The sequence below is a fragment of the Panthera pardus genome, unplaced genomic scaffold (genome assembly GCF_024362965.1).
Source record: "Panthera pardus isolate Hobbes unplaced genomic scaffold, ASM2436296v1 HiC_scaffold_3, whole genome shotgun sequence".
Lineage (NCBI taxonomy): Eukaryota > Metazoa > Chordata > Mammalia > Carnivora > Felidae > Panthera > Panthera pardus.
The window spans coordinates 58,407,200-58,512,826 of NW_026526876.1; the positions used below are offsets into that span (position 1 = coordinate 58,407,200).

Sequence of the window (105,627 nt, forward strand, 5' to 3'; positions counted from 1 at the left end):
GGCAGTCACAGCCAGGGCCTCATTCTCCCAGGCCTTGTTCAGTTCTACAGTTTGCCCCCACCTTTATTTCCTTCAATGAATGCTGCAATAGCTGTGTTTTTTTTTTTCTTCATGGCTTCTCATGGGCTGTAAACAACTCGTGGCAGGATGTTGTGGCTATCCTTCTTCAGTCCTCGTTAGCACCCCTCCTGTGACAGGCATTATCTCCGGGAGGAGTCCTGACCAGGAAATACCTACATTGTACTTTGACCATTGACCCTCCTGGAGAGGGCCACCTGAGAACAGCTGAGAAAGTCCAAGTGGGGCAGGAGATGGTCCCCAACTTGCAAGAACCAGCCTGTCCTCAGAATTGAGAGGCAGACAGGGGTGCCTGGGTGGTGGCTTAGCCTGTTGAGTATCCGACTCTTGATTTCGGCTCAGGTCATGATCTCACGGTTTGTGGGTTCGAGCCCCATGTCAGGCTCTGCACTGACAGTGAGAAGCCAGCTTGGGATTCTCTCTCTCCCTCTCTCTCTGCCCCTCCCCCACTCATGAGCACATGCTCTCACTCTCTCTCTCTCTCAAAATAAATAAATAAACTTAAAAAAAAAAGTCAAGAGGCAGATAACCTGGAGATAGAGCCAAGGCTGGGACAGGGCCCAAAGGTGGCTTTTAGGAAGTTCAGACCTAGACGCGTGGGCAGGTATTCAGACAAAGGCCCTCGAGGCAACTGGGATTGAGCAGGTGGGGCTTGGAACCCACAGGGACACAATCCAAGTGGTTCTGGAAGGGCGGGAAAGGCTAGACATGGCAGGGAGCACCAGGAATGATTTATAAGACCTGGAGCCACCTGACCTAAAAGGAGAGAAGACAGGGTGTCAAATCCTTGATTGAAGAGGGCAGGGGTGTCCTTGTGGACAGAGAGAACCACAGATAGCAAGGTAAAAAGGCACACTACAGCTTGTTCAAGGGCCCTTTGGTGAAAGGTGTTATGTGTCCCAGCACTGGAAATGCCCCTCCTGGGTGGCTAGCTTGCCCTGAGGCAGGAGGGAGAGGTGGAAGGGATCCTACACTAAGTCAGAGGACAGGCATCTTGCTCAGAGTTCTGAGAATCCCAGACCCAGAATGTGACTCCAGGGGCCCTTGTCTTCCACTGCCTCTCCAACCGGGTGTGTTCATCTTATCTTTTACATGTTCATATCCCCTCACAGCATTTATCAGGCTGCTCAGAAGGTGCTTAAGTGACCCTACAAGACCCCATCCCTGTGACACAGGCTGGCTTATCTGAGGATGCAGAACGGGTCCTGCTCAACCATCCAAGAAGGTCCTTGGCTTCTGGCAGGATAGAAATCTACATAAGCCAAGAAGAAGTGGGAGCAGTTTATTAAAGATATGGAGAAAGTATAGACACAGAGTGTCAGGGAGACTCTGAAAGATAGGAGCGTGAGTCTTGTCTTTGCTTGGGGTCTGGGGTTTTTGTTGAGGATGGTGATCCCATGCACCTGTCTTCTCAGTAATTCAGGAAGAAAGAGGAGGGTTTGGGTATCCTCTGTAAGTCACTTGTGCCCTGGAGCCAGGGGTCTTGACGAGTCAGTGGTCTTGGAAAACGTCCGTGATGACCTCGCCAGGTCACTCCTTAGATGTTATTTATTGCATGGAAGACTCCAGAGACATCATTCACTCCTTGGCCTTTCGAAGAAGGACAGACATTATCTGGGCGATCAGGCAGGTGTAAGGGGTGGGGGGTGCGGTGTAGGTCCTAGGAAGAATAGAAGAAGGAAAAGGAGCCATAAAAGCAGTTTTTCATGGGGTCCCTGAAGTTTCCCCGTCTCACTTGCTTTCCTCTTTGCCTCAGCTCTTTCCAGATCCTCACCTGGCCCTGCATTTACTAAAATCTCCAGGAGGTGCCTATGCTCTTGCTTCCCTTAAGCATACTCTCCCTTCCTCCCCCTCCCCATGCTACTGGTTGAATCTTATTCACTTTTCAAGTCTCAGCCTAAGACTGAACTTCCTTTGTGAACATTCGTCACCAACTGGAACAGGCCCCCTGCTAAGTGCTCTAGAAGACCTTATCACAACACATGGTTCACTGCATTTCATTCTTTCCCACCAGACTACAAGTTCTGTGAGGGCAGAGTCTGTCTGTATGACAGACCTATATACCTCTTCAGCCTCTTGAGCTAATATCCAACAAATACATGTTGAAAAAACAGATGGATGGATGGGTGCATAGACTGCCCATATTATAGTTTATAAGGTTCATGCCAGAGAACCAAGCCCTTTTTCCATCATGTTATGGAGCTGGTCCCTGGATCTTTAGATAAGATAAAGGGGGCCACTGGTCAGGTAACAAGGCAAAGAAGTGAATAGGTTTTCACCACCATCAGGACTATGAAGAGGAGATAGGGAATAACCCTTCTAGATTTGGCCCTGCCCATCTACTCTGGAGTCTGAGCCTAGGCAGGAATCTAGGGAATATTCTGATGCTAATAGAGACCTGAGGTTCATTTGATATAGTCAACCCACAAACCTTCTCCCCGCATTGCTGAGCAGCAAGCCTTTCTCCTTGTCTTCCAAGTTTCCATGCCTAGCTCTTTTTAAAAATTTTTAAAAATTTAAAAATTTAAAAACATAACATAAAGTTACCATCTTAATCATTTTTATGTGTACAGTCTAGTAATGTTAAGTGTAATCACATTGTTTTGCAACCAGTCTCCAGAACTTTTTCATCTTGCAAAACTGAAACTCCACACCCATTAAGCATTAACTCCCAATTCCCCTTCCCCCAGGCCCTGGCAGCCACCATTCCACTTTCTGGTTCTATGGGTTCTACTCTTCTTCTTCTTCTTCTTTTTTTTAGTAGGCTCCACCCCCAACATGGGGCTCCAACTCATGACTCCAAGGTCAAGAGTCACATGCTCTACGGACTAAGCCACCCAGGCACCCATTATGGTTCTTCTCTTGACACCTCATATAAATGAACTCAAGACAAGTGAAATTTGTCTCTTCAGGTTTTTTCAAGCACTTATCTATTTATTCATTTGTTTACTTATTTATTTGCTTGCTTGTTTATTTTGAGAGAGAGAAAGAGAATGAGCAGGGGAGGGGCAGAGAGAGGAAGAGGGAGAATCCCAGGAAGGTTCCACACTGTCAGCCCAGAGCCCGCCATGGGGCTCAGTCTCACGAACCGTGAGATCATGACCTGAGCCAAGATCAAGAGTCAAATGCTTAACCGACTGAGCCACCCAGGTGGCCCAGTATCTGTTTTTTTGTGACTGGCGTATTTCACTCAGCAGAATGTTCTCTAGGTTCGTCTATGTTATACCATGTGTCAGAACTCCCTTCCTTTTTAAGGCTAATGTTCCATTGTATGCATATGTGTGCACATGCAGATGTCCATTCCTCCACGGACACTTGAGTTGCTTCCACTGTTTTGGCTATTGTGAGTCACGCTGCTACAAACAAATCACTTCAAGACCTTGATTTCAATTCTTTTAGCTGTATACCCAGAGACGGGATTGCTGGGTCATATGATAATTCTAGTTGTTAGTTTTTTGATGAAATTCTATGCTGTTTTCCTTAGTGGCCGTACCATTTTACATTCCAACCAATGGCGCACAAGGGTTCCAATTTCCCCACATCCTTGCCAACACTTGTTATTTTCTGTTTTTGGGGTTTTTTTTAATAGCAGCTATCTTAATGGGTGTGAGGTGATATCTCCTTGCAGTTTTAATTTGCATTTCCCTAGTGATTAGTGATGTTGAACGACTCTTCATATGCTTGTTGGCCATTTGTGCCTTTTCTTTGGAGAAATGTCTATGGACCCTTTCCCCAATTTTGAATCAAGTTGTTTGGTTTTTGTTGCTGTTTTGTGGATGATGAGTTGTAGGAGTCCTTTACTTATTCTGGATATTAACCCCTTATCAGATACATGGTTTGCAAACATTTTTCTTCCATTCCATAGGTTGTCTTTTCACTCTGTTGATTGTGTCCTTAGATACATATACCCAGCTCTTTTGAGGCCAGTTTTCTCATTTAAACTTTGTTTTGACATTTATTTTAACCCGATTTCACCTATCTCAGGAGGCCACAGAGCTGGGAGGAGATGGTAAGATTAATCCTAGCTTCCAATCTTTGGGTCTCTGAACCTGATCCCATCCATTCATTGTCCATCCAGTATTCATTCATTCATTCATTCATTCAGCAAACACTTACACAGGAGCATGGCAGTTTTTGAATCAAACAGACCTGGGTTTGAATCCTGGCTTTGTAAGCTTAGTACCTACACGACCTTGGACAGAAAACCCTCTCTGAGCTTTAGTTCTCTCTCTATAAAGCAGAAAAGAAAGTGGAAATGTAGCCAGAAGAGAACACTTGAACTTACCTTGCTGGATTGTTGGAAGAACTAGAAACACTGTGTGCAAACAGGCCAAGCGGGGTGGGCACTCAACAAATGGTAGTCACTAGTATTTCTTGGCTAGTACTGGGTGAATGCAATCCTTCTCCAGGGTCCCTTGAGTCTCAGAATCAAGGAACCAACACTCCTTTAGGGTTCAACTTCAGTTTATTTGCTCAAGAGATCATTCCTTGTTGACAAATCTAAGTGGGACTCTGGCTGACCAAGCCTCTCCCCTGCTGTGACAATGACAAAGTTTCCCTCCCATCTTGTGTCCTGACCTTGAAAGCTGGGAGGTAGAGAGTGTGCTGGCGAGGGAGCCGGTTGGCTGTGTTTGTGGAAAGCGAAGGCTTTTTTTTTATAAAAGACCTTTCACTGGTGACAGCAGTATTTAATCAGATTGTCCTGGGTGGGGAGTGGTGATAAGGTTAATAGAGCTGGTCACAGCGTTTGTTTGGATCATAGAACTCTCTGACTAGGACCGCAGCTGGAAAGCTGCCCAGAAGAGGAGCGAGGCCTGATTGGTCCCCCAGGGGGAGAAACTGTCTTCCCTCCTTGTGAAAGAATCCTCAGCTTTTCAAAGCCTAGAAAGCAGCTTCCGAGAGGATGGGGTAGGAGGAGGGGCTGTGCGTTCTGGACCCAACTTCCAATCCCAGCTCTGCCCCCTCACCAGCAGTACAACGGGTGCTCGGCCTCGGTGCGTCTCAGTTGTCCCATCTGCAAAATGAGCGCAAGAGAAACCTGCCTGGAAGTGTTGGTGTGGAGTTTATGTGGGAGGACATGCGGCACACGGGAGGTCCTGAGGCAAAGACTGCCTTCCTCCTCCCTTTCCTCTTGAGCCTCTGCTTCCTGCTGGGCTCTCAAACGGGGATGGCAGGGATGGCAATGAGGATGTGGTGCACACCCTGCCTGGTTAAACATTCTTGGGACACCGGACACCGCACACCCCTACCCCTCACCGGGCAGAATAGAGACTTAACTTCTGGAATATGCCTCCCACCCCTCTCCACCCACCCACCCCCCCCATTTCCACTCCATGAAAACTCTCCCCATCCCAAAAGACCAGATCGCACCTGTCACCCTTGCCAGATGTCATGGCCCATCTTGATCACTGTCCCCAGAACTCCTTCTGGGATATATCGGCTGCTCTGGTTTCCTGCATAAACTGTACCTTTAGTGGTACCATTTGTGCCTGGCATGTGTCACTAGACTGAGAGCCTGGGGAGCAGAGCAGGGATCCGACTCGCCCACCTCTGGTACTTGTTCCGTGTGTAGCCCCACGCTCTTCTCGGAACAGAGGTCTGAAAGACGGTGATGGCTGGCAGTCAGTACGGGCCAGACAGACCAACTGGCTTCCCTTATCAAGCACCCAGATGCCAAAGCAGATGTCAAAGCAGAGCCCCTTACCATGTAATCTGCCAAGCATACAGGTCTCTCCCGAAGAGGGGCCGCCCTCTGTGTCTGTCTCCAACCTTGACGTATTCACACTCTACATGTGTGCCCTTAAGGGATCAGAAGAAGACATCCATCCTGACAGTTTCAGATCAAAGAACAGAAGTGCTGGAAAGGATGCTGGAGATTATCTGGGCCAATTTTCTCATTTCATGCTGAGGAAACTGAGGCCCACGGCTTGCACACAGCCAGCACATCCCACACCGGAACTCAGGTCTCTTCCTTGATCAGTTTTACTCCACATATTCAGCCGACATTAATGAGTCCCCTCTGTGGGCCCAGATCTACCTAGCATTTTCTTTCTTTCTTTTTTCTTTCTTTTTTTCTTTCTTTTTTTCTCTTTCTTTCTTTCTTTCTTTCTTTCTTTCTTTCTTTCTCTTTCTTTCTTTCTTTCTTTCTTTCTCTTTCTCTTTCTTTCTTTCTTTCTTCTTTCTCTTTCTTTCTTTCTTTCTTTCTCTTTCTTTCTTTTCCTTCCTTCCTTCCTTCCTTCCTTCCTTCCTTCCTTCCTTCCTTCCTTCGTTCTTTTTTAAATGTTTATTTTTGAGAGAGAGAGAGAGAGACAGAGTGTAAGCAGGGAAGGAGCAGACAGAGAGGGAGACACAGAATCTGAAGCAGGCTCCAGGCTCTGAGCTGTCAGCACAAAGCCTGACGTGGGGCTCGAACCCACACACCGTGAGATCATGACCTGAGCCAAAGTCCAACACTTAACTGACTGAGCCACCCAGGAGCCCCAAGCTAGGATTTTCACATCTCACATTAACTTCCACCATGCTGTTTGAGGTTATATTATTATCATTGGGCAGAGGAGCAAACCTCAGGCCTCAGAAAAGGGAAATGACTGGCCCAACACCTCACGGCTAGTGAGTAGCCAAGTTAGGACTCGAATCCAGACCCTTCAACTGGATTCCCCAGCTTAGTGCCCTTTCCTCCAAGCCTGCAGTCCCTCCTTTCTGCTATTGACAGGCAGCTAGGGGAGTTGGCACCATGCCCAGTGGAAAGGGTAAAGTTTTAGGCCCATTGGAGACATTGGGTGCCACCGATGATGGCAAGGGGCCAGAACAGTGGCCTTCTGGCAGAATATGGCCCTGCTTTGCATAACATGCAAACCAGGCATCAAAGTCCTCAGGAATGCTGCCAGACGGCTCAGGAGGGCTGCGACTGGGCCATCCAGACAATCAGGGCTTCCTGGTAGCAGCTGGGTCCCATGTGCCCAGCCCGGCCCAGGCCTGGCTCACGTGGCTCACATCTGCTGGACCTGCCCCTACGGTGCAAGCATCCTCCACACCCCGTTCTAGGGCCAACCATTTTAATTGCTTTGGGCCTTGACTTCTTGGTCTCGAACGGGATGATGCAAATAATGGTCTCTATGAAGGTCCCCCCCCCCCCCATCCCATCCCGCCCCGAAACACCACTTCCCGGGGATCAGGGCTCCCTTCAAATACCTTTAGTTCCCCCATACGCCTCATAATAACAACAGTTGGGACTTAAGCACCTGCAATGTTCTGGAACTTAGTTACATCTTTATAACATCCCATTTTACAGATGGGAAAAATGCAGCACAGAGAAATTAGGTCAGTTGCTCTAGTCACGCCTCTAGTAAATGGCAGAGCCGCGATTTAATTTCAGGATTATCCAACTCCAAGTCCAGGGCTCTTTCCGTGCATTGCAACATTCTTGTTATTTGCTATTCAAAGTCCTTCCTCCGTAACCTGCCCCACTTCCCTTTGCAATCCCGGTTCCATCCACACGAGCCCACTTACTGGTCACCTTTGCTTTTTTCCCCATCTCCCCAACGGCCTAAATGTACATGCTTGTGTTTGGGGGGGGGGGTGTGTATTTACACGTATTTTATTATACATGTTTAGATAGCATGTATTTATATATATGTGGGATCTGTGATATATATGTGTATGTATATACGTATGCACAGTGAGTATAGTGTGTCTGTATTTGTCTGGAATGTATGTGCTTATGTGAATGCATTTATAAATGTTAGCGTGTATGGTGGATAGAATGTGCTGTTAGAATGCGTTGTCTACGTGTATACATTCCAATGACGGGGGTAGGATTTGACCAGCATTCCATGAAGTATCATCGCACCCAGTGAGAAAGAAAAAATTGTGACAGCTGGTAGCTGGCCTATAGGGTGACCAGTTGTCCCAGTTTGCTGGTGACTCTTCTGTATAGGCTGTTTTTAGACAACAGGCTTGAGCGGTGCGATGTAGAGCAAAGCAAAAGGGCCCACGGCCACCTGGCTGAATATAAACTATCCATAAGCCCTGGGGCACCCAGCTGGTTCAGTCAGTAGAGCATCTGACTTTTGATCCCAGGGTCATGAGTTCAAGTCCCATGTTGGGTGTGCAGCCTACTAAAAAAAAAAAAAAAAAAAAAAAAAAAAAGATAATCCATGGGATGCCTGGGTGGCTCAGTCGGTTAAGCATCTGACTTCGGCTCAGATCATGATCTTGCGGTTCATGGGTTTGAGCCCCGCGTGGGGCTCTGTGCTGACGGCTCGGAGCCTGGAGCCTGCTTTGGATGCTGTGTCTCCCTCTCTCGCTGCTCCTCCCCCACTCATGGCTCTGTCTCTGTCTCTCTCAAAAATAAATAAAAACACTAGAAAATTTAAAAAAAATCAATTTGCAGAATAAAAATTAACAACTTAATAATTAATTATATGTTGTCCCCCAAAGTAACCTATCAGGGCAATTCAATTGAATGTGCAAAGTTTGCTTAATGTGGGATGCACATCTTACTTACTGGGGATGTCAAGTGGGACAGCAGAAATTAGGAAGTCCTGGCCCTAGGAGGGCCTTAAACTGGCCCTGTTGCTGGGGCCCCTGTGACCTCTGTTGCCATTAGAGTCAACTAGCCCACCCAAGTAGGATGAGCCAGCCTTGGGGCACCTGGGTGGCTCAGTCGGTTAAGCATCCGACTTTGGCTCAGGTCACGATCTCGCGGTTTGTGAGTTAGAGCCCTGCATCAGGCTCTGTGCTGACAGCTCAGGGCCTGGAGCCTGCTTTGGATTCTGTGTCTCCCTCTCTCTCTGTTCCTCCCCCTCTCACACTCTGTCTGTCTCTCTCTCAAAAATAAATAAACATATTTAAAAAAAAAAGGATGAGCCAGCCTTGTCAGTGCTGTGCTGGGCAGGACAGGACCCCAGAGGTCACTTCCTCCAGGGCCAAGTCTCCATGTTGTTTTCCCTCCAAGAGGTGACCTGCTTGTATTCCAGGGGCCCATGCAAGAATCGGGAGATTCCTGGGACACACTGTCACCCCAGATCGCAGAGTCACTTTGCAGAGGCACAGGCCAGAGGCAGGGGGCACCACAGAATTCCCTGCCTAGGGCAGCTCTGGGGTGGGGTGGTGGCGGGGGGACAGGCAGTCTCTCCACCAAACAGGAAAGCGTAAGTATTGAGGAGGGGGGTCTTGCCCCACAATGCCAGCCCTAAGCACGACTCTCTGACAAAGGTGTGAATGTTTTTGGACCATTTGTGGACTTGGGTTGCCACTGACTGTAGGCATTTGTGGCTCTTAAGCTGTCTTGTGGTCACATCTTTATATTCCACCTTTAGCCCTCCTTGGTCTGGTCTTATTCTCGATTTTTAGCCTATGACATACAGTCTTTTTTTCTTTTTTTCTTTTTTAAGTAGGCTTCACGCCCAGTGCGGAGCCAAACACAGGGCTTGAACTCAAGACAAAAATTCTTAACAAAAATTCTCTAAGGCTAAAGACTAGAAACAAAGGAGAGACTGTGACTGGCTATGAAGAAAAATATATGGAACATCCATAACAAACACCAGTTGCTACATAAAAGTATTTTAGTGAGGCACCTGGGTGGCTCAGTCAGTTAAGCACCCAACTCTTGGTTTGGGCTCAGGTCATGATCTCACGCTTCATGAGTTCGAGCCCTACATTGGGCTCTGTGCTGACGGCACAAATCCTGCTTGGGATTCTCTCTCTCTCTCTCTCTCTCTCTCTCTCTCTCTCTCTCTCTCTCCCCCTCTCTCTCCTCTCCCTGCCCCTCCCATGATTGTGCAAGAGAATGTGTGCTCTCTCTCTCTCTCTCAAAATAAAAAAAAAAATTAAAAAGTATTTTAAATTCCTACAAATCACTAAGAAAAAGACCCAGCACTTTGCAGAACAAAGCAAATGACCAAAAAACATGAAAAAAGACGAAATTTCAGCAATAGGCAAATAGTCAAAGAAAGCACCATTAGCCCATCAGATTGGAAAAATTTTTTTTTCAATATATGAAGTTTATTGTCAAATTGGTTTCCATACAACACCCAGTGCTCATCCCAAAAGGTGCCCTCCTCAATACCCATCATCCACCCTCCCCTCCCTCCCACCCCCCATCAACCCTCAGTTTGTTCTCAGTTTTTAAGAGTCTCTTATGCTTTGGCTCTCTCCCACTCTAACCTCTTTTTTTTTTCCTTCCTGGACAAATTTTTTAATTGTAAGAGTGAGGAGTGGGAGTATAAACTTGCACAACTTGTCTGTGGAAGTAATGTAGCAGTAACCTTCCAAATTTTAAATGCAAATCCCTTCAACTCAAGAATGTTCCTTCTAGGAAATCTATCCTACAGAATTATTCAAGCGTCCAAACATTTTTGTACAAGGATATTCATTGAAACTTGAGTTTTTTAAAATGTTTATTTATTTTTGAGAGAGAGAGAGAGACAGAGTGAGAGTAGGGGAGGGGAAGAAAGAGAGGGAGACACAGAATCTGAAGCAGGCTCCAGGCTCTGGGCTGTCAGAACAGAGCCCGATGCGGGTCTTGAACTCACGAATCAGGAGATCATGACCTGAGTTGAAGTCGAACGCTTAACTGACTGAGCCACCCAGGCATCCTGAAACTTCATTTTTAAGAACTAATGATTACATAGGTAAATTATGAAGTAATCATACAATGACATACTTTGCAGCCATTAAAAAGAATGACCTATATGAATGAACATAGAAAAATGTTCACTCTCTACTATGAAATGAACAAAGAAAGGTGATCCTATTTTTGTAATTAAAAACAACAACAAAAACTTTTGAGTGCGTATCAACGTTCTTAAGTAGGTTGTTTTAGCAGAAAATAATTCATTAAAGGCCTTTGATAAGTCCCTGGGACAGCCAGAGGTCAGGTTCAGAGGCTCTGCCATTGGTAAGAAGACTCAAACCAGACCAGAAGACTCCTCGAGCAGAGCACGCTGTCACAATTCCTGGGCACAGGCATCACAGTTTACGCCAATAACACTGAGCAGTAGTTACCAGGAGCTCCTTCATGCAGTATCAGGAGGCATCTCCCAGAAATTCCTCTGGATTCTGACAGTTCTTTTTTGCTCACATTGCACAACAACCAATTTCTCCTTGGAAAACAGATTCAATGGTCTAAGCTAACATTGAAATCCCATCTTTTGCCTGATCAATTGGTGGCATAAAAGCCCACAAAGTCCAGGGGACCGTTTCACTTCCAATTCAATGCAATCACTCTGTGTTCGCTGATGGAAGCATTTCTCCCTTCCTTTGGATTTTTTTCAATGTTCTTTTCCTAATTTCTTAGTTTAAGACCTAGCTTAGTATAAGCCCTTTTGTTTCCCAGTATAGGCACTTAAACTTATATATTTCCCTGGGAGGGCCATGTTGGCTTTATCATATGTGTTTTAAAAGGTCTTCTGATGCCTGGCTGGCTCAGTCAGAACATGCTACTCTTACCCTTGAGGTCGTGAGTTTGAGCCCCATGTTGGGTGTAGGGATTACTTAAAAAAAATTAAAAAATAATAATTTGGGGTACCTGTCTGGCTCAGTCGGTGGATCATCTGACTCTTGATCTCGGGGTTGTGGGTTCGAGCCCCACACTGGGTATAGATTACTTAAAGAAATCTTTTTAGAGGCACCTGGGTGCTCAGGTGGTTGAGCATCCGACTTTGTCTCAGGTCATGATCCCGTGGTTCTTGAGTTTGAGCCCTACGTGCTCCCTCCAGTTCCATCCACGTTGTTAGTCACTGCTTGTTCTAATCAATTACTGAGAGAAGGGTGAAAAACTCCAACTATGGCTGTGGATTTATTTCTACCTTTAGTTCTTCATATTTTAATTAATTAATTAATTAATAGACAGTGGGGGAGGGACACAGAGAGAGAGAAGCAGGTTCCCTGCTGTCAGCACAGAGCCCGATTTGGGGCTTGAACTCACCAACCTGAGCTGAAATCAAGCCCGAACCACCCAGGCACCCCTATTTATTTTTACTTTAAGTAGGCTGCATGCCCAACATGGGGCTTGAACTCATGACCCTGAGATCAAGAGTCACATACTCTACTGAGGGAGCCAGCCAGGTGCCCCTTATATATTTTTTCTTCATATATTTTGAATCTGTTATTAGATACAAACATATCTTTAAAATACACTTGGAAATATTCCTATCATATTACTTTTGCAATTCCATTTTTCTTGATTTTTATTTTTATTTTTTAAAGATTTTAAGTAGGGGTGCCTGGGTGGCTCCGTTGGTTGAGCGTCTGGCTTTGGCTCAGGTCATGATCTCGCAGTCTGTGAGTTTGAGCCCCGGGTTGGGCTCTGTGCTGACAGCTCAGAGCCTGGATTCTGCTTCGGATTCTGTGTCTCCCCCTCTCTCTGCCCCTCCCCCGCTGATGCTCTCTCTCTCGCTCTCTCTCACTCTCTGTCAAAAATAAACATTAAAAACATTTTTTTAAGATTTTAAGTAATCTCCACACCCAACATGGGGCTCAAGCTCTCAACCCTGAGATCAAGAGTCGCATGCCTTACAGACTGAGCCAGCCAGGCACCCTTTTCTTGATTTTTCTATGCTTAATTTTTATGTTTTCCTGCTTTCTTTAGGATTGAATAGAGTTTCCAAGTTAATTTTTATTTTATCAAAATAACACATCTCAATAGCAAAATACAAAATAACACATTCAAATAGCCAAATATTCTGAAAGGCTAAAAACAAAACATAGAGGTTTCTGGCCCCACTCCTCCTCACTTTCCTAGTATTCCTCCTCAGCATCTGACATTTTCAAATCTTTTAGCCATTTGTTTTGGCATCTATATGATCCCTGTTTCTAAATGGAGTGCGTACATGGATTAAAAACATTTTTTTTTTTTAAGTAGGCTCCATGCCCAGCACAGAGCCCAATGTGGAGCTTGAACTCACAGCCCCGAGATCAAGACCTGAGCTGAGGACAGCCTGAGTGGCTCAGCCGGTTAAGCATCCAACTCTTGACTTTGGCTCAGGTCATGATCTCACAGTCTGTGTGTTGGAGCCCCGAGTTGGGCTCTGTGCTGACAGCTCGGAGCCTGGAGCCTGCTTCAGATTCTGTGTCTCCCTCTCTCTCTGCTCCTCCTCTGCTCTCTCTCTGTCAAAAATAAATATTAAAAAAAAAAAAGACCTGAGCTGAGTTCAAGACATAGACACTTAACCAAAGCCACCCAGGTGTCCCCATACACCCATATTTTATTCATCAATTTTGAATGTTATCTACCAGCTTCCTATTAGAGAACAATTTAACTACAATACAACTATATTGGGAAAATTTTGCTCTCTCAAATCAAGTGTGATTATAATTTAAAATTGAATCAGGGGCGCCTGGGTGGCTCACTCGGTTAAGTGTCCGACTTCAGCTCAGGTCATGATCTCGCGGTCTGTGAGTTTGAGCCCTGCATCGGGCTCTGTGCTGACAGCATCAAGTGCGCTTCAGATCTTCTGTCTCCTTCTCTCCCTGCCCCTCCCCCAAGCTGTCTCTCTCTCAAAAATAAATGAACATTTAAAAAAAAGAATAATCCCCCATTCATCTGCTGGGGTGCAGGAGAGACAGTCACCCCAATGGTTTAGAGTAGCAGAGGAAATTTGACACTTCTCAGCTTTCACCCAATCCTCCTTAGTTTATTTATTTATTTTATTTATTTGTTATGGATATATATTATATTTTTATTATATATATATACACATACATATATATGTATATATACATATATACATATATATGTATGTATATATACATATATATGTATGTGTATATATATATATATATAGAGAGAGAGAGAGAGAGAGAGAGAGAGAGAGCATGAGTGGGAGGGGAGGGCAGAGACAGAGAGAGACACAGAATCTGAGGCAGGCTCCAAGCTGTCAGGACAGAGCCGGACGCGGGGCTCAAACTCACGAGCCACGAAATCATGACGTGAGCTGAATTTGGACCCTGAACCGACTGAACCACCCAGGCGTCCCAATCCTCCTTATTTTAAATTTCACTCCATCTTCAATTCCAGACATAATTTCAGCTTCTGATCAGGAACGATTGTGAGAATCCTACGGTGAAATTGCTTCCCCGCTGCTATGTCAAAATTCTGCGTCTCCGTTCTGCTAAGTCACTTGGCCCATATGCTCATTGTCCTGTGAAATGTGGCTGTTGTTGTTGCCTTCTGTCCAATTCTTCTCCCCTTCCTTACTTTGGAACAGCTAGTTATCTTGGGGGCACCTGGGCAGCTCAGTCGGTTAAGCATCCGACTCCTGGTTTTGGCTCAGGTCTTGATCTCACCACTCACGATTTCAAGCCCCTCATCAGGTTCTGCGCTGACCGACAGAGAGAGACAGAGCATGAGCGGGAGAGGGTCTGAGAGAGAGGGAGACAGAGAATCCGAAACAGGCTCCAGGCTCCGAGCTGTCAGCACAGAGCCCGACGCGGGGCTCGAACCCATGGACCGCAAGATCATGACCTGAGCCAAAGTCGGCCGCCCAACCAACTGAGCCACCCAGGCGCCCCATAAACCAACATTTTAAAAAGAGAGAGAGAGGGGAGGAAAGAGAAGGCCCTGAGTGGGTGACTGGTATCAAGGAGGACGGGGGGAGGAGGGGTCTGGGAGGCAGAAATGGAGACACATCGGGGCAACTGAAAGGTACAGAGTAATGGAGGAAAGAGAATTAAATGTTCTTCCCTTGAGATCAAATATCCATAAAGGGTGCACAACTGAATGCCTTGCCACAGAGTGAACACACGTAAGCAGCGCTCACATCAAGGGACGTTAGCAGCTCCTCCCAGTTGCCCTCAAACTGCCTCCCAGTTACCACCGCCCGCCATCTTCCTGCCAAGAGTAACCAGTGGCCTAATAGTTAATAGATTTTTTACTGGCTCTTTGTAGACCATGTACAGTATCTGACTTCTTTCACTCAACACTACGTTGTCACACGTTCTCGTAGTTCTTGCTATTTAATATTCACTTGTGTGAATGCCCACGACTTCTCTGTCCGACTGACGAACATTTGAGTTGTTTCCAGAGAGTTTGGCTACTCAGGTCAAGACTTGATAGTTATCTTCTTTTTTTTAATTTTTTTTTTTAACGTTTATTTATTTTTGAGACAGAGAGAGACAGAGCATGAACGGGGGAGGGGCAGAGAGAGGGAGACACAGAATCCGAAACAGGCTCCAGGCTCTGAACTGTCAGCACAGAGCCCGACGCGGGGCTCGAACTCACGGACTGCGAGATCGTGATCTGAGCCGAAGTTGGCCGCTCAACCAACTGAGGCACCCAGGCGCCCCTATATTTATCTTCTTTTTCCTTTGAGCTATTCCGGTGTGGTGATGCTGCGTTGTGGCTTCAATGTGTGCTTCCTTGGTGACGTATGAAGTTGTCCAATTATTCATATGTTTATCAGGCATTTGAATATTCTCTTTGGTGAGATATCGGTTTCTACTTCTCCTTTTCTACCTCATCCTCCTTCTTTTTCTTCTCTTTGAGGATGAGGTATAACCCACCTTCCAGACATGCCTAATACACGGGGGCTGGCGACGAGATGGGGTGAATCAAAGGCTGATGGGGTCTAGAGAAGAAATACTGGCAGTCAAGCCTGGAGCGGGGAAGAGGGGTTGTGCGATCAAGGAAGCCTGGAAAACGAGGTGTGTGTGCTGAGGAAGAAGTTTCTGTAGAAGAGCATGCGACGTGTTGATAGGCTAACATTTCGATGTGTGCACCATTCTCCCCAGTATAAAGCCCCGTGGAGCCAAGAGGGCTGGTCTCTCTGACAGTTGCAACCCTCCAGTAGAGTCCTGGTGTCACGCACTTCTTGTTTGTAGGTGACTAAACTGTGGCTTGCTGGATGTAATTGTTCATTCGTACCTTTATAGGACTGTCATTCATTACACAAATCAATTCATCAAAAAAAAAATATTCTGTCTTGACAGTTCTTTTTTGGGAAAGTATGCTTGCCTCATCAGCTAGGCTCACTTTCAAAATGGTTGGGGACTTTTTCTTTGAGACCAGAGGGCATTGTCATAACAGGCATGGCCACCAGGAAGCAGGCAAGAGCAGCTGGAACCGGGTCTGGAGAGTAAATCCATTAGAAGCAGGACCCACTGAGAGAAGGAAGAAGGAGGCAGCTAAGCCGGAAAACCTCCTAGGCTGTGGAGATTGGAACTGTCATGCTACTGAAGCCTGGTTCCTGGTGCTAACCGTGGAGTGGTGAGCACTGAGCCCAGGCACACTCCTTAAGTCCTAGCTTGTCCCTTGGTGGGCTTGGCTCTGAGTAGACTGGTGTCCTAGAGCCACACGGCTGCCCAGCTGCCCTCAGGACCACTTGCCACGGTGTTAAGCTACTCAGAAGAGAAACTTGGGTGGACCCTGGTGAAGCCTGACCCAAGTATCCTTTAAGCATTGCACGGAATCTTCCCCATCCTGGCTTCCTCGATCTCTAGAATTTATCCTCGATCTCTAGAATTAACTCACCTTCTGATAACAGCATCTTGCACCCACTGGGTGCAGCCATGGAAGAATCAAGGCGCCTCCCTCCTTCCTTGTCAGGGGGCGGGCATGTGACCCAGCCAGGCCAGCAGCCGGTTTCCTGGGAAGCAGAATCTTGAGAGTGATAGAAATGGGTTACGGTGACGCCCTGTAAAAGGTGTCTGATTATTCCTACTGCCCGGATTCCCAGAACTGTCCTGTGTCTTGTCCTAATTGTGACCTGGCTGTTCAGCATCCTTTTATTCTGAGAGTTTCCCTTCCAAGGACTTCAAACAAATTCATTTTAAAAAGGCACCCAGAGGGGCACCTGGGTAGCTCAGTCGGTTAAGCGTTCAACTTCAACTCAAGTCATAATCTTGTGGTCAGTGAGTTCGAGCCCCACATCGGGCTCTGGGCTGACCACTCAGAGCCTGGAGCCTGCTTCAGATTCTGTGTCTCCCTCTCTCTCTGCCCCTCCCCCACTCGCGCTCTGTATCTCTCTCTGTCTCTCTCTCTCTCTCTCTCAAAAAATGAACAAACATTAAAAAAAAAAATAGATAGCCAGAATGTATTTCTTTTTCCTTGAGACTAGAGAATGCTAAGTGACACAGATGGGCCGAATCTAACAAGGTGACATCACATGCAAGGGATACTTGTATGGGACTGACAAGGGTCCCAAACCACCTGCATGTGGGCCTGGTGGTAAAAGTGGACCCAGGAGTAGAGCGTGGGATGGGAGTTGGGGGATTCTCAGGAACAACACAGCAGAAGCCAGCAAGGCAGTGAGAATGCCCTTTCTCCCTCCAAATTATGGTTTCATTTAAGATGGCATTTATTTGGACAAGCCAAATGATGCTCATGTGGCTCCTGCAGAGTGCTCTGTCCCTGCAAGACAGGCCACTTGGGGCACCTGGGTGGCTCAGCTGGTTAAGCATCCGACTCTTGGTTTCCACTCAGGTCATGGTTTTGGCTTAGGTCATGATATCGCGGTTCATGGGATCAAGCCCCGTGTCAGGCTCCACGCTGACAGAGTGGAGCCTGTCTGGGATTCTCTCTCCCTCTCTCTCTCTGCCCCTCCTTTGCTTGCACTGTGCTCATGAGCTTTCTCTCTCTCTCAAAATAAACAGACTTGAAAAGAAACGTAAAGAAAAGAAAAGAGAAAAGCCACTATGGGGAAGAATCTGGAAATCCCATCAAAGGAGGAGTAGTGGAAGGAGCTGAACTCCAGGAGTTCAGCCTGGAGCCAAGAAGGCACGCAATCTTAAAATGTCACTTTTTCAGTCCTCTGACAATAATTCCTGGCTTGTCGGGCATTGCTAGGTAAGGCAAGACATACTCTCCTTCGGAGAACTAACAGTCTAGTACCCTGATGGGGTGGGGTGGGGGGTACAGGGCTCTGTGGCAGTGCCGTCTCCAGATGGGGAGTGGACTTCTTGGAGGAGGGGATATCTAAGGTGAGTCTAGAAAGATGTGCAGGAAGGAGTCACTTCAGCAGATGGACAGGTGGGGTGGGCACGGGAGTGGGGCCTTCTAGGCAAGGGCAGTAGCTGGTTCCAGGGCTGTATGGGGAGCGGGCATGGTGTCTTTCATGGAATGGGGACTGAGTGTGAGGGAGTTGGCATCAGATCAGAAAAAGCCTTAGATGTCATGTCATGCCAAGGGAACCACTGAAGGTTTTTTGTTTTTTTTTTTAAGATTTTATTTATTTATTGTGTGTGAGAGAGAGTGCGTGCACACGTGCGCAGGGGAGGGACAGAGAGAGAGGGAGGGACAGAATCCCAAGCAGGCTTCATGCTATCAGTGTGGAGCCCAGCGTGGGGCTTGAACCCACAAACTGTGAGGTCATGACCGGAGCCAAAACCAAGAGTCGGATGCTGAACCGACTGAGCCACCCAGGCACCCCACCATTGAAGGTTTTAAAGAAGAAAGAAACCAAATGAAATCTACATGAAAGAAAATCACTGTGGAAAAGATCTGGAAGCTGAGCAAGACTAGAGTACATGAGACAAGTCAGGAGTTGGTTGGAATAGTCTGAGGAGGGAAGGGTCTGGGCTGGTGCAGTGGCAGTGGGGACAGGGAAGGAATCGTTGGAAGGTTACTGGGGTGGCAACATAAGGGGAGGAAAGGAAAAGATGAGGTCACAGAAGGCCTGTCCAGCAGGTAAGACATTTAGTGATGAGGATTGGCAGGTGGTCTTCCAAAGAGCCATCCTGGCCATGGCAACAGAATCTTGGGCAGCCAAGTGCCACTTTATCAGAACAGCCAGACTGTCTGGTTGTCAGAGGCTGACATGCAGTAAGGAAACCCATAAGGGACCGCTTCATAGTTTCAAGTACCGATGCGTTAACTCCCAGTAGAAAATCAAACTTAAGAGGCACCTGTAGGTCAAGCGTCTGGTCAAGCGTCTGGCTCTTAATCTCCAGTCAGGTCACGATCTCACGGTTCGTGGGATCGAGCTCCTCATCAGGCTCTGTGCTGACAGTGTGGAGCCTGCTTGGGATTCTCTGTCTCCCTCTCTCTGCCCCTCCCCTGCTCACGCATGCACTGTCTCTCCCTCTCTCTCTCAAGACAAATAAAATGTTGAAAAGAAAAGAAAAGAAATGAAAATCGAACTTCAGAAAACCTAAATAGATCTTCCCAGAGGGAGCGAGTGCATGGGTCACTCACCAGGCATCTCTACCCACTCGTCAAGGACCCTGGAGGCTGGAGGGTCATCAGAGGTCACCAAGGGAGAAGGAGAATGAAGTGTGGGTATGGGTATAGGTGTGTGGGGACACTGCGAGGCTATTTATGACGACCACGAGCAACTTGCTGTGAGGACTGCTGTCCACTGATGCACCCATGATGCTTGTGAAGGGAAGGCTCATGTCTACTGGATTCGACGTCTCTCGCCCTGGAGTGGATAAGTTACCAAATTCCATCTTTCCCTTTGATCTCCGTTTTCTGGACATCTCTCCCACCCTACTTTGGGCCACTTTTTCCTGTTGATACATTTTCCCACTACAAGCAGTTCCTTATTTCTCACATATTGTGGCAGTTAAGGATGCAAAAGGTGGGAAATAGATTTACCTGTCATATGGTGGAGTCTGTTCCTGGAACCCACAAGGGCTATAAAACCCCTATTTATTATGTAAATGTGTATGGGTATTTTCTTGTACGACTCAGTAAAAGCAGTCACAGGGAACGGTGGGGAATGAAGAGACTGTTCCGGAACAAAAGAGATTTAAGAGCCATAACATGCCCCGAAAATGCATGGTGTGGGCTTATCTGAAGTCGAATTCAAGCACAGCTGTTATAAAAAGGCATTTCTTGGGAACAATTATTGAATACTCAGTATTAGATCATGTCAAAGAATTGTTAAATTTTAAATTTTTTAATGTTTATTTATTTTTGAGAGAGAGAGAGAGACAGAGAGATAGACAGAGAGTGAGTGGGGAAGGGGCAGAGAGAGAGGGTTGGGGGAGACACAGAATTCAAAGCAGGCTCCAGGCTCTGAGCTGTCAGACAGCCCGATGCAGGGCTCCAACCCACAAACCGTGAGATCATGACCTGAGCTGAAGTCAGATGCTCAACTGACTGAGCCACCCAGTCGCCCAGAACTGTTCAATTTTAAGGGGTGATAATAACATGGTGCTTATGTGAGAAAATGTCTATATATTTTAGAAATGACAGAATATCATAATGTCTGGAATTTGTTTTAAAATACTTTAGCAAAGGACAGAAATAGATGAATCTATGGCAAGATTTGATCATTGTTGAAGTTATGAGTATATGGGGGTTCGTTGCACCATTCTATTTTGTGTGTGTGTGTGTGTGTGTGTGTGTGTGTGTACATTTTCATAATCATAAAAAAGTTAAAGACAGATTACATAGTAACATTAAACATAAGTAGCAATAAAATTAAAGTTCCTAGGGTAATTTCTTACCACCCAACTCTTATTCTCTCACCTCACTTAAGAGACGAGAAACATTATTTTTTAAATTTTATTTATTTTTACTTAAAAATTTTTTAAATATTTATTTTTGAGAGAGAGAGGTAGAGCACAAGTGGGAGAGGGGCAGAGAGAGAGAGGCAGACACAGAATCCGAAGCAGGCTCTGGGCTCTGAGCTGTCAGCACGGAGCCCAACGCGGGGCTCGAACCCACAGGCTGTGAGATCATGACCTGAACTGAAGTCAGACGCTTAAGCAACTGAGCCACCCAGGTGCCTCTTACATTTTATTTTTAAGTAATCTCTATGCCCAACGTGGGGCTTGAACTCACAATCCTGAAATCAAGAGCCACACGCTCCACTGACCGAGCCAGCCAGGTGCCCCGGGAAAAATTCATTTTAAAGGCTTGCTGATGCTGATTTTTCAACAGAAATTTTGTACAAGATAGTGCTGGCGAGTCTGATGTGGGTGGGTTTTAGTGACCTTTCTTGAAAAATTTCAAGAGGAAATTGAATACTTATTTCTTCTCTTGAGAACAGATTCTGCAATGAGCTGGCTGTCACCAACAGCTTTACAGACCTGGAAGGAGGCTGAGGGCAGGGCTGAGATGTCTGGCTTTGGAATCAGACACATGAAGTTCCAGTCCTGACTCTGACCCTTCAGGATCTTTGGTAAATCACTGAACCTCAAAAAGCCTCAGTCTCCCCCTCTATAAATGGGAACGTTGATAACCACCTTGTAAAATTTTATTAGAATGAGTTCTTTCTATGCTTGGCATATGCTAAATGCTCATGAACCATTAGCTACTGTTATTATTCTTGCTACATTTGGGTCACCGACATTTCTTTGTCATTATTAATTTTTTTTTTTTTTGGTAATATGACTTTCTCAAAAAATATGGATACAGGAAAAATTGGGGTTAGATTCCACTATCTAGAAGCTGGACTGCCTATATCACGTTTTGCAGGTTCTCTCTCCCTCGAGGGAATCACCCGCGATTTCTCCACGCCACAGCCACCTTGCCAGAAATCGGTGTAAGATCCACGGGGAGGGATCTTACACTCCCCTTGCACTCTCGGTGGACACACTTAGAGTACATATTTGGAAAGCGATTCAAGTGCACACTTTGACAACAGAGGAAATAAACTGTAGACTTAAAAAGAGATTCAAATATACATTTTGCAAACAAGAGGAATTACAGCGCGCAAAGTACGTACCTGAAAGGAAATTCAGATACACGTTTAAAGAGAAAGTCACCGTTTTCGCTCAGTGTTGTTAACATTCAGATGGTCTGATATCATTTGCTTGTGATTATGGGAAGCTCATCTTCCTCTCCCTGAGGATATACAAGCCCCATGTTTATACCTGTCCATTTGATAGGCTCTAAAGACACCGAGAGACCCGGGAAGATAGGGACGTGGGGAGACACTAGCAATAGCCATCACAAACTGCAGCTGCAAACAAGGTCAAGAACTAGGAATCCTGGCAGGTCCTCCCTTTCTGGTTATCTGCCTGAAGAAATGAAACCACTGTCTCAAAGAGATATCTGTACCCCTATGTTCACTGCAGTATTGTTTACAATAGCCAAGATGTGGAAGCAAGCTAAGTGTCCATCGATGGATAAATGGATGAAGAAGAGGGGCGCCCAGGTGGCCCAGGTGTCTAACTTCAGCTCAGGCCATGATCTCACGATTCGTGGGTTCGAGCCCCATGTCGAGCTTTGTGCTGACAGCTTGGAGCCTGGAACCTGATTTGGATTCTGTTTCCCTCTCCCTCTCTCTGCCCCTCCCCTGTTTATGCATTCTCTCTCTCTCTCTCTCAAAAAATAGATAAATAAACATCCTGAAATCATTGTTGCACCATGCGCTAACTTGGTGTAAATTATAAAAAGTAAATTATAGAAAGAAAAAATAGATAAACACTTTTTAAAAAATGGATGAAGAAGATGTGGTATTCATATACTATGGAACATCATTCATCCATAAATAGGAAGGAAATCCTGCCATTTGCGACAACATGGATGGACCTTGAGGACATTACGCTAAGTGAAATAAGTCAAACAGAGAAAAGACAAACACTGTATGATCTCACCTGTATGTGGAATCTATAAAACCAAACTCACAGGGACAGAAAGTAGATTGGTGGTTGCCAAAGGCTGGGGCGTGGGAGAAATGGGTGGTTAAAGGGTACAAACTTCCAGATGATTAAGTATTTTTTATATCTTTATTTATTTTGAGAGAGAGAGAGTGTGTGTGCTAACAGAGGAAGGGCAGAGAGGGAAGGAGAATCCCAAGCAGGCTCCGTGCGGTCAGCACAGAGCCCAATGCAGGGCTTGAACTCACGAACTGTGAGATCATGACCTGAGCCGAAACCAAGAGTCGGATGCTTAACTGCCTGAGCCACCCAGGCACGCCAGTGAATGAGTGTTTTTAGGATGAATAAGTTCTGGGGGCACCTGCCTGGGTCAGTCAGTGGAGGATGTGACTCTTGGTCTCGGGGTTGCGAGTTCTGGCCTCATGTTGGATGGAGAGATTACTTAAAATTGGCATCTTTTCTAAAAAATAGTAAATTCTGGGGCGCCTGGCCTCATGTTGGATGGAGAGATTACTTAAAATTGGCATCTTTTCTAAAAAATAGTAAATTCTGGGGCGCCTGGGTGGCTCGGTCGGTTAAGCGTCTGACTTCGGCTCAGGTCATGATCTCACGGTCCGTGAGTTCGAGCCCCGCGTCGGGCTCTGTGCTGACAGCTCAGAGCCTGGAGCCTGTTTCAGATTCTGTGTCTCCCTCTCTCTCTGCTCCTCCCCTGTTCATGCTCTGTCTCTCTCTGTCTCAAAAATAAATAAACATTAAAAAAAAAAAATTAAAAAAAAATAAAATAAAAAACAGTAAATTCTGGGATGTAATGTATAGTGCGGTGACTATAGTTAACACTGTATGATATACTTGAAAGTCGCTAAGAGAATAGATCTGGAAAGTTCTCACTGTACCCACACAAAAGGTAACTATGTGAGGAGACTGATGTGTTAACTAACCTTATTGTGGTGATCATTGTGTAATATATCCATATATCAAATCATCATGTCGTACAGCTTAAATTTACACAATGCTGTATGTCAATTATATCTCAAAGCCGGGGGAAAAAATGAGGAATCCTGCAAGAACCCTATGTTGGCATTAATCATCTGAAGTGGTTTATCCAGGCGGGTGTTTTGATCCTTAATCCATCGATTTTAGAGACATCCCATTTCGTTATGTTTCAGACACACCCTGGGAAAGGCAGGCCCGTCATTTCACACGCGTGTTTTTGTTTTTTTGTTTTGTTTTGCTTTGTTTTGTTTGGAGAGAGAAAGAGAGTGTGTTTGTGGGGGAAAGAAACAGAGACTCTTCAGCAGGCTCCATGGAGCCTGACTCAGGGCTTGATCTCAAGATCCTGGGATCATGACCTGAGCCCAAATCAAGAGACGGATGCTCAACTGACTGAGCCGCCCAGGCACCTTTCACAGATGTTCTTTAAAGTTGCCTTTGCACCCCTCGCTCATCCTCAGGGCAACGAGCACTCGCCTGTGGCCCAAAATGCCTTTCCAGTGCCTCCATCTTTATCCGAAGCGCACGGCACTGGGGTTAGCCCTGTGTTTTCCCTTTTCTGAGCCAGTCTTACAGAACAAGGGCAAATGCCAAGCAAATGTCAAAATAAGCACACAGAAAAGCTAAAAGTGGGGAAGGTACCGTGGGACAGCCTGAAGTATTAGTTTGGCGGGGCTGTGAAGGTGTCCTGGCTTAGCCCCCGACCGGTGACCCAGGAGGGTTGGAGCATAAGTAGGAAAGGGTCCGTGTGCAGACCCTGGAGGGCAGCTGGCTGCCTGGACAGGTTAATGCCGTGGAGAATTCGAGAAGGCATCTGCTGCTGTCATCCATGTAATCAGCTAGGGATGCATTTTTCGCTTTCTCGCTCCCCCTGGCTAGGTTTCAGCCTCAGCTATGCTTCTCTGAGATCGCACTGGTCACTGAGATGAGGCCTGCCTGTCCCTCCCTGAGGCTCTTCAGCTGCGCCTTTGAGAGAGGAGCTGACCTCACGCCGGAGCGCGCTGTATCTTGCTTGTTGCATTCTCTAGGGGTGAGCTTCTCAAGGGGCACCTCCGCTTTGTTCCTCTGTCTTAAACGTCCAGTTGATACTTAGCCCATTGTGATCCGATTTCCTTCCCTTCCCTGGAAGTTGCTAGAACTTCCAGCGTGCCCAGCACTGACCCCCTAATTGCTGACACTTCCCTAGACGTCTCTTTAGTAACCAGCACATCACCACTCTTGACTACGAATTCTCTTCTCCTGGCTTCTTCAACACTCTCTTCGGCTTCTCCTCCTCCTCCCTCTTCTTCCTCTGTCCAGTGTTCCCCCCTGATGGGGGCTCTCTGTCACTTGGGTCCTCTCTGGAAGGTCTGTGCACTCCCATGTTTCCATCACACAAATGCAGGTGCCCCCCAGGTGCCTACCCTTCATGAATCTGGGTACTGCTGCCCATGGGAACCCCCCTCCCCCTCGATGTCACACAGGCACCTCAAACTCAGTAAGATCCGAACTCAATTCCTTACGGGCATAATCTGGTCCCTCCCGACTTCTCTGGCTTCACGCCCTCTCTCCACAGCAATACCAGATTGTGGTGGGCTCCACCCTAAGGTGGCCTTATAGCTAATTAAATCAACCTAATATGGGAGGAAGCAGAATGTTTTCAGACCCTTAGAATAGCAGCTTGGCATTGCGTCACAGTGGTCCCATCTGCTCTATGTTCAGAAAGCCTCAGTATAGAACCTATAGAAACATTGGGATCCCATTCCCAGACAACAGCAGGGCCCCTAAAGGGGCCCCAAGCTCCATGACTTCCAGGATCAGGAGTCCTTCCTCTGAGCGAAGGTAGTGGCGGGGCGGTGAAGAACTGAAACACACAGTTCCCTCGTAGCATTACCCGGTGTATGCTTACGTGAATGTTGCCACAGTCTCTGAGTTTCCAAGAGAATCCAGAAATCTGGATTTTCACGTGAATCTTCCAACTGTGAAATGTCAGCAACAAATGCAAAATTCAAAACACACTATGTGCGCTGTTTAAGAACACTGCGTGAATCACTCAAAACCATATCCATATCTAGCCTGCGGGCTATGGGTCTGTGAACTAGAAAGAATAGAAGGTGTGGAGGCTTTGGAGTCAGACAGACACCAACTCAAATAGTTCTCTGAGTTGTAACGAGGATGAGAGGTCATATGTGTAAAATGGCCAGCACAGAGCAGTCCCTAAATGGAAGTCAATTGCCACTTAATCAGCACGACTGACACATCTATAAAAAGGACATGTTTACCTGGTCAGCATAGGACAATAGGGAATATGAGCACCGCCAAGGAAGGGGAGACTGAATCACAAACCCTCACAGCTCAGTAATTCCATTGCTCGTTTCCCCTGTACTGGAAATGGGCAGCTCTACACGAGCCATGTGGCCAGTCTGTGCACAGCCTTCTGATTTATGCCCCAGTCTGGTTTGTGTTTAGCTCTCTGATGCACTTAGAAAAGCCTGGTGCCCCAGACCATCACAGCTGGGGTTCTGAGCCTGGAACTAGAGGGAGGACTTGGCCAAAAGACATCCTTCCTGAGAACCCCTAGACATTACCCACATTGTCACCCCCAAAACTGTGTCAGCCATGAGGAGTGCCTGCAAGGTCTCCCAGAGGTCAAGAGGCTTGGGGCCGCATCCCTTATTTGAGGATCCAGACAAATTGAAAATGAACAGTTGCCAGGATAGGTTTTTATAGTATATTTTAAACATTTCCATTTAACAAATGCACACACACACACACACACACACGCACACAATAGAATACTATTTAACCGTGAGATTCATGGGTAATTAGATGACCTACCTTATCTACAGAAAGCCCTTCTTCACTTCCTCTCTGTTCTCCTGGTGACTTCTCTTCATCATTTCCTGCTTCAAATTCAGCTCCTCTGCTGAGAATCCTCTGACTTCCTCTTGAGGAACCTCTGAACTGATTTATGCCGCTGCATACTTTTATTATTGTGATTTGGGATTTGTGGTGCACCTTCCACTGGCCTGGGAACTCCTCTAGGGGGAGGGACCGGAGTAAACTCTTTTGTGAGATCGAGCCCCACGTTGGGCTTGCGCAGACAGCATGGAGCCTGCTTGGGATTCTCTCTCTTTGCCCCTCCCCTGCTCGTGCACGCGCGCGCTCTCTCTCTCTCTCTCTCTGTCAAAACAAATCAATAAACTTAAAAAAAGAAAGCGTTAAGGACCCCAAAAAGCTTTAAAAATAATGAGTCCAAGAGCAGGAGCTCCAAGACAGGAAGTGCTTTGGGGACTCGCTCCTGTGGGGTAAGTGGTTGGGCAGCCCTGCCCTTCTCTGGACTCTGGCCAGCATTGCTCTCTAAGACTCAGCTGATCCCCTCACCTGCAGCCGCCTCACTTCTTTCTGGTGAGTTCCCTCCCCACCTTCAAGCTCAGCTTAGCAGAAACCACCATCTCTGGCACCCGGACACAGCCACACAGGGGTTTCTTCTCATTTGATCCTGACCATCACCCCAGAGACAGATGTCATGACTTCACTCTTCACAGACAAGGAAACAGAGGCCAGAAATCCCTTCACAGATGAGAAAACGGAGGCCAAAAAGGCACTTGGCCAAAGTCTCGCAGCGAGGGAGATATAATTGCAGCTCCCACCTCAGGGCTCCGGTGGTTGTGACATGGATGCCGCTTTGACTTTTTTTTTTTTTTTTTTTTAATTTTTTTTTTTCAACGTTTTTTATTTATTTTTGGGACAGAGAGAGACAGAGCATGAAGGGGAGAGGGGCAGAGAGAGAGGGAGACACAGAATCGGAAACAGGCTCCAGGCTCCGAGCCATCAGCCCAGAGCCTGACGCGGGGCTCGAACTCACGGACCGCGAGATCGTGACTTGGCTGAAGTCGGACGCTTAACCGACTGCGCCACCCAGGCGCCCCGCCGCTTTGACTTTTAGAGCTGGCATGTGAGGAACACACTCGAAACAGGAAATGGCTTTCCCCTCAGGCTCTCTCTGCCCTTCCTCTTAATATCCAAAAACATGAGCAGCTCGTCAGGAGCTGTGGTTGGTGACTTGTGAAAAGGAAGTACCGCAGAAATGCTGGTGAAGTGAGGAAGCCAGCCAGACGGATATCTGGTAGGAGACCATTCCAGGCAGAGGGAACAGCAAATGCAAAAACCCTGAGGCAGGGGCCTGCAAGACAAATCGAAGGAGCTAGGAGGCCACTGTGGCTAGAGCAAAGGAGCAAAAGGGATAATGTAGGGAAGGGATCAGAGAGGGCACATGGTCTTAGGGCCCTCTTAATGATGTGGCTTTCATCGAATGAAATGGAAACCACCGGAAGGTTTTGCGCAGAGCAGTGACCTGACTGTAGCTAGGTCTTAAAAGAGGTGGAAGAGAGACCTCTTTTAAGAGCACCACAGGCTTCAGCTCTGGGATGAGCTACACCCTGACCCATTCCCAGCTGAGGGGCCTTGGCATTCTGTCTCTCATTCTTGGTTCTACAGGAAATAACAATAAAATTTCAGCTGGGCACCCTTTCCTGCCTGCAGCTGACATAACTGGGCCAAACTTTTGTGTAGGCGATGGAGAGGGGAGGGAGTCAACTCCAGGGGCTTGTGTGTTTAATGTGGAATTTTCTGGACAGGTTGGTAATGGTCCCATGGGGGTGCAGGCCTCATTTGGTCCACCAGTATCTAGCCAGCACCCATCTTTTGGGAGCCTAGGACTCTTTCTGCCTCAGGGGAGGTGGGGGATGGTCAATAAGCCAGCAACAAGACCACGCACAGTCATGGTAGCCAGAAATGGGTAGTCCCCACCATCCCCAAATTCAGGCCTGTGGGTCATGGCACAGAGCTTGCCTCTGGAAACTCATTCTACTGCTCTATTGTCAAGGCAAGCGGCCTTTTCTGGCCCTGCTCCTCCTAGGCCTGGCCGGGCTCCTGAATGAGCAGCCTTGGAGTCCCACGGCTCCTCTCCTTTAAAGGACTTTCCACAGTTGAGCTCTTACACAGATTAGTAGGATTCTTTGAGGTCTTTCCCCACCCCACCATTCTAAGAACTACAGGGCCTGGTAAAGGCTTTGTCCGTGTCCTTCACCGCTGTGTTCTAGGAGCACCCCCAGGCATGGTCCCTGACATATAAGGGGTGCTCAAGAAATAGGCTGAATGAGTAAATGATAAAGGAGAAAGGCAGGTAATGCTTTTCCCTTTTACAGGCAATAAAACATGCCCAGACGGGAGGTATGACTGCCTTCTGGCCCAGTTCCTATAGCTGGAGCACCCAGGAGCACAGGGCCACACCCATGGTCTCCTGGGCCCTCCACAGTCTTCTCCTCTGCTCCTCCGCAGTCACTGCACAGCCAGTCCTGAGCCCCCCAACAAGACCGGTTTCCCAAGGAAAAAACCCTAGGGCAGGAGTGGAGCAGGTAACAGCCTATTAATAACAATAACAGCACTTAGAATGTACCAGACACTCTTCTTCCACAGCAGCTCTTTGAGGCAGGTTGTATTGGCACCCTCATTTTAAAGATGAAGAAATGGGGCACAGGGAGGTAAGTGCCCGACCCAGTAGCAGAGTCTAGGTCGTGGAAGCGAGGCCGAGAGCGTGAGGCTGCACTGAGTTGCCTCTGCTGCAGCGCCGAACATCAGCATAGGCGTCAGAGGTCAAGTGTTCTTCGAGCTCTGCCTTGGGTGCCCCATGTCCTCGTTTCCTCATCTGTAGACCGTGAGCATTAATAATGGCTAGCCTATAGGGTTGTCGGAAGACCAATGCACGCAGTTTAGTACGGTGCCCAGCGCACAGGAAACGATCAATAAATGTTAATTATTGATATTTTTTGTTATTGTTAGGAGTGTTTCTGGGCCTGGAATGGAGGGCTGTAGGGCGGCATCCTTGCAGACTACAGGTGAGGTCATCCGGTGAGCCAGGGGTGCGCGGCCCCTCTCCCTCCCTTACCGGCCGGAGCAGGCGGGGCGAGAGTGAAGGGAACAGCGGCCCCGCCCCGCCAGGCTTTTTAAAAAAGGGGACGCTGGGCGCAGGCGCAGAATCGTTCAGCCATCTGTCTCGCGCCGGCCCCGACGCGCACGCGCATGGAGGGGCGCGCGAGCCCCCCGGACGAGGCCCGCGGCCGCCCCGCGGCGGCCGTGCTGTGCCGCGGCCCCGTGGAGCCGCTTATATTCCTCGCCAACTTCGCTTTGGTCCTGCAGGGCCCGCTCACCACGCAGTACTTGTGGCACCGCTTCAGTGCCGACCTCGGCTACAATGGCACCCGCGACAGGGGCAGCTGCAGCAACCACAGCGCGGACCCCATCATGAAGGTAGCGGCGCCGGAGGGGCACGGAGCGTGGCACCGGGTGGACCCCGGGCTGGAGCGCTGGGCAGCCGATGGGGCGGGGCCTGCGTCTGGGTCCGGGCAAGCTGCGGGGCGGGGGGTGGGTGGGTATGGAGATTGGGTAGTGGGCGGGGCCAGAGCCTAGTTGGCGACGGACCGACCCCTGCAGTGTGGGGGGTGCTTAAAGTTCCTCTAGGTAGAGCAAGGCCGGGAGGATTAGCAAAGGGAGTAAAAGTAAGGGCCTGGGACCGTAGTCCATTCCACTTAACCCAGCACCGGTTCTCTGAGGTTTAGGGCTCCAAAGATAGTCCCCACCCCCGTATCTCCCAGGATGGTGATGGTTGGGAGTTGGGCAACCCAGAGTGAGGAACAGCACCCTGGTAAGATTCATGTCCCCACAGGAAGTGGAGACCCTTACCTCCCACTGGACCCTCTACATGAACCTGGGCGGCTTCCTTGTGGGGCTCTTCTCATTTACCCTGCTGGGTGCCTGGAGTGACTGTGTGGGCCGCCGTCCACTGCTGGTGCTGGCCTCACTGGGCCTGTTGCTGCAGGCCCTGGTGTCCATCTTTGTCGTGCAGCTGCAACTCCACGTCGGCTACTTCGTGCTGGGCCGCATCCTTTGCGCTCTCTTTGGGGACTTCAGTGGCCTCCTGGCTGCTGGCTTTGCCTCCGTGGCAGATGTCAGCTCCAGCCGCAGCCGCACCATGCGAATGGCCCTGCTGGAATCGTGCATCGGGGTGGCGGGGATGTTGGCCAGCCTTCTCGGGGGCCACTGGCTCCGGGCCCAGGGTTACGCCAACCCCTTCTGGCTGGCCTTGGCCTTGTTGATAGCCATGACTCTCTATGCAGCATTCTGCTTTGGTGAGACGGTGAAGGAGCCAACGCCTGCCCGGCTCTTCACGCTCCGTCACCACCGATCCATTGTCCGGCTCTACGTGACTCCCGCTCCAGAGAAGTCCAGGAGGCATTTAGCCTTGTATTCCTTGGCCATCTTCATGGTGGTCACTGTGCACTTTGGGGCCCAGGACATCCTGACCCTCTATGAACTGAGCAAACCCCTCTGCTGGGACTCCAAGCTGATCGGCTACGGTTCTGCAGCTCAGCACCTCCCGTACCTCACCAGCCTGCTGGGCCTGCGGCTTCTGCAGCACTGCCTGGCTGACGCCTGGGTGGCCGAGATTGGCCTGGCCTTCAACATTCTGGGGATGGTGGTCTTTGCGTTTGCTACCATCACACCCCTCATGTTCACAGGTAAAATGCGTGGGCTTGGGGACAGTGTGTCCCAGAGGCACTGGGTGAAAGCTGGGGGTCAGACACTCCCTGCCCCTGCAGGTTCAGGCCTGTGTCTGGAAACATTGTTGTGCTCCTTGCCTGCACTGGAGGACAGACGAAGAAACTTCATAAAAATGCCATCTTTGTCAAATGGAGAAGACAGACCTTCAGTAGCCTCAGTAATTAATCCACATTATCAACTATAAATTGTTGTTAGTAAGATAGAACAAAAGACAAAAGTATGGCTCATAGGCTAATTGCTTCACTTCTTGGCCTCCCACAGCCAGTATTTATGGTGTTCTTAAACAAAGTCCATGCCACTAATGCTGTAATACTCACTTCTCTGATAAGAATCACAGGCCCTACCTCGGTATCTTTGGTCAGCTTCTTTGGGTTTTTTAAAAAGCCAGTCTTCTCAGACCACAGATAACAGATTTCCTGCCTGCGTTAGTTCTTTTTCTTGTTCCTCTTTTTTTTTTTTTTTTCTTGGTAGGAGAGGGGTAGCTGGAAATGAGGAAGTTAACTTTTTTAAAGGAACAGATTAGGGGTGCCTGGGTGGCTCAGTCAGTTACACACTTGCCTCTTGGTTTCGGCTCAGGTCATGATCTCTCGGTTCATGAGATGGAGCTTCGTGTAGGGCTCTGCACTGACAGTGTGGAGCCTGCTTGGGATTCTCTCTCTCTCTCTCTCTCTCTCTCTCTCTCTCTCTCTCTCCCTCTCCCTCTCTCCCTCTCCCTCTCTCCCTCTCTCTCTCCCTCTCCCTCTCTGCCCCTCCCCAACTTGTGTGCACACATGCTCCCTCTCTCTCTCTCTCTCATACTCTCAAAATAAATAAACTTAAAAAAAATAAAATAAAGGAACAGATTAATTTTGATAGAGTCCTAAAATACGTTGTTTACAAAGTCAGCCGACCAGTAATCACCGATTTCTTAACTTGGCTGCTTGCCTGGAGAGCGAGGTCGAAGGGGACCGGGGACCTTCCTCTCCTGCCCACAGCATCTCCCCTGGCCTCAGTGCTGGGCTCAGTGCCCTCAGGGGTGCAGAGATGATGAAGGCACTGTCATTGCTCAGGGGAGCCTCAGCAGAGAGGGGTTCGTGGGCCTGACACCTAAACGGGCCCTGGGTTGCCTCATAAACCCACTTTGGAGGGTCTACTGTCTTCTAGGAGGCAACAGTCCCACAGGGAGAGAAATCGTTATGGAAGAAGCAGTGTGAGCCTATGAGTAACAGATGCAAAGGGAAAAAGAACTTGCATTTGCTGTGTATCCTCCACAAATGTTACCTCATGTACCATTTCCTGGGGCTACTGTAACAAATGACCACAAACTGGATGGCTTAAGACAATGGAAATTTATTCTGGCACAGTTCTGGAGGCCAGAAGTCAAGCAATAGTATCACTGGGGTCAAAATCAAGGGGGCAGCAGGGCCACGCTCCTGGCTGCTTCCAGCTCCGGAGTCTCTCGGAGGGAATCTCCCTTGCTTCTTCCAGCTTCCAGTGGCTGCTGGAGTTCCTGGCTTGTGGCCATGTCACCCTAGTCTCTGTCTCAGTGGTGACATGGTCTCTTCCTCTTCCATGTGCCTTCTCTGTTCCATGTCACATCTCCCTCTGTTTCCCTCATCTAAGGATTCGTGTGATTGTATTTAGGGCCCAGTCTGGTAATCCTGGAAAAATCCCTTCATCTCAAGATCCGTAACTTAAACATGTCTTCAGAGACCCATTTTCCAAATAAGGCAACATTTACAAATTTCAGGGATTCGGCCCTGAAATCTTAGGGGGCCTTCTGTACCCCAGAACCATCCTGTGAGGAGGCCTTTGTTGTCCTTTCACAGATAGGAGTCATGTCCAAGGCCACACAGTTAGGAAGCGATGGTGTCAGGTTTAGAACTCGGGGCCGACTCCAAAGCCCATGCTTGTTTTCTGGACCATGCCATCTCCCTTCTAAGTGCAAGATGGTTGGGTGATGCCTGCTGCGACCACAAGAGGTGTTGCGACAAGAACACAATTGGTGGGGAATCAGCATTCATTCATGAAACAGGTAGCAGGTAGGTCAAGCTTTGAGAAAGGTAGTCTCCCTTCCTCCTTGCTCATTGTCTCCATCACCAGTAAGGAAGTCCTTCCTGTGTCCAACCTGAGTCCCACATGAGGTATGTGTAGGAGTTCTGCTACATAGGGTGCTTGGGTGCTCCTCTCCCTGACTCCATTTCCTTGATGATTGTTTCTTTCTCTGCAGGGTACGGGCTCCTGTTCCTGTCATTGGTTACCACACCCATCATCCGGGCCAAGCTCTCCAAGCTGGTGGGCGAGTCAGAGCAGGGTGAGTGTCAGGGTCACCCTGTATCTGGTCCCTCATACCCAGTGTTGCCTGAACTGGGCAGAGGGCAGCTGTGAGCCGGGAGGCTGCGTACCTTCCTCCCCTCCACCCAGGAGACGTTAGTAGCCGAGACAAATGCACTTGTGTCAAATTGCCTGGGATTGGCAGAGGGCCACAGTGCCTTGGATTTTCAGATCACAGGGTTGGAATTTGCAGTTCGCGGAGCACACTTGTTCCTTCAGGTAAGTCCCAAGTGCAGGATTTACTCTCCAGAACTAGCTTTTCCAGCTGCAGAATGAATGAGATGATGCTTCACTAGGGTCAGTGTGTAAGCTTAGAGGAAGCAGACAACCTTTCGATATTTCCTTGTCCCCGAGTGACAGTTGAAGAAGCAGAGACCCAGAGGGTTAAATTGGGTCACGCAAAGTCACTCAGTAAGTGGTGGAGCTGGGATGCAAACCTGGGTCTGTTTTTAAGAGCAGCAGGTCTTGGGATGTGGTTTGGGTCCTGACTCTGGTACCCACTGGCTGTGAGATCTTGGGCAGGTCCCTTTCTGTCTCTGCACCCGTTCCCTCCTCTGTTACATGAGCGGTTTGCTCTTGATGACAAGGGCCTTCCAGCTCTTGACGGTTGGACAGAGTTCAAACTCAACTTCTCTTGGGTTGTTGCTCATTTTGCAAAATTTGGGTTCTGCTGGCGTATCTATAAAGAATAGCCTCATGCCTCTGGGTCCTTAGACCCTAGTCTGGAAACATCTGGCTCATGCACTTTTCCCCATCTGCCCGGGAAGGAGGATCTGGTGCCATATGTAGCCCAGTAGAGGTTTGTTTTCTTGCCTCCCAAAACCCATGTACCTTCATTCATTCACTCAGTAAGCTTTTTTTCTAGCACCTTCACTGTGCCCTGAGATGCCAAGGGGAACAGGAGAGAAGAACAGCACTTACTTACTACCTCCAGGGGGCCTGTGGTGGATACTTTACGTGTGAATTTAATGTTGCCAGCAGTCTATGAAAAATAGGTATTAGCCTTATTTAACAGAAGGGGAACAGAAACCCAGAAGGATAAGTAGCTGATTCAGTGATCACACAGATAATAAGTGTTAGAACTGGGAATTAACCCAGCAATTAATCTCAAACAGGAGATGATTTCAAAAGGGGATAAACCAAAAACCACTTTATCAGGCTTTTTGGTAGAAGATATCACATGTACTTTTAATACGTGGATTTAATACCAGCCATTTGTTCTGTAGTCCCATGCGTGAAGTGCTTTCTGTGCATGACCTCACTGAATCCTTACCACAACACATGATGTAGGATTTATTGTTGAGGAAGATGAGACTCAGAGAGGTTAAGTGACTTGCCCCAGGTCACATAACAGCGAGCTAGGGGTGCTAGGATTTGACTCTAGGCCTTTCAGGCCTCAGTGTGTGATGTTTATTTCTTCACAGGTGCTCTCTTTTCTGCTGTGGCCTGCGTCAATGGCTTGGCCATGCTGATGGCTTCTGGCATTTTCAACTCGCTCTACCCGGCCACCCTGAACTTTATGAAGGGGTTCCCCTTCCTCCTGGGAGCTGGTCTCCTCTTCATCCCAGCCATTCTGATCGGGTAATGTAGGGCTCTGACCCATGCTCATAATGCTTTATCCCAAAGTTGTCCTCTTTCTCATCCTCCCAACCAGAACACTCCCGGAACCATTCTGCTTGATTCTTTCCTTGCAGACAGCTGCTTTAATCATCTGAGAACCATTGCCCAAGGGCAAGGCAGAGGGGCAGCAGAGGAAGGGTCAGGCTAACACTGCTTGTTGGCAAGGCTGTGTTCTCTCCCTCAGCTCCCCCGGTCCTCCATTACCATTTTGCAGATGGAAATATGGTGGCAGAAATGTTCTAGAGGGAAGCCTGGAAACTTCCTCAGCTAGTTATGTCTGGGCCACAGGCTAGCCTGAACTACTGACTTCCTCCCCCAAGAGCCATAAGAGTTGCTTTCCAGAGTCCTGTGTCTCTGTACATTACCTTGTCTTCCTCCTCCCCACTGTGGCAGAAAGACCTATACCGGCCCACCCAATAAGGCCTTGATACATCTTGTCACATCTCTTAAGAGTTGAGGGTGTCCCCCCATGTCAAATCTGAATCCTTTCTCTGGTCTCTCACAGGGTGCTGGAAAAGGCTAATCCTCGTCCTGAATTCCAGCAGTTTCCTCAGAGCCCCTGATCTGCCTGGACCCGAGGACAGAGGGCAGTGGGAGCAAAGTGAACACTAACTAGCTGAAAGCATGCGTCTGGCTCCCAGCAACGCCAGCACCACCCCGCAAAGGGCAAGTGTCTGCCTTGGAAAAAGTGGTCAAGCTACACTGCTGTGCCAGCCTATGACTCTAATCTAGAATTGTAACCCACACAGCCCCACTCCAGGAGGCAGCGGGGGAGCCATCTGGACTGTTTACCCTTGATGCCATCAGTCGTATAGAACCCTCCAGGGGAGAGGAGAGGTCCCAAATGCAGGTGAAGCCTCAGGGACCAGGTGAAGCATGAGGGCTGGCATCTGTGCTTCCAGCCCACACCGCACAGCTCACAGGGCTCAGTTCCTGGTGTGCAGCCACCAGTCACTTCTGGGGTTGGATGCAATTCTGAGGGGGGGGGGGGGTGGGAGGGGCTGGGTCCCTTCTGGAAAGTGCTGCTGTCTCTGGCTGGAATCCATCCTCTGGGCTTCACAGTGCCAATCACAATAAATCCATATAATCACACTGAAGTGAACCTTCTGGCCCCCAAGGCATTGGGCTGTGGGGCTCTCTGCTTTCCTGTTCCTGGCCTGCCCGCCATAGGTCAGATAGCAGCAGCCTCTGGGCTGGGCAGGAGCCCCTGAGCTGCCATGGGATTGTACTGGGCATGGCCAGCCCCCTGCCTCCCCCTCCATCTGACTGCTCATTCTCTTCCCCTGAGCTGTGGGGCAGAGGCCTGCCAGACTTGCATCAGGCTCGTGGGGAGATCCTGGCAGGAGCCCATTCCTGAGGGTCAGAGATCCAGTCCCTGAAGGCACCTGTACTGGTTGACCCGGCTGTACCAGCCCAAGCAGGGACAGGTTTTGTCACTGCTCAGCCCTCCAGCACTCTTGTTGCCACCCATTTCAGCAGGGCCATCCTTTATCTGTAGGTCAATAGGAACCTGGAGATGTGACTCCTCGATATGATCCAGGGGCCCCAGCTTCTCAGAGAATGAGGGGCTTGTTTCTAGGGTGTTAGGAAAGCCTGGACCGGAAGCTGGAAGTCAAAACTGGATTCAGTATCCAGGCAGTAGCTTTGATGAGGGCTGCAAGCCCCTGCACCGACCTGAGCAGGTGGCACTTGACTGCAGGCGTGCATTGGCCACAGTGCTTGGCTCCTGCTACCCTCATTCTCTGTCCCCTGCCCCAGAAATCACAGGTGAAGCGGGAAGGGGGCAGGGGGCGGGTGCAGAACAAAGCATGGTCAGCTGTGGCGTCTGTAGCCTGGGCCTGTTTCCAGATTCCCATCTCACTGTCTCTGTCCTTGGAAGACCAAAGCAAGGAGAGGGCCTTCCACTGACTGTCCCAGCATGAGGCAGTGAGGAGGGTCAGGAAGAGGCTCTGGGCTGGTCTCAGGCTTGGGCTCTACTCTGGGCACTGCCTCTGGCTTGCTTGTGACCATGAGCAAGCCCTCCTATGTAGGTCTAGATCAGCAATGCCCCAAATTATCTGATTGCCGGTGGACAAGTTAGGAAACACTAGATAATGTTCTGAGACCTTTCCCCCCTCCTACATGCTAAAATGAGATTCCTCTTCATTGGCATGCAGTCCTTAGTCCCTGGGGAGGGGTGGGGTGAGGTGGGTAGGGACCTAGCTGATGCCCAGCCAAGCGGAAAAGCCCAACCCTGCAGACCTGCATCAGAGCAGGCTTGGGGGAAAGGCTATTTCCCAGCCCTCTGTTTCAGGACCAGCTCCATGGGGCCAGGCCCAGGTGGAAGATGAGGGCCAGGTGCCTGTCCTGGCTGTAACCCGAGCAGTGTTGGTCATGGCAGGAGAGACAATCCACTGAACACACTGGCCTGGCTGGGGGGTCATCACCTGGGCTGCTCTGGTGGGATTGGCCCGCAACCTCTCTGAATACTGCCCACAGGGCACCTCAGGAAGGGGTGGGATTGATGGGGACAAAGAGAAAGTGTCTCCTGGAGGGTAGTCATCCCACTGTATTGTTACTGTCTCTGCTCTGCAAAGGCAACGTCCAGTCTGCCTCAGTCACCACCACACCCAGGGCCTGGCACTGAAAGGCACTCGTGTGGCATGAAGGCATCAAGAGCGGTGGAGGCCAGAGCTGGGGCCAGGACCCGCTAAAGACAGCGTCTCCTGCAGGAGGGGGAGTGGAAGGAACGAGTGCCAAGCCTGAAGTAAGACCTTTGACTTTCTGATGATGTGGCTCAAGAGCTACGAGTGACCCGGCCAGCACCTGTGGGAGGTGGTTCTGGAAGCTGAGGCAGCCTGGTGTGAACTCACTGCCCCGGGGAGGGAAGGGGCAGGGCAGGCTCTAGCTGACCCTATTAGCTGAAGCCTGGGTTTACTGGGGGGAGGATACTTTCTTGCTCTCCTACCCTAGTGGAGAAAAGGGCTGAGGGACATTCCTGCTCATTTATTTCTGTACAGCTCCTGGGTCAGCCTTTCTTGGTGCAAACCTGTCTCCCCCTGCTAGCCTCTTGGGGCAAAGGAGAAGCCAGCTGTCAGTCCGAAGCCCTGTCCAGGGCACAACCTCCAAGATGATTCTCAGGACAGGCAGTGGATGGAGCACCAGGCGGCCAGGTCTGGATCGTGGGGCTGCCACTAATGATTTGGGAAATGGCACGTCATTCTCTTCCTTATCTGTAAAATGGAGATAATACCGGGGAGGGTTGCTCCGGTGGTTCTGGGAAATGGCAAATATTTGTGAGGGATTTGTGTTTTAGAGCCTTGCTAGTTCAAGTGGGTCATTCCTTGACCACCGCATCCACTCACCTGGGAATTAGTGAGAAATGCAGAAACCCAGGCCCTGCCCAGGTCTCTTGAGTGCAATTTTAGCAAAATTCCCGGGGGAGATTCAACTGCACTCCTTGCCCTTCTTCAGGATCTTGCCTCTCCACGTGTTGCTGCAGGTTCTGCCCAGGCTATTGCCGCTGCCGCAGAGTGCTGCCTCCCCCGGCCTCCCCCTGAGCATGTGGGTGGGGGAGGGGCCAGGGAAGCCAGCTGAGCCAGGCCAGCAGGAACCTGAGGCACGGCAACAAGGCTAAGTAGGGTGGCTAGCTGCCCACTGAGATGGCCTCGGCTGCCCAGGCCCAAGCAGGGGACTCCTTTGCACCATTGGGTGCAGCGAAACTGGCCGTAGCCACAGACCAGCCAGAGTGAGGGCAGGTTCAGCCCAACCCTGACCTTGGATGTGGCTAAGGGGGCTGCACCTCAGAAAGGTTGAGAGGGGACTTGGGACCAGGCCAGGCCAGCTAAGGACACTGAGTGGTTACAGGTCAAGGCCACAGGGTGGCAGGAAGTGGTGAGAGCCAGGCATGATTTAGGCGGAGAGCCATCGCTGGACCCTTGTGCTGGCTGGCTGCTGGGCCCAGGCCCTGGGTTAGCTGAGAGGGTGGGAATGGCCCTAACCCTTGTCAGAGACTGCCTGCCTTCCCCCTATGCAAGCTGGGTGCTGCTGTCAGGGTAGGACGGGGCGTAGTGTGCTGTGAACCCTCAATCTCCAGTGCTTTTCCCACACCGGAGATAGAAAACCTGGTGGCAGGGCCTGGGGGGGGTCTGACCCTTACCACCCCCAATGCCTGGCTTCCCTTCCCTTTCCAGACACTGAGGAAGCTGGGTTTGAGGTGGCCCATGAGGGTGGGGAGAGAGGGACAGTCATTTCCTGAGAAGGGCTCAGGCTGAGGGAGGCCGGTTTGAGGAGCTGGTTCTTCAGGAGGGACGACGGAAATGGGGGTCATGGCAGGGCTTGGGAACGAAGGACTGGTTAAGTTGGGCCCATGGGTGCAGCACCCTCCAAACTGGTGTCAGAACCTGCAGATGAGTCCCGGGAGGAACGGCCCTGCAGGAAGCGGATGATCTTCTCTATTGTGGCCTCTTGGTACTCGTGGGACCACCTGTGGGCACAGAGGCTGGTGGGTCAGAGGGCCTGCCGGAGGGAGCTGCTGGCTGGGGGCTGGATACCCGCCCCCCTCCTCACTTGATGCCATTGAAGGTGAGCACAGCCTGCATGTCCTCGGGCAGGTCCTGGGGCTCTGGCCATTCAAAGCCATCAATGACCGGCACAATGTTCTTGCCGTAGCTCAAAGCAGTCACAATCTCCTGGAGAAAGAAAAGAGGGGAGGAGGAAAGAGACACAGGTCCCCATCTAGGGACCTGGGAGGCCAGGCAGACGCTGGGAGGGCCAACCACCCAAGGCCAAGCCTGGGGTGGGGTGCTGGTGCTGAAGTCTACCTTGACTTCTCCCTCACCACTTGTGGTATATATTTGGTCTTTGCCCCAGATCCTTGGTATAGAGCTCCTGAAACCCTGGGAATCCCCAGATGACTGGAGGATGGGTTGGGGGTGCCTAGATAGCTTCTGGATGGGGCCTGGTTGCCAGGAAGACCAAGCTATGTTGAAAAGGTTGGAACTTTTAAGTACCCAACAAACATTCACACACACACACACACACACACACACACACACACACTGCCTAGGAGGGGAGAGGGGCAGAGATTGAGTTCACTCGCCAGTGGCCAATGACTTAATCATGCCCACATAATGAAACTCCATAAAACCCCCCAAGGATGAGATGGGTTGGTGAACACATCTAGGTGTTGAGAGGGTGGCCTGGAGAGGGCATGGGAGCTCTGAGCCTCCCCTGCCCATGCCCGCATGCCCTGTACCTTGCCCTAGGCCTCTCTCACATTTGGATGTTCCTGAGTCGTATCCTCTACAATGAACCAGTAATAGCTGAGTCCTTTCTGAGTTCTGCATGTCATTCTAGCAAATTATTGAACTGGTCGGGGGAGGGATGTGTATGTCCCGGGAACTCCTGAATTGGTGGTCAAGTCAGACAAATGCGGGTAGCCTGGGAACCCAGGACTTTCAACTGGCATCTGAAGTGAGGGCAGACTTGTGGGGCAGAGTCCTTAACCCTCTGGAGTCTGACACTTGCTCTGGGTAAGTAAGTCAACATCAGAATTGAACTGAATTGTGGAACACCCAGTTGGTGTTGGCAAATTGCAAGAATTGGTTTGTTGGTGTTAGAAAAAACCCACACCATTTGGTGTCAGAAGAAAAACATGACCCGCTGCAGCCAAACTGATCTGTCACCAGCCCTGGCAATTTGTACTTCTTACTTTTTTCTCAAATCCACCCATTTTTCTCTTCTTCCACCCCACCACCACCCTGCTCCAACCCCCCTCATCTTTATCCCCTGCCAGGTCTCTCCTCATCCACTCTTGCCCCCTCTAACTTGTTCTCTGCGTTGCCCTTTCACCTGGCTGCTGTTTGCAAAATGCAAATCTGATCATGTCATCCCCTGCTTAAAACTCTTCAGTATTTTACATGGCTCTTAGAATAAAATTCAAACTCCTTAATGTGGTCTGAAGGCCCTGTGTGGTTGACCACAGCTCACTTCTCAGACTCTACCCCTGTACTGTTCTCCCAGCCACACAGATCTTGTAGCCCCTTAGATTTGCCATCCTCCCTCCCTGCACAGGGCCTTTGCACATGCTGTTTCCTCAGTCTGGAATGCTCTTCCCTGCCCCTTCCCTTAACTAATGCCTACTCATTTTTCTGATCTGAGCTCAATCCATACTTTCCCAGGGAAGTTTTCCCTCACTTCTCTGACTAGGCCAGTTCTCCCTATTGTAGGCTCTTGTAATAGGCCCTTCAGCATATGCTACAGTTGCAAACTTAAATTAGTTAATGAGTGATTTGCTTAATACCTGTCTTCCCCACATGTCTGGTTTTTACCCATCTTACATCTCAGCATCTTTCACAAAGCCTTGCCCATAGTCAGCCCTTGCCAAATACTTAATGGATGGCCGGATGGTTGGAAGGAAGGAAGGAAGGAAGGAGGGAAGGAAGGAAGGAAAGAAAGAAAAGAAAGAAAGAAAGAGAAAAAGAAAGAAAGAAAGAACAAGCAAGCAAAAGAGAGAAAGAAAAAGAAAGAGAAGAAAGAAGGAAGGCAGGCAGGCAGACTGAATGGTTAGAATGAAGGAAGGAAAAAAAAAAAAAGGAAAAAAAAAGGAAAAAAAAAGGAAAAAAAAAAGAATGAAGGAAGGAAGGAAGGGAAAGAAAGGAAGAAAGAAAGAAAAAAGGAAGGAAGAGGAAGGAAGGAAGAAAAATAAATAACATAACATAGCATAGCAGTTGGGGACTGAACTCTGGAATCATCAGATGGGGGTTCACATCGAATCTCTGACACAGGCTTTGTGGCCTGAGGCAAACAACAGGCTCTCAAAGCCTCTGTTTTCTCATATATAAAATAAGGTTCAAAATAGGGTTCATGACAGTCCCTGTCTGGTGGGATGGTTGGGGATACCTGCAATATCCCACGACAAGTGGTTAGAACAGTGCCCAGCATGCAGTGGGTGCTTAATAAATAATAGGTGTTATTATTTCCTCCTCTGTAAAGGAGACTAATAAACCTACTTCACAAGGTTGTTCTGAGGATATAACTTACTATTAATGGGTGCTCTGGTAAGTGCTTATTGAATGTTTTTCTCCTTTCAAGGGAGAACCTCAGGGATTGGCCTTTTTTGAGTGCAGTTCACTTGTGGTTTTCCATATTGATTACTCACTAAATGTGGCTTCAGGGAAAGGAATTTTAAAACCAGAGGCAATCAAGCACTAACAACAACCAAGGAAGGCTGATGGAGCCTTTGGGACTGGTCCAGTGCAAAGGCTCCCGCCACCCCGCCTGCCTCCTCCCTCCTTACAATCTGCTGGGACAAGGCTGGATGTCCAGTACCCTTGTGGAGCAGAGCCTTCCTGGGGAAAGAACCTGAGGAGCTTCCACCTTGGTTGGCTTTGGGGGAACCTCTCCATTTTATGAATGAGAAGCAGGAAGCCCAGAGAAGGGAAGGGACTTGCTCCCAAGTCACACAAATGCCCAGACCAGGAGGGGCCAGGTCTCTGAATCAAGCCTTCAAATTCCAAGTCCAGGGCTCTTTCAACCAAGCCTCTGCCTCTCTGCTGAGGACCTGTATGAATTCAGACCCTGAAGAAATTTATTTGGGAGCCTTTAGACATTTGTTTTATCCAAAATTACACACAACTGAAGACAGCACACTGCTCATGGCACAGATTCAGAGTCTGGCCAAGAGAGGAATAATGGCTTGTTCAAGGTCACCCAGCAGGTTCAGAATGAAAACTTGATTAGAGTTGACCTGGTAAAGCTGGTGGACATGTCTGCTTTTCCCAGTAATCTCAGCTCCATCTGTGTAATCTTTGATTCAATCATTCCATAAACTCAAGAGCCTACTTTGCAGCTTGCGTGGTTGTGGGCATCGGGGATATGGAGTAAACACGGCAAGGTCTGAACTCCCATGGAGCAGGCCACCTGCCACCTAAGCTGGGCCATCAACCATGATCCTCCAGGCGTCTCTTTGGCCCAACACCAAACCAAGCCCAATACTCAGCCCCTAAGACATGGCTTCTGGGGCCTGACCCTCTTCCCCACTGTCAGTCTGGATGCACTCTGGTGTCAGAGGCTTCTCCCAACAACCCCTGGCCTGGCGTCACTGCCCTCAGGGGATCCCTCTTCCCTGTGCTTTAAACATGGGTCTTCTCCTGGCCTTTAGGTACTCTGCAAACTGGTTCTGTAGTTCTTATCCAGCCAGTGGTATACTGGTCAATGTTTAACAATGAGCTCTCTGGGAGGCGGGGGGTGGGGTGGGGGGGAGACAATCAACCAAATAAAACCCTGATTCGTAGTGTTTATCAACTTCCTTAGTGTCGATGCTCCCACCGTGTCTGATTTCGAGCTACCAACACGATGTCACTGAATGCGGAGTTGGGAAGAGATGCAGACAATCATTTCTGGTGCCGGCTGAACCCAGCCGTATCCCACCACCTCCCCTCACACCCCCTCAGATCTGTGCCATGGAACGCAGTCAGGTCCTGGGAAAGAGCGTGGGCTTTGGAGTCGGACAGATGGAGTTCAGAGCCCAGCTTTTCTGATTTCAACACCAGTGTGGTCATGGGAAAAAATATTGTACCTCTCTGAGCCTCAGTTTCTTCATCTGTAAGCAGTTACCAGTGATGCACCTTCCTCACCCCCACTTTTGTTCTTTTGCTCACGCAGTTCTCCTGCCTGGGATGCCTTCTCTTCCACTCACCTAAATTCTTAAGACTCTTCTCAAGTTCTGCCTCCTCCATGAAGCCTTCCCCGGTTACTCTGGCCCTTAATGTTTTCTCCCTTCTCCATACTCCTATGGCAAGTAGGAGGTTCACCTACCTAGCTTAGCACTGATACCATCCTACATATGGTCTGGTCGTTCTGGGCATATTTTTGTCTTCTTAGCTGTTTTAGGACAAGGGCTCCATCTCAGATGACTGCTTTATCTCTCAGCCCAGGCCCCCAGTTCCTACTCACTGATTAATTATTAATAACCTGCAGATGTGATATGGATCCACCCCTCCATTCTACAAGTATTTAATAAGTTTCTACTATGTGTCAGGCACTGAAAATACAACGGTATTAATTAAACAGTGGTAGTACTCATAATAATTGCAATAATAATTGCTACCATTATAAAGCAATTACTATAGAGCTAGGCATTCTGCTGAGCACTTCACACATTTTAGCTCTTTTAATTTTTATAACGACATCCTAGGGAGTTAGAGACTACACTTATCCCACTTTCCAGTAACAAACACGAAGCTCACTGGGATTAAGTAACTTGTCCAAGGCCAGAGCCAGGATTCAAACTCAGCTTTGTGCTCTTCATGATTCCGCTGCGTCTGGCACTAGGCTCTCTGGCCCCTCTCCCCTCACAGAGGTTATTTTTCAAAGCATTTTCATCCTTCTCACAACAATCCTACAAGGCGAAGAACACAGAGAAGTTATCCCCATTTTCTAAATGAGGAAACTGAGACTCAGAGAGCCTGAGTGACTTGCTAAAGACTAATTACCGTCAGAGCTGTGGCTCCTGACTTCCAGCTGGGGCATGGAGGTTGCTGGTGGACGCAGGGGAGGAGGAACGGGAGGAGGCCCTTGTGCCCTGGACACAGGCCAGGGCTGGGACCACAGAGGCCAGCGCCTACCTTGTGCACCCAGTCCTTGCAGTCGTGGTCCTGCATGCACTTGTCCAGTGCCCCAGCTGACAGCACCAGCACAAAGTTGCGGGCACCTATGACACTCTGGATGAGCTTGTCCTCGAACTTGCCTGCTTCCAGCTTCTCCACATCAATGAAGACACTGAAGCCGTGCAGCTGCAGGTGCACCTTCAGGAGGCTGTAAAGAGGTCCCGTGTCACTGCCTTGGCCTTGCCCCGAGGCCCCAGCCTGCCCGCCTGCCCACCCCTTCTCACCTGGCCAGCTGGGAGCCTGAGTTCCGGCGGTAGCTGATGAAGACATCTGGGATGTCCCCACTGGGCTTGCAGCCAGTGCAGGGCAGCGGGGAGTGTAGCATTTCTGAAGCAGACAAGAGACAGCTTGGTTCACCATGAGGTACATCATCCCCTGCACACCCGCCTTCTCAGCCCAGGCAGGGTGGCTTGCTTCAAAAAAGGGTCACTGAGATAGCAAGATGGGCCTACGGGAAGGAGGGCTGCTAACTCTTAGTGAGTGCGTCTCAGGAGGCGGGCGTTGTGTTTTAGAGATGTGGATTTGCACCTCTAGCCCTGCCCTCTCTCCGGAGCTTCAGACCTACACAGCCAGCTGCCCCCACACACGGCAAACCCAATACGTCCCAAGTCCTCCCCGGGACCCTCCCTTCCTAGTTCCCACCACAGCCAGCACCTGGGTATTGACCTGAACCCCTACCTCTCACTCATTCATTCAACAAGTATTTGCTAAGCATTTACTGTATGCCTGGCACTATCCCTTGTGCTTGGGCTACTGCAGTGAACAGAACAGACAAGTCTTCACAACCTCTGACTCTGAGCTCTGTATCCTTCCTACTTCCCAGGGCCCTCCCGATGTCCAGGCTCCCAACTCAGCCTTCTCAGTGGTCTCCCCAAATCCACACTTACTCGGTCTAATCTGTTTGTACAGCAACCAGAGGGATTTTTCTAAAATCTAAGTCTGAGTGTGTCATTGCCCCCACTTAAAAAAAGTGCATGGCTCTTTTTAAAAAACGTGTAAGCTATCTTTGCAGTAGGACTTCCCTGTTTTTAAAAAATGAAATCTTAGGGTTTTATTGGACGCTGCGATGTAAAAATAATAAAGGCTTGATCTGCTTTAGTTAAACTTGCTGAATGCAAAGTATCCATCTTCATGTAATATTTGGCCCTAACACTCACAGACAGCATTTGTCTGTTTATGAAGCAGAAAGACAGAGGTTCAAATCCCAGTTCTGTTATTTTAAGGGCCTTGAGATATGTATTTGGGATTTCCCAAGGGATAATGTTGGGAAATGTATTTAAATTCTTTAAAACTTAGTTTCATCATCTTTTCAATTAACACCCTCAAGGACCATGTTCATCTTGGATTACGATGGTAGTTACACATATAAGCATTTTTCAAAACTCTTCAAATTGGACACTATTTTTTCTTTTCTTTTTTTTTTTTTTTTTTTAGGAAGCTCCACTCCCAGTGTGGGACCCAATGCCAGGTTTGAACTCAATGACCCTGAGATCAAGACCTGAGCTAAGATAAAGAGTTGGATGCTCAACCTACTGAGCCACCCAGGAGCCCTGAAATTGGACACTTTTAAGTTATACCTCTTTTATTACTTACAAATTTTTTTAAAGTTGATTTAAAAAATTAACACCCACTGCTCAGAATGGATGTAGAGATTAATGAGATAATATCTGTTTAAAACCTAATACATATAACAATTGATGATAAATATCAACTAAATAGTAAATTAGCAAGTTAAAGTAGTAAGTGAAAAGGGTTGCTAGAGCCCTAGAATCCATTCTGCCCTCATGACCTCCCCAAAGCACCTCCAGAACCCATACTCTGCAGGCTGCTGGCTAGTGGCATAAGCCTCCCTCCCCATGTGACCCCCTCCTTCTTGTCTTACCTCCACATTTGCATATCTGCTCCCTCCTCCCGAGCTGCTCTTTCTGCTGCACCCCCCTCCCCAATACATCTTTCAAGACCTGGTCAGACATCCTCTAAATGCCCAGACCTGGGTGGACAGCCAGCGCTTCCTCGCAGCCCCCATTGGAATCCCGGACATGCTTCCTACTGTGGTCACCGACCTGCTTATACAGCTGACTTACTTCCACCCCCCACTCAGCTCAGACTGGGAACTTCTTGAGGGCAAAGTGCAGCATATTGGTCTTTGCATCCTCAGAATCCAGTCTGGCACTGGGGATGTGTTCAGACCATCTACCGTGTGTCTCCCCTCGCCCTGCAGGGCTGGGCTAGGCAGGGGTAGGGGCCCGGGTGGGCAGGCTGACCTCTGGCGGCCGTGAGGATGCGGGCGCGGTGCACGCCCAGGCTGATCCCGCAGTCCTCCAGGAGCTGTTGCTCAGACACGCGGTGCAGCAGGGAGCGGTCCAGGCCGCAGCTGACCAGGCCGTACGTGTACTGGCGGAAGCGCGGGTCCAGGCTGCCCAGCCAGTCGGCCAGGTTGCTGCGGTCGCACGTAGCGTAGTTGGCGAAGGTCTTGAGCTCCGTGAGCTCCCTAAAGAATCTGCACCCCGGGGGAGAAGAGGACGCTGAGGTCCTAACCTGGGACTGGCTAGTGGCGGAGGGCGACGGCTGGCAGGCAGGAGGCTCCGTACCTTTTGCGGGTGATGCCCGATTTCATGCCCAGGTCGGTCTGGAGCTCTTCCTCCGTGAGTCGCAGAAGCAGGTCACCATCCACCTGCTGCTCCTGAGGGAGGGGTCAGATGTAAGGAAGGGCTCTCCTCCTCAGTCCTTGGACCCCAAGCATAACATGCAAGGAAAGGGAACTGTAGAGGGCGATGGGTGAGGCGGATGGGACTCAGAGCCGAGTGACCCCGAAAGTGGCTGAGTACAGACTCCCATCCCCAATATGGCCCCCTGGCGCCGCGGGCATGCAGGCGGAAAAGGGGCGCGGTGGGCTCTGTGCAGGGCGCCCCTAGCGGCCGCGCGCCTTTGGGATGCGCCGCTCTACCCGGAAGCTCTCGCAGTAGTGGGAGAAGCCGATCTGCTGCAGCCACGTCTGGACCTCGGCCTCCTTCCAGCTGGCCACGCAGGGCAGAATGGGCCGCGGCACCTCCTCGCCCAGCAGACGTAGCGCACGCTTGGCCAGCGCCGACGTGGTGCCGTTGGTGGAATAGGAAACCAGGCGTTTCAGACTCTGGATGGCTCCGATGTCGCTGAATACCTAGGGAGGGATGGGGAGAGGGTGTCTTGGGTCCACCAGCTCGCCAGCCATCCCCAAACGTGCCCAGTCCCTCCCTTCCCCTCTTCTCAGCGCTGAAACTCCCATCATCTACCCTAGCCCTGCCTGCATCCAATGTATCACCTAGTTCTGTGGATTCTGCCTCCTGAAGCTCTCTCAACTCTTGACCTCATGTCTCCCCTCTAACAACTTCCATCTCCCTGGGATGAAGTCTGAGCTCTCAATGTGGAGGCCGGGCCTGGCACAATGTAGCCCCTGCCCACCATTCTCAGCTCAACTGCCCTTTCACAATCCCACACTTGGCTGACACCCACCCACTAAGGCTCTCCAATCTCTGGCTGGGCCTTAGTCCCAGACCCTTAGTTCTTCTGGCCTGCTTGTGGGAATCCTAGTCATCCATCGGAATTCAAATTGATTAGCACCCCCTCCATGCAGCCTACTTTGATTTACCCACAGTTTGGCCCATAGCTCCAATTAGGCCTTGTACTCTACATGCCACTGTTGTTAATAGATAATGCACCTTCCACTGGATGATAAGCTGACGTCATGTTTTAGTCACCTTCGGAGTCCTGTACCTGGCACATTGCAGGGTACAGAGTGGTGGCTGACGATCTCTTTACTGAACTGCATTCACTTGGCCTTGTTGGAAAGGGGGTGCCATAGCTGGTGGTCATGCCTGCTGCCCAGACCCAATCCTTGGGGCCTCACTCCCTACTTCCCTTCAAGTCCCTTCTCCCAAAGCAGAATGACCTGATTTATAAAGCCAGTCCTCCCATGGCCCACCTCTGGGGCATAGAGGGGAAAATCAGAAGCTTCTAGAACCCCAGACCCTGGAAGAGGCCTCCAAGAACCCCCCAACACAACAGTCTCTTTTTAATCTGTGGGGACACACACAATAGGTGACAATGATCTGAGACACTCTCCTCTGAGCAGCCCAGATGACAGCTGTGGTACAGACAGGATGGCCCACACTGTGCCCACAACTCCCTTACACCAGCTGTCACCAACTCCAACCCCCCAGAGGAATGCAAAGGAGGAGAGGGGTGTTGTAGGGATAATTTTGATTCTCCAATATTTAAAACACAAAAACACAAACTTTTGATAATTTAGCTATTAGTAGCTTCACATGCAGGATAAGAACTGCTGCCGTGGTTTGCTTCTTCAGTTTTCCAGGATAAAAAAGAAGCATAGAGAGGCCCAGAAAGGGGAAGCCAGCTAGCCAAGGTCACACAGCAAGTTAAAGCAGAGGGCCAAAGCTTCAGATCAGGCCCTAGGCATAGGGAGCTCTTGGGACACAGGTGGGAGTTATCTGGTCAACGCACTGATGTTCTGCCCCGCCAAGCCCCTGTCTCTGCATTCCCTCTCCTTCCTGCACTCCAGACCCATGTGACAAAATGGCCCACTGAGGTACCCCAGCTGGTCATCGTTCATGCACTCCAAGCCCAGCCTGTCCCAGTGAACTCACTTTCTTCCCCTCCCCCACCACAACCTCTCTCCAGTTACCCTTATTTCAGTACCAGGTGCCACCAGGCACCCAGCTGTCTGTGTCCAAAGCCAGGAGTCATCCTCAGCTCTTCCCTCTCCTTCACCGCCCCCCACCCCCCAAGTCCTAATTCTATCTCTTCAGCCCCTCTGAGATCTGTCTGCTTTTCTCTGCCTCTGCTGTCATGCCCCAGCCCACCTTCCCAACCGTCCCCATCATGGCCTCCTATCTGGCTCCCTTGCCTCTGACCTCACCCTTGCCAATTCCATCTCTACAATTGCAGCCAGGATAATCTTTGTGAAATGCATGTTTCCTGCTGAAAATCCTTGCTTTTGCCTTCAAGGCCAGAATGACTGGTCTCTCATCCTTCTCCTTGCTTCACCTAACTCTTAACGTGTACTTCAAGTCCCTGTCACTCCCTCTGGGAAGCTGGTCCAGACTCTCTCTAACCCCGGTCCTCCCCCTCACCCCACACCCACCTTAGTCTTGCCCTGCAGGCTCTTGATGGCCGCTTCAGCACAGAGGTAGAAAGCCCCGATGCACTGGGCCTCCAAGCGCGACGAATCCAGCAGCGGCACGAGGCGCTGCAGGTCGTCGGGCCCGCGTCCCTGGCTCGTGTCACTGGCATCCACCAGGCAGCGGGCGAAGCGACCGGGGTCTAGCGAGGCCACGAGCGGCTCCACGAGCGCCAGGGTGCCGGAGCGCTCCACCTCCCGCTCCACCTCCTTGTTGGTTGCCAGCACCGCCACCGCGAGGCAGGCGTGCAGCCGCAGCAGCTCGTCCTCTTTGGAGAAGGCGAGCGGGAAGAGCCACTCTGCAGCGCGCTTCTCCACCATGCGCCTCTGCGCCGCCTGGCCCCCGTACAGCGCGCAGTTGCCCAGCGCCAGAGCGCAGTGGCGGAGCAGCGCCGGGTCCGTGCGGCGGCACCAGTACAGCACCGCGTCCAGGCCACCGGCCGCCACCAGCCGCTGGCACGTCTCTTCCGAGTGCTTGAACATGTGCTCCAAGATGCCTGCCACGCTCCGCGCCAGCTCCACCGGCTCACGCTCTTTTGCCAAATTCAGGATCACGCCCAACCCGATGCGCGCCACGCGGTCCCTGCCGAGAAAAAGTGGCACTGGGACGATGGAGTGGCGGCGGTCCCGGGGAGGGGGTGGCTTGTCCCCTGGGGGCCACGGTCTGGTCACTTAACCTCTCTGGCCTCACTAGTGTCATATAGGACATGAGGGAGAGCATTATCCTCCCTGCCTCTGCCTTTCATCTCCTGTCTGGGGAGGAGCAGATTTCTCTGATTATAAGGATGCTCCATCCTGGCCTCCCCATCTCCTCCCTTACCACTGCCTCCTCCCCCGCAGTGCATGTAGCCGTTAAGGACCCTAACTCTGGAGAGGATTCCCTGGGTCCTGGTTTCTTCTAGAAAGTTGTGGGGCCTTGAGTGCCTTCCTTTATCTTTCTACCTCTGTTCCTCATCTCATAAATGAAAGGAATACCTACCCCATAGGGTCATTATGAGAATGAATGTGATAATCCACGTAAAGTGCTCTGCACAGTGCCTGGCACATACGGAAGACTCACTAGATGTTAACTTGTCATCAGTTGAAGTATCACTTGAAGTACAGCACTCTTAGCCTTGCCCTCAAACCTTTCTCTTCACTCCATGCAGTGTGACTGGGGTGTATTTATTCATTCACCCAACAGATGTTTATTGAGGAACTACTGTGTGCCAGGCTGCGCTAGAGGCTAATTAACAGTGCTTGGAACTTACACACAGCTAATATGGAGACAAACAATAAGCAGGTGAACAATGAATGAACAGGTTGATACTGATGTGGCCGTAATGCTAGCAAAACCAGGTGATGTAATGGATAGTGCATGGGTGGAGGGATATGTCTGAGGAGGTGACATCAGAGAGTTCAGTATCTGGAGACTCCTGCCTGAAAGTGTCTGGGAAAAGAGCATGACAGGCAGAGCGAACAGCGAGGACAAAAGCCCTGAGGGCTGGGGAGTTTGGCATGTTTGAGGAATAGAAAGAAGGCCAGAGAGATCTGCAATGTTTATAACTGACAAGGAAGAAAACAAAATCAGCAAGGATTCATATATAGAATATATAAATATTCACATCAACAAGAAAAAGGCAGCAAATTCAATAGGGAATGGCAAAGCATATAAATGGCAATTTATAAAAGAGATAATCCAAAGTGTTAACAAACAAAATAATTTGTAATCCTTAGTAATCAGAGAAGTGAAAATTAAATCAGCTATCACATGGGGGCGCTGGAGTGGCTCAGTCGATTGAGCGTCTGACTCTTGATTTCAGCTCAGGTCCTGATCCCAGGGTTGTGGGATTGAGCCCTGTGGAGCTCTGCACTGAGCCTCCTTGGGATTCTCTTGCTCTCTCCCTCTCCCCAATGCACATGAGCACACTTTCCCTCTCTCTAAAATATAAACAAACAAATAAATAAAAATCACCTATCACTTTACACCTATTGGATAGACAAAAAGCAAAGCTGGGTAACACAGAAGGTTGATGAGGTGTGGGGCCATGAACATGCTGACGCTCTCTGGGTAGAGGTGCACACTAGGGCGGTCAACTTGGAAAACAGGCTGGGATGCATGGTGAAATTAAGGAGATATACATCCTACAAGCCAGGAATTGGAGCTCTTGAGCTTACAGCCAAAGAAATTATCACAGTCCACAAAAGTCTGTGGAAAAGGTTCACTGCAGATTGTTTATGGTGGGGGAAGATGGCAGCAGGCTGGTGTCAAGCCTAGGAGAATGGAGAGGTAACATGGGCAGATGACCACTCTGGAGGACTATGGAGCAGTTACAAGTGACTGAATAGATGATAAAACAACAATATTAGGGGCGCCTGGGTGGCTCAGTCGGTTAAGCGTCCGACTTCGGCTCAGGTCACGATCTCACAGTCTGTGAGTTCGAGCCCCGCGTCGGGCTCTGTGCTGATGGCTCAGAGCCTGGAGCCTATTTCCGATTCTGTGTCTCCCTCTCTCTCTGCCCCTCCCCCATTCATGCTCTGTCTCTCTCTGTCTCAAAAATAAATAAAAACGTTAAAAAAATTAAAAAAAACAACAATATTAAAAACATATTAATGAGTGGGTGAAAGAAATGAAATGTGCTTTGTAACACAGCACTATTTGAGTAAACTAAAAATATATGAACACAAAACAAGAACATAAAGATTTTACCAGGATAAGGATATAAAGATACGCATTAAGTATACTGAATGGGTGCCTATGGCATTAAATCAGAAAAATGGTGGGACAGGGGTACCTAGCTGGCTCAGTCGGTGGCGCATGAGACTCTTGATCTCGGGGTTGTGAGTTCGAATCCCATGTTGGGAGCAGAGATTACTTAAAAATAAAATCTAGGAAAGAAAGAAAGAAAGAAAGAAAGAAAGAAAGAAAGAAAGAAAGAGGGAAGGAAGGAAGGAAGGAAGGAAGGAAGGAAGGAAGGAAGGAAGGTAGTGGGACATTAATGAAGAGGAGAAGGGAAGATTGTGGAGACTATATTCTAGGCACGTATGTATACAAAGGCTAGGAGGTATCTGAGAACTGGTGCACTTGGGGACCTGTCCCCACTGCAGCCACACTGAAGTGAAGCCATTTCTAGTGGCTGAGGTGGAAGTTTCAAGGTGGGAGGGAGTAGGGAGAGTGGTGGGGGCCTTCTGAACCATCTAGAGGCATTTGTGAAGTGCACATCTTGATCGCAAATGGGGAGCCACGGAAAGGCTTCAGGAAGGGGAGTGGTCTGCTCTTGCTTGGGTTGCATAGTTGCATAGGAAACTCACTCTGGCTGCTATAGGGAGGAAGGATCCCAGGGAGGGAGCCTGGATGCCAGCAGGGCAGGCAGGAGAGTTGCCACACTCCAGGCAGAGGTGAGGGTTTTCTGTTTTCCTGACCTCCACAAATGATGTCCTCCACAAGTGACATTACCCCCGAAGATTCCAGCCATGGAGTCCTTGCCCCACGAGCATCACAATGACCAGAGTGCTTGTGACTTTGTGTCCATTGCAGGTCCCAGCTGAACCCCTAACATGGCATAAGGTCAACACAACTTTGCTCAGAGGATGATCAGAGGTCATGATCCTTGATCTCAACTTTGTGCTTCCAGAACAATCTGACTACTAAACTCTGAGAATATCAGGACCAGAGTGTGTCTAAGCAGTCATCTGATCCAACACCTTCATTTCCTGAGAACCACTGAAGAGAAAGTCTTGCTCAGGAACATCAATTCAGAGAGAGGACTTCATTCTGAGTCTCTTAATTCCCAGCCCTCCCCTTTCCCTATGCACTTCACACCCTCAGAGAACTTGAACTGTGTGCTTGTTGTGAGAACTATTGACTCAGATCCCAGCTTCTGCAGCCCCAGAGGCTGTGGTTCAAATCCCAGCTCCAAAGGAGGGCAGAAATTGTACACATACACAGACACACATACAAGCAGGTATATATAATATACATATATGTGTAAATCCTTGTTAACGCACAGAATTTCTCTGGAAGGACATACTGTGCAAGAAACTTGTTTTGCTTCCTGGTTTGTCTCTAGGGAGGGGGTCTGGGTAGAAAGCGTGTATCTTTTTGTATCTTTGCACTTTTGCACTTTTTGAATTTATACGCAATAGCTTTCTGGGTTTTGCGGGGGTTTTTTGAGTTTATTTATTTATTTTGAGAGAGAGAGATAGGGCAAGCTGGGAGGGGCAGAGAGAGAGAGAGAGAGAGAGAGAGAGAGAGAGAGAGAGAGAGAGAGAGAAAACCCAAGCAGGTTCCCCCTGTCAATGCAGAGCCCCATGCCGGGTTCGAACTCACAAACCGTGAGATCATGACCTGAGCTGAGATCAAGAGTCAGAGGTTTAAATGACAGCCACCCAGGCACTCCTGATTTTTTTTTTTTTAAGACATGTCTCCTCCCTTATTTACTGTGTATTTCTGGGAAATCCATTTAACCTGAGTTAAGCCATTTAACCTAATTATGGTCCCCTGAAGGGGCTACACTGTAAATTGCAAAGGCTAGCAGTCACACCCTCACTGGGTGTCATGGGACCAAGTTCAAAAGTTCCTCCGCTGTTGGGCTTTTCTTGGCATTTGGGAGTGAGGGACACTGTGATGGAGGCTCCCAGGCAGTGGGTGTGGCAGCACTATGGGAAGAAGGGAATGGGAAAAGGAGTGTGTGCATTGACTGCGGAACTTTCTTTAAGAGGAGGTTGGTTGATGAAGGAAGGGCAAGATTTCATAAACTCAAATTCTCAGTGTATCATCTCTCAAAATTTCGAGGGTGACAGGACGTGCTAGACGCTGTCCTTGGTCCTGAAGGGCTGTCAGCACGACCACGTTGTTTCCTGAGACCAGGAGTTAGTAATTCTAAACCAGAGGAGTGTTAGTTTCAACCTTTAAAAACGTCAGTGCAATTTGCATCTTGCAGCCCTCCTCTTCCTCGGGTGTTGGCTGCACCCACTTCCCAAGAGTTCTCATTATAGCTGCCACATCTCACATATCAGACCTACAGGGTACACCCGCCAACCTGTGTGCACCACATCCAGTGAGCACCCACTCCGTTTGCTAGCCCTCCAAATTCACTGATGTCAGATGGGAAATCAATGACTTTATGAGCAAGCAGAACCCTAACTTGCTCTCCCAGCTTAACTTGCTTCATTCGTGGACTGTACTATTTCCACCATCCACAAAGTTATTTTTTCATTTTTGAAAATGGCAAGGAAAGCACCTCTAACCCATGGCCTCACACTTGTGACAGATGCATGAATTCAAAGTGACCCTTGCAAGACCCTTCTACACCTGAGAGGCCTGAGAATTCAGCATGAGACTGCTGCGTGACAGTTTGGTCTGCTCTGACATCAGATGAGAGAGAAAATGAGTGCGAGGGTCCTCATAGTTCAGGGGAGATCCCAAGAGGCAGACAAGAGAGTCACAGCCAGGCCTCAGTTGGACCCCACCTACTGGACCTTGGCACTATGGGGGGGGGGGGCAGAGAACACATACTCTGGCCCTTGCCTAGCTCTGCACCTGTTTCCTCTTCTCTCGCCCATTCATCCCAGTAGAAAACCTTCTGTTCCCCATTAGCAACTGCAGAATGAGATCATGTCTGGCCTGTTACATGGGCCAAAATGAAGAGGGAGGAAGCAGGTGGTGGATTGGGGGTGGCACGAAGGGGGCAAGTAACCCTTAGGTCAGCACTCATTTCAGCGATCATTTCTCCTCCTCCTACCCCATTTCCTGAGCACTGTTTTCTCTTCCTTTCTCAGTGGCAGAGTGAAGGCAGCAAAGAAGGGCATCTGGGCCTGTGGGGAGGAGGTCTGTGGGTTTAGAGGGCACTGGCAGCTCCATGCTGAACCGGGAACAGATTCCTGTCCAACTACTCTATTCTTCCTCTCCCTGTCTCATTCCTCACGTCACCAGCCTGGGGAGTGAATCCTGGCTGCACTATTAGTTTACTTGTTGTGGCAAATCATCAAACTTTCCAAAGTCTCATTTGCCTCATTTGTGAAATGGACACGCTCATCCCCAGAGGGGGTGTAGTACAGGGATTTGGTGAGGTGAGGGAGGAAAAGGCACAGAGCTGTCGACCACACTTGCTGCCCCACAGCACCCCGCGCTCTCCCCTCAGCCCGTGAGCACCCTACCGGTTCTCAGCCACCAGGATCTGCTCCAGCAGGCGGGCGGCCTGCACGCGCGTCTCCAGCTCCGGCGCCTGCAGCAGTCGCAGCAGCAGGTCGAGGCCGCCGTCCAGGCGGATGGCGTCGCACAGACCCTGGGCTACTTCTCGGCCCACGGCCGGCAGCAGCCAGGCCTCCTCCACTAGTTGGAAGACCTCGGCCAGGCCGGCGCCCACGGCCCGCGCGCCCCCCGCCTGCTTCAGCTCAGACAGCGCCTGCTGCAGCTCGGGCAGCGCGCGCTCCAGGGCGCCCTGCACCTCGGCGCCCACCCCGGGCGACACCTCGCGGGGCCCGCGGCCGCCCGCGGTCCACCATGGGCCCGCACCGCCGCCCCCGTCTGGCCCCGGCACCGCTAGACGCTCAGAGCCTGGCCTTGGGCCCGACATGGTGAAGAAGCGGCACAGCTTATAGGCGGAGAGGAGCAGCGTCAGGACCATGGGCGCGGGGCTGCGGGGTACATCCCCGGTCCGGAGGGGCGGGGCCGGGCGGAGCGCCCCGGAACTTGGGAAGAGGAGAACAGGAGGTGGGGACCAGGTAGAAGGTGCAGGAGAGAGGGATGGATAAAAGGGTACCAGGCAGGGGCGCTGGCCAGAAGTTTGGGGGAGGGGCGAGGGCGGGATCTGGAAAGGAGCTTTTGGGTAAAAGGATGCAGGCTCAGATGTAGAGGGTGGGCAGGAGGAGCCAGAGGGGAGCGAGGGATGGACCCAGACGTCAGCAGGTCTGGGAGGCAGCAACAAGAACAAAGCGCGGCTCCAGCCAGAAGATGCTCTGCAGCAGCCCCGCCTCGGACCAGCCGCAGCAAGGGAGCTGACACTCCGCCCCTCGGTCACGTGGGACTCCTCCTTTGCCGCCTGCGTAGCCTCGCACCCGAGCTTCCCCAGCCACAGCCACGCCCACGCCCTGCGGAGGGATGGGCGAGGCGACTAGGGGAAGAGGGTGCAGAGCTATAGGACAGTCTCACTATCCCACAACGCACCCCCGCCCCCACCGCCCCCGAGCCCCCGACACTGCAACGAGAAGGCAACACCGTGGAGCGTGCGCCCTGCCCTAACTGTGGTCAAATCAACCATAATAACGATTCGGTACAACTCTCGAGACCCTTTAGGCCCGTTTCTCAAGCCTTGCAACATGCTTTAGGGGGTCGAGATTAGTGTTCCCATTTAACAGCTGAACCGACTGAAGCTCATAGAAAAGAGATTCCCCCAAGTCACCCACCTCTCTGGTTACGGAAGAGAAAAATTCAGTTGGAAACTCAGAATCATTCCTTCCAGGTAGTGGGAGGGTTTCAGGAAGCCTGTGGACCCCCAACCCTTGGCACAAAATCAGGCGTTCTGTGCCAGGGGCGTTTTCTGGAAAGAGGGATGCTACTTCTCAAGAGAGTCTAAAAGTGCCAAGAACTAGGCTATTCTTTGCGGATGGGGAGACTGAAGGTGGAGACAGGGAGCAGTGAATGAGCGGGAGACCAAGGAATCAAATCCAGTCCAAATAGTTAATATTCACCCAATTTGCTGTGCTGTGAAGACCAGCTTGGGGAAATCAATGCACCCAAGAGGTGAACCTAAACACGAAACTCTGTTATTGTTTTTTTTAAACAGAGTTTTAAAAAATTCCCCCCAGGGTGCTTACCAGCATTCCTTCAACCCCCCTTTCACTGCCCTAAATACACAACGGGTGGGTGACACACTCAGCCAGGGATGTGCCTGTTCAAACAGATCGCAGATAAACAACCATTTATGGAGAATGAAGTTGGCGCTACTCCAGGCATGAGGCATTTTGTCTGCTTTAGCTCATGTAACCCCCAACACATCATGAGGCAAGTATTAATAGTCTCACTTTACCAAAAAGAATACCAAGGCAGGCAAAACAGTTTGCCCAAGGTCACGCAGCCTCTGAGTGGCACAGTGGGCCTTCTTTCTGACCTTCAGACCCATGGTGCTAGTCCCCTTCTGACATGACACCGAGCTTGGCAAGGATCCTATTCACTGTTCTCTCGGGTCCAGAGTTCCAGGAATGTGACCTTTGCAGCCACTGGGGTCTGGGGCACTGGGGGCTGGCCCAGAGATTGAGCAAATAGAGCAGCAGAGAAGGCAGCTCCTCTCCTCTGGCTCCTTCCCTCCCTGTCCCCCGCTCTCCCGCATCACAGTGGAGATTGCAGAGAGCCCAGAGCCCAGTTTGCCAGCCAGGCTAGAGGCTGGAGGCCCTGCCATGGCATCCCCAAGGCCCCTACTGATACTTGCCCTGCTGGCATGGGTGGTTCTGGCTGACCAAGGTGCAAGAGGGTGTTGGTGGTCGTTTGGGTCAATGAAGGGTGGGCGAGGGCGGTCTGGGCTTGGCCGTGCCAACTGATATCCCCTCTATCTCCTCCCCACAGAGTCGTGCAAGGGCCGCTGCACAGAGGGCTTCAACGCTGACAGGAAGTGTCAGTGTGACGAGCTCTGCTCATACTACCAGAGCTGCTGTGAGGACTACGTGGCTGAGTGCAAACCCCAAGGTGCGTCCGGAGGGGGTGGATGGGCCCGGGGTCCCCTCTGCAGCTGGAGACTCACCACCACCCACTGTGCCCACAGTGACGCGTGGGGATGTATTCACTCTGCCAGAAGATGAGTACGGGGTCTACAACTACTTTGAGGAGCCCAGAGACAACAGCAGTGTCCTCCCACAGCCAGAGAGCACCACCCAGGGCCCCGACCTGCAGGCCCAGACTGAAGTGTCTCCTGACCAGGAGACCTTCGAGGAACCTTTTCTGAACCCTACACAGGGGACCCTGGGGCCTGAGACCTCTGATCAAGACATCCCTGAGTCCCCGGTGGAGGAAGAGCTATGCAGTGGGAAGCCCTTTGACGCCTTCACTGACCTCAAGAATGGCTCCCTCTTTGCCTTCCGAGGTGACTCCAGGGGCAGGTGTTGGGGGGTGGGGGTCTGCCTCTGGGACAACCCCTCCCTCACACAGACTCTCCCATTCTAGGGCAGTACTGTTATGAACTGGATGAAGAGGCAGTGAGCCCTGGGTACCCCAAGCTTATCCAAGATGTCTGGGGCATTGAGGGCCCCATTGATGCTGCCTTCACCCGCATCAACTGCCAGGGGAAGACCTACCTCTTCCAGGTGCCAGGCCCAGGGGCCGTGGGTCAGAGCCAAGGGTATCTAGACAGGGGTTGAGGGCTGCTGTGCCCAGTACTAGGGTAAGGCAAGATGGCTGGATCACAGCACAGCCTGGCTGGGGCTCTTGAGGACGGGAAAGCCCAAGGCTCCAGGTCCTGGGCAACAAGCCTAGAATTGGGACAGCTGCCTGGGGTGGGGGACTCGGCCTGTGCTCAGCCAGCCACCTCCTCACTCCCCCTTCCTTCCCTACCGCTTAGGGTCATCAGTACTGGCGCTTCGAGGATGGTGTTCTGGACCCAGATTACCCCCGCAACATCTCTGAAGGCTTCAAGGGCATTCCGGACAACGTGGATGCAGCCTTGGCTCTCCCTGCTCATAGCTACAGTGGCCGGGAGCGGGCCTACTTCTTTAAGGGTATTAAGGGAGTGGGTGGGGAAAAGAGCAGGCAGTGGGGCAGTCTGGGCTTTCCTCCACACTCCTCTATGGGGAGGCCTCAAATTACATTCGGCACCCCCACTCCCCGGCCAGGAGCTCCTATCTCCAGCAGCCTTAGCGCTGGCTTTCTGGCCTCACTCATGAACCTCCCCCCATCCCATTTCCCCCTCAGGGAGACAGTACTGGGAGTATGAGTTCCAGCAGCAGCCCAGTCAGGAGGAATGTGAAGGCAGCTCCCTGTCCGCAGTGTTTGAACACTTTGCCCTGCTGCAGCGCGACAGCTGGGAGACCGTCTTTGAATTTCTCTTCGGGAGCAGATTCTCTGGTATGGAGGGAGGGAGAGCAAGCCTCGCTTTCTCCTCAAGAGGGCTGGGATCTCCAGGGTAGGGACAGGGCAAGGCTGGCAGGAGGGGGCCGTGATTGTGGAGCTGGGGTTCAAAAGCTGTTTGCTCAAGCCAGACTTTGCTTCTGTTGACCTTTGGGGGGAGGTCCACCTGGACCCCACACCTTGGACTTTGCCTAGTGCAGCTGAGGGCACAGCCAGCAGGAGGAGGGGCTATGACTGAGGCAAGTGGGGAGGGATGCAGTGGAGGAAGGCTAGGGCAAAGAGCACCGAACAGAGAGTCAGAGGGCTGGGGTGCTGTGCTCTGCCATGAGCTTGCTCTGCCCTCAGGCAAGGCACGGCCCATAGTTGGGCACCAGATGAACTCTCCAGGCCCACAACGCTCTCATTAACCTCTTCCCTGCCACAGGCGGTGCTGGACAGCCCCGGCTCATCAGCCGGGACTGGCCTGGTGTGCCCAGGCAAGTGGATGCGGCCATGGCCGGCCGCATCTACATCTCAGGCTCAGCTTCCCAATCCTGGGCCAAGAAGCAGAAGTCTAGGCGGCGTAACCGTAAACGCTACCGCTCACGCCGTAACCGTGGCCGAGGCCGCAGCCAGAATCCCCACCGGCAGTCCCGTTCAGCCTGGCTGTCCTGGGTCTCCAGTGAGGAGGACAGCCTGGGCATCTACGACTTTCGTGACTACAACATGGACTGGCTTGTGCCTGCCACCTGCGAGCCCATCCAAAGTGTTTACTTCTTCTCAGGAGGTGGGAGCCCGTGCCATCCCTGTAGCTGGTCTAGCTGGGGTCTTCCCTGCTGTCCCTGGTCCGCATGGACTGAACATGGCCCTTGGGAGGTGACTCCAGAAAGCCAGGCTGGGAGTCCTAGGCTGCGTTGTGGATGTTCACTCACCCTTCCGGGAGAGACCCAGGGCTTCTTTCTCAGGGCAGGGGTGTGTGGGCAGGGCCTGGCTGGGTCTCACACACCCTCTGCTGACCTCTCTTCCAGACAAGTACTACCGAGTCAACCTTCGCACACGGCAAGTGGACACTGTGAGCCCTCCTTACCCACGCTCCATCGCCCAGTACTGGCTGGGCTGCCCAGCCCCTGGCCGCCGGTAGGAATCGGAGCCTGCACAGCTGGGCCCTCCACTGTTCCTTCCTCAACCACTTCCGCCCATCCCAATAAAGACCCCTTGGTCCTGAGTTTAAGACTGCTGTCCTGACTGGAGTGGACAGGCAGAGACCGGGATCTGCCTGGGGAAAGGAGGGGAAGCTGGGCTGTCACGAAGTCTTGGAGGAGGAGAGTGTCCTTGTGTCCAGTCCAGGTTGGGCTCAGGCTTTCTCCGTGAACCGGAAAAGCTCCGGCCTGGGGAGGGCCTCACGAGTGCTAGGCTTCCTCCTGAGCTAAGGAGCCCCTAGCAGCCTACCAACGTTGGCGGGAGCTTGAACAGCTCTGGTGATGACAGGAGCCACCAAGTGCCTTTCCCAGCCCTGGGCTTCCTTTGCCTCTCGGAGTTGACTAGGGTCTTGGAGGAGAGAGATGGGGCAGAGGGCAAGCGGTTCTGGTTCCGCTTTTCTGCCCCTTCTGAGCCTGCAAGGTGGTTAGCCTAGGGAACTGGTCAGCATGCTCCCCAAACCCACCCCTAGGATGAGCCTTTCTTTGAGGCCTCTGTCTTGGGTCTGGGGTCTGGGGCACTGAGGGTAGGAGTGGAAAGGGCAAGAACTCAAAGGAAATCCAAATGCACCCACTTCTCTTAGAAAAGGGACTCAGAAGACTCACAAGGATGAATACTCTGTAAACAAAACAAAACAAAACAAAACACAAACAAGCATCTTTCTTAAAACTCCTCGATTGTACCTGTGAAACCTCCTCTGATTCCTGGACTCCAAGGTTCCTGGACTCCAAGAAGCCCATCTGGGCTCTCAAGGGGCCATGGAGACAGGGCTCGGTGTAGGCAAATCTCTAAAGCAGACCCGAGGGCAAGCTGGTGGTAACATCTGCTCTCCAGCTCTGCTGAGGGCAGACTGGCTGCGGTTCATCTGCCGTCTCCCTGTCAGCCTCCTCATCCTGTCCAGCTTCACCAGCCCAGCCCCAGGCTGTGGCACAGGACTGCATCCACCGTCCCCCGGGGGAACTGGGGCACTGGGGCACTGAGGGCTCCAAGGGGGAAGGTGAAGCAGTGGGAGTGCTAGAGAGAAGGATCTCTTTGGCTTCCTTCCGGGCAAATCCTGGGAGGATTTTCACAAAGTACAGGATTTCAGACACAGACTGTGGGGTGTGGGGTGTGAGGAGAGGGGCTCAGACCAGCTTTCTTTGTGAGGCCCTGGAGGAGCAGGGGCCAGAGAAGTTTTGCCCCATCCATACTCACACAAGCCCAACGCTGTCCCTGGCTTCTACTCTTCCCTCTGGGACTTCTCTGCTCCCCATCGGCTCGAGATGAAACCTCTCCCCTCCTGGAGGCGGGGCCAGCCTTCTGAGCAGGATAAAACCCCACAAGGAGGGGTGGTGTGGGCACAGCCTTGGCATGGCCCTCCGGCTCCTCATTCTCTGCCGGCTCCATGGCCAGCCCTGTGGATGCATCCTCAACAGGTGATCTGGTGGGGAAAGGGTGGGCAGGGGGAGAATGAGGGGGAAGGTGTGATGGGGAAAGGCTGAAGCAGGGGAGTGGAGTAGAGGCTTCAGGGTCAGCTGGGGGTTTTGAGGCTGGGATGGAGGCTTTTGTGGGGAGTCCCAGCTTGACCCCTACTCTGGCCCACAGGCCATGCCAGTGGGCTGGGTCCCCACCGGAGAAAGCGGACCACTTTCAGCAGAGGGCAGCTGCTGGAGTTGGAGCGGGTGTTTGCAGCCTGGCCCTACCCTGACATTGGCACCCGTGAGCACCTGGCCCGGGTCACCTGCCTTCCTGAGGCCAAGATACAGGTGAGCAGTGACCCGCTCTCAGGGTGGGGGTACTCTCACACAGCCCCTTTCCTCTGGGTATCCTGACTCCAGGTTTTGCTTTCCCTGTACCTGGGGGAGGGTGGATGGAGCCAGAAGAGATTCCTTTTTCCCTTACCAGGTGTGGTTCCAGAACCGCCGGGCCAAGAGAATCAAGAATACGAAGGCAGGAGGCCTAAGCCCGAGGCCAGAGCCCCCCCAGAGAGCCCGTTCTCTTCCAGACACCCTCCAGCAGTCCCGGGAGCCCCGAAAACTAGGCCAGCTCCCACCCTCCAACAGCACACCTCAGTGTGCCTCACTGTGTAGACATGCCTCCTGCTCAGCTCCTGGCTTGGGTCCAGGGCAGGGCCGGGCAGGGGCTAAAGCTGTAGCCTCATGGGGACCAGCTGGGGCTTCAGCGACCCACCTTTCTTCAGAACGAGCTACTCCCCACACCTCGTTGGGCAGCCTGTCTGACCTCATCTATGCCTCAGCCATTGTCACCAACCAGGACCACTCCTAATCTAAGTCCTGAACTTGTGAGACCCCTCCTCTGGCTCTGCAGCCTACCCCCGCCCGTTAGGACTGAACACATCAGAAGTGGATCCCCTGTCCCTCCTTTTACACAAGGGAGTTCTCTTATTGGAAGGAAGTTTAGCTCAGGGATCCCTCCCCTCCATTGTCCTCCAGGCCAGCCTAGAGTCACCAGCTACCCAGCACCCTGCTCCTCCTGGGGCATATGCCCATCGCCGTGGCAGGAGGTACCTTTAGAGAGAGGAGGTCAGGGCCATGTTTTCCACCTCTCACGCCAGGCCTGGCCCCAATTCTTCTCATCCCAACTGACAACTCCTCCTCCCTCTAAAGAATGGGCAGCCATCCCTCCATTTTAGCCCATTAGCTAACTGCTAAGTGAGTATGGTGAGGAGAGAACTGAAACTCATCCCAGATGGTGGGGAACCCACCCTTTTGTAGCCCAGGCCCCCTCTCCTGACCTACCACCACCTAGACAAATTAATCAGAACCATGGATCTGAAGAGGAAGTGATATTAGAGTAATACAGTGGAAAGAAAAGCTCCGGGCTTATGTTGATTTAATTTTCACAAAGATCAGATTGGCTGCCCTCTGACCCGAGGCTGTGGAGACAACCTGACAGACTTAGCATGGGGCGGGGGGGTGTGTGCGTGGCAACACTGGGTTTTCATATCACTGTCATCTGTAATACCAACTAATCTCCAAATAAAACCCAAACTCTATACCTTAATCTGGATTGTTGTGTGCTGCAAATGAATGGGGACAAGAGCCATTTGCTTTTGAAATGTATCTCCATCACCTAATCCCTAAACAGGGTCAGGTTCCACACAGATACTGGGTGGGAGGTATTACCCAGGCTTCTACTGGGATTAGTTAGGGGGACAGTTAATTGAAGGGTTTAGGGCTCTGGCTGACAGACCCTGGGGAGATGGGAGCCTCTGCTGGCACCTTCTGTTCCTGCTCCTACTGATTCCAGGACACTCCAGCTGCCTTCACCTCTGGAGCTGCTTTGCTCCAGAAAAGCATAGAGGGTCTAAACTGGATTCAAATCCTGGCTCTGCTATGTAACCTCGCAAATCTCTGAAAGTCTATGAGCCTGCAAGCCGGGGGGGGGGGGGGGGGGGGTTGGATAACGTATCTTCTCTCCATTTTGGGCATGAGAAGCAATGATGTTAAGTAAAGGGCTACATGTGATGTGTGACATGCTATAAAAGCTCTCAATTCATGCAAATTGCCTCTCCCTCTCCACACAGCAGGCTATGAGAAACTGGGAAGGCCCCAAACTTCTTGTTCCTCTGGCTTCCTGCCAAGCACTCCCCTTTGGGAAGCCCTGGGCCCAGACTGCACTGGAGAAAAGTATGGGACGGTGAGATGGAGTAAGCGGCGGAGAGCAGAGCTCCCTCCACTGCAATGAGAGCCAGAGGACAGGCCACCTGATCACTATCTCCAACTCTGCCCTTGCGGATGAAAAACCACTTTGCACGGTGCAGATCTCCTTGGCAGGAACTAGGTCTTCTACCCCTTGATCTCCAGAAGCTAGCACAGTACTGGGCTCATAAAGGAGTTCTCAGTAAGTGTTCGATACTACAGAAGCCTGTTGGCTTCTGAGTAGGGGATTGGGATCAGGTAAGGACCCCATTCTAGTGAAAGGGGTGTGTGTGTGGAAGGACTCCAATCTCAGGATAAGACGCCCTAGGTCAGAAGCTGTTTGAGGGGGCCTGCTCTTTATCTAACATTTGGAAGTCTTCGAACCTTCCAATCCAGGTATCTGGGGGATGTGAAAGCTTAAGGCTATGTGGGCACAACAGGCTACCTGGCCCACAGAGTTCAGCACTGGTATAGCGACGAACCCCCACAAAAATTCAGTGCATCTTCTAAACTACACTGGGTTGCCAGAAACATTATAAAATGCCACCTGCGCTTCTTCTCACAGTTGACATTCCTTTTAATCAACAATAGAAATTCTAAGATTTCTCAACAAAGTGATCTATGGTGGAAGAGAAGGACCTGAACCCTCTCTCTCTCTCACGTATTGTCTGGAGAAGCTCAGACTGGCAGAAACTGGCAAACACTGTAGAGCAAATGTCTACTGAGCCAATGTTCTTTCCAAGAACAGAAGAGTACCCTGGGAGAAAACAAAAGACCAAAGGAGCTCATGGTGTGAATAAATGGAAAGGAGTACACCATTAGGAACAGACCCTGAACAATGATCAGAACTAAGGAATCTTTGGGCTTCTGTGTTGTCACAAGACTTGAGATAAGAATACAGTGGACACCATAAATATTTATTGAATAAATAACTATCGCTAATAGTTTTTAAGTACACGTATACAGACTTTATCACTATACCATTAATCTAAGTTCTTGCAAGTTTAACGTTACACAGGGCAACCTAACAGTCTTTGGCTCCCTTTACAGAAGAAGGACCACAGCTGGTCATCTGATCTCTCTCAGCCTTTGTCTTCGGGAAGAGGGGCCTAAAACCATTTCCTCTTCCAACCTCCAGGATGGTTGTGAAGACCAAAAGCAACCATGGAAAGCAGTTACTCACCTATGCACATTTACAAACTATTTTTAGCACCCCGCCCCCCACAAATATTTTAAGAACCTACATAAAAAATCCTCCATTAGGCTTATGTATAACAATATGTGTACATACTCATGTTACGCGTACATATTCACGTGTATGTCTCTTCGTGTTCCCATATACAGTCAAACCTGACAACAATCCATACCTACAAAGAACATCTCCCTTTATTAGCTGAGACAATCCACGGTAGGCATACTCTTCCCACCAACACACACAAGCACAAAGAGATTTTCAATTAAAATCACACATACTGTTTTGCCATCTGAATTGGTTTCCTTTTTGGAGGCAGAGCAAAGGGTGATGGGGAGGTGGGAAGTTTAAGGAAGGCTGATGAGTGGCGGAGATGGGCAGAAGCATACAGAAAATGTGAAAAAGGCAAGCGGAAGAAAGAAGATGAAGACAGAAATGAAGATTCCAGAAAGGTAGCTGCCTAGCTCCCAATTTCACCATCCCATACCATACCAACCCGCCTTTCTCTTATTCGATGTCCTGTGATCAGTTCCTCTTCTGGCACAAACTGGAGAAAGGAAATCCTTTGTTTTTTTGGAGCCTACTGATCTAAATTACAGGTCTGCATCAAGGATGTATGCAGCAAGGGTGACCATCAATTTATGCACTTGGGCAATTTCAAGGCAGTACCGTCTGCTTCTTGGAAGGCCTGTATTCTATTTACTCCTGATGGAAAAACCCAGCCTCAGCAGTGCCCAGATGGACTGGAGAAGGCAGATGGGCACTGGGTTCAGGAGAAGGTACTGAAAGACCAGTTCTTTTCAGTTGTTGTCTCAGTCTCTTTTACTGCCCCTCTGGAAATTGACAGAGGATGCCCTCCCCGCCCCCTGCAGGACCAGCAGGTGGCCTTGGCTTGGCCCTCTAACCGGAGCTGAGGACAAAGAGCCTGACAGGTTGACTGAGAGTCAGTGACTGGCAGCTGGGAGCCTGGAGTCTCCCAAAATCCACTCCACACTTTGATGAGGAACCATCAAAGCTCTCCCAATTCGCCTTCCATCGCCCGCACCATGACATACAGCTCGGCCAGACCCACCACAGAGGCCACGATCAATGCAGCCAGGACCCGCTGGGGAGAGAGAGAACCAGGCTTAGGGGATGCAGGTCAGCATTCAACTCTGCAGCCTCCAGCACCTCTAAGAAGAATGGGGGGAAGGGAAGAAAAGAGGATCTGGATTCTCTTCAGGTTATTATGTACCTCCATGGCTGCTAGACAGCTCAATGCTCCTCCTCTAAATGTTTAACACCTAACTTGTTCAAGGCATCTTCACATACCTTCCTCCCTCTTCCACCAATACCCCCACCTGGGGCACCCTGCCCTGCCCAGTGCCTACTTACTGAGGCCATTTCTGCGAAGATATATTGACTTCCAAGGTAAGTGCAGACGAAGGCAGCTGCTACCGTGACAATAAAGTTGAAGATGGTGATGACCAGAGCTTTCACTGACCTCACTTTGGGGAAGAACCCAGGGAAGAAACCTTTAGGTCAGCATCCTCCATGAGGCCCGCCCTCTTATCTCAGGACTGCCTCCCCATCAAGTGGGTTACCCTCTAACGGCAAGGCTGAATAGCTTAGGCTTAAACCCAGAGCACTGGGGTGGAAAGAAGTGCCATGACCAACCCCTCCCAGGGAGAGGCTTTAGCAATCTGATTGCCTAGCATCTCACCTTGCTTTCCGAGGTCACTAAGAGTCCCACCGTGCCTCGAATCCTGGGAAAAAGAAAATGCAAATGATTTCAGAATGGAAGCAGCTCAGAGGTGGCCCAGAGAACACCCATTGGTCAGTCTGGGCTCTGCTCTCTTTATTCCCCAACACATTAACTCTGCCTTCTCCATGGATTCTGTTGTCTGGGACCGAATGGATTCTTTTCTGGACCACAGATCAAGCATTTCAGAGGAAGGGCATAGGCTCCCAATACCCATCTACTCCTCTCCTGCTCCAGGGCAGGAGCATGCCACAGAATAATAGGGAGCCCTGTCAGAAGAAAGGCTCCAAGGCTTGTCTCCATCTCTACAACTTTTAACAATCAGTCACCATCTGAGCCCAGAGTCTCAGTTAGGGAGTTGGGAATTAGACTGGGTTTGTAGGCAGCACAGAGCTTCGATGGTCCCTGAAGAGTATAAAAACCAAGCTTCCATGTTGTTTCTTCCCTATGTACCTCTTCCCAGCGCAGGGCTCTGCTTTCAGGGGCTACTCAGTCCAGGTACTGAAGAGCAGGCCCTTACCTGACAGGTGACGTTGTGGGTGATCCGCTTATATTCCTCGTTGGCCAGCTGTATCTTAATCTTCTCCAAACGGGCAACTAGCTCTGGGTTCTGGGGCAGAAAAATCAAATGACAAGGATATTCCCAGCTTTCTAGAAAGCATGTCACAACCACTGGTCTCAGGGGGCAAAGCACTGCTAAGGGTGCCAAGAGATTCATGTACCAGTTCTGCCCCCACTGTTTTGGAAAATTTTTGTGTGGCGGGGGGAGGGAGCGGGGGTTCTGGGAATCTGTTTTCCAAGCAGTCAAAGCAGAACAATATCCAGATCCCCCACCCCGGCTCTCAAGGATTTAAAAGACAAATGTCTGAGCCCAAAGATTGATTCATAAATCTGAATGTATCACGAGTAAGTCCAATTCAGCCAATACCCACTGTCACAAATATATCCCTTACATACCCGGGGAGGCTTCACAACCTCTGGGAGATAGATTTCACTGCCTTCTAGGAGCTCATGAAGGTATAGTGGGGAACCTGGAAAGAAAAGATTTCCACAAACATAATGATAAATAGAACTGAGGTCGAAGGATTAAGATCAGAGAAGGGTCTAGTCCTTCTATTCTTTCTACCAAAACAAAGCATGGCCATTCGTATCTCAATTCATCTCCAAGATCGTTTTCAATTGAGAAGAATCAAGGACAATTCCACATAAGTATCTCCTAGTGCGCATACTGACTTTTGAATGTCAGCTCTCAATTATCTTGCCAATGTCACAACTAACACGTAAGCCACTTACACTTGCCTTTAGATTAGGTCATGCTGCGGCCACAACAGAACTGCCCAATATAGTTTTCGGTCACAGTAATGCTAAATACTCAGAGGACAGCGTACTAGATGACCTCTATAGTCTACCTTTTGTATGTCTGGGCAAGCCATGCTAATTATGGCAAAAGACCTTACAAGCCAGTGTGGTCTTAGTCCCTCCCTTTACAGTTAAGGGAACTGAGACCCAATGAAAGGAAATGACTTCTCCAAGGGGAGTTTGTGGCAGAGCTAGGACTAGGACTCAGATGCTACTCCAGTTCAGGTCTTTGAACAGAGCTTTCCATAATCCTATGTAAAAAAAACAAAAACAAAACAAAAAAAGAAACTATCAGATTTAACTTGTTTTTGAGATGGAAAGAAATCCAGATCCCCAAACAGGACAAGCTCACTATTCTAAGTAGACCTGGTCTTCCTCAAAGATCAGGCGGCCCTAAGTAGGCCTGGTAGTTCACGAGGAGACTTTCAAGAGAAAAAAAGTGCACAAGTAAATTTGGTCATCCGCGAGAAATCCCCATGGAAGTTGTTAAGCCAGTGGGCTGCCCTACGGTTTATGAGGTGACTCTTGGGTTGGCTAGATGACCGTTCGCGGGCGAAGGAGAGTGATGGATTTTTCCCCCCTCATAGCGATGACAGAGGTGGGAAAAGGCTCAGGAAGGACAAGACTCTGGAAAAACGGAGGCGAGTCCGGGTTGGAGACTGGGGCTCACCCCTCTCTCTCAAGTACTGATGCAGATCTCGGATCAAGCGGAAAGAAACCAGGCGCGCGGAGCCACTGGGAAAATCACCACTCTTGGGCTTCTTCCCTAGCGCGGTCTCAAGTTCTGCCCGCAGCTTCCGGGGCAGCTGTTCTGGCTCCAGCTCCCCGCCGGGGCCCAAGGCGCGCACCAGCCGCTCGCCGGCAACCAAGCGAGACGCCATGTCCAGCGGCTTATGGTCAGGTGACCCGGGGCCGGGACTTCCGCCCATCGCGCACCGGAAGGAGCATGGAGTTCGCGGAGCGGGACGAGGCGGGGCAGAGGGCCAAGGGGGCGGGGACGCGGCGCGGGGCAGTGTGGGGCGGGGGGGCAGAAAGCCTCCCGGCCGCGGGTTGGGCCCAGAGTCAGCAGCCGAACGGGCGCTCGGGCGGGACATGGCGGGGTGTGTGGCCCGACGGGCCCTGGCCGTGGGCAGCCGCTGGTGGTCCCGCTCGCTAACCGGGGCCCGGGGGCCGAGGCCGCTCTGTGCGGCGGGTGGAGCTGGCGCCTTCCCACCAGCGGCGACCACGACGACGCGGAGGCACCTCTCGTCCCGGTGAGGGACGGAGCGCGGGGGCCGTACGTGGAACCCGGGGAGCGTGTTCTCGGTCAGCGAGGAAGCAGGAGGCCGGGCCGGCAGAGGGTGATTGGAGTTCGACTTGGGAGAGGGTCCCGGCCGGGAGCCGACCTGCCCTGGCTGGGATGTGTGCCAGGAACAGAGAAGGGAGCGCGGCCCAGAGCCCTGAGTTGCGCAGGGCTGGCTCTGAAGGGGAGCTAGCAACCCTCCCGGAACGAATCCTACCTCCCCAAATGGAGATCCCGAGCGCTGTTGTTAATGGGCAGCCCTTTAATGAAGCCCTAGGGCTTTTGACTTGAACCCCCAGCCCCGGATTGGGACAAGGCCTCCCAAAGAAAGATGCTCGAAGTGGGAAGCAGGACTCTTGAGTGTGGGCCCTGCGTGGGTTCCAGGTTTCAGCCTGACCTTGGGGAAACTGGTTCTTTCTGTGTGACTTGGGGAGGGGGTTCGGAGGCCATGGGGGTGATGTGAACATTGTCTCTAGCTATGGGACAGGCAGATCACATTGGGGCTGGAGGATCAAGTGAGAGGAAGCATAAAGTTCACATCTCCAAAATACTAAGAATAGCAGACCTTTGAAGGACCCCTAGAAAGAGCAGCCCTGTCCAGAGAGGTCACAGAACACTGACCTTTTAGTGGCTGAGATTAGACCCTGGTATTGGGGAGAGATGATCACTATTTGCAGTTTAAGACCCCTGTGAAATTTGATGTAAATCCGAACAAAAACTAGATTTAGAGACTACTAAGTGCAGTGCAGGGAGCATGGCAGGACATCTGGAGATGATGCCCTCCAAGGGCAGGGTGAAGGCTGCAGTTTAGGGGGGTAGATAGAGATGGAATAATTACAGAACAAATATTTTTTGAGCACCTCATATACACTAGGCTCTGAGGGGAAACACAGGCTAATCAGACATAGGCATTGCTCCCAGGGAACCTACAGTCTCTAGTGGAGATAAGACACGGGCACAAATAACAGAAATGCAAGGTGGGAAGGTCGGTTAAAATGCTGTGGGAGGTCAGGAGGGTGGGTCAGGAAAGAAACAGAGGCAAGGGGTACAAATAATGGTGGGAGGGCATGATATGAGGAAGGCAGAGAGAGAAGAAAGGGTCTGGGTGCAGTCAGACCTAACACAGAAACTGAGGCAGGACCTAAAAGAGGGAAAGGCAGAATCTGGAGTGGTGGTTTGGCAGGACCCTTACCTGCTTCACCTGCCCCTCTGCCTGGCCCCTCTGTAAGTACCCTAGTAGCTTTTTCTGTTGCTGTAGGTACGATTACCTTCTCAGCTCTTCAGCTGCTTGTTCTTTTCTATCCTAATCAGAAACCGACCAGAGGGCAAAGTTTTGGAGACAGTTGGTGTGTTTGAGGTGCCAAAACAGAATGGAAAATATGAGACTGGGCAGGTGAGTGCCAAGCTGGGTCATCTTTCATTTTCGAGGTGCGCCCTGTTTCTGAAAGCATCAGCTTTGGTCATAGACCCAGATGTTAACAGTTTTCCGCCTTGGTGTTTAGTGCCAGATCGGAATCACAAATTCAAGATGGGGTTTCTGTTTTCCTGGATTTGAATCCATTTCACGTGTCACTGGGTTCCCTTTCCAAGTTAGCATGGACAGAGGTAATGTGGACCACAGCGAGGAAAGAGCCAGGTTGTTGAAGAGTCCTGTAATATAGTGGATGGTGGGAAGCCCGTGGAGGGAACTTTTAGGAAAGGAAACCTTTGATGCTCGTCATAGTTGAATTGATTGCAGTGTCATATAAGCTGTGGGTGTGAGGCTCTTGTTTTTGTATCAGCTTTGTGCCAGATTCACTGAGATAGATTGAGACCCCTTGTAAGTCAGGACTTTTTTTTTTTTTTTTTTTTTTTTTTTTTAAATTCAACTCCTCGTCCCCACCCTCCCACCCCCTTTTTTTGGTTTGCCTGCAGTGGACCGGGTGTGTATGGGAGTTGAATCAGAAAGCAATACCTTTGTGGAGTTGGCAGTCTAGAGACAAACTATGATGGGGTTGGTGGCCAAGCACTGTGCTAAGTGGAGGGGAGGTCAGGGAAGTCTTCCTAGAGATTTAAGCTACAGCCTGAAGGAGCAGCAGAAGTCAGCCAGGTGAAGAGGGGGCGGGGGATAAGAGTGTCCTGAAGCTGGTGGGGGGTGGGTCACAGAGTTTAAGAGAAAGACTGGCAAGACGTCTGGTGTTGCGGCTACCTGTGCTGCTTAGCGGTCTGGGTCCCACCTGCAAGGACTTGGGGACTGCACACTCACGGAGACCTCTCTTCCCTCCTAGCTCTTTCTTCATAGTGTTTTTGGCTACCGAGGTGTCGTCCTGTTTCCCTGGCAGGCCCGACTCTATGACCGGGATGTGGCTTCTGCGGCTCCCGAGAAGTAAGTACCCCTGTCATTGTGCCTCATGGTACCCTTAGGAGGAGGCCTGAGTCATGGCCGACATACGTAATTGGGGTCCCAGGGGTGAATCCAATATCCTCCTGGGCCATCAGAACAGTCCCAGAGTACTTCCTGGACACCATGGAGACAAAAGTGCTGAGTGCCAGGGACAGTCTTATGCCAGAGGGTCCCTTTAGGCCCTCCCAAGATGCTTTCCCAAGCTGTTCTCTGTTTGCATTATAAGTAGCCCAGAAGGCATTTGAGGGACTAATTTTCTTGATTTCTTGACATTCAGTTAGAATCTTTCAATCTCTTTTCCCTGGAATACATTAAAACAGAAAAGGCCCAGCTCCATTAAGTCATCAGAGACAGCCCCAGGGATGCGAGAAGAGCGGGGTACATGGGGCTCCAGGATTGGAAGGAGGCAGCAATTTGAATTTTTCAACATGGCCCCTTTCCAAGGAGTAGCCAGAGAGTAAGACAAATGGTGACTCTGCACAGTGGGTCCCCCGTGTTCCTTTGTTACCCCTGGCTGGGCCGGGGTGTTGCTGTGCCGGTACCTGGCTTATGCCAAAGCCCCTTCCGGTCAGGCACTAGTCTGTTGAGGTGAGGAGGTAGGGAGCTAGGGCAGGCACTGCTTCTCTTTCTCTTGGGGTGATCTTAGGCTTCTTCCCCTACCCTACCCTACAGAGCAGAGAATCCTGCTGGCCATGGCTCTAAGGAGGTGAAAGGCAAAACTCACACTTACTATCAGGTGCTGATTGATGCCCGAGACTGTCCACATATAGTAAGTAAGCAGGATGGCTGGGCTGGGGGTTTCTCTTCATGGGAAAGGCCTGAGCCTGATGGGGACAGAGGGAGGGAGAAGGGTCAAATAGAGCCCAGATCAGCACTGGGCCCTGAGTTCTCAGGACTGGATAGCGACTAAGAAAATCTCTGACTCGCTTCTTGCCCTAGTCTCAGAGATCTCAGACAGAAGCTGTGACTTTCTTGGCTAACCATGATGACAGCCGGGCCCTTTATGCCATCCCAGGTGAGTAGTGAGCATCTGAATGTGCCCGTCGATGAGAGGTCTGGTGTCTCTCAGCGAGGAGATGCCGATGCCTTTCTGACGTCCTTTAATCTGCTGGGAGGGATTATGGTGACTGAGAGTGCTGGTGCCAGGCTGGTCCCACCTTGAGACAAGGCCAGGAATTGTGTTTCTTCCCAGCCTTGTTCCTCCCCTTTCCTCTGTGAGTTTCACTGTCTCTTTTCTGTCTCTGTGCCAGGCTTGGATTATGTCAGCCATGAAGACATCCTCCCCTACACCTCCACTGATCAGGTTCCCATCCAGCATGAGCTGTTTGAAAGATTTCTTCTGTATGACCAGACAAAAGGTGATCTCTCTCAAGAAAGGAAGCTGGAATGGAAGGGCCCTTTCTTCAAAGACAGTAGCATAGAAGTAACTTCAAAGCTGTATACCCACAACCTTATTCAGCCTCCCATTAGCATACCAAGTCAGGTGGATGACTGTTGTCTCTGCCTAACAGATATGGAAACTGAGGCTCAGGTGATGAGAAGGAAATCAAGGTTGCTAGTTAGAGGCAAGGTCATGGTTACAGCAGGGTCTGAAAACTTGGGCTCCTGACTCCCAGCCCATTTCTCTTCCCACCACGTCACAGACCTCCGGGCTTATTCCTGGCGACTCTGGGCCTTTTTCCAGCCCGTGCTTTTGTTTTATGTTTGGGTGCCTTGTTTGCCTGGGCCAGCATTGGGAAGAGTTTTCTAGGAGGGGCAGTTGGAGAATGAGTGCAACACCCGGGACTCTGGCCTGGACCAACCAGTTATATCTTGCCCCAGCACCCCCTTTTGTGGCTCGGGAGACGCTACGGGCCTGGCAGGAGAAGAATCACCCCTGGCTGGAACTCTCTGATGTCCACCGGGAAACAACTGAGAACATTCGTGTCACAGTCATCCCCTTCTACATGGGCATGAGGGTATGTATGGGCCTGGCCTGGGCCCCATCCCTCAGGGATAGGCCCCGGTTGCCTGTGGTGCCCCCGTGTGACTGACGGAGAGTGGGTTCTGCTTCCAAGTGCTGCACACATTAGATCAACACTAAGACCTAGAGCAGGGAGACACTCAGGTTCTGGGAAGGAGTCCTCCAGGCTGACTTTCCTTCTCTTCTGGTTCAAAGGGCATCCCGTGTATGTGTGTATGCAGAATACATATGTGCGTGTTTAAATCAGCAGAGGCTGATCTTCACACATTGTATGTAGTAGATATTTATTGGGTTATTTCTTGCCTGGTTGTGAGCCTCAAAAAGAAATGAAACACTGGCCCTGCCTTCCAGGAGGAGCTCCTGGTAGTGGGAGAGGCCAGCATAGAGCATATTGGGTATCGTAACGCTGTTGGGCTACGGAAGGGCAGAGGCGGGCAGTGGCCTGGGCCAGCAGTGGCTGTAGGGGCTGGGGCAGCAGCTGGAAGACCGGAGAGAAGGGAAGGGCCTTGTGGCTGATTTCCGTTGGCATCCAGCTCCGCTGGTGATCTTGATAGAATGAGGAGGAGGGAGGCCAGAGATCGGTCCAGGGGAGGCGGCTTCCGTTTGGGCTTGTTGGCCGTACGTAGTTCAGCGATCACCCCACAGACACTCGCAGCATTGTTCTGCCTCCGTAACCTTCCGGGAACACGTCTACTCAGTTGGAGAGATGTTGATCGGAATGGACTTGGTCCTGCCCTCTGGGACTTAACTTTTTTTTTCCCCCCCAGGAAGCCCAGAATTCCCATGTCTACTGGGTGAGTGTTTCCCTGTGGGAGGAGAGAAGCTCAGGAGTTGTGCCCGGTGTGGGGGGCAGGTGGAGGTGGGGAGTTTGCCTCCGGGGGATATGGCTGTGTGCTGCAGGTGTCACTTTTTGTTGCCTTTTGCTCTCCTGGAATTCTGGGGGGACTGGCCCAAGGTCTGTTCTTTCTCAGATGTGAACTCTCTCCTCTGCCCCCACAGTGGCGCTACTGTATCCGCTTAGAGAACCTCGACAGCGACGTGGTGCAGCTTCGGGAGCGACACTGGAGGATATTCAGTTTGTCCGGCACCCTGGAGACAGTGCGAGGCCGAGGGGTGGTAGGCAGGGTGAGCATCCTCAGGCCAGTAATGCCCGGTTCATGGTCCTGCCTGGCAGGCCTGGGGGCTGAGTGCACGCTGTCGTGTTCTGTGGCTAGGGACCAGAGGCTTTGTGTGTGAGCGCATTGGACTGCTTTGGGTGAAACCTTACAACGACCCTGTGAGATAGGTCTCTTACAGCCTGTCCCACAGATGAAGGGAAAGCGAAGCTAACTAAATAGCCCACAGTCCTGTGGCTAGTAGTAGCGGGACCTGGATTTGAATCCAAGTGAGTCTGACGTCAAAGTTTGTGTAGGGTTCTTGTTGCCAGCACAGAGCCTTACCAAAAATATGAATTTGAGCGCCCTTAGCTGGGGCTCCCCCCCCCCCACCCCGTCCCCAACCACTACTCCTGGTTGTCCTTCCTCTGCCTCCTTACATGCCTGCATCCCCTTTTGGCCCATGAGATCTGATTTTGCAAATCGTGCATTACCCCACCCTGTCTCCTGAGAAATAAGGCACAAGAAATGGCCAGGGGCCACATGTAACATGCATTTATCCAAGTCAGTAGGGACTTGGGAGGCAGGGTGGGATACTGAGTAAGGACAGGGCTTTGGAGTTAGATGGTCTGAATGCCAGCTGTGTGTGGTTTACTCCTCACGTAACTTTGGGCCAGTTATTTAACCGGAAATCTCAGTTTTTTCCTGCTAAAATGGGGATCACACCTATTACCTCCTAATTATTAGCAGATTTAAGTCAGCAGAGGTTGGCAGAGCACATGGTGCCTGGCTCTTGGGCACTCAGTGAATGGGCGCTGGAAGGGGTATTTACAGAGTAGGTCCTGTGCCTGTGATCTTTGCCCAGGGCCCACAGACGTTCGGTGTGAGGTTCTCTTTCCCAGAATCCGAATTAAAGGCCGGGGTCAGTGGCCGTGCTGTGGGAGGAGGTACTGGCAGGCAGTCATTGTGGGAAGCATGAGGGGGCATCCAGTCCTGATGAACAGGCAGTCAGCACGTGGCTCCCGGGGTACAGGAGCTTGTCTGGCCTTACCTATCTTGTCCACACCCTTACAGGAGCCAGTGCTATCCAAGGAGCAGCCTGCGTTCCAGTACAGCAGCCACGTCTCCCTGCAAGCTTCCAGCGGGCACATGTGGTAAGTATGTGCCGGGACGGGGCACCGAGACTCCACAGACACACCTGCAGGTCAGAAAAGTGAGAGCTCAGTTTGCGGTGAATTCTGGGCCAGGTTACATCTTGCGGTGGAGTCTTCTGTGCTGTTCATTGTTGTGTGGGACTTCTTTGATTTTTTTTTAGAGAGAGAGGCACGACCCGACCTGGGAGAGAGAGGGAGGGGGGGAGGGAGGGAGAGAGAGAGAGAGAGAAAGAGAGAGAGAGAGAAAGAGAGAGAGAGAGAGAGAGAGAGAGAGAGAGAGAGACTCTTAAGCAGACTCCATGCTCAGCACAGAGCCCAACTCGGGGCTCAATCCCACGACCCTGGGATCATGACCTGAGCCGAAATCAAGAGTTGGACACTCAACCAATTGAGCCACCCAGGTGCCCTCCATGTCTGATTTTTTATAACTACCTGTGTTCTAGTTTCCCTGTGATTTTGTGAACTGAGGACTTGGGCCGAAGAGGTCTGGTGCTCATTAGTTGGTTCTTTCCCTGGGTGGTTCACTCCTTAACCTGGAAGTATAGTTGGGTAGCTCACGCAGTGTGCATCTGAGGGCCAGAATCAGGGCAGCTGTATCTTTTCTCATGTAGAGCCAGGAAGGGCCCTTGGGTTTCTGGACCAGTGTGATCCTGACATGGACCAGGCAGAAGAGAGCCCAGGCCTCCCTCATCCTGCTGTGTTCAGTTCTGGAGCTGAGGGCATAGGGCTCTCCAGATCCTTAGTGGGGGGCCTCAGCCTTCACTCCCTCTAACCCAGGTGCTCTCTGACCACAGGGGCACGTTCCGCTTCGAGAGGCCTGATGGCTCCCACTTTGATGTCCGGATCCCTCCCTTCTCTCTGGAAAGCAATAAAGATGAGAAGACACCACCCTCAGGCCTTCACTGGTAGGCCAGCTGAGGCCCGTGTGCCTAGGCTTGGCCCCTGAAGAACAGCTCTGGTCCCACAATTGCTGCAGAACTCTCTTTACCATGGGCCACAGTGGGTCTGTCTGTCGTTTGCACCATTTGATCGTGGGCTTTTTTGGTGGGTGGGTATAATTTTCTCCGGAAGACCCTTGTAGGACTCCTCTGAGGCTGGCTTCCCCTGGCTACACTGTGTTCCAGTAAACCTTTCCACCAGGAATTCTGTGTTCAGCTGCCACAGGCCTGGGGTTTCCTGGCCTGTCACACGAGTTGTTTGAGACATGAGGTTTGGTCAATAAACCAGTGCACACTTGGCCACCCTCGCCATTTCTGCCCCCAGGGGTCTCAGGCTCCCTTTTTGATGCCCTGGGGGCCTTTGGTTGCTTTCCTTGCTGCCCTTCCAGGAAGCTGCCCCATCTACTAGAGTATGTATGGGTTTCCCTCCCGAAGCTGGGGGTTGGCTGGATGTTTCCCAGGGTCGCGGTGCCCCAGCCAGCAGGGTGGGGGCTAGACTGGACTCCCTTCTTTATCCTGCCAAGTGCAGAGCAGGAGGCCAACATCGGGCTCAAGCTCTCAGCACTGGCCAGCCATGGACATCGCTGGCTTCCCTGAGCCTGGGAAGGAGGGCAGCAAGCCACATGAGTTCCCGGGAATAACAGGCTTGCCAGATGAGCACGCGTCTCTCAGGCCTCCAGCCCACCCATGCAGAAACTCAGCGAGGAGCTTTAGGTACGTATGGACGGTGACTGAGCCAAGCTACTTTCTGAGCTGCTTGCTCACACATCTCCAAGAGCCAGAGAAGAAATGTGCTGCATTTTCCCCTGAATCTTAGGATTCCTGCTTCCCTCCTACCGTAGTGATTGTCGAAGAGGTTGTTTATTCTTGAATTAATATTAAATCTCAGTTCCAGCCCTTATTAGTGTTGTGCTTAATCCTCCACCAGGGGGAGCCAGGGTTGCAGGGCCATGGAGTACAACAGGATTGTGACGCAGGGAAAACACAAGAACAGAAACACGAGAACCAGGGCCATAGCACTGCGCTGACCCAGCTATAACCACCGTGAGCACAGTTGCGGGCCACTGCAGCGTAACACGATTTTATTAGAAATTAGTGTTTGTTTCCATCACCTAGGCTGAGCAACAAAGAATTGCAGTTATGTGACAAAGAAGTGCTGGGCCATTCTTTAGGCAGAGGTCAGTCAGGTAAGAAATCGAATAACACCCGGTACTGGTTACATGGGGTCACCAGCAAGTTTCCAGTTTTCTCAGAAACCGACAAGGTTTGACCTTCATTTATGCTTTCTGTTTACTTTCCCTGGGCTACTCAGAGTTGAAAAGTACACAAAACCAAGAGCTGCTTTCTGATTGGGCCTGAGGAACTCAAAAGAAAATTCTCCAAGCCCTTATGCCACAAAGTCTGGCTAAAGAAGCTAAAGTTACTTCAGTGATTCCAATGTTAGTATTTTTCTTAAGACCAAGGAGATAGTTTCCATCAGTCCAGGACTACTGTGCTTTCTCAGGAAGAGACAGGTCACCACTCAGACAGCTGAGGATGTAAATGTCAAAGCAGTAAAGAGAGGCTGCAGGACTGGGGAGGTCAAAGGACAGGCATTAAAATACCTCAGTGGGGAGCTGGGCCTTGAGCATTAGAAGGCTTCAGGAGGGCAGCGGAGGAAATAGGCCAGTGGCCTCCGGCAGGAGCATTCCAGTCTCTGTGGGAAAGCCACAAAGCCAAAGCCGGAATCTGGCCAAAGAAATGGATTTGTCTTCATCTTGTTACTCCAGTGAAGGCTGAAAGAAGTGTTTGAGCCGATGACCAGGGTGCCTTGCCTGAAAGTCTGTATTTTCAAGGCTGTGACAAGTGTAAATGCCTGGTTAGTCACAGTTCTCGGGCCCCATCATGTCATTTCAGGTCCTTGTGGGTGTCTGCTAAGCTTGGCCTGGCATTTGCCCATCGGGTCAGCCACAAGCAGGCCACTTAGCTATCGTGACAGCAGTCTGGAGAGATGAACCTGATAACCTGTGTTCCTTCCCAGGTGGCTACTACCCAGTGGCTACGCTGTTTTGTTAGGCTGGCTGATCCCTCCCTGATAGCATTCTTTTGGAAAAGAATTTGGATAAGCAGCCTCCCAAGGGCCAAGCCAAATAGAAGGCAGTGACCGAAAGCCCTGAGGAGGAACTTGCACCCTTGCCCAAAAGCTGGTGCTTGGCAGCTCTGTGGCCATGTGACCCAACAAGAAAGAAATGAAGAAACCTTTCAAGGGACTCAGGCTGCTCACATCACCCTGCATCCAGGTGCAGCACTAGGCAGAACCACTGCCCTCGGCCGGGACACAAAACCAGGAGAACGGGGTGGGAGGCAGTGGATATATGGCCAAGCACACGCCACCTCTGCACAGGGCTGCTTGGGACGCAGAGCTCATGCTCACTGTCCTCGGATGGGCATCCAAGCGCAGTGCCCACAGGCTCCACGGCCTTCCCACTGTGGCTCATGCTCCTGGCCCCTGTGGTGGCTCTTTGGCTTTCTGGTGAGTAAAGCAAAGCATGCCTTGAGGGCAAGAGAATCAAAAAGAGCAATCATGTTAGACCCTAAGAGTCAGTTATGTGACTTTAAGATGTAGGGGTAAAATGTCCTTTCTCATGGGCCTTTTTGGCACCACGGTTCCCAATTTAAACATCCTTCCTTCCTGCGGGCTCTCTGGGCCACCTGCTTGGGCAGCCCAGCAAAGCCAAAGCTAGTAAATTTTTTTTGGTGGTGGTGGTTTTTGTTTTGTTTTTATTGCTTCTCTAGCCCCTCTCTGATTCTGCAGGAAAGAGGGGGTTACGGTCAGAAAAAGATGATGTGGGTCAGGGCAGAATACAAATCTCCTGAATAAAAGTACAAAGTGCTTTAAAGAAACTGATCCCAAAGGCATCAGGAAAGGCCAAGGGCTCTGCCCTGCCCAGGGTCCTGGCGCCCTCAAGGGGTAGCACAAATACCCAGTGCCCTCATTGTTACAGACTTAAAACTATTCGTTTCCTAGATAATTTTTTAAAAAACAAAATTGTGAAGCCTGTGCTTAAACACCATAAGGAAGAAGGAGCCCCACCTTCTGTGAGAAACTGGGCCTCCACAGCACCAGAACGAACCCATTCCCCACGGACCTCAACAAAGGCCTAAAGGTAGCCCCTCAGTGGAGCAAAGGGGTACTCCACAAAGGGCCAAGGGGAATGTTTTTGTGGGAGGTGGGCTGGTCAGTCCATTGGCCCCGGGGGCAGCAGCAGCTCCCTGTCAGGAAGGGCGAGCAAAGGGTCCAGGACTTGGTCATCTTGAAGTGTTCAGGGAGCAGGGCAAAGGAAGGTGGTCCCTCTCCTGCTCAGGCCCTCTGACTTCCTATCATGCCTCTGGGTGCTGGGACAGAAACCCAGCCAGCAGCAGCGTGGGGTGGCCAGTGGGGCAGGGTTCCACAGGAGGGGGGACAGGGTGTCCTGTGCCCTGACTCCCTGAGGGTCTCGTCAGTCGCGATGGGTAGACTGGTGGCCGAGCTGCCGGTCATCGTAGGTGCTGTAGCGCTTGACGTGGATACGGCGGACACGGTCCCGCAGTTCAAAGGCCTCCTCATCTTCACTGGGGGAAGCCTGGCTGCGGCTACGGCTGGTGGCCTCCAATAAGGAGTTGTCGGGGACTCGGGGGGTCTCGTACAGTAGGACGTTGAGAGTCTCCTCATAGATTCGGGCCTCTGGGAACTCCACCTGGGATTAGGGGGCGAGAGAACCCCATGAGGTTTCCTCCATGAGAGGGAGCCGCACGTCCGGGCCCTTGGGTCTGTGCTGGCTCTACAAGGCCGCCTGACCTCTCTCAACAAGACAGACGGCCTTCCGGCTCGTGAGGGAGGGAGGCCTCTCTGAAGATGTGAGGAGGTGCGCTCTGTGGACATCAGGGTGCCAGAGCGTAGCGCGCTGCCCGGGCCCCACCCAGTCCGAGGCCAACAGACTAGTAAGTGTAGAGGGTCGGGCCTGAGCTTTGTGGTCAGACCTCGGCTTAAATATGGCCCCCCCATTTACTAGCTGCCGGGCCTCGGTTTCCACATGTGTAAAAAAATCAGGGTTCGTATCTACTTCAGAGTTGTGAACATTACATGAAAGACCGGGGGGCGGGTGCCCGGATGGCTCGGTCGGTTGAGCATCCGACGCGGTTTTGGCTCAGGTCATGAGCCTAGGGTCAAGGAATCGAGCCCCACACCGGGCTCCGCACTCATGGAACCTGCTTGAGATTCTGTCTCTCTCCCTCTGCCCCCCTTCCCAACTTGTGCGCGCGCTCTCTCTCTCTCTCTCTCTCTCTCTCAAAAAAAAAAAAAAAGGGATGGCGTTCAAGGCAGCTGAATTCTAGCCTAACTTGAGCTTCCAGCCCTGCCTGTCTCACAGGTGTGGTGCGAGAGCTCAGAAAGTTCACGGAAGAGAAAGCACTTAGGAAGGTGACGGGTGTTGCTGCCACTTCCACAGTGTAACCAGCCCCCACAGAGACCTGTCCCTGAATCTTGACTCCACTGAAACGTGCACATGGGAGTCCCACCCCCAAAATGACAGGAGGAAGCAGGGCCACCTCCTATAAGCTGTCCCCCACCCCCAACCCTCAGACCGCCCAACTGGGGGCACTGCAGTGGCCGTGCAGGTGCTACACGAGCTCGGGGCTTTGAGCCCTCACCCATGTGACCGTCCCCCACATGAGCTGCCCTCCGGGCTCAGCGAAGCCCTGCCGCCCCCCCATACAAACATTCTCGGGGCAGCTACTCCCTGGGGAGGACAGCACCCGCTTGCGGCCCGGGAGAACGGGGTTCGCGGGGTCCGTGTTAACGGTCACCTGTCAAATCCCTCCCGTACCCAGCACCATGTGGTCACTGCAGAGGCTGAGCTGAGTGACCAGGAACCCACAAGGAGCAGGGGCCGGAGGAGAGATCAGAGCAGCTGCTTCCGCCAGCCTGCACCGCTCCTCCTGGGAGCCGTCTCGTGTTCGTTCTGCTTCTGCTAAATTCACACTGTCGTCCCCATGTTTGCGGATGAGGAAGCTGAGGCTCACGTGGTTTAAACGACTCAGACGATGTCAGAAAACTAGTAAATGGCGGAACCAGAATTCAAACCTGAACTGGGCCAACTCCAAAGACCCGGTCCTTCCCCCTGCACCACGCTGTCCCTTGCTGGTCGGCGGCCCCTGCCTCTCAGCTGACCCAGGAAAGCGCTCCCCAGCCGCTCCCCGAACTCCTGGAACTGCCCAGCACCATCACGTGGGTTTGGGGGAGACAGAGCAAACCGCACTCCTTTTTTGCTCCCTGTGGTGAAAGGCACAGCTGGGGCTGCGCTGCTGTGTCCCGTCCCCCCCACGCAGAAGGAAGCCCGCCACACCTTGGTCTGTTTCTTCTCCGTGGCGTACACGATGGAGGTGCAGCACACCTCTGCCAGCTTGCGACCCTGGCCATAGAAGGACCAGCAGCAGATCTCATCGCCGATGACGTCCTTGAGGAAGAGCACGCGGCCGTTGAAGCGCAGGGAAAGCTTGTCAAACAGCTCGATGTTTTTCAGTAGGTGGTCGTCGGAGTTGCTGAAAAAAACCCATGAAGGCCGGTGGGCCCAGGAATGAGGTTCTGGCACAAGAGAGGGGGCTAGCTGGGCGTCTCCTCTCTGTCCCTCCCCATCATGCACAACTGAGAAAAAGCCAAGATGCCAGAGGGAACAGGAAGAGAAAGGGTCACGGGGCACCCTCTGGGTTTGGGGGCCTGTGAGGAAAAAGAGGGGAGTTGGTCTTAAGTTAAAAGCAGAGAGAGGGGCCCCTGGGTGGCTCAGTTGGTCAAGCGTCTGACTTTGGCTCAGGTCCTGATCTCATGGTGCGTGAGTTTGAGCCCTGCATCGGGCTCTGCACTAACAATGCAAAGCCTGCCTGGGACTCTCTCTTGCTCTCTGCCCCTCCCCAACTTCCATGTACTCACACGTGTGCGCTCTTAAGTAAAAATAAACTTAAAAAAAATTCCACACATAAAAAACAAGTTAAAGCAGAAAGAACTGAAGGAGAGAGGTCTCCTCTCATTAGGCCCATAAGGAAGGAGTCTCGCTGCCATCGAGGCAGGAGGATCCCCTCCCTCGCTGTAGGGGTGATCCTGGCAACAGGCCCGTCCACAGGACTTACTGAGCCTGCGGCCTTCTGGGTCTAGCTAACTGTGGCCCAGCAGTGAAGCACAATGGCTGGCTTACGTCCTCGTCCACCTCATAAGATAATGCTGGGAAGACACCTGGCAAGCTGCCTGACGTGGCACGTTGGGGTAGGGGGCTGTTCCATGTTCATTCTCATCTATATCCTCAGCCAGGGCCCCACGCCAGGTTCCAGACGCCTCTGCTCTGATTTCCCTTCTACTCTCCGTTCTTCCCTCCTGAGACCTGGGCCCTTCCCAACCCTGCCGGGAGTGCAGGCGGCTTCTCTTGGGTCTGCCGCCCCGTTGCTGGCTGGCCAGTCGTTCTAGCTACTTCTGCGGGCCTTCCCCCAGCCCCGGCGCCCACCCCCTCGGCCCCCAGATGCCCACCCTACCTGGTGTAGGAATACTTGTTGTTGCTTCTATTGTACAGCAGCTTCACCACGGGCTGGGAGGGAGGAGAGCGTGAGGGCCAGGCCAGGGTCCCATCCGCCCCTGCCCGCAGCCCTCAGAGGTGCCAGTACCTTGGTGGAGGATTCGATGAGCCTCTCTTCCTCTTTCAGGGATGTGATGATGGGGATGTTGCACACGGGCTGGTAGGAGTCCTTCTTGTCCTGGGTGACACACACAGCCGAGAATCTTTTTTGAGCTCTCTTGCTTGCCAGGCTAAGCCAGGCTTTCCCCAGGAGCCGTCAGAGCCCCTATGCCAAGGCCACCCTCTGCTTGTTGTGGAGGCATCTGGCAACAGAAACTGCCAGCCCGCAGGCAGAACCCCGTTTCCAGAAAACCTAAAATCCAGATATCAAGGCATAGAAACCGGAAGCTGGGCTTAGTCATACCGCCTGAGTCGTCACCTTACAAATGGATTGGCTGCCAGCGTCCTTGGCCTGGGCAACACCCACCTGGTGTATCTAACTTGGTTTGGACTCACGGCACTTGTCACACAGCCTTCCGGGAACTGGACCTTAGTGTCCCCAAAGCACAGGACCAACTCCCTACCTCCTCAACCTAACGCGACCGTATCTCCGTACCTGCAGAGCAGTCTGGCACATGTTCACCAGCCCCTGAATGAGGTAATATTTTGCTTCAGCCATCAATTCCTTGATTTCCTGCCGGTTTTGCGGGAGGATGATGGTGTCATCTCGGAGGTAATTCAAAATGGTGCCGAAGTGCTTTCCGCATCGGTCTATGAGGATCCAGCCTGGGGATGCAGACAGGCCCCAGACGGTGACTCTCTGCCTCCAGGCCGCAAGGAGCAGGAGAAGGCCACCTGACAAGCCTGGTGGCGGGTGGTAAGCAGCATGCAAGCCCAGAGCCCCCACCATAGGGTAACAGAAGCAGAACACAACCTCTAGCTCTTAGGCCTGTGGCTGTTCTTCGACCAAGAACTGGCACGTGCTGTGGGGACGGAGGCCCTCCGGGCCCTGAGAGAGCCCACAGACGCCGAAGCTCAGGACGGCTCAGGCCCACCTCCCGGGAGCACGGAAACCCCCGGGCCCTGCTTGTCTTCCGTGTACTGCCCAGTCACTACAGCAATGGTTCCTGTGAGAATCTAGTCCTCTGTGAATAGTTAAGAAGTATGGATCTCCTCCCTGGAAAGCGGGTAAGCACACACCGTTCCACGTCCGATTTCCAAGAATCCCGAAGCTCTTCCGAGGACTCCAGGTGAAGGAGTCCTGTACTAGGTAACAGGAAAAGTCAATCTAGAGTCTAGTTCTGCCAGGTGTAAGCGCTGCCCCAAAGGCACTTCCTCAGGGACACTTCCTTCCCTCCTCAAGCCAGCCCAACAAGCCCCGACGCCTCACCTTCTTTGTCGGTCAGCACCTCCATGCGCCCGCTGAACATGGCCTTGAGCATGGTGTCGTGCCGGGTTAGCGCCCGCACGGTGGTGTAGTACAGGGAGCCACCCACATTGAGCTGCACGTATTTGTTGCCCAGGCCGCCTCCCTTGAAGCCGCCTAGCTTGGGCTTGGCGCCTGACGCTGGGCACAGACAGGTATCCCCTGACATCTCCCGCTGCAGGTAGATCACCACACGGCAGGAGGTCGGCTTGGAAGGCTCCGCCGTGGTGGAAGGATCACGAGTGAGCGGCCAGTAGAGGCCAGAGCCTCATACTCTCAGCACTGTGAACAGGAGATGGGAGAGGAGACAGGAGTCAGCGGAGGACAGCCCTCAGCCGAGAGGGGCCAGGAGATCCCAGGAGACCGTGCAGTCATTCTCTCCTTGACCGCTGCCTAGACCTCGCAGAGGCTCAGGCCCTAGGGCAATAGCAAAAGAAGACACTCCTGCTCTTGTTTCCGGTACCAGGAACCAGAGCAGTCTCCCAGAGCCCACTCACCATCTCACCAGCCTCCCTGAGACTCGGCTCAGCTCTAGGCAGCAAGGAGGTCTAGCAAACCCCTGGAGTTAGTCGGAGATGCTGGAGGCACAGACTGGGCAGCAGAAGTCTGCACCCTGGGGATCCACAGTCCTATTCCAATTATTTTCTTCCCAAGGTTCCCAGGACCCAAGACTTCCCGCCAAACCTACTGGGAATCCTGCCAGCGCAGGAGATTCCCAGGAGCCAGAGGAACAGGATGCGCTTCCTTTCGAAAGATTCCAGGCTCAGAAGCAGCTGCACCAGTGCTCACAGTGAGCGCCGCCCGGAGTCTGGCCTCAGAAAGGAAAGTAAAAGCAGCTTCAGGAGAGCCCGGAATGAGCCAGGCGGGAGGGCACCGTCCAATGTTCCTGGCAGAGGTTACTCTGGCCCCAGGGGGATTTCCTGACCTTCCCCTTTCTTGGCCCCAGCCCTGTCCCAAGTTCCTGAAATTGTCACCACTTTTCAGGAGAGAACAACGACAGGATGGCTATTTTTACTTCTTTTTCCTGAGAGGAGGCCCAGCAGCCCCATCTCTTCCTTTCGTTCTACCCACAAGACTGGGGAGAAAGGGCTCCAAAGGATCAGATGATAAATCTAAAAGCAATTAAGTGATTTGGAAACTGAAACGCTGATAGGCATTCATAGGAGGGAGGAGTGAGGAAGCAAAGGAGGGCACAGCCAGGTCACTCCTCGTGATCTAGATTCTATATGCTTCGGTTTCCTAAGGAATCACTAAAATGCATTCACTGGAAAAAAAAAAGCAAACATCCACTGCATGTTTACTATGGTCTAGGTACTAATCTAGGCACTTAATATATACATTACTTCATTTAATTCATTCAGCAATAAAACAATACTGAGTGCCTACTAGGTTAAGCAGTAGGAACAGAGAGATGAAAAGATAGTGACCTTGCCTCGAAGGAGTATAAAGAAGCATCACAGTGTTAACCAGAAGAAAAATAATAAGAGTTAGCATTTATTGTGCCCCTGGTATGTGCCAGGCACTGAGGATACGGAAGACAATAAGTCATGGCCTCACGGAGCTTACATTCTAGGGGGAGGATCCAGACAATTAGCTAGAAAATGAATACATAAGCGAGCAGTTCCAGAAGGTAAGAAATGCAGTAAATAAACTAGTGACAAGAGGGTGACTAGGGATTAGTACTAATTAGTACAGGGAAAGCCTCTTTGGGAAGGCGACATTCCAGCTGAAGTCTGAAAGCGCATTCCAGACAGATGGGAGAGTAAGTGCAAAGTTTCTCAGTTAGACACAAGTTTTAGGAGCAGAAATAAGGCCAAGATGTCTAGTGCACATCTTGGCTTGATGTAAAGTCAGGTAACGCAGGGGCCAGATCATATTAAAGAGTCTGCATTTTAGGCAGGGGCGCCTGGGTGGCTCAGTGGGTAGTGTCCGACTTCGGCTCAGGTCGTGATCTCACTGCTTTTGCATTCGAGTCCTGCATCGGGCTCTGTGCTGACAGCTTGGGGGCCTGGAGCCTGCTTTGGATTCTGTGTCTCCCTCTCTCTCTGCCCCTCCCCTGCTCACACTCTGTCTGTCTCTCTCTCTCAAAAATAAACAGGAGTGCTTGGGTGGCTCAGTCGGTTGGGCTTCCGACTTGGGCTCAGGTCATGATCTCACAGTTCGTGAGTTGGAGTGCCACACTGGGCTCTGTGCGGACGGCTCGGGGCCTGGGGCCTGCTTTGGATTCTGTGTCCTCTCTCTCTCTCTCTGCCCCTCTCCCACTTGCGCTGTCTCTCTCTCTCTCTCTCTCTCTCTCAAAAATGAACATTTAAAAAATTAAAAAAATAACAAAAGTAAATAAACATTAAAAAATTTAAAGAGTCTGCATTAAAAAAAATTTTTTTTAATGTTTTTATTTATTTTTGAGACAGAGACAGACAGAGCATGAGCAGGGGAGGGCCAGAGAGAGGGGGAGACACAGAATCTGAAGCAGGCTCTGGGCTCTGACTTGTCAGCACAGAGCCCGATGTGGGGCTCGAACCTATGAACTGCAAGATCATGACTTGAGCCAAAGTTGCATGCTTAACCGACTGAGCCACCCAGGCGCCCCGAAAGAGTCTGCATTTTATATTAACTGCAACAGCAATCGATTGGACTGTTTTAAGCAGGGGAGTGATAGGATCCAAGTTACTCACACTTTGAAAAGATCACTCTGGCTGCCGTGTAGAGAATGGACTGTTAAAGAGTGCAAGAGAGCACGTGCGAAGACCAGAGGAAGCAGCAGTCTAGGCAAGACGTGAAGGCCTGGACTACACTGTTGGTCACAGAGACCGAGAAAACGTGAAATTGCCTCATGTAGTTATCACAACACGCAAACATTTACAGTTACACATCACCTCCTGCAGGTGCAATACAGGAGCAGCGTGCTGGCTTCCCCAACTTTACTGCTCTGCTATCCAAAACAGCACTTAGCACGATGCCAAGCACTTTTTAAAGTATTTAATACATGTCAGTTAGATTGATATTGTCCCTAAAAAAGATTTAGGTAGGTCCCTAGGAAGAATGTCCGTCCAAAAAAGGGCCAGAGTGGTTGCTGTGTGCAGTTCTGAATTTCTGAGACTCACTTGCCCCAAGGATGAGATGACCCCTCACCGGCGGATTGCCCAATCAGTAAGTAACACACGAATAGTGTGAAATCACCTTCCTCCACTCACCCCAAAGGAATAAATCCACCCCTTAACAGGTTTTAGCAAGTTCCACGTGTATTTTGTGTCTGGCCCCGATTTCCCCAGGATAAAGAAAGCGCACCTATGCTCTGCTAAAGTAAAGGAACTCAAAGGCCAGGCGGCGGCCAACGGAGCCTACAAAGCAATTGCTTTGAGCCCTGGACCACGTCAGCTCAGATGCCGCCCGCTCAGATTCTTCCCAGACCAATGGGCTCCAGGAATCTTGTGGCAGGTGACGCCCCACAAAGTAATTCCACTGAGAATGAAGTTTCCACTGATAGCCTCAGTGCTGTTCCTTCCGGACTTTGTGTGTGGATATTTGGGGATGTCTGCCTGGGGCTGAGGGCGTATCCGTCTCTCTCAGCGAGGCTGATGGGAAGCTAAGCAGAATTAAGGGCAGGAAAACAACCACGGCCATGGAAAAAGGTGGGGTCCTAAAGGAAGAAGGACCCAGAAATTCATCACACTAGGGTGGGGGCAGCCGATCTTGGGTTGAGGGGGCGGATGTAGCAGAAATCTTAGGTGTAAATCTTAGGCTTCGTCCAAAGGGTCTGGAAAGATTTGGAGAGACCCAGCCTCCCTGTGGTCTTCCCCGGCCCGCACCCGTCCTCACCACCGAGAAACAGACCGATTCTGACACCCATCCCAGTGGGAGATGTGAGCTCTCCATCTCCCCTAAGCCGTTCCATGCCTTTTCCCCAGGACTGGGTGGGGCTCTCTGCTCCAGCCCCGGGCCCGTCCATCCTGTCCCCCAGGGCAACCTCAGCCCGGCTCTCACCGTCCGCGGCGGGCGCTTCTCCTCCTAGCTGGGTTGCAAGCCGACCCCGTGCCGCCCTGGGCTGTGGCCGCCTGCCCGCCAGCAATCCCGGGCTGTGAGCTCACATCCTTCGCCCGCGCGCGGACCCCGCCCCGAGCCGCGGCGCAACCCCGCCCGCCCGGCAGCCTCGGACTCCACGGCCGGGCATGCCCAGCACCCAATCACGGGGGGAGGGAAGGGCTCCTGGGAGTACTCCGCGGAGAGCGCACAGCTACTTCCTGCGGCCTTTCCGGCGCAAAGGTCTCTGGGTCTTGTAGGCAGCCGACACTTCTCGCGGGCCTCTGTTTCCCAGCAGGCTCTGCGGGCTGGGCGGGGTAAGTGCTTCCGCAGTCAGGTAATGACGTTGTGGGTAAACAGGTCCTGTATCCGTGGCAGCGGCTGAGTCCGGCGGGCGAGGCACCGGCTGCCGCTAACCGGGGAGAGAAGCTGCCTGTCGGAATCAGCCCGGGCCGCAGCGCGCCGCCGGTACGGGGTTGGCAGGTAGGCAGTGACTGCGGGCCGGGGGACGCGGGCGGACCCGGGGCGAGTGAATCTGACAGGCCGAAAGAAACGTGGGGATTCCGCGCGGTTCTTTGCGAGCGGTGTTACACCCAGCTTGGGCCTGGAACTTAACGCGCTGATGCTCGCAACGGTCTTGTGAGGAAACTGCGGCTCAGATAAGTTCAAGGCGCTTGCGTAGTGTGGACAGCCAGCTCCATCACCCAGGTCTTCCTAACTGTGTATGTATGTCCCGTGCCCCTTCCCCCCACCCCGCCGACGGCGCCTCCAGTGCGGGGAGTGGAACTGGGGCGGAGAGTGTCGCCGCTGTCATCTTCTGGGAGCTCCATGCGGCTCTTGTGCCCGGTGTTCCGCAGATGCTCAGACACGCACGTGTGGTGGGAGTTGGAAAAGAATCTGATAGTTGGCTGGGAACCCTCCCCCTACCCTCCTTCTCCGGTCCTATCCATCTCATTCAACTCTGCCCTCCAAACATCCAGTTGGCGCTCAAGCCAGATACATGGAAATCTTGCCTCTTTCCTTCCCTCATCCCCAAACTCCTACGTTCATCCAGTCCTTTACTAAATGCTATCAGCTCGGCTTACATAACGTCGCAAATTGGAACCCTTTGCTTCAGCTCCAAGCCTTCGTTACTGTAAGAGCCTTCTCTGTTTCCACATTCATTCCACAAACATTTGCTGAGTGCAGGCACTCGGTATGTGCAGGCACCGTGCTAGATGCCAGGGTTACAGTGATGAACCAAGGTAGGTGTAGCCTCCCTCTTCTGTTTCCTCCAATTCATTCTCCATCCTAGGTCACAGTGATCATTCCAAAAGGCAGATAGGACCACTCTGCTGAGAATCTGCTGGCTGCCCGCTACCCTTATGATAAAATCCGGGCTCCTGACTGCGGCTTTCAGAGCCCTCCATGAACCAGCGCTGGCCTCCCCATCTAGACTTACCCTGTTCCGCACTCCCCCTGTTCACTGGGTTTTAACCACACTAGGCTTTGGGTTCTTGGAAGGCATTACATTTCTTTTAGCTTCAGGATCTTCACCCAGTGCTTTTCCTCATACTGTTGTCACAATTTGTGGTTATTTGTTTGCTCTCTGTCCAGAGGTCAGGAACTGAAGCATCTTCTTCACTACTCTGTCTCCAGAGCAGGGACTCAGAAGGTGTCTCTGAATAAATGCCTCCTCTCAGGGACGGGAGTGGCAGTCGGAGCAGATTATTTGCTCCCTCGGGTTACTGGAAGCTTTCTAGAGCAGTTGGTCTGATTAATCACCTGGTAGGTGTTCAGTGCTCAGACTGTATGTGTAAATGTCACAGAAAAAGCAGGAAGACAGACCTTTTAAAAAGCTTGATTAAAATTGAAAAATAAAAAAGAAGTACTTCTAGAGGCAACTATATTAAAAACAAAAAAAAAAAGCTTGATTAAAAGGAAGCTTGGGGGACGCCTGGGTGGCTCAGTCGGTTAAGCAGCCGACTTCGGCTCAGGTCATGATCTCGCGGTTCGTGGGTTCGAGCCCCGCGTCAGGCTCTGTGCTGACAGCTCAGAGCCTGGAGCCTGTTTCGGATTCTGTGTCTCCCTCTCTCTGACCCTCCCCCGTTCATGCTCTGTCTCTCTCTGTCTCAAAAATAAATAAACGTTAAAAAATTAAAAAAAAAAAAAAATAAAAAAATAAAATAAAATAAAATAAAATAAAATAAAATAAAATAAAAGGAAGCTTGGGATGATTAAAATGTTTCAAAAGGAAGATGCTAGCCTATTTCCTTCCAGTAGGCGAAAGGCCCTGGGCCACAGTCAGACAGTCTGTAGACACGCATTTGTTGGCCCACAGTGTTGGATGTGGTATTGCCTTTAAATTTTTGAATTCAGTGCTTTCCTTTCAAAGTCAGATTTCATGTATAAATCGGGATTTTTGGCTGTCTTGAAAATCAGTTCGGGTAACCGGGGGACTGAATTCTTTTTTTAACGATCGCTCCTCCTATGGTATACCTGCTCTGGAAAGTTACTCCCACAGTCACCCCATGTGGAAGAGAACTTTTCTAAGGAAGCCAGAAGGAAAACAGCTGGGGGAGGTGGGGGCAGAGGAAAGGGCTGGCACAGCACCAGGTGGTGGTAGCCTTTGGAAGACCTGGGGTCTTGGAATTGGTATAGCAGCCAATGGCTAGCCCTAAGTAGCATTGCCTCCTTTTGTAGACAGGGCGTGTCCTTTTGTTTATTTTATTTTATTTTTTAATGTTCATTTTTTAGTTTTTTTAGGGTTTTTAAAAAATGTTTATTACTTCGTTTTTTGAGAGAGCAGGGGAGAGAGTGTGCGTGAGTGGAGGAGGGGCAGAGAGAGAGGGAGAGAGAGAATCTCAGGCAGGCTCTGCACCTCCTCAGGGCTCGATCCCACCAACTGTGAGATCATGACCGGAGCCAAACCAAGAGTCAGATGCTTAACCGACTGAGCCACCCAGGCGCCCGTTTTGTTTTGTTTTGTTTTGAGCCAGAATGAGGGTGCGTTTTCAGTTTCCCGGAATTGAGGCTTCCTTTGGACCCAGGAGTTCAAGGTGGCCTGGGAGGGGAAAAGATATCCCTGCTGGTCCTCCTGCCCACAGAAAGAAACCCAAATGCCTTAGCTTGGTGCACACGGTCTTCCTGATCTGGCGCCAGCCGACCTCTTCAGCTACATCCTCGGTCCTTCCATATTCTAGACCGCTCAGTGACTTCAGGCTCGTGTCTGTGCTATTTTCCCTGATTGGAATGCCTTTCCCCAGCCTCCTTACTTGGTATGTGCTTGCTGACACGCCATTCCTTTTTGTGTTTTCTGCTGGAGAGAGACTGAACCAACGGCAGTCCTAGTTCAGGCAAGCATACAGTAGCCTGTGGCGGACATTGTGGGTAAGGTTCTTCCTCCCGGCTTCTTTTTTAACTCTGATCTTTAATTCACGCAGCTTTCCTCGTTTGCTTTTGGTGTTATTCCAGTACTGTATTTGAAAAGCTTTTTCGTGTCCTTTTGGGCACCTAATTGGGGATAAATATGCTATGGCTTCTCACGCTTAGTTCAAATGTGACTCCTCCGTCCCAAGCCGACCGCTGTGTTCTCCAGCGCTTGCGCGATATTTCTGTAAACGCACTTAACACAGTGTACTTTTCAGTTTACGTGTCTGTCTTCCTCCAGCTAAACTATGCGCTCCTCCCGGGCGGGCACCATGCTCCACTCATCTTTGTACCCCCAGCATCTAGCAGTGTTGGCCTGTAGAAGGCACTCAAGAAATGTGTGTTGAATGAACGGTGCCTGTGACAAGCAGCTGGACTTTATTCTTTCCTGACCCTTGCTCCTATGACACACCTCCTCCCGGCTGCCACTCTCAGCCCTTCAGAGCAGAACTTCTCTCCTCTAGGGAAGCTGGAAGGGAAACAGGTGAGGCTCAGAGAGGTGGAGGCAGAGGGAAGGGGGAGCCTTTGGAGGAAGAGCATCTGGGTTTTTGGCGTTGGTGTCTGGGGGCGGGAGCGGGGCTGGCCTGGGAGCAGGCATTTCCTTGGGTGGCTGGGAAGCGATTGGGGATTCAGCCTGGTTTCTTCACAGCTATGGCCAAGGACATCCTGGGTGAAGCGGGGCTGCACTTTGATGAGCTGAACAAGCTGCGGGTATTGGACCCTGAGGTTACCCAGCAGACCACAGAGCTCAAGGAGGAGTGCAAGGACTTTGTGGACAGTGAGTGTCATTTGGGGAGACGTGGTGCCACTCAGCTTTGAGCTTCCAACTGTGTCCCGCCCCCGCCCAGCCCCCAGCCCTTGTCCCTGCCAGAGTGGAGCTGTGGCTCCCTGGAAGTGGCGCCCGGCCTTTATCAATTCCCACGTACTAACCACCTCGTCTGCCTGCCCTGTAATGCGCCCATGTGGTCCCACACAGAGCACCAAACGAAACGAATGGTGAGATGCGGAGGATGTCCCATCGTTGCTTTTCTTCCCTCTCAGAAACCTTGAACCTCACGGAAGCAGAACTGTGGCTTGGGGGTGGGAGTAGTTAGGTACTCCTGATTCTTGGAAGAAATAGTTTTCTCAGTCGCGGGATTACCATCACTTGGAGTGAAAATTGATTAACTGGAGTCTCCAGAAGTAGCTCAACAGACTCCACGAAGTCCTATTTTAGCTGGATACCCAGGACACCTCCTGTCCCAGGAGGCGAACACCCGAGAGCAGCGAATACAGAGCACGTGTGGTTAAAGCAGGGATTTCTGAGCCTTCTGGGCACTCCATGGTCTGCAGAGAGCTTGGCTGGTGAAAGGTAGCTTGGGCTCCCTTGCCAGTCTTCTGACTGCATGCCGTCCCTCCTCCCTGGGTCCTAGTTCACTCCTCAGTAGGACGAGGTCCCCCCACACCCAAGGACGTTGAAAAAAGCGAATGGGAGATTAGCACCTGAATGCTTTGAGCTCTTTATTAGCTCTGCCCTCCGCGGGCAAACCCCTGCCCCCACCACCACCATTAACTGAAACCTAGGGCCGTATCTGTGGCCAGTCAGGAGACCGTGTTCACGTCCTGAGTCCGTCCTTCTGGGGACATGCCCCTTGAGCTTCCTGTCACTCCTGGGGAGGGCAGGATGGAGTCCGTGTGGAGGATGGGCCACCGGGAGCCTCACAGACAGAGGTCAACAGTCACCGGCTGGCTCAGTTGGGACTCAAGGTCCAAGTGTGCCCTGCTCCAGCTCTGAGCGCCTGGCCACCCTCCTCTGGGTTTAGACCAAGGGTGGAAGACTCGAGGCCCGTGCGTCAAACCGCTCGGACACACATTAGCCCGGCTCTCGCCACAAGGGAACACGAAGGGAGTGATGATGCAGAGAAAATAAAACATTTTGTTTTCTGTTCTTCCCCTAAAAGAAATTGGCCAGTTTCAGAAAATAGTTGGTGGTTTAATTGAGCTTGTTGACCAACTGGCAAAAGAAGCAGAAAACGAGAAGATGAAGGTAAGAAGAGCGTGCCTTCTCCATCTTGGCCTGGGACACGGTTCACCAGCCTCTCCTCCTGCCCGCTGGACTTTTTCTTGCTGGGGGGGGGGGGGGGTAGGGGATGGGATTATTTTCTTTAAGTAAAACGGGATTCTAAGTAACAATTCCCAGTCAACTCTTTCCGCTAGTCGAACTCTTTTATGCTAGTACACTGTCATCATTTCATGTTCACATCGCTGAGATGGGTGGTCTTATGCTTTTGTAAGTGAAGAAGGCATACGGGGGGGGGGGGGGGTCAGTGACCCGGCAAAGGACACAGGGCTCAATGGTGCACCAGAGGGGCCACTGGCACCCGTGTGCCAGACTCCGGGGGCGGGGGGACTCGCGGATCTGCCCCTGAGCTGTGATGCAGGTCTCATCAGGTTATTCCAGAAGCTCTGGGGCTCGACGGTCTGTCCCCGGCTGGGCACTGAGACCGCCCCCGAGTGGCCCTCCCTCGGCTGAGGACTTAGCTGAAGATGGTTTTAACGGAGCCACGACCTTCTTTCTAGGCCATTGGTGCTCGGAACTTGCTCAAATCTATAGCAAAGCAGAGGGAGGCCCAACAGCAGCAACTCCGAGCCCTAATAGCAGAAAAGAAAATGCAGCTTGAAAGGTAAGAGGTGAGGGTGTAAAGAAAGTTCTTTGCTCGACTGCAGTTCTATTCTTCCTTCTTGAGTGGCCACCTCTTGTCCTTATTCTTCACCATTGTCCTCTCGGGAACAGGGTCCCACTTGCCATCTGACTTGAAGACTTAAAAAAATAAAGTCAAGACCTGTTTAATGAGAAGGAAAAAGGACATTTATTAATACAAAACCACCTCTAGTGGTCTGGGAGCTAGAAGGCTCCGGTAGCGAGTCCATGAAACTGGCTAGTTCTTCTAGAGGAAAAGACCTGGAGACTTCTCACGGGTGGCCCTGGGTTGGGCTTTGCCTCTTTCTTTCTTTCTCACCCCAACTTCTTCATTATGAACTCACACCATTTCTTGGGATCGTTTAAATCGCTTACATTCTTCTCTAGAAGAATTAAGTCCACGGTTTATTTCATCCATTTTTAGGGCTTGTAACAATTTTGTTTTTCAGGTATCGGGTTGAATATGAAGCTTTGTGTAAAGTAGAAGCAGAACAAAATGAATTTATTGACCAATTTATTTTTCAGAAATGAACTGAAAATTTCATTTTATAGCAGGCCGGGCAAAAAACAAAACCCAAAAAACCTCTGTACCAATCCAGTGACTTGACCAATGACCCAAGTATGTCCTGAGAGATGGTGTGGAAAAAACGCAGCATCTCTGAAGGCAGTAAGCAAGTCTGGGGGGCTTGTTGGAAATGTCAGCGAACATCTGCTGGGCAGTTACCCTGTGGCCACAGTGGTCCAGGCTCTCACCTCTTGGCACTCTTAGCCTGAACTGAGCAGTCTGTAAATTTTGACCCTTTTTTTTTTTGTAAAGTCACAAAGCTTTCAAAGGAAGAGCAATAAATTATTGTTTTCAAATGGCTTGATCTGCCTCTTTTCTGCTGCCCTTGAAGTGTACACGGAACACCTTGTAAGGGAACCCCGGACGCTCTAGCCCCCAGGCCACGAAACGAAGCAGACAGTCGTCAGCAGCTACCTTTATTGGGACCGGACACAGGTGTCAGATGATACCCCATCAATCAGACCATTATGACTTGTGAGCAAAACAGATAAAAAGAGGAAGGACCAGTTACCATCTTCCATGCATTCACTGAGTTTTTGTTTTTGAGTTGGCCTTGAGTACATATTTAGAGAAAACTAAGGAACACCAACGAAGAGCTCCTGTATTTACACCACGGACACGTCAGGCCCCCCAGCTGCCCCTCTACTTAGAGAACAAGCCAGGAATGATGACAAAACTATCAGGGAAGTGACGTTATTCCCCCCGGAAGCACACTTCCAGAACAGGTTTGAGACACTAGACCTCAGAGCGGGACTTATGTCAGGTGGTCTGTAAAAACAGAAGACTAAGGTCTTTAAGGAGACTTAAAATCTTTTCTGGGATGACCCGTTTAAGACAGAAAGAAAACACCTTCCAGCGTAACCCATTTCTGAAAGTCAGGCCAGAGCTAACCGTTGAGCAAAACCCAAGTCTAAACCTCTTACAGGACCTTTCCCCCCACCAGAGGGGGAGGCAAAAAAACCAGGATATCGTTTTTAATGAATATTAAAGTCACAGTTTTAAACTTAAAAATGGCCTGAAACATCCCACTCTTCATTTTGCTGATTAATGACACGCTGTAGAGAGTCATGAATCGAGGGTTTAGTCACCTGTACGTTGTGGGTCAAGCGACTTGTGAACATGCCAAGCAGGCCACGTGTCTTAGAAGTTTATCCAGTTTCTGGTCTGGTCCTGCTCCCAGTGGAACTTGGGTACACAGTGAGGTATTTGGCTCCACCTCCCTATAACCCAGCCCACACCCCCCTGTCCGTCCTCAGGTGATTGGTCCGTTGGTGCCAGTGTTCTCAGAAGGGGAGGGTCTGATGGGGCTCCTGCCAGTGTCTTGCTCTTGTGTGTTGCTGGTGTGGTTCGAACGCTACCGAAAAACATGGGTTCTGAGCAGTTTTCTGCATACCGGGTCCAATAGGAAACTGCCCTGTGGGCATCTCCCGCCGGGCCAGTGGTCATTTCTCTCATTTCTTCTTTCTTTTCTCCTCATACTTGTAGTAGGGGCTCCGTAACATGAAAAGCAGAAGCATAAGAGGGATGAGAAAGTAGGGGGCATAGATAGATACGAGGGTTAGTCGTTCGTGGAAAGTCTTAGGTCCTTGTCCTTTGAAACCGCTGGCTTTGGAGAAATCCTCAAATAGCAATGTGGAGAGAATTGGAATTAAAGTTGTCATGGTGTGAACGGAGTAGATGATTGCAGGGGTGCGGATCCACCGGCAGCCTCCTGAAGTTGGGGGAAGAGAAAGAGGTAAGCGTTAGGTATGTCCACGACTCCAGGGGCGCCCACGCCAGTCTCCACGCTTGCTCCCTTTCCACTGAATCTACCTCCTTTCCAAGTACAAACAAATGGAAAACCGGATGTGTTCTAGTATCTCCTAATGCACAAAGCTGGGGCTCTAGCCCACCGGCTGCTAAAGCGCCAAGGGTGGGGGTTGGAACTTAATTCAGAAAAACTCTAGTGGGGCGCCTGGGTGGCTCAGTCGGTTAAGTGTCTGACTTCAGCTCAGGTCATGATCTCGGGGTTCACGAGTCTGAGTCCTCTCTGCTGTCAACACCGAGCCCACTCTGGATGCTCTATCCCACTTTCTCTCTGCCCCACCCCCACTTATGCTCGCTCTCTCTCTCTTTCAAAAACAAAAAATTAAAAAAAAAAAAAGCAAGAAAAACTCTAGGGCAGTAAAACGGCCATTACGATCTACGCCAGTCTGGCCTAAAAGGCAGGGGGAAGGGCCTGCCCACAGCATCTGTTAAATAATTATATATACAGGTGAGAAGATCAACAGATTCTGCTGAGATGGATTTGGGAGCTCCAGTGGGAAACCGGTTGTATGAGCTTAGTTATCATGTACGTTAGTATGGCCCCCGTCTTTCTAAAAGCGTTAAGTCACACGGGAACACTGTAAGAATAAATGAGAAGTTAAGCCCTTCAGGGATTAGCCTGATGCTACCGCTGAAAAGCCAGTATGGTGCTCCCCAAATCAGAAAAATAAAAGCTAATGATAAATTCTGCAGGGGTAAAAAAAAAAAAGACAATAAACAGGAACAAGTTCGATCTTGAAGCAGCCTCAGGTGTAGGAGAGATCTCCAGGTGACAGTCGTTCGGCTCAGCTACCCACACAGGCATCCACCTGAGCCACGCTGATGTCCCTTTACAAGATCTGGCCATTCCCACCCCACCCTAGGTGACCCTCAAACTACAGGGATCACTCTCCTCTGAGAGACTTCCCCCAAAGATTTCCGGGACTGGGTATCAGGGCAAAAGTGGGATTTTCCAGTTACCAACCTTTGAAGAAGGCATAGGCTGCTATGGGGAAGAAAGGCAGCTGCAACACGAGCTCGCAAAACAGGAAGGACTTAAACCACGCTGGGGGTTCCTGTAGCAGAGGGTCTCTGAACTCCTTGGCGTACCACTTCAGCAGGTTTCTCAACTGAGGAGAGAGAACGCGCACATTGAACACAGCCACCTGGCAGGACAGGCTGGCCGCTCCAACCCCCGAAGAGTCCCTCACTGCCCAGCCCCGAGGCAGCCTAGATGGCCCCTTCCTAAAGACTCCCTAGCTCTGACTCGAATGTTCCCTCCTCCAAGCCTTCCTCAGCTCTTCCAGCCCCTCTGCTACCCGTTCGTGACTCCGGGTAACACTAGCCCTGTATGTCAGCCAACGGCTGTGAAAACCATCCTAACATTTGTCCTTTAACAGCAGCTGCACACCAAGCTCCGAGGGCCAGACTGCCTCAAATACAGAAATGAACTGAGTTTCTTTGTCTTTTTCGGGGGGGGGGGGGGGTGGGCCTGGAACGGAAGGGAGAGAAGTTTAACCTCTTTAAGATGCACTTTCAGGGGCGCCTGAGTGGCTCAGTCGGTTGAGCGTCCGACTTCGGCTCAGGTCATGATCTCGTGGTCCGTGAGTTCGAGCCCCGCGTCAGGCTTTGTGCTGACAGCTCAGAGCCTGGAGCCTGTTTCAGATTCTGTGTCTCCCTCTCTCTCTGACCCTCCCCCGTTCATGCTCTGTCTCTCTCTGTCCCAAAAATAAATAAATGTTTAAAAAAAAAAAAAAAAAGATGCACTTTCAGACAACTGAATCCCTAAATCTCAAGTTCCTCGTCATTCTTAACTACTGTAGTTCTGAAGAGTTCTCTTTTAGGAGACCCACAGGACATCTGGAGAACAAACTGCCCCAACCACAAACTGTAGAGCTTCTAGGCTGTCAAGACCTGAGGGTTAGCAGTCCTGGTTCTAGCTTGGGGCCCACCCTCCTCTGATTACACTGTTAAATCAAAAGATGCAGATCCAGGGGCGCCTGGGTGGCTCAGTCGGTTGAGTGACCGACCGCCTTTTGATTTTTCACTCAGGTCATGATCCCAGAGTTGTGGGACTGAGTCCCGCGCCAGCTCCCAGCTGAGCATGGAGCCTGCTTAAGATTCTCTCTCTCCCTCTGCCCCTCTCCCCGACTCATGTGCTCGCGTGTGCTTCCTCTCTCTAAAAAAAAAAAAAAAAAAAAAAAGATGCAGACCCATGGCTACCAGCAGAGGAAGGAAGCAGAAAGATTAGAGGTTGCCCATTCTGTGCCTTTAAGGGCCCAAAGCGTAGGGCTCCCCCGCATCACATGGGACTACCAAAGGTCTGTCACAGTTTACATCCTGGAGATGGCGCTGTCCTGCCACACCTGTCTCCAAAGCTAAATATATATATATATATATATATATATATATATATATATATATAAAATATCAAATTACAGCAAATAAAGGGAACTTCCAATGTAAAGATTTAGCTTGCAGTGGAAAAGCCATTTTTTTCCATTGCAATATTTTTCCTGTTAATTTTTAGTCAAAAGATAAAGGCTCACCATTGTGAAACCAAGGCCTCACCACTGAAGCTGAGCTTTAAGCAAATATCCAGAAACAAACATTCTGTTAGCATGATATTAATTTCAGAAAGGCTCTGGCTAGATTACCAGTTTATCGACCGGGTGATGTCTAATTTGTACTTGATCTGAAGTTGAAACTCACAGCAATACCCTTAGCTTCCTTCTAGGCACTCTTCAGGACGGTAAGGTGGCAGAAAAAAATTCATAAAGGTTAAGTCACTGCACCTCTCCTGGGCTCTATTTCCTCGTCTGTGCAACAAGCAACTTGAGCCAAATGTTTTTGGAGATCCTTTTTTTGCTCTCCAGATTTTCTTTAAAAAATATTGGGGGGGGGGGGGGGGGCGCCTGGGTGGCTCAGTCGGTTGGGCGGCCGACTTCGGCCCACGTCATGATCTCGTGGTCCGTGAGTTCGAGCCCCGCATCGGGCTCTGTGCTGACAGCTCGGAGCCTGGCGCCTGTTTCGGATTCTGTGTCTCCCTCTCTGACCCTCCCCCGTTCATGCTCTGTCTCTCTCTGTCTCAAAAATAAATAAACGTTAAAAAAAATTAAAAAAAAAAAATATTGGAGGGAATGACCTGCTGTCAAGATTTACCGTAGAAATTTAAAAGGCATCCTGGTTTGATTTCATTTTCTGTTCCATTTGTATACAGTCTATTTCATAAATCCAGGATGAGATCAGCAAAACTCAGCCAGCTCTTGTAGGTCATCAATTAGGATCCTAGCGCCCGCCCACAGTCGCCCGCGAGCCGCATGCTGCCGGAAAGGACCTGGACTAAGGGCTGAGGGAAAGCAAACCGCAGGCCCCTGGTAGAGTGAAGGGCTCTGGGGGCGGGCGTTGGGCAAAGCACTTAAATCTCACTGAACTTGCTTCCCAATTATAGCACCTACTTCACTAATGGGAAGATTAAATGAGTTAATGTACACGGTCTTTAGAACAATGGCAAGCACAGAGTAAATCTTACAATTACTTAGTTGAACTTAACACGCATGTGGAGAAATTCAAGTTTAATCCTATTAAGAGCGCAGCATGCAACTGGTCCTTAAGAACTACTCTTATTAGGTAAGTCCCCCAAAATGGTTTATTACCTGACTCACATTTTCTGTTTTTAATTTTTATTTATTTCTGAGAGAGACAGAGTGTGAGCAGGGGAGGGGCAGAGAGAGAGGGAGACAGAATCCAAAGCAGACTCCAGGCTCCAAGCTGTCAGCACAGAGCCCGACACGGGGCTTGAACTCAGGAACCGCGAGATCATGACCTGAGCCGAAGTCGGACACTTAACTGACTGAGCCACCCAGGCACCCCTATACCTGACACATTGGACTCCACTTACCATTGGTATCTATTAAACTACTGACCTGGCCTATAAACAGGGATTTTTTAAAATAGATTATATTACATTTTTAAGGCCACAATCCATTTTTTGGTTTATTTCTTTGATAAAGTTTATTTATTTGAGAGAGAGCGCGCATGTGCGGGCTCGTGAGCGGGAAGGTGGGGAGGGGGAGAGATAGAGAATGAGAGTATCCCTGCTTGGGATTGAAGGGCTTGAACTCACGAACCGTGAGATCATGACCTGAGCCGAAACCAAGAGCCGGTTGCTTAACTGACTGAGCCGCCCAGGCACCCCTGGCACCAGAATTTCTAAACCAGGAATTGCCACTGAACAATCCCGCACTTTTCTACCTTAGGATGAGCACAGGCTGATTTCACACCCAGACGCTCACCTTAAACAGAACCAATGCTACCAGCTGCAAACGATACTGCGCAATGCCTTCCCCATCCTCTCCATGTTCCAATCCAAACTAAATTCTTTTTGTTTCAGAGTAAGAGTTTTTCCAAGTATTGACCGGTTCAAACCAAGGAAGATCAGCCCCAACCATTATGGGATCGCCACAAGCATTTTAGTTCTAGGAGAAAATTCCTTCTATTTGGGGAAGAAAAACACAACAGATGTGAAGATTGGGCATTTTTTCAAAGAGAATCTGAGAATCCCTCAAGGTTTTTACTATTATTTTCCCCATAACGAAGCAACAAAACCATCAATCTCAACTCCAAAGCAACAAGAGTGAAGAGAGACAACAGCCCTTCCAAAATTGGATCCCCCCCGTGTCGCCAACACCTTCAAACAGCATCAGATAGAAAGACACAGACATACACAATTTCTGGCCAGGTCCCACTTGCAATGGCCCTTGACCTTTTACAGTAAGTCAACATTAAAACTGAGAAAACTTTACCAAATCCAAGAGATAAGCTGAAATGGGGTCTTTATGATGCTGGACACATTTGAACTGTATTTGGGGGTGGTAGGCAAGAACCTGTGGGAACGGCATATTCAGAAGAGATCAAGAAAGCACCAGCTGTTAAGTCCGGAGTAACCTGGAGTAACTAACGTTAAGTGCCCAGTTATTAAAGGGACTCATCACGCCAAACACTAAACAGGCAGCCTGCCTGAGTTTTGTTGGCCACACAGACTCTGAAAACCACAGACAAGGCTCCTTTCTTCAAGGCAACTAATGGCTGGTGCAGAGCGGTGGCGACCTGCTGAGAAAGCGGGTGCTACCTGGGTCTGTGTGGCAGGCCGAGTAACAGTCCCCAAAGTTCCTAATCTCTGGAAGCTCTGAACGTAACTTTATAGGGCCAAAGAGACTTTGCAGATGTGATTAAGGTAAGGGTTTTGAGTCTTGAGATGGGAGGTTATGCTGACTACCTGGTCGGCTCTAAACGTAACCACAAGTGTCTGTATAAAAGTGGGGCAGAGGGGGGCGCCTGGGTGGCTCAGTTGGTTAAGCGTCCGACTTCAGCTCAGGTCACGATCTCGTGGTCTGTGAGTTCGAGCCCCGCATCGGGCTCTGGGCTGATGGCTCAGAGCCTGGAGCCTGCTTCCGGTTCTGTGTCTCCCTCTCTCTCTGCCCCTCCCCCATTCATGCTCTGTCTCTGTCTCAAAAATAAATAAACGTTAAAAAAAAAAAAAAAATTAAAAGTGGGGCAGAGGGAGACTGGATTACAGAAGAGAAGGCGGCCAAATGATGACAGAGGCAGAGACCGAAGTGATAGGGCCACAAGCCAAGGAACACTGGCAGCCACCAGACTGGAAGAGGCAAGGAACAGATTCTCCCCTAGGACCTTCAAAGATTCCCCTAGGCCTGCGAGATTCATTTTCAACTTGTGACCTCCAAAACTGTAAGAGAACAAATGTTTAAAGCCATCATGTTTCTGGTAATTTGTTACAGCAGCAACGGGAAACTAATAAACCCTGTATGTGTGAGCTTGTGACTCTCCTCCCAGAAACCACAAGGCCCACACAGTTTTGCATACCCCATGGTATACCCCAGGGGTTCAGGGACCTCAGGTGAAGCACCCCCCCCCCCACCCCCGCTCTGCAGAGAAAAAGCACCTAAAGGGAAACGGGTAGACAAGTCAGTCTTGCCCACAGTTCTGCACACAATGTGGAGAAGCACAGAACTGAGGACAGGAGCTCCCCGGGAGAAGGTTACAGGGTCCAGAGGTGAAAGGACCAGGTAAAGTAAAACGGTGGCTCTGAAGAAACGAAAAGCATTAAAGCAAACTTTGGGGTAAAGAATACTCCTTAACAACGAGGAAATGGGGCTTCTCGCCTCTATTTCTAGTCAAGTGATCATTCTCACTCGAACCTAATTAAAAGGGCTGATTTGAAAAGGTGTCGTTAATTTACTTACGAGCTTTCGAAGTCGCTGGATCCTAAGACCGAAGCAATGACGATCCGTGAATGCCCTGTGTTATGGGTCTAATGCTACCTGCACTATTGCTTTGGGATTAGACGTTATTTTAAAGCTCTTTCAAAGAACACACAAATCCAACACGTGATTGAGACACTGGTTCATCCAGGCTACTTCCCTCAAATACAAGTGACCAGAGGTGGGGTGTTGAGAGCCTTACGCATACCCAGGGAAGAACTGTCTTTAAAAGGACCAACGTGTCTGCCCCAAGCAGCTTGGGATAACGGTCCGGACCATCGAAAACCCCAAGCAAGACGTCGAGATGAAGGGTGAGGAGAGGCTGGGGCACGGGCAGGACCTAAGAAAGGAGGGAGGGAAAGGGGGGCAGAACCCTGGCTGGGCGGCGAGCGGGGGAGGGGAGGTCTTGGGGACGCCGGGGAACGATCGCAATGCGCGGAGGGGCCCCAAACTCAGCGACCGGCCGTCTGGACCGACCGACGCCCTCACCTCGACGGGGTAGAGTTCGCGCGGCAACACCACCTGCAGGTCCAAGAGCAGAGAGATGGGGACATGGGAGAGGAAGTAGAGGCCCAGCAGCCACTCCAGACCGCGCCGGACGCCCAGAGCCCCCATTTTCGGTTGGTTGCGCCGGTGACGAGCGGATGCCGCACTAGCCCGGAAAGCCGACGTGGGAAGTGGGCCCAACCCGCGCCGCGTCCCAGGACTCCGCGCCCTGACTACTCGCCCCGCCCCCGAGAGGGCTACGTCGGCCACTCCCATTGGCTGGCTGCAAAGCCCCGGCGGGAGCGGCGCTCGCCGTAGCGCACGCCCATTGGCTCGTACAAGCATAGCGTGTAGAGGAGGTGCCACCCCAGACCATTTCCATTGGCCGTTGGGGGCGCCGCGTGGAATGGGGCGGGGGTCCCTCGCTCGCCGCGTGGGACGGCTCTCGGGCTTGCGGCGTGCAGACTGAACTGGGAGCGCGGGGGCTGATGCCCGCCGGGCCTGGCCGCCGACTGCGTGGCGCGCTGTGGTCCCTTT

General features: G+C 51.1%; 9 protein-coding genes and 1 long non-coding RNA gene across 15 annotated transcripts; 5 read left to right on the forward strand and 5 right to left on the reverse strand.

Moving 5' to 3' along the window:
* Nucleotides 1-1,345: 1,345 nt before the first annotated feature.
* LOC109251861 (uncharacterized) lies at nucleotides 1,346-27,229 on the reverse strand. Its single transcript, XR_008418669.1, has 2 exons — nucleotides 26,377-27,229; nucleotides 1,346-1,738 (listed from the first exon to the last, which is right to left on the reverse strand). It is a non-coding gene; the product is annotated as an uncharacterized LOC109251861 (long non-coding RNA).
* Nucleotides 27,230-29,614: 2,385 nt separating this feature from the next.
* Nucleotides 29,615-36,196, forward strand: SLC46A1 (solute carrier family 46 member 1). The gene is made up of 5 exons (XM_019423809.2): nucleotides 29,615-29,850; nucleotides 30,266-31,118; nucleotides 33,371-33,454; nucleotides 34,899-35,055; nucleotides 35,600-36,196. The coding sequence occupies exons 1-5, from the start codon at nucleotides 29,623-29,625 to the stop codon at nucleotides 35,655-35,657; spliced, it is 1,380 nt and encodes a 459-aa protein (XP_019279354.2). The 5' UTR covers nucleotides 29,615-29,622; the 3' UTR covers nucleotides 35,658-36,196.
* Nucleotides 36,197-37,617: 1,421 nt separating this feature from the next.
* Nucleotides 37,618-62,502, reverse strand: SARM1 (sterile alpha and TIR motif containing 1). 2 transcript variants are annotated; one of them, XM_019423807.2, is made up of 9 exons: nucleotides 62,327-62,502; nucleotides 49,885-50,503; nucleotides 47,692-47,904; nucleotides 47,336-47,427; nucleotides 47,009-47,244; nucleotides 44,969-45,071; nucleotides 44,703-44,892; nucleotides 39,643-39,764; nucleotides 37,618-39,559 (listed from the first exon to the last, which is right to left on the reverse strand). In XM_019423807.2, exons 1-9 carry the CDS (start codon nucleotides 62,500-62,502, stop codon nucleotides 39,430-39,432), a joined length of 1,881 nt encoding a protein of 626 aa, XP_019279352.2. In that variant the 3' UTR covers nucleotides 37,618-39,429. The 2 variants fall into 2 exon arrangements, with proteins under 2 accessions (XP_019279352.2, XP_019279351.1); XM_019423806.2 differs by lacking the exon at nucleotides 62,327-62,502 and adding an exon at nucleotides 56,059-57,054.
* On the forward strand, nucleotides 58,152-61,160 carry VTN (vitronectin). Its single transcript, XM_019423808.2, has 8 exons — nucleotides 58,152-58,360; nucleotides 58,463-58,582; nucleotides 58,659-58,976; nucleotides 59,057-59,196; nucleotides 59,451-59,607; nucleotides 59,801-59,953; nucleotides 60,381-60,722; nucleotides 60,964-61,160. The coding sequence occupies exons 1-8, from the start codon at nucleotides 58,297-58,299 to the stop codon at nucleotides 61,074-61,076; spliced, it is 1,407 nt and encodes a 468-aa protein (XP_019279353.2). The 5' UTR covers nucleotides 58,152-58,296; the 3' UTR covers nucleotides 61,077-61,160.
* On the reverse strand, nucleotides 61,792-69,978 carry TMEM199 (transmembrane protein 199). 3 transcript variants are annotated; one of them, XM_019423814.2, is made up of 6 exons: nucleotides 69,736-69,978; nucleotides 68,664-68,737; nucleotides 68,227-68,316; nucleotides 67,668-67,710; nucleotides 67,340-67,452; nucleotides 61,792-62,552 (listed from the first exon to the last, which is right to left on the reverse strand). In XM_019423814.2, the coding sequence occupies exons 1-6, from the start codon at nucleotides 69,944-69,946 to the stop codon at nucleotides 62,541-62,543; spliced, it is 543 nt and encodes a 180-aa protein (XP_019279359.1). In that variant the 5' UTR covers nucleotides 69,947-69,978; the 3' UTR covers nucleotides 61,792-62,540. The 3 variants fall into 3 exon arrangements, with proteins under 3 accessions (XP_019279359.1, XP_019279360.1, XP_019279358.1); XM_019423815.2 differs by lacking the exon at nucleotides 61,792-62,552 and adding an exon at nucleotides 65,670-67,070 and having other exon boundaries at nucleotides 69,736-69,977; XM_019423813.2 differs by lacking the exon at nucleotides 61,792-62,552 and adding an exon at nucleotides 67,023-67,137.
* Nucleotides 62,448-64,065, forward strand: SEBOX (SEBOX homeobox). The gene is made up of 3 exons (XM_019423812.2): nucleotides 62,448-62,547; nucleotides 62,717-62,877; nucleotides 63,017-64,065. Exons 1-3 carry the CDS (start codon nucleotides 62,517-62,519, stop codon nucleotides 63,395-63,397), a joined length of 573 nt encoding a protein of 190 aa, XP_019279357.2. The 5' UTR covers nucleotides 62,448-62,516; the 3' UTR covers nucleotides 63,398-64,065.
* Nucleotides 69,979-70,157: 179 nt separating the features above from the next.
* POLDIP2 (DNA polymerase delta interacting protein 2) lies at nucleotides 70,158-78,780 on the forward strand. Of its 2 annotated transcripts, XM_053892612.1 has the most exons (11): nucleotides 70,158-70,318; nucleotides 71,659-71,740; nucleotides 72,615-72,712; nucleotides 73,403-73,499; nucleotides 73,670-73,745; nucleotides 73,981-74,088; nucleotides 74,552-74,688; nucleotides 75,461-75,487; nucleotides 75,693-75,818; nucleotides 76,862-76,941; nucleotides 77,736-78,780. In XM_053892612.1, exons 1-11 carry the CDS (start codon nucleotides 70,158-70,160, stop codon nucleotides 77,848-77,850), a joined length of 1,107 nt encoding a protein of 368 aa, XP_053748587.1. In that variant the 3' UTR covers nucleotides 77,851-78,780. The 2 variants fall into 2 exon arrangements, with proteins under 2 accessions (XP_053748587.1, XP_053748588.1); XM_053892613.1 differs by lacking the exon at nucleotides 75,461-75,487.
* A 164-nt stretch (nucleotides 78,781-78,944) lies between these two features.
* Nucleotides 78,945-90,043, reverse strand: TNFAIP1 (TNF alpha induced protein 1). The gene is made up of 7 exons (XM_019423811.2): nucleotides 89,847-90,043; nucleotides 85,827-86,144; nucleotides 85,053-85,222; nucleotides 84,546-84,635; nucleotides 84,417-84,469; nucleotides 83,243-83,438; nucleotides 78,945-81,595 (listed from the first exon to the last, which is right to left on the reverse strand). Exons 2-7 carry the CDS (start codon nucleotides 86,029-86,031, stop codon nucleotides 81,359-81,361), a joined length of 951 nt encoding a protein of 316 aa, XP_019279356.1. The 5' UTR covers nucleotides 86,032-86,144; nucleotides 89,847-90,043; the 3' UTR covers nucleotides 78,945-81,358.
* Nucleotides 90,044-90,207: 164 nt separating this feature from the next.
* IFT20 (intraflagellar transport 20) lies at nucleotides 90,208-96,835 on the forward strand. Of its 2 annotated transcripts, XM_019423817.2 has the most exons (6): nucleotides 90,208-90,365; nucleotides 93,532-93,774; nucleotides 93,940-94,068; nucleotides 95,231-95,316; nucleotides 95,850-95,953; nucleotides 96,420-96,835. In XM_019423817.2, exons 3-6 carry the CDS (start codon nucleotides 93,942-93,944, stop codon nucleotides 96,499-96,501), a joined length of 399 nt encoding a protein of 132 aa, XP_019279362.1. In that variant the 5' UTR covers nucleotides 90,208-90,365; nucleotides 93,532-93,774; nucleotides 93,940-93,941; the 3' UTR covers nucleotides 96,502-96,835. The 2 variants fall into 2 exon arrangements, with proteins under 2 accessions (XP_019279362.1, XP_019279363.1); XM_019423818.2 differs by lacking the exon at nucleotides 93,532-93,774.
* A 100-nt stretch (nucleotides 96,836-96,935) lies between these two features.
* TMEM97 (transmembrane protein 97) lies at nucleotides 96,936-105,310 on the reverse strand. The gene is made up of 3 exons (XM_019423816.2): nucleotides 105,094-105,310; nucleotides 99,306-99,450; nucleotides 96,936-98,246 (listed from the first exon to the last, which is right to left on the reverse strand). Exons 1-3 carry the CDS (start codon nucleotides 105,217-105,219, stop codon nucleotides 97,987-97,989), a joined length of 531 nt encoding a protein of 176 aa, XP_019279361.2. The 5' UTR covers nucleotides 105,220-105,310; the 3' UTR covers nucleotides 96,936-97,986.
* Between the last annotated feature and the right edge of the window lie 317 nt (nucleotides 105,311-105,627).

Coding starts and splice junctions, on each gene's coding strand:
- SLC46A1 (XM_019423809.2), top strand. CDS start 29,623: ATGGAGGGGCGCGCGAGCCCCCCGGACGAGGCCCGCGGCCGCCCCGCG. Junction 29,851..30,265: donor GCGCGGACCCCATCATGAAG/GTAGCGGCGCCG, acceptor ATGTCCCCACAG/GAAGTGGAGACCCTTACCTC. Junction 33,455..34,898: donor GGTGGGCGAGTCAGAGCAGG/GTGAGTGTCAGG, acceptor ATTTCTTCACAG/GTGCTCTCTTTTCTGCTGTG.
- SARM1 (XM_019423806.2), bottom strand. CDS start 56,528: ATGGTCCTGACGCTGCTCCTCTCCGCCTATAAGCTGTGCCGCTTCTTC. Junction 50,504..56,058: donor ATCCTGGTGGCTGAGAACCG/GTAGGGTGCTCA, acceptor TTTTCTCGGCAG/GGACCGCGTGGCGCGCATCG. Junction 47,245..47,335: donor TCGGGCATCACCCGCAAAAG/GTACGGAGCCTC, acceptor CCCGGGGTGCAG/ATTCTTTAGGGAGCTCACGG.
- VTN (XM_019423808.2), top strand. CDS start 58,297: ATGGCATCCCCAAGGCCCCTACTGATACTTGCCCTGCTGGCATGGGTG. Junction 58,583..58,658: donor GGCTGAGTGCAAACCCCAAG/GTGCGTCCGGAG, acceptor CTGTGCCCACAG/TGACGCGTGGGGATGTATTC. Junction 59,197..59,450: donor GGAAGACCTACCTCTTCCAG/GTGCCAGGCCCA, acceptor CCTACCGCTTAG/GGTCATCAGTACTGGCGCTT.
- SEBOX (XM_019423812.2), top strand. CDS start 62,517: ATGGCCAGCCCTGTGGATGCATCCTCAACAG. Junction 62,548..62,716: donor TGTGGATGCATCCTCAACAG/GTGATCTGGTGG, acceptor TCTGGCCCACAG/GCCATGCCAGTGGGCTGGGT. Junction 62,878..63,016: donor TTCCTGAGGCCAAGATACAG/GTGAGCAGTGAC, acceptor TTCCCTTACCAG/GTGTGGTTCCAGAACCGCCG.
- TMEM199 (XM_019423815.2), bottom strand. CDS start 69,946: ATGGCGTCTCGCTTGGTTGCCGGCGAGCGGCTGGTGCGCGCCTTGGGC. Junction 67,711..68,226: donor CCCACAACGTCACCTGTCAG/GTAAGGGCCTGC, acceptor TCTTTTTCCCAG/GATTCGAGGCACGGTGGGAC. Junction 67,071..67,339: donor TCTTCGCAGAAATGGCCTCA/GTAAGTAGGCAC, acceptor CTCTCTCCCCAG/CGGGTCCTGGCTGCATTGAT.
- POLDIP2 (XM_053892612.1), top strand. CDS start 70,158: ATGGCGGGGTGTGTGGCCCGACGGGCCCTGGCCGTGGGCAGCCGCTGG. Junction 71,741..72,614: donor GAAAATATGAGACTGGGCAG/GTGAGTGCCAAG, acceptor CTTCCCTCCTAG/CTCTTTCTTCATAGTGTTTT. Junction 75,488..75,692: donor AGAATTCCCATGTCTACTGG/GTGAGTGTTTCC, acceptor CTGCCCCCACAG/TGGCGCTACTGTATCCGCTT.
- TNFAIP1 (XM_019423811.2), bottom strand. CDS start 86,031: ATGTCAGGGGATACCTGTCTGTGCCCAGCGTCAGGCGCCAAGCCCAAG. Junction 85,223..85,826: donor GGTGCTGACCGACAAAGAAG/GTGAGGCGTCGG, acceptor CTGCATCCCCAG/GCTGGATCCTCATAGACCGA. Junction 83,439..84,416: donor AACAAGTATTCCTACACCAG/GTAGGGTGGGCA, acceptor GGTTTTTTTCAG/CAACTCCGACGACCACCTAC.
- IFT20 (XM_019423817.2), top strand. CDS start 93,942: ATGGCCAAGGACATCCTGGGTGAAGCGGGGCTGCACTTTGATGAGCTG. Junction 94,069..95,230: donor GTGCAAGGACTTTGTGGACA/GTGAGTGTCATT, acceptor TTCCCCTAAAAG/AAATTGGCCAGTTTCAGAAA. Junction 95,317..95,849: donor CAGAAAACGAGAAGATGAAG/GTAAGAAGAGCG, acceptor CCTTCTTTCTAG/GCCATTGGTGCTCGGAACTT.
- TMEM97 (XM_019423816.2), bottom strand. CDS start 105,219: ATGGGGGCTCTGGGCGTCCGGCGCGGTCTGGAGTGGCTGCTGGGCCTC. Junction 99,451..105,093: donor GCGAACTCTACCCCGTCGAG/GTGAGGGCGTCG, acceptor CTCTCTCCTCAG/TTGAGAAACCTGCTGAAGTG. Junction 98,247..99,305: donor AGCCTATGCCTTCTTCAAAG/GTTGGTAACTGG, acceptor CCCCAACTTCAG/GAGGCTGCCGGTGGATCCGC.